At 48.2% G+C, this 144,179-nt stretch overlaps 3 protein-coding genes across 7 annotated transcripts; 2 read left to right on the forward strand and 1 right to left on the reverse strand.

Moving 5' to 3' along the window:
* Positions 1 to 565: 565 nt before the first annotated feature.
* Positions 566 to 35,613, forward strand: ZNF451 (zinc finger protein 451). Of its 3 annotated transcripts, none has more exons than XM_076066638.1 (15): positions 566 to 681; positions 5,718 to 5,803; positions 7,681 to 7,758; positions 8,354 to 8,479; positions 12,026 to 12,137; positions 13,272 to 13,422; positions 14,707 to 14,833; positions 18,634 to 18,802; positions 18,931 to 19,078; positions 19,378 to 19,712; positions 21,092 to 22,105; positions 24,255 to 24,404; positions 25,357 to 25,487; positions 32,649 to 32,835; positions 33,794 to 35,613. In XM_076066638.1, exons 2-15 carry the CDS (start codon positions 5,720 to 5,722, stop codon positions 33,880 to 33,882), a joined length of 2,901 nt encoding a protein of 966 aa, XP_075922753.1. In that variant the 5' UTR covers positions 566 to 681; positions 5,718 to 5,719; the 3' UTR covers positions 33,883 to 35,613. The 3 variants fall into 3 exon arrangements, with proteins under 3 accessions (XP_075922753.1, XP_075922752.1, XP_032808582.1); XM_076066637.1 differs by lacking the exon at positions 566 to 681 and adding an exon at positions 917 to 1,100; XM_032952691.2 differs by lacking the exon at positions 566 to 681 and adding an exon at positions 1,290 to 2,383.
* A 365-nt stretch (positions 35,614 to 35,978) lies between these two features.
* On the reverse strand, positions 35,979 to 70,604 carry LOC116941537 (ras-related protein Rab-23-like). Of its 2 annotated transcripts, XM_076066639.1 has the most exons (8): positions 70,197 to 70,604; positions 52,216 to 52,463; positions 49,878 to 49,963; positions 48,016 to 48,172; positions 47,603 to 47,685; positions 46,779 to 46,868; positions 46,297 to 46,351; positions 35,979 to 45,374 (listed from the first exon to the last, which is right to left on the reverse strand). In XM_076066639.1, the coding sequence occupies exons 2-8, from the start codon at positions 52,368 to 52,370 to the stop codon at positions 45,065 to 45,067; spliced, it is 936 nt and encodes a 311-aa protein (XP_075922754.1). In that variant the 5' UTR covers positions 52,371 to 52,463; positions 70,197 to 70,604; the 3' UTR covers positions 35,979 to 45,064. The 2 variants fall into 2 exon arrangements, with proteins under 2 accessions (XP_075922754.1, XP_032808579.1); XM_032952688.2 differs by lacking the exon at positions 46,297 to 46,351 and having other exon boundaries at positions 45,099 to 45,374; positions 70,197 to 70,596.
* Positions 70,605 to 100,989: 30,385 nt separating this feature from the next.
* On the forward strand, positions 100,990 to 123,868 carry LOC116941536 (opioid growth factor receptor-like protein 1). Of its 2 annotated transcripts, none has more exons than XM_032952686.2 (7): positions 100,990 to 101,211; positions 103,693 to 103,758; positions 113,951 to 114,029; positions 115,355 to 115,433; positions 119,521 to 119,587; positions 121,852 to 122,000; positions 122,871 to 123,868. In XM_032952686.2, exons 1-7 carry the CDS (start codon positions 101,062 to 101,064, stop codon positions 123,730 to 123,732), a joined length of 1,452 nt encoding a protein of 483 aa, XP_032808577.1. In that variant the 5' UTR covers positions 100,990 to 101,061; the 3' UTR covers positions 123,733 to 123,868. The 2 variants fall into 2 exon arrangements, with proteins under 2 accessions (XP_032808577.1, XP_032808576.2); XM_032952685.2 differs by having other exon boundaries at positions 101,171 to 101,236.
* The last annotated feature ends 20,311 nt before the right edge of the window (positions 123,869 to 144,179 follow it).

Raw genomic sequence — 144,179 nt, forward strand, 5'->3', positions numbered from 1 at the left:
CTGCGACGGCCAGGTGATAGGAGGTTAGGCGCTATCCGAAGGGTGCTGGCTGGAGCGGGCCATAAACAGGGGTTCACTATTCGCTCCAGGGATAAAACTTTAGAACAGACTGATGTTTGACGCGTGGTGCATGTGTGTGTGAAGAGCGGTGGGACAGCGATCGGCGCACGATGGTGTGTGGGTGACTTTAATCGGTATATGCACAACGCACGCGCACATACAAATAAAGAATTAAATAGAGGGACGCTTGGCCGCGCCGCGAGCGTAGCGCGCAGAGATTAATTAATTGATTCCGAGCGCCGTCAGTTTGTTGACACAACGGCTTAGTGGAAATAATTAATTAACTCTAAACAGCCGCCAGCGGCGAGTCAAACAATATTATGTAATCCGCGCGGTTAGGACGCGCGAGTGTGGGGGAGGGCGCGCGTGTAATGAACCCCTAGGCGGTGTCTGCCAGCCGCTAGCTGTGTCAGTCAGAGAGGGCGCTGGTGCGGGGGGGGGGGGGCGCCGGTCACCCGGTCGGGGGTGGAGGGGGCAGACGTCGCACCCCACCCGCTCGCGAGGAATGGGGAGTGGGGAGGGGGGCATCAGCCCCCACAACTGCACGCGAGGGGGTGGGTGGCCAGCACCACGCCCGGACGCCTTTGTCTCCCCAGTGGCGATGCTTCCACATCGCACCAGGTACTTATTTGAGGCCGAGTCGACCTAGGGGAGTCTCAGGACTGGTTCAAATAATCGTCACTTGTTGGCCGTGAGCGGAAATCGAACTCGGGGCGTCAGGTTCACAGCGCAGGGCGCTAACCACTGCACCACCGCTCCCTACATGATGGATATTCCCCGAGCGCCCTCTGGAACCTTCTCTCACCCCACTCCCTTCAGCCAGTGCTCGTCCTGCTGCTCATCCAACGGGTTGTCAACCCCACCGCAGTCAGCCCTCGTTTCCCGCCTTTTATGTTTGAATCTCTCCCCCACCCCCCACCAATCAACTCTGAATATCTCATCTCCTGACCAATCCACTTTTGAGGCCCTCCGTGCACCGATTCAGAGGCTTTGATTTACTTCCTGAATCTCCGTTCGCACACGTGCGCTTGTGTACCCCGGTAAGCGGTCTGTTGCCTCGGTCATTTCACTTGCAAAATAATAACACAACACATAACGGTAAAAAAATAATAATTCGTTTTATCGAAAACAAAAGAACGGGACAAGTGTCTCCGGCACTGCATCTGTACGCACAACGATTGTTAGCTGATAAAAAAAAAGTTCAGTTTTATTTGTATATATTTTTGCTAGTGATTAGTTTACCTTTCCTATACTTTGCACTCCTATGCGTGTTTTTTGTATTGCTTGTTGTAACGTTTTGGCATGTCCCCTTACTGGAGATCTGTGTAAAAAAAATAACTTAATAGTTCATCGCATTCTTCCAGTCGCAAATAAATGCTATAGTAATTTACATTGTACCGCACAAGTGGGTTAGGTAGGGCTACGGTACGACACGCTACAGTACACCACCACGCCACAGTAAACACACTACAGAACACATCACCCCACCCCACCGTACACCACCACTCAGCACACCACCACGCCACAGTAAACACTACAGAACACATCACACCACCCCACCGTACACCACCACTCAGCACACCACCACGCCACAGTAAACACACTACAGAACACATCACACCACCCCACCGTACACCACCACTCAGCACACCACCACGCCACAGTAAACACACTACAGAACACATCACCCCACCCCACCGTACACCACCACTCAGCACACCACCACGCCACAGTAAACACACTACAGAACACATCACACCACCCCACCGTACACCACCACACCACCACGCCACAGTAAACACACTACAGAACACATCACACCACCCCACCGTACACCACCACTCAGCACACCACCACGCCACAGTAAACACACTACAGAACACATCACACCACCCCACCGTACACCACCACTCAGCACACCACCACGCCACAGTAAACACACTACAGAACACATTACACAATCCCACCGTACACCACCACTCAGCACACCACCACTCAGCACACCACCACGCCACAGTAAACACACTACAGAACACATCACACCACCGTACACCACCACTCAGCACACCACCACGCCACAGTAAACACACTACAGAACACATCACACCACCCCACCGTACACCACCCCACCGTACACCACCACGCCACCTGCACAGGGCAAGGCCTACGGGTCGCGAGACGTCACCGCAATAAAAAACGCGAATTCGCGCGTTTAAAAAAAAAAACCCGCGCGGGCACCGTACAGGGGAAGGGGGTGGCAGGAGGCCTCAACGCAGCCGCCAGTGCAACGTCTCGGCGCCCGCGGGCGGTTCGTGGCTGCAAGGTAAAACCCCAACATATAAACCATCAACAACAACAACCACGGCACCTCAGCGGTGTCCGGTCATTGACCCCGTTGGCAATGCTCTCCTCGCCACCTTCCTGTCGTTGTTAGTAGTCGTAGTTATTACGAGCGGTAAAACTACAATTGCGATAATCGTGAGGCGCCGCTCCCCGCCCAGGCTGGGGCTTGCGCGAGCGGCCTTCGCTTTAAAAACAATCGTCAACACGTGCGAGCTTTTTTTTTGTTTGCGCGATGTGCTGCACCACACTCTGCTTGGCTTCCCCGTTACGCCAAGGCGCTTTGTGGTGCTCACTACGAATAGATGGGGCTGGGAGCCATTGCCACTGCAACTTTGCCTGTCCCCTTAACGCCTTAAACGGCTCCTGAATTGGCCTTTTTCAGTTCGGTTTGCGCGCGCTGTAACATTTTTAAAAAGTCACGAATGCATGTTCGTGACGTGAGTTCGTTGTGAACAGCTGCCCACGCAGCAGCATCGCCACAACATCCAACAACGTGTGTGCACTTTGCAGTGTTAATCAATCGGTCTTGTTGAGTGCCTTGGCATTGATCGTTTTGCGAGATGTTTTTGCGACGCAGTCGTTGTTACAGCTGTGGTAGGCTGTCGATATCTGCTATGAAGAAGGGCAATTTCCCGGAACGTCGCCCGTCGTGTTTTCCTTCTCGAGAGGGGCAATTTTTTTGTTTTGTGTTTTTTTGTCCAAAGTGTCGTAGAGTGTTTGTGATGGTTGCTGGCTATATGGGTGCTCGCGTGAGGCAGGTGACTGTGTTCTGAGATGAATGTGTTTCGAAGTGACTCTTCCCCGAGATAACTGCGTTCCGTCTTCAATTCCCTCATCAGGCGGGCCCCGGCTGAATCAATGCACTTCAGAACCACCACCACCACACGATGTTGTACAGCGGTGTGTAGTAGTCACTCACTAGCGCCACGCCGTGGGGCTCGTCACATGGAGGCGGAGTCGCTCCCGAGGATGATGACTTTAATCATAAAAAAATGTGTCCAAGAGGAGTAACATTTTGTAGGCGTTAAATCGCACCAACTCGGGGTGATTTAAAGGAAGACATTTGAGTTTGTGGAAGTCCTGTAGCAATGGCTCTCGCGTGCGAGTCATCGTCGCAGCGTTATTGTCGAACGCTAAATGATGTTGCTTGCTGCCGATAACGACCACCGCTGGTTTTAGTGCGACCAACAACAAGCGCACGCAGGTCTCGCTTATTAACAGTCGCCCTGGGGGCCCGAGTAACCGAACTGCTTAACGCAGTTCTGTGAAATCGCGTCGGGCAATATTCGTGGCCCATGTTAAGATTCTCCGTAACAAGCAAGGATACACCTCGCCGCTCCAAGACGCGCTTAACCCGGCTTTGGCCACCTCAACTCACAAATACACCACAAACATCTCACAAATACACCACAAACATCTCACAAATACACCACAAACATCTCACAAATACATCACAAACATCTCACAAATACACCACAAACATCTCACAAATACACCACAAACAACTCACAAATACACCACAAACAACTCACAAATACACCACAAACATCTCACAAATACACCACAAACATCTCACAAATACACCACAAACAACTCACAAATACACCACAAACATCTCACAAATACACCACAAACAACTAAAAAATACACCACAAACAACTCACAAATACACCACAAACATCTCACAAATACACCACAAACAACTCACAAATACACCACAAACATCTCACAAATACACCACAAACATCTCACAAATACACCACAAACATTTCACAAATACACCACAAACAACTCACAAATACACCACAAACATCTCATAAATACACCACAAACATCTCACAAATACACCACAAACATCTCACAAATACACCACAAACATCTCACAAATACACCACAAACATCTCACAAATACACCACAAACATCTCACAAATACACCACAAACAACTCACAAATACACCACAAACATCTCACAAATACACCACAAACATCTCACAAATACACCACAAACATCTCACAAATACACCACAAACATCTCACAAATACACCACAAACATCTCACAAATACACCACAAACATCTCACAAATACACCACAAACAACTCACAAATACACCACAAACATCTCACAAATACACCACAAACATCTCACAAATACACCACAGACAACTCACAAATACACCACAGACAACTCACAAATACACCACAAACAACCCTCAACAACAGCTGACATTCGCAACTCAGCGGAGGTGACGTCACCACGGCGCTTGTGCCAGGCTAGGTGCACTTTGAGGCGCACACATCACATACGGACGCGGAGAAAAGATTCCATTTTAACAGTTAGCTCCTTCACGCCTCGAACATTTGCGAACTGCTAGCGAGCACCAATGAGTGTGTGTACGGTGCACACACGCCCTTGTTACCCCTCTTTATCAAGTGTATACGTTGCATGTCTTTGAGGCTGTACGCCTTTTGAGACTAGGCTCGAAAGAAAGCTGTCTCTGGTGTGGACCAATCAGTTTCAAAGGCCAGGCATATACTAGCAGAGTATGGTTTTTGTTTGCATTCTGACCACAAGTATTGTGGTTAATGCACACATGATTCCTTGTAAAATGTTTAAGTTTGGTGTTTTAACTTCTTAACACCTGTTTTGTTGCCAGAAAAAAGGGGAAAACCTATTCTAATATTTTGGTACTGGCAAAGGAGGTCCCATGATGGTTTACTTCACTAATTTGTCGTACGATACTGCCATCTCTGGGCAGCCTCGTGTACTTGGCATGTTTGAGAGTTTCACGTGTTTTGTGTGATCCAACGACCTTTGCCTCCACAATGCCCTTGCGATTTAAGAAACGAATGTGAAATGTACATTTAGACTTGCCATTTGGTTGATGAGTTATGGATGGGTCCCTAGACTCTCCATCTCATTCCCTGTGCTCTGTGATAACGTCAATTGTAACTGTATAACGTGGCACGTGTTCGTCGTGTCTGTTTACATCGTGCAACAATCACTATAAATCTGTTTCATATTTCTCTAACGCCATTGTAATAGAAATGTATTTAAAGGTAATTTGGCCAAGCCACCTTTCGAAATGTATATTCGTTGTCGCTTTTATTTTCTGCAATATTTTCGATTTCTCCTCTTACGAGGTTGTGTTTGCACCGATTTCTATTTGCTTCATTGTAATACTTAAATCTATTGCTTTTTGTCATGTTGGTAACCCAAGTCGCTCTTGCAAATGCGACTTCACTGGTCTCTTTGAGTTTTCACCTGGTTCAACAAATTAACCTTTAACTTGCACTATGCTCCACGCAACACAGACATGGAGCAACAGAAGAGCTCGGACATTGAGCAGCCCGTCAATGGCAATAACGCAGAAGACTCTGATGAGGTGGTCTTTGTGTCTGTAGGTACCGCACTCTTCCATGCACTCCAGCCTGTCAGCAAAGTGCTTCTCTTCCAGAGAGTCGAACAGAAAACCAAACCAATATAAAATGTGTTGCTTAGCATTGATAATCCCATAAAATATTGCTTTTTGTAGCTAGGGTGTAAAAGTTAAAATGGATACGGTTCCAAAACCAACTTTGCAGTTTTAACCAATGACGCTGAAGGGCACATTAGCTGTGGTACTTGAGTCACTCGGTGAGACATCTTGTACTCAGAATTACACTACTCAACGGTCAACACAAGACCAGGCAGTTAGACGGTCACACTCACTCAGAATCCAATGGTGACAATATGCATAGTTTCAGCTAACATAAAGATCCCCCGTATAAGACTTAAACAGCACTCTTGGAGCAAGTGCTGTTAGCGAGCACCTTTTAAGGTCAACAAGGCACACGAGAGAATGGGTGGCCAGCACCACGTCTGACCACCGCCTTTGTTCTTTGCAATGCTGATGTTCACACACTGCACCAGGTACTCATTTAAGACTGAGTCGACCATGGGGAGGAGGCCTAGGAACAGTTCAGATATTCGTCGCTAATATTGGTAGTGAGTGTGAATTTAACTCGGGTCGCTGGGTTCTAAAACATTGTCATTAAAGTAGTAATTAAAGCATATTTGATCAATCCTGTACTTTAGCAGTTGCATTCATGCAAAATAAGCAGGAAAACAAAAAAAACACATTGCAGAACATTTATGAAATAACTTTTCATTCCTACTTTCATGACAATGTCGAAAAGGGTACAACTAATCCGTGAAAGTTTTACCGATATATAGAGAAAATATTAAAAATGAACGCTTCATTTTATTTTCCATGTTGACCAATACCACCATTTGCCTCTTTCTACCTCTGTTTCTTTTCGTCTCAGTTTGTCTCTGCCTCTGTCTCTACATCTCTGCCTCTGCATCAAGCTGTCTTTGCATCTACAATTGTTTTTGCTCCATTTGTCTCTGCATCTCCGTTTGCCTCTTGGCATCTGCCTCTTTGCAGAGAGACATGTGACTCAGAACACAACAAAGCATATCAGCTAAAATTATACCAAATTTTGCAAAATGAAGACCTGTGTAGCATATATTGTAGCCTGCAATGCAAGCTACACGGGGGGTCTTTGTTTTATCAATTTTGAGCAAACGTGCACATTTGAACCGATTTAAAAGTTTTTTTTGCAAACGGTTAACTTGGAACCGAACCCTCTATAACTATTCTAAGCCGATTGAACCGCATAACTGGTTCAGTCGGTTTGGGTTAACCGGAACCTTACCTGAACATCCGTAGGTTCAACTTTCTGATCGCTTATATGACATTCTGCTTACCTGCATTCGGTACTAGGGATTGTAACCATGCCCCAACTCAGTGATTTAATGCATTTTTTGTCTTGTTTTTACCTTCTTTGCATTGTTTGTCTTTTTTTGTAGTTTCACTTGATCAGCACAAATTATTACCATATTATGAGTGTAAGATTTTATTTTAATCATAAAAGCGATGCACTTGCTCTGTGTACCATCATAGAGAAACTGCAGTGATCAGCCATCAATGCTTGAGTGCATCTTAATGGCTCACAGGAAACTGCATATACAAGCCGAACTCTGTTCAGTGGCTCCATAAATACATATTTGTATATCCATCGGCCTAATGGCTTTCCTGACCAAAATGTTTGTTTAAGCAAGCAATGAAACTCTGAACCGGTTTTTACCTTGTTGGTCTTGTCAGGCTTGTTAACACATGCTGCTGGATTACCAGATGTTATTGGTAAGAGCACTCCATATAATCTGACACTCCATTCAATGGAAAAAGTATTGCTGTACAAAAACTCATGGCAAGCGGCTGTGCCTCTGCAGGAGGGGCCTCAAAGGCCAGTGGTTGCCTTCATTGAGCTTTCGGACGAAGAGAGCAACTTGAACAATCCCAACGATGAGGCAAGATACACGATGCTTTGCAGTCAACGCCGGTTTTCACGCTGTCCACACTCGTAGACATTATATTCGGCCACTTTCCTGACTTTGTGCGAACCAGTTAATGTGAAAGGATTGCATGTCTCGCTGTTATGGATTGTGTACAATAGCTCGTTTTCTGTTCTTAACGCTTAGCATGTGGCGAACGGTAAAGGAGTGCGTGTTGCAATCATCATTGTCAAGTGACATGTCCGTCGTAATAGTTATCGAGGGAAAAGCCTTTCTGAATCTCAAGAATCTTTCATAAGGGTTTTGCATTGGGATGTTCGATCAAGTGCTATATAAGCAGTGCTTTGCATGTGGTAGGAAACCAGAGTACCCAAACAAAGCCACACACACAAGGGGTAACGCTGGGCACCGCCATCTCATTGACCACCTTGCATCCCCATACCGTATCAAGCCCATGCTGGCCGCACATTCAGAGTAATACCCAGGCTCACTTCTGCTTACTTTCCTCGATCTGACAACTTTCAGTGGCGGCATGGGAGCCATCCCGTCCGCGTGAAGCCGACGACCTTGAGGAGGTCTCGAGACTTCTCTTTTGCGCTGTTGTTCACAGGGGCAGGCGCCCGCCGAGGATCACGTGGACCGTGTCAAAGCGCGCGTGCAGAGCACACTGGAGCGCCTCGCCCGCAACGTGGAGGAGGACAAGGAGAGTCGGCGTGCGCACAACGAGCTGTTGCGCGTAAGTGCCCACGTCACCTCCCCTAGTTTGTTGTCCTTCCCCTGCACCTCCGATTAGCACGGTTGGCTACGTACGGTGCGAAAGACGTTCAGCGTAAATCATTCTATGGACAAGGTGGGGGGGGATGATTCTGGAAAAAGGCGATGCCCGCTGGCTATTACGAGAAAGGAAGAGGCAATGCTAGTGTTTGAGAATCGTTATTTTTTACACGGTTGCTTGAGCACATGCCCAAAGGCCTAAAATGCCAACTGGGCCAGCAACAATACAGCACTATCAGAGTTATATTAGATACGAGTTAACACGTTTTGTTAATTGAGCAAGGTTGTCAGAGCTTGGGAAAAGAGACGATGGGAGGGAATTCCCAAAGTCGAGCAGTGCGAGGGAAGAAGCGGAAAGAGAAATGTTGGGAGCCGCAGTTGAACGCAGCGTGGAGGGGATGTAATAGTAATTTTGTTTGACTGAGTCTGCAATATGGGTAAAGGAATTTATGAGTGAGGTTTAGAGGAACGAACAGCAAATATATTAGCGATAGAAGAGCGATAAGGAGGTGACTGACTGCTGGTGAGTGAGTTACTGGAGTGAATTAGTGAGTGCTGGATCATCAATCAACCTTATTGCTCTAATGTGAACTATATAAATTACAGCGAGATAGGAATTCCATGCTTAATCTCAGATATGACAACTGTATACAGTAAACCCTTAATGTTCACGGGTTTTATAATCGCGGTTTCGCGATTCATTTATTGGAGCATTACTTAAAACTTTGCGGGGTTTTAATAATTCGTGGCTGTAGCTCCCCACTCCCCGACAGGGAGGAGCATGGCTTGTGTGTACGTTTGGTAAACTTCTTTGGCACCGTACGTAGCCAACCGTGCTAGTCGGAGGCGTGGGAGCGGCGTGGATGGTAAGAGCGTGAGCGCTGCCCACGCAGCGCTCCGTCTCGGTCTACCTTTGCTTGCCACACGTATTACACGTGAGTGCTTTCCTTTACAATTGTTTGGAATTACGGTAGACTCGATTATCCGCGAGCTGTTAATTCGATTTGCGGATTAACCGCACACCTGAGATTTTGGCATAATTTAATAACTCATAGATTTTTCCCTTAAGCCTAAATTAATCATCTAAAAACAGTTATACATTGTTATTCTTGGAAGTGTTAATTACAAGTCACGTGCCTCAATCGAACAAATATGTGCTCCGGTTAATCTGAAATTCACGTGGTTGCTTCAACAGTACAGTAGTTGCATATCTTTAAAACAGTGGGTGAAGTTTGATTGGGCGGAGTTTGATAAAACAACTTAAGCATAATTGATACAGTGAGGGAAAAAAAGCATTTGATCCCCTGCTGATTTTGTACGTTTGCCCACTGACAAAGAAATGATCAGTATATACTTTTAATGGTAGGTTTATTTGAACAGTGAGAGACAGAATAACAACAAAAAAATCCAGAAAAACGCATGTCAAAAATGTTATAAATTGATTTGCATTTTAATGAGGGAAATAAGTATTTGACCCCTCTGCAAAACATGACTAGTACTTGGTGGCAAAACCCTTGTTGGCAATCACAGAGGTCAGACGTTTCTTGTAGTTGGCCTCCAGGTTTGCACACATCTCAGGAGGGATTTTGTCCCACTCCTCTTTGCAGATCTTCTCCAAGTCATTAAGGTTTCGAGGCTGACGTTTGGCAACTCGAACCTTCAGCTCCCTCCACAGATTTTCTATGGGATTAAGGTCTGGAGACTGGCTAGGCCACTCCAAGACCTTAATGTGTTTCTTCTTGAGCCACTCCTTTGTTGGCTTTGCTGTGTGTTTTGGGTCATCATGCTGGAATACCCATCCACGACCCATTTTCAATGCTCTGGCTGAGGTAAGAAGGTTCTCACCCAAGATTTGACGGTACATGGCCCCGTCCATCGTCCCATTGATGCGGTGAAGTTGCCCTGTCCCCTTAGCAGAACAACACCCCCAAAGCATAATGTTTCCACCTCCATGTTTGACAGTGGGGATGGTGTTCTTGGGGTCATAGGCAGCATTCCTCCTCCTTCAAACACGGCGAGTTGAGTTGATGCCAAAGAGCTCCATTTTGGTCTCATCTGACCACAACACTTTCACCCAGTTGTCCTCTGAATCATTCAGATGTTTATTGGCAAACTTCAGACGGGCATGTATATGTGCTTTCTTGAGCAGGGGGACCTTGCGGGCGCTGCAGGATTTCAGTCCTTCACGGCGTAGTGTGTTACCAATTGTTTTCTTGGTGACTATGGTCCCAGCTGCCTTGAGATCATTGACAAGATCCTCTTGTGTAGTTCTGGGCTGATTCCTCACCGTTCTCATGATCATTGCAACTCCATGAGGTGAGATCTTGCATGGAGCCCCAGGTCGAGGGAGATTGACAGTTCTTTTGTGTTTCTTCCATTTGCGAATAATCGCACCAACTATTGTCACCTTCTCACCAAGCTGCTTGGCAATGGTCTTGTAGCCCATTCCAGCCTTGTGTAGGTCTACAATCTTGTCCTTGACATCCTTGGAGAGCTCTTTGGTCTTGGCCATGGTGGAGAGTTTGGAATCTGATTAATTGATTGCTTCTGTGGACAAGGTGTCTTTTATACAGGTAACAAGCTGAGATTAGTAGCACTCCCTTTAAGAGTGTGCTCCTAATCTCAGCTCGTTACCTGTATAAAAGACACCTGGGAGCCAGAAATCTTTCTGATTGAGAGGGGGTCAAATACTTATTTCCCTCATTAAAATGCAAAGCAATTATAAAATTTTTGACATGCGTTTTTCTGGATTTTCTTGTTGTTATTCTGTCTCTTACTGTTCAAATAAACCTACCATTAAAATTATAGACTGATCATTTCTTTGTCAGTGGGCAAACGTACAAAATCAGCAGGGGATCAAATACTTTTTTCCCTCAATGTATGTATATTGGTGGTCTTTGGCATAGAGATCTGCGGAAAATGGGAAATTTTGGATTATCCGCGATTTGGAGTTATCAGTGGCTGTCCTCGCCATCATTAGCGTGGATAACCAAGAGTCTACTATACATAGTGTGTAATACTTATTTATTCACTGATATGTGTACTTTAAAAAATGTTAACGTTAATCATTATGAACGGCAAGTTAAATAACCCAATAATTCTCTGTTTTCATTAATACATACAGGTCATATGTGGAAACATAATATTTTTATGCCAACCCTGTTTTCCTCCTAAGCTTTAATTGTTAATTTTCGCGGATTTAATGTTCGTGCCGTTCATGGAGAACGTATCCCCCCCCCCCCCCCCCCCCCCCCCCACGAATATTAAGGGTTTGCTGTATTCCAACATCTGCTGTTCTGCGTCAACATTCACTGCGTGTCACTGTTCAGCCTGGAGAGCTGAGGTCCGTGCTGTTGCACACACGAGTCTCAAAGTGGTCAAAAGGAGGGAGCTGTGCGCGCGAGTTCCCGTGGCTGCCGTGGGAGCTTGCACAAAGATTGCGGGGGGGGGGGGTACGGACGGCGATGGTGCTACGTTGATTGAGGCACGTGCTGTGCTGCGCTTGCAGATGCAGAGGGACTCGCTGCAGGCGCACGGCACCTACATGCTGGGGCTGTCCGCACAGAACCCCGACATGCAGGCGGCAAAGAAATGCGTCGAGTACTACGCCAAGAAGCCCGGTCAGTGGTCACATGGGCCATTTAATTAGCTGGAGGGCCTGAATAGGCGATAGCATTTTGTCTTACTCCTAGTTATTTTGCAATGGCTTTATGATATCATTTTGCTTGAAGTGAAGGATTTTTCCATTCCAAATACTCGCAGGAAGCCGCCACTCGTATCAGAGAACAACTTCTGAAAGGTTATATCCCAGGACAACCTATGAGGTCCCTTAAATTTTCTCTTATCCACACTGGGTGGTGTACCTTTTATATGTCCTTCTAAAGAGGTATCCATCGCATTGGCAAAAATAAACCCAATTGTCGCTGTAAATTTGATACATTTACTGAAAATCTAACATAACTAGCCTTTTGCCCATCCAAGAACGGGTGAATTGCAGTAAATCTGCATCTTGCAAGCGGAAAGCAGACCGCGACGTGATATATCCACTGCATCAATGCGTGTGCAATTTGTAAGGGCGCGGTGACACAGACCTATTTCATTTTAAGGTTATAATCCCTTGTTCATCACGACATCCTTTTTACTTTGATGTCTCAATAGCGTTACGGAGATCACGTGACGTGAGGGTTCTGCCTTTGTAGTGAGGGTTGTAAGTTGACGCTGAGGAGGGGGGAGGAGGCGCCTCGCCCCCCCATGTGGAGTGACGTCAGCCGCTAATTATTATGAATGGGGGGGGTGTCCATTTGGAGGACGTCACCTGCTCAGGATTTATAATGAGGGGGGCTGTTCGATGTGGAGTGACGTCACCCGCTCATGATTATTAGTGAGGGGGGAGGGGGTGTCCATTTGGAGGACGTTACCTGCTCATGAATATTAATGAGGGGAGCTGGTCGATGTGGAGTGACGTCACGAGCGCTAAGGACAGACATTCCTGGGTAATATAGTAGGTATATGGTATATGTGCATTCACTGGTATTTGCTAAGACTTTAAACTCACTTCACTTTATATTCTTTGGTTCTTTCGGTAAAGTCACGGAGATAGAAAAATAATAATAAAAATAAGGTGAATAAAAATAATAATAAATAAAAACGCTTATGTAGACTAGCCTGGTTCTTAATTTGAGTGAGTGTACTGGAAATCTCTAATGTAGACTGTAGCTGGTTAAATCCCCCTTTGTGTGTGTGACCTTACCCAGCCCTGCGGCAAGGCAACCTGCACGTAAACAGGCGCCAGCAGGCGTCAGGCTGCCCAACTCCTTCCTCGTCCGCCCAGGCCCTACATTGCCCCATCAAAAACTGCCTGCGCACCTTCGATAACCGCGCTCTGCTGCTGGGCCACCTGAAGAGGTGAGTCTGCGCAGGGAGTAAATGAGGAGCCATGCCCGTTCCTTTACTTTACTCATTGTATGAATTAACGTAAGTTATTTTTGCGGGAATTATATTAATATCCCAACATTCTGTTATTCTATCATGGGTGATGTCTAACCTAAACTTTTTGTTTTACCTGGTAAGACCCACTGGGCTCTAAAGCTCTTTTTTAGAAGCAACCTGGCCACAAATAATACCTCGATGATGTGGCTTATCATGTGGAAATGTATAGCAGCCAAACACAATTCTGGCAAATTCGCCCGATGATGACGAATGTAATTTCCAGTGAAACGTCGTACTCAAATTGTAAATGTTGTGGATTTATTCTCCAACACACCGGTGGGCTAAAGTAACTAATTGGCACGTTTTGTTTACGTGACAAACCTTACTAATTGGCTGTGTCGGGTGGTGGCGGGTTAATGACACATACTTATGCGATCTAACCCAAAAAACCTTTATCATGAGCCAAACACCAAACGAAGTATGCACACATACCTGTAGGAATCGCAGTTCTATTCGCGATTCCAAAGTGAAAATCTACACTTGAATGGGATGCTATCCCACTCTTCACTTGAATGGGAAGCTGGAAAGGCAGTCTACCATGGGAGCCTGTATTTTGTTAGTAGGATCGACTGTACATAGAATTGGGTGCATGCAAACTTAATGCACATGCAGCACGTGAATGTATATCCACATCCTTGCATGTGCACTGCTGATTGTGCTAGAAAGCAGCATTACCTTTACTCTTTGGTTCTATTCGGTAAAGTCACGTAGGTAAAAATAAAATAACAAAAAATCACGACGTTTCGGCCACAACACAAGTGGCCTTCATCAGGTGAAGGGACTGGACTGTCCAGAGGACAACGCTGTCCTCTGGACAGTCCAGTCCCTTCACCTGATGAAGGCCACTTGTGTTGTGGCCGAAACGTCGTGATTTTTTGTTATTTTATTTTTACCTACGTGACTTTACTGAATAGAACCAAAGAGTATGGATCCTTGCAGTCACGAAAGCTTCAAATCTAGAAGCATTACCTTTATTAACAACAATAATATTATAACTTTTTTATCAACCTTGCCAAATGTTTTTTACAAGTAACACTATATTTCATAGCAGTCGGCTGAGGAATTTTGTAGTTTAATTGAAACATGCAAAGGCAACCTGGCTGGTAGTATTCCGCGGCCCCTTGTGATTGTCAGCTTTGTAAGGGTACTGACCATTGGCCTTGGACTCGGCTGACATGAATCGGCCGGGTTTCTCTGCAGGTTCGACCACTCACCCTGCGATCCCTGCGTGATGCTGAAGGGAGTACCGATTGTGAAGTACGTGTGTGGCCCGTGCCAACGGGTGTTCTGCTCCATGGTCGACTACGAGGCACACCTGCTGGAGAAGGTGAGAGCGTCGCTTTCGCGCACTGGCACGAGCATTGGGCACGTCTTTGGTGAAGCCAGATCGTTGCCGCTGCAATTGCTGCCAATCGGCTTTTCAGCCAGGCCATTGCCTTTCACCCTTTCAGAGCCATGTATTTTTCAACCTTCCGTCACCCTGCAGCCAGCCAATTTTTGTATCTACTCTAGCGAAAGTTCAGTTGTGTAATGTGCAATTTTATTGGGCGACTGTGTGTTGTCCTGGTGTGGTCTGGGACTTTTTGTTTTGCTGCCTTGCCCAAGATTGAATTTGATGTTGAAAAATCGGCAGGAATTGATGTACTTATGCAATTTGTACTTATATACTTTTTATTTATTTCGTGACTTTCTTAACTTTTCTATACTGTGCACTCCTCTCAGTTTTTGTACTGTTTGTTGTAACTCTCTGACCCGCCCCTTGTGGACATCTGTAAAAAAAAGAGCTTCATAGCTCATCAGATTCTTCCAGTCTAAATCAAGATTCTGATTCTGGAATGGCAATCCCCATGTTATGAGCGTGCAAAGGAGTGCTTTTATAGGAGGTGTTGCCTTATATATACTACTAGCGGGAAGTCACCGGCATTGTCCGGGGGAAAAATATATTTCAAAACTTCTCTTAAAAACATAACATATACATGCACAAATACTAAGCTATTGTGAAAGCCCGGCGTGCCATTTGTCAATTTGTCCGTCAACAAAATTATGAGAGGCTTGCAGAAGTCCAAAAAGTTATAGAAAGTGATGGGTAAATAGTTGATCTAAAATGTTTCTGAAAATTGTTGAACCCACCCCCCCTCAAAAAATATTTTTACCCCCGTTTAGGCATATATGCTTAAACACCCTAAATACAATAGAGTGAATAGTATCTAGTGACTCTATAGTAGTATCTATTTACTCTATAGTAGTATCTACTGACTGTACAGTAGTATCTACTGAGCCCAGTAGTAGCTACTGACTGTATAGTAGTATCTACTGACTGTAGTAGTAACTACTAACCATAGTAGTACCTACTGACTCTATAGTAGTATCTGTTTACTCTATAGTAGTATCTACTGACTATAGTCATTACTACCGACTCTGCAGCAGTATATACTGACTGTAGTTGAACATACTGACTGTAGTTGAATCTACTGACTGTAGTAGTATCTACCCACTATTGTAGTATCTACCAACTCTATAGTAGTATCTGCCGATTCTATAGCAGTAACTACTGACTCTGCAGTAGTATGTAATGACTATGGTAGTACCTGCTGAATCTATAGTAGTATCTATTGACTCAATATTTTGTATCTACTGACTATAGTAACTGCTAACTCCATAGTAGTATCTGCTGACTATAGCAGTATCTACTGACTCTATAGTTGTATCTACCAACTCTGCAGCAGTATACCGACTATAGTGGTATCTGCTGACTAGTATTATCTACTGACTATAGTAGTATCTACCGACCCTACGGTAGTATCTGTATATGTATATATGGATGGCTTCATGAACAAATCTTTGTTGATAGCCAGTGGGTTTGCAAAGTACCTTCGTCTTAGAGAAATCAATTTTGCATGAGCCCACTGCATTAAAACAGTGATCAGCCACGGCCGAGGTATTGGTCCTACCGTGTTTCAGATCTGCCTTATGTTCACGAACACGGTCAGAGACATGTCGCTTAGTTTCCCCAATGAAACTACTGCTGCAGACACAACTTAGTTTGTAGGCACTGGGGTATTGCATGTCAGGGATCACATCCTTCACAGATGGGATCAGATTACGAATTTTATGTACTGTGTTAAATCGAACCTGGATCTTGTCTTTGCTCATGATTTTGGAAATCTTTTTGGTGACCCCTGCTATGTATTGCAAGGTGATGGTTTTGATTAGGTCCTCAGATGGTTCTTTCACAATGGTTGGGGTGATAGCTTTACGGATTGTGTCGTCTGAATATCCATTCATCTTGAGAGCTTGGTGTACGTGTTCCAGTGCACCGGCTAGGTGATGAGCTCGATGTATTTCTGACCCCCTTTTGCTGATGACGACCGCTTGTGTTGCGATCGAAACGTTGTAGTTTTTTGTTATTTTCTTTGAACCTATCTACATGACTTTACCGAAAGACCCAAAGAATATTTATTGACCATAGTATTTAATGACTGTATAGTAGTATCTACTGACTGTAGCAGTATTTACTGACCGTCGTGGTATCTACTGACTGTAGTAGTATCCACTGACTCTATAGTGGTATCCGCTGACTCTATAGTGGTATCAACCAACTCTATAGTAGTAAATACTGACTATACAGTAGTATCTAATGACTATAGTAGTATCTACCGAATGTATAGTATCTATTGACTCTATTGTAGTATCCACTGAATATAGTAGTAACTACTATTCGAGAAGGTGGTCGTGGCCAAGGGCGGGGCAGCCACGACCAGTGAAGGATATAAGCTTGGTCCCCAGAGGGACCGGGGTCCAGCGTTGCTGTTGTCAATTCGAAGGTCTACGTTCGACGTCCGAGAAGAGACACCAACACGTGGACCTGGACCCAGGCTGCGGTCCTGCCCGTTGTAGCTACTCCCAGTGTATTTAGTGTAGTTAGCTTGGTGGTCCACCACCATAGGTTATCTGGTGATGGGGCAGTTACCCCTTTGTTTTGGTGTCATTAAATGTGTTGCCTCCAAAGAGTACGTCTGCTACTCAGTTGAACTCACTACAGTAGTATCGACTGACCCTATAGTAGTAAGTGCACGCATTGGGGTGGGGGGGGGAGAAGAGGACATCACACACTGCCTCTTCATTTTTTTCTTGCTGTGGTTGTCCACCTGAAGACGATTGCTTGTGTGGCGATCGAAACGTTGTGATCTATTATTATTTTCTACCTACGTGACTTTACCGAAATAACCAAAGAGTATGATTTGTTTACCTTTCCTATACTTTGCACTCCTATCTTGTTCTCGTATTAATTGTTGTTCAAACATTCTGATCAGTCACTACTGGACGTCTGTGATAAATCGCGTTTCAGCTCAATGGATTCCTGCAGTATATATAAAAATAGTAAACCCTTGTTAATTCCATACTTATGGGGCTCTTGCCTTGCCGAATTATCCAATATTTCGAATTATGTATTATGCACACTGGTACTCTCCAGTGTCTTCTGCCCCAAACTCTTCACACATACGCATTGACACACCTGCATCAATTTTATCCAAAACTTTGGATTTGTCTCGCAGACTAAGGGATTTACTTATTGACGTAGGTGTAGACATTTCTGAGAGAGTTGGCTTACACAGAGGGCATAAACAAGGTAAAGTCCAAAGCGACAGGTCTGCACTGACGCTCGCCATGCGCGTCGCCACCAGACTAAGTCGGTGTTTTGGTCGTGGCGTGCGACGTCGTTCCTTGTGTATGCCAAAATTGAACCATTCAGTTCGGAAATTCGACTCATAGCTTATTACTAATACCGTATATATGCCGAAAGCACAGCCGTGCTGAATTATCCCCAATTACGAATTATTAAGTACCAAAATAATGTAGTGGCTGCCAGGGAGGGTGCGTTTATAGGCCATTGGTGTTGTGGAAAGTCCATAGTTGCATGTGAGATGGCGAAAACTTGAGATGTACTAACATCTATAAATTGCAATTAAAATGAACGATGCAATTACCTTATTCAATAAGGCATTGTCACATAATCCACTTTTATTATCCACAGTTAAATATTGGTGTCGCTAAATATGTGCCACTACCTGATGTGCCACCACCCCATGGACGAAAACGATGACTGGAGCTTCTTTGTCTCCTCAGCTGAAAGATGACTCAAGCTTGAGCATTTGGCGCCCCCACAAGCCCGGTGCGTCCCCGCTGTCCTCCCGCTACTTCGCCTGCCCCAACTGTTTCCTGCTCTTCACGCTGCACGACCAGTGCCTGCAGCACATGCAGCAGCAGCGCCACTTCCGGAGCACCTACCCCATTGGTAAGCACGGTTGGCTTCGTACGGTGCAAAGGAAGTTCAACGTACATACCTGCCCGCTGTGGTTAAGCCACACTCATCGATACCTCTAACCCCCTCCACCTGCTGAACCCTTTGTCTGTGATTGGCAGAGAAGCAAAAGCAGCCGTGCCCCATCCTGTTCCCGGACTACGCGAAGAACATGCTGGTCTCCCTGTGCCGGGAGGTGGAATTCACCGTGACGTGCGCCTCCTGCGGACAGGGACTGCGCAGCAACAGTCAAGTCACGGAACATTTCAGGTGACCGAGCACGGGGCTCGGGGGTCACTTTCTCTCCATCGATAACGGCGCATTGCGGTAGCCTTGGCTGCACCCGGCAGGCTTGCACCAAGAACACGTCGTCGCCACCGGAACCGTTAACACCGCCGTGTAGCGCAACAATGCTTTTGGCTAGCGATCAAACAAAGACGGTGACTGCATCGCGCGCTTTTTACCTCCATTTGAATAGCTCTTCCTTATGTGGAGGCTATGGGGGGTGGGATCTTTGTCTTTAAAGTCTTTGTTTGCCCGCTGTGGTGGTGGGGGGGGACTTGTGGCAGGTTGCAGTGCCAGGGCGGGTGGCCACTGGCACTTGCCAAGCAACCGGTGAGCGACGTGGCCAAGGTGTTTTGGGCGGCCGGGCGCTGCCTGCAGTGTGCTGGCCGTGCGCTGCTCACGGAGGACGACTGCGCAAAGCACGAGGCGACCACGGGCCACCTGGTGTGGCGCGTCAACAACATGCAGGTCGCCCTCATCGCATTCTGCTACTTCCGCTCGGGCGCAAACAGCGCCGCTGTCAACGACGGCAAAACCAGCAGCAGCATCGGCGAAAACCATGACGGAAAGACGGCTGGTTCACACAGTCCACAGCCCAGCACGTCCTCCACCGACACCGGCAAGTAATGCGCTTTGAGAGGTCGGCCAGCCGGGGCTAAACTAAACAAAAAAAACTATGAACTAATTTTTTTATTTTACCTGGTATGACCCACTGAGCTGTGTAGGTCTTTTTTTCAGAAGTGACCTGACTATCACAAATGATAGCTTAACGAAGTGGCTTATTGTGTGGAAATATATAGCAGCCGAATACTCTAAACGCGTGTTGTTGATTCTAAATGTGGAGGGAAAAACCGGAGGACCTGGAGAAAAATCCACATGAGCACAGGGAGAGCATGGAGATTCCGAATATACAGGTATCAGGGTCAGGATAGAACCCACGACCTGCCTGCATACCAGGCGAGGTAGTTAACATCTCACCACCCGCCAAGCATACGAGGGCTAGGCAGTGCTTTCAGGTTTTGTAACCAGTACTGGGTGATGGTCGTAGAGTTGTGATAAGGGTTGTGGTGACATTCCCTTTAGTCCAGCAATTTAGCCGGTACGGTTGGTCATTTCATTTCGTATCCATCATTCTGACCTGGTGAGGTCATGACGACGATTTGTAATGGTGTTTAAATTAGCAGCTATGCAGGTCTCCTCTCAACAGACGACATTGAAGCAGATACCAATTTGTAATAATTAATCATAATTTATAACATGCCCTTTCACAATTGTTCTCAGGACACTAATTTGTGGGGTTGTTGTACCACATAGAGATAGCTGTGTACAGTATTTCCTCGTTTAACACAGTAGATGTGTTCCTGAAAGGTGTGTTAAGTGAAAGCAACATTTGCACTAAAATCAGCCTGCAGTCATGCCATGGCGGGACAAAGAACTGAGATGAGGGTACATAGCGTACTCTATCGTTCCGCGTACTGTATCGTACCACTCGGCTCTGCAGCTCCAAAAAGTAGTTTGTTGTTCACCGCTCAGAAACCGAGTTATAACAGCCGCGTTGTTCAGAAAGTCTTCCCAAGTAAAAGAACCGTGTTATAGCGAAAACGCGTGAAGCGAGGAGTTACCGTATGAGATATTCACCCCTGCAGTGACCGTGCCAGTGGGTGGCAGTGAATAAAGTTTGTCCAGATAATGGAGTGTGACGCCGTCCTTCGATTTACTGTGCACCTGTTCTGGTCTCCCAATTACAAAAAAACTACTCAAAAGTATTGGCTAGCTTTTCTGAGCAGAACCATCCCGAAATAGTCCCGAAGCTCATTTGTAGTCTTCATGGGTTAAACACATACATTTTTACTGATCTTGACTGAGTATTTTTTTTAGAACAGTTTTCTCTAAATATTATCTTTTAAATGCTGCGTTACGTACTTGTCATTTGCAGCTCTCGAATTCTGTCTCCCTCGCTTGGTGTATGCGCGTGTGTGTATATTGCGCGATCGACAGGTGCATTTCCACATCCCGCTTGCAGCAACAACAACAACGACAATGGCAGCGGTGTCGGAAACATCATCGGTGGCAGCAGCAGCAGCATGGCTGCAGGGGGTGGCAGGGCGACGGAGGACCCGAATTGGGTGTGCGAGTGCGGCACCGTCCTGGCCACGGAGGAGGAGGCCTTCGAGCACCTCGTGGCAATCAACAGCGTGCACTTCCGCTGCCTTGTGTGCCATACGGTCTTCCTATCCGAAAGCATTGTGAGGCTGCACATGAGCCGCACGCACGGCGGTGCGCACTTATCTGACTACGAGCGCTGGTGCTGCACGTGCCACATCAAGGTGCCCGGTGGACGCGATGGCATTGCGGACCACCTGCTGAACTACCACCCAGGCCACTCCTTCTACTTCGAGCGCCGCGGCGGTGACGACGACGAGACTCCGGCGACGGAAGCGGCAGCGGCGCCAGAATGTCCCGCGACAAAGCCGGCGCTCGCTGCAGCCACTGGTGGTGCGCAGGGCTCGGAGGCGGCCGGCACGAGCGGGGCTTTCCCGGCGAAGGATAACATCGTGGTCGCGAGGCCCAAGGACAGCGATGAGCAGCAGAAGACTCTGAAACCGCCCAGGAAGAAGCACAAGATTGCTAACAATAGCGGGCCAATTTACAAGTGCTGCTTTTGCAAGAAGGCAAGCTATCTACTGGAGGCTGTTTATGACCACCTGAAAAGTCACATGCATTCTAATCTATCCAAAAAGGGCCCGCACTACCTGGTTTTGTGTCCAGAGTGTCGAACGCAGCTGTCGCCAGGCAAAAGCACGTGCCAGCGCTGCGGGAACAGGGCCAGCGGCGGTGGGAGTGGGAGCCGCAAGCATGGGGCCAGCGGCAGTGGGAGCAGCAGTAACAATGGGGTTGGGAGTAGTGGTGGAGGTGGTTACCCCTTCTTAGCGGCCAACATGAAAGTTCAGTTGGACTTGGAGCCCAAGCCCATGCCATTTGAGTTCACAGCGTCTCCATCTCCGAAAAGCAGTGAGTGCTGGCATTTTGCTTTAATTGCTTTTGTTCTTTGAGATTCATCTTCTTTGGTTCTTTCGGTAAAGTCACGTAGAATGAGAATAAAATAATAAATTGATAAAATAAATAATACAATAATAATCTCACGACGTTTCGGCCACAACACAAGCGGCCTTCATCAGGTGAAGGGACGAGACTGTCTGGAGGACAGCGCTGGAGTGAAAAAGCCACGCTCAGATCGCGACCTTTAAGCTGTGTGAGAAGAAACAAAGCGCCTTGACAAAGGAATTAGCATAGAATTTAGCATTGAAATGGCTGAGTGATTAGCTTGTGACTGGTCACAGAAATGCCTATATTCTTAGGTCTTTCAGTAAAGTCACGTTGAAGGAAAACAACAAAATTATAAAATATATAATAATAAAATACATATTTATATATATTATTCTTTTGTTGTTTCCCTTCAACGTGACTTTACCGAAAGAGCTAAGAATATGAATTACTGCCGTCACGAAAGCTTTGAATCAAGAAATGGCTATGTTAAAGTTAAAGCATACACATCCGCAGAGGCACCCCTTGACAAAGGAATTAGCATAGAATTTAGCATTGAAATAGCTGAGTGATTAGCTTGTAACTGGTCACAGAAATAGCTATGTTAAAGTCAGAGCATATACATTCACAGAGGCACCTAGTACAAATCAAACAGGAGAATTTAGCATTGAAATAACTAGGCGAATTTAGCATTGAAATAACTGAGTGATTAGCTTGTGACTGGTCACAGAAATGGCTATGTTGAAGTCAAGGCCTACACATATGAGCTATTCACAGTAACTGGGTATACACTACAATATATAATGAATACTATATAGTGAACCAATAAAAAACTAAAATATAAATTACCTCAATGTTATCAATGAACTCTATATATTCTCCAATCAGCTAAGCTACCAACAATAAGTCGTTGAGCTTCTCCGTTACTCTGAACTGAGAGTAACCAAAGACAGTGTATACATTCTGATGATTTGGGAGGTGGCGCGGTGGTTATTAGCTTGTTACACAATGAATCCTGGTGAGCTCTGTTCTTAGCTATTGCTGAGAGACCAGTGGCAATTGAAATGTAATCCTGTCCCGTCGCAACCCTTCATTCACTTCACCAACCAGCTCGCGGTCAAAGAACCGCCGTGATCCACACCATGTGGGGAGGCCTTCCGCCAGGAGTGCATGTTTGCCGAAGAGTCTATTATTTAGGAATTATTATAATGCAAATTACATGTTAAAGTATAGTAAAACCCCAAGTGAGCCAGATTTTGCACTTAGCTAGACCAGGTCAGCTTATATAACTTAAAAAAAAACATCTAATATGTATGTTTATTCAGAATATTTAACACACTACGTTTGGAATAGTTTACATAATGTAATGGATGACGGAACGCGCTCGAGCATGTTTTTGCACTTTTATGTAGTTGCATTGTGTGTGAAGATTATTTGCGGAAATACATTAGCGGAAGTGGGTGATGGGGAGGGAGCGAGAGGGGAGGGCGGCGGTGGGTGATGTACAGTAGGGGGAGTGAGGGGAGCCATGTACCGTCGAAACGACTGCAGTACTATAAAAAAAACACACCACAAGTACTCTCTTATTTTGGTCTGTACACTAACACACGCGCCAGACCTTTCAGATGTGGGAACGAGGGCTACACCCTATTAGTCTGGCAAGTCGTTTTTTTACTAAACTAAAAACTAAACTTTTATTTTACCAGGTAAGGCCCACTAAGCTATGTAGCTCTTAGAAGTGACCTGGCCACAAATGATAGCTCTATGAGATGGCTTATCGTGTGGAAATATAAAGCAGCCAATTACTCTAAACAAGTTATGTCAATTCTAAACGTGGAGGGAAAAACGAGAGAACCCAGAGAAAAATCCACGCAACCACGGGGAATACATGCAAACTCCAAATATATAGGCGTTATATTTGGGATGGAACCCAGGACCTCTATACTAGGCGAGGTTGTTAACATCTCGCCACCTTCAGGCTTCTTGCAAATGTGACTTGATCGCTCAAGCAAGACACGATGATGTACATGCGTGGTGTGTGTTGCGCGCGCGTGTGGAGTGTGCTTTGTGCTTTAAATATCTGCGTGGGTGGGGTGGCGGATTTTTGAACAACCAGGCCCCGACTCAAGCAGGCCGGAGCTCCCGGACGCCGACTACCTGAGCACCATGTCACACGTTCTCCTCATTGACCTGGACAACTGGCCCAACTTCTTTCAGAAACTCCCTGCGCAGCTGCAGACTGGCATCTTCATATGGGGCTTCAAAGGTGAGGAGTAAGCAAAGGGGTGAGTAAGAGTAGTGGCCATGAGCCATGGTTGTCATCCTTACCCCCCCCTACCTATGAGGGAATAAAATGACAACCAATTTAATCGTAAGCTAGCGATGGACGTTGTTGATTGGCGCTCTGCCGAATGTGTTTTTAACGGGACTTTTAACTCTTGTGTAACCTCTATCATCGCTGTTTCAATTAAATAAACACTCCATTGTGAATCGGGCATTCTGGTACTGGTCTAAATTAACTTTTCGGATTCTACTTCACGATGGCGGGTGGATGTGAAGGCAACCCTGCTGGCTTTTGCTGTCAATTCCAGGCTCTGGCTCACTGTTCAGTATGAAGTACCTTCAGTTGCCCTTGTGATCCACATACTGCATGTTTGATCTCCTTGCGTGACGGTTGAAACAATGAAGTATAAACCATCAAGCCAACCATCCTCGCAGCAGCACCTTTTCTGCTGGCCATTGAACAAAGACAGTCACCCCATCGCGCGATTATTAGATGCGCTACTGCGGCCATCTGGAACGCTCTTCCGATATTAGGAAGCCACTGCAGATATGTATTTTTAAATAATCTAGATTGAAAACGAATTTCTTTAGAACTGATTTTTGTGTTTAGTTTTTTGTCCTTTCCCCCACACCTCCCGATTAGCACAGTTGTCTACGTACAGTGCGGTAGAAGTTCAACATACAGAGGTTGCTTAAATCCTTCGGCCTCTGCCACGCAGCACTAAAAATTTGGTGCAGCACAGTTAACCGATCGGCAGGTCGCGTCTGGTGGGGTAAAGTGTGGGTATCTGAACCACTTCCAAGGGGTCTGGCTAGCGTGGAAGTGTGGAAGCCCTTCCACCAGCAGCGGTGTGAACGGACAGTCGCGTGGCTACACCCCTTCACGTTGTACGTTGTGCTTACGTTCATCCCCCGGGTGGCGTTGCCGAACCAAGGCGGACACAACAAGTGGCAGCCACCCAGGGATTGTGCCGCGTACCGTCAGCTGCACCAGCAGGGCTGCTTCTTCCTACACCCGCAGTGCAGTGGGCGCAAAGACGCCGCCGACTTCGCCATCTGCCTGCACGTAAGATGCAAAAGACTTTAAAGACTATGATCACCCCCTCCCTTCGTGTAGACTTAACAGACTCTTGGGGCAAGTGCTGTTAGTGAGCACCTATGAAGGCCAGAACGGCACATGAGGGAGTGGGTGGGCAGCACCACGCCCGGTCGCCTTTGTCTCCCGAGTGGCAAAGTTTTTTCCACATCGCACCAAGTACTCATTTGAGACTGACTCGACCTTGGGGATGCCCAAGACTGTTTCAAATAATTGTCACTGGTGATGGCCGTGAGCGGGAATCGAACTCGGATGGCTGGTTTCGTATCGCAGCACGCTAAACGCTACACCCCCCCACCCCTACACACGCACACAGTTAGCCTGGTGCCTCATTCAGTCATTAACACTACATAGTCTGGTCTGTCATTCAGTTACTTATAAATTGTTGTGTGTTGGTGTATATATGTATATATTATTGGTGTCTGTGCAAAACAACCCCCTACCTCCTCGTGGTGCCGGACGGGCAACGCTGTCGTGGGCAGTGCCATGGGGGGAGGGCCAATTCCGATTGGCCTTTCTCCTCAGGTCGTCTGTGACCACCACAGCGGCTAAATGGGGGCTCTGGATGGGTGCGAGGGGCTGGTAACCCCTCCACCTTCAATAAATTACCACTAAACCACGACTGAAATATCTAACTAATAAGCTTTTGCCGGAGGCTCCGGTGGGACAGGCATCTATGACGTCTCCTGGCCAAACCCCATTTGGCAGAGCCAGGAGATTGAATCTTTACCCTCGGGGCTCCTCCGGAAACAACCAAAAGCCACTACGGATGGCCACGTGGAATGTTTGAACGTTCACTGCGGAGGAGAGACTGCCACTCCTCTGTCAGGAGCTGGACCGGTACCGCCTGGATCTCTGTGGCATTCAGGAGGTCTGGTGGACCGGCTCTGGCTCCTGCCACCATGAGGGATGGATAGTCCTCGACTCGGGGCAGGAGACAGGGTGTGGCTCTTCTTCTGAACATAATAATGAAGGGGGCCTGGGAGTGTGGCGGCGAGGTGTGGGAAGCTGTAAGCCTGAGGCTACTTTGGGCTCGCCTTCCCATCAACCGGATGCGAGGAGTGGTGGTCGTGGTTACTTATGCCCCCACCGAAGACGAACATCCGTGGAGGGATGCAGGCAAGGCCGATGAGTCAGATGCCTTCTATGACCTCCTGTCACAGGTGCTGGCTAAAGTGGCCCCTTGGGATAGAGTCATCTTGTTGGGTGACTTCAATGCCCGAGTTGGTCATGATGCTGGCACCTGGTCTGGAGTGATTGGAAGGCATGGGCCAGATCAGCTCAATAACAACGGTAGGAGGCTGCTAGATTTTTGTGCAGCCCATGGGCTTGTACACTGTTCCTGCATCGGCGCATCCACACAACATGGATGCATGCCGGGTCCAAGCAAGAACATCTGCTGGACTACATAGTGACGGACCAGCGGATGCGAGCCCATGTCCTTGACACCAGGGCCTACCGTAGAGCTGATCTGCCCTCTGACCATCGACTAGACATCTGTAAGATGCGCCTGCCTTCCACTCCGGTGGTGGGTGTACACCCAGGACCCCATTCCAACCTAAGGTGACCTGGTCTCAGCTGATGAAAGTTGCAAGCGAGAATTTCATCATCGCTTGCGGCTCGGGTTGGCATCGTCCCCCACTCCTGATGTCGAGGGTAAATGGGCAAGGTTTGAGACTGACTCATGCAGCTGCAATGGCTGCTTTGGGTACGTGTTCCAGACCTCCCCAGAGACCCTGGCTGACAGAGGAGGTGTTCAGGATGGTTGAGAAAGAGCGACAGGCCCACTTTAATTGTCTACAGCATACCACGCAAGGATGGGTGGTGGTCGCGGGTTGCTGAGGAGATGGAGTCTGCCTCAGTGGCCCGCGATCACAAATCGCTCTTTAATTCCATCAAAAAGGTAACCTGCAGCGCCACACCTTTTACCATCATAAGGGGAAAGAACAGTGATCCAATCTCCGACCCTCAGGAACAGGTTTGCAGGTTTGCTGAGCATTTTTGTGAGGTCCTGGAGGAGGGGAAATCCCTCAGCCAGGAAAACAATGTGGGACAAAGTGGGGATGACCCTGCTGAGGCTGCGGTGCCTCAAATATTGGAGGAGGAAGTCACCCCCTGTGAGTGGCTGGCTGAGGTGCCATCTGTTGAGGAAGTACTGAAGGCGATCCAGAGTCTGAGACCAGGAAAGGCACCGTGCAGAGATGATCTCCCAAGCGAAATGCTGAGGGAGGGTGGCGTTTGTGCACACACTGCCCTACATGACATCATAACAACAGTCTGGACCACTGGACGGGTTCCGCAGGATTGGAAGGATGCCCTGGTGGTCCCCCTCTTTAAGAAGGGGGACCGCACAGACTGTAACCTCTACAGGGGCATCTCACTCCTAAGTGTGCCGGGAAAGGTCCTGGCAAGGATTATTCAACATCGCCTTGCTAGGCACGCTGAGGAGAGGCTTGCGGAGCCCCAATGCGGTTTCAGGAAAGGGCGGTCCTGCACAGATGCCATATTTTCTGTCTGTCTGCTACAGCAGAGGTGTAGGGAATTCCAACAAGACCTACATCTCTGCTTTATTGACCTGGTCAAGGCCTATGATACCATCAGTAGGCATGGGCTCTGGGTTGTTCTTCGTGCTTTCGGAGTCCCTGACCCTCTGCTCACGATCATCAAGGACCTTCATGATGGTGAGCGGGCCCGAGTAAAACTACGTGGCCGGGAGTCGGAGCCATTCCCTGTGCACCTTGGGGTGTGACAGGAATGTACTCTGGATCCCTTATTATTTAACATCTATTTCGACCACGTAGTTCGTGAAGCCTTCAATAGCTGTACCGGAGAAATTTCCATTTGGTACAGATATTATGGGAGGCTGATCGATGCCCGGGTGCGGTCAAGGGATGGCTCCCTATTGGTCAACCACGTTATGTATGCCGATGATTTGGCAATTGATGCTCATTCAGACGAGGAGTTGGAGACGCTGCTGAAACTGGAGCGTGCCACTAAGAGGTGGGGCCTTACCATCAGCCCCACCAAAAAAATTAAGCACCTGCCTGGGTATTTTGTACCATCGGACACTCCACCCCCACAACTCCCAATCGGTGATGGGGCAGTTGTGGAGAGAGTGGAGAGTTTCCCATACCTGGGCAGTGTGCTCATGACCGGCTCCGGTTTAACAGCAGAGGTCTCACTCTGAATCAGTCGAGTGGCAATATCTTTTCATCGGTTGCGTAACGCTGTGTGGAAGCTACCTGGTCTGTCGCTCCACACGAAGCTTCAGGTCTTCTCGGCCACGGTCATTCCCTCCCTTCTCTACGCTTGCGAAACGTGGACCCCTCTAATGGAACATCTTCGCCGGTTAGAAACATTTAGGCTGACCTGCCTACGATCCATCCTGGGTTTAACCAGGCTGGATTGTGTGAGGAGCTCACAAATCCTTAAAAGATCTGGGTAAAGTCCCATCGGTGAGCTCCTCCAGCAGGCAAGGCTTCATTGGCTGGGCCATGTAGCCCACATGCCCAGCCACCGCATGCCTAAACAGCTTTTGTTCGGCCGGATCGAGGGGGCTAAACGGGCGCGGCACGGGCTAGAGAAAAGATGGAGTGATGTGGTACAGGAGGACGTGGAGCTGAGTGGACTTGCTGATTACTGGTACCAGCGGTGTCAAGATCGGCCTTAGTGGAGGAGGCTCGTGAAGGATGCTACTGGGCAGTTAGAGGCAGTTGCCCTCCAACAACAATGGAGGGCAGAGGAGCGACGCTCACAACAACGAGCGGAGCGCCAGGTGGCTAAAGCACAGCAAGTTGGCACAGTAGGGGGCACAGGTGGTGCATCAGCCAGTCGTCTCAGTCAGTCCAGTCAGTGGACCCATGGCACCTGGGTCTGACCCGTAACCTCCTGCCAGCGGGCTTTCGACACTTCATGTGGCCTCAATGTGCACATAGCCTGGCACAAGCGTTGTGGTGACGTCACCGCCACTTAGTGGCGAATGGCGGTTGTTGTTGTGTTGGTTAGTGTTTCTATCATGTGTTGGTTGCGTATGCCTGTATGTGGATAGTGTGCAATGGTGTGGGGAGCAACCCGTGTAGTGACCCGAGTGCCATTGCCTCTCACGGCCAACACCAATGACAACTATCTGAACCAGTCCTAGGCTTCCCCTAGATCAGTGGTTCTTAACCTTGTTGGAGGTACCGAACCCCACCAGTTTCATATGCGCATTCACCGAACCCCTCTTTAGTGAAAAATAAAATGTGATTTTTTTCAAATTCAAGACATAGATATGTTTTTTACTGGTACACAAAATGAGCCGTGCATGAACATTACCTTGTTAAAAGAATAAAACCAACACAATGCATAAACTCACAACAAATTACATACCTGGAAATCAATGTGACTTCTGCTGTTGCCTTTGAGAGATCAGTTCAGATATGCGTGGCTTCACCTTGGCAAGTGCCACTCTCATGTCATTTTCACAGCAAAGTCTGTTCCTTTTCTTCGTTTTTATGTCCAGCATCCTCGAAAAGGATTGCTCACAAAGATATGTTGTAACAAATGGTATAAAAAAATCCAGGGCTTTCTTAGCAATAACTGGATACTTGTTCATTTGTCGACACCAAAACGTTGAGAGCGTTGTTGTTCTGAAGAGTTGCTGTTGAACCTGGCTCTGCTGAATTTCAATGATTTCGTCGAGGAATTCATCATTGACATCTGCTGTTTCAACAGCAAACGTGAACGGCTGTCTCACCCATGCTGGATATGACTCTCTTGTAGGGAAATATCCGTCGAGAGACTTTGCAAGCTCATCTAATTTCGTGGCAATTGTTTGCTTCAGTTCCGTGGATACAGAAATATCTCCGATTCCAGACACATCTTCGATCTTACTTGCACAGTCGTCCAGAAGCGGGAAGTTTGCGAAGTTATTGTTCTCTGTTCGTCGTTTCCATAACGGTAGCTTTTTTTTAAAAGCCTTCAGGTGTTCTTCCGCTTCCATGATATTGACTCCACCACCCTGCATCTGCTGATTGAGATGATTGAGAGCTGCGAATATATCAGCCATGTACGCTAAAATGAGAATGAACTCAGGATTTTTGAAGCAATCTGCATGGCAGTGTTGGTGCTCTTGCAAAAACAGGGCTAATTCCACACGCATGGCAAAAACACGATTCAGCACCTGTCCCCGGGATAACCACCGAATATTAGAATGGAGCAGAAGTACCTCAAATTCAGAGCCCATTTCTTTACACAGCTCACTGAAGATGCGGTGCCTCAGAGCACTTTTTCGCACATAGTTCACACATTCCACCACAGTTTTTAATACTTCTGCCATTTTTGGAGGTAAGGTTTTTGTTGCCAACGCATGCCTGTGCAGAATACAATGCGTCACAATGATGTGTGGTGCATCGGCCTTTACTAGCGCACCAAAACCAGACTTTCTTCCCAGCATGACTGGAGCTCCGTCCGTACAAACTGCAGAAACCATATCCCATGAAAGATTGTTGTCTCTGAAGAAGTCATCCACAAGCTTCTTCACATCGGCTGCCTTCGTTGTTGTTGTAAGAGGCTTACAAAATAAAAACTCTTCTTTTATCATGTCGTCTTTCACATAGCGTACAAAAACAGCAAGCTGGCTTAGATCAGAAACGTCTGTGGTTTCGTCGAGTTGAAGGCTGAATTTTGCCGGGCTTGAAATCAGATCCGCGACTACTTGAGCCAAGATGTCTTTACTCATGTCTTCTATTCTGTCACTGACGGTGTCATTTGAAAGGGGAATTTGGGATAATTTACCTTCGGCCGCTGTTCCGAGTATCAGATTCGCCATCTTTAATGCAGCTGGTTTCACAAGTGTTTCACCAATGGTGTGTGGCTTGCCCTGCTTTGCGATCAGGTAAGCAACTTCGTACGATGCTGTCAGGATCGGTTTGTTAACAGGTACAAATCCAAGAGCAGGCAGAGTGGCCCTTTCATCGAATCTGGCTCTCTTCACCCTGAATTCAGCAAGTGTTGTGTTCTTGTATTCCCCGTCTCCATGCAGCTTCAAGAAGTGTTCCTTTAGTTTTGCCGGTGCAAGACTAGAGTTGCTCAACTTGGCGTTGCAAATCATGCAGATAGGACGCTCACTCCCATCACGTTCCGTGATACATGAGAATCCATGTTGTACATATTCGTCCGACCACTTTCTTCTTTTGCCCGACATAGTTAGTATGGATAAAATATTAAAGAAATCACACGACGTACGACAACAACAGTCACACGTTGACTACTGAGTACGCACTAAATTCCCCGCAGCGCTGATTGGCCAAGCAGTGTAGCATGATCATCTGCAGCCAGTGATGGCCAAGCGGGCCGTGTGTGTCATCACAAATTTACACAATAATTCAAGTGTGTCCGGACCTCCGTGGCGGGGGCTCTGCCGAACCCCTGAGATCGACTCACCGAACCCCTGGGGTTCGATCGAACCCAGGTTAAGAACCACTGCCCTAGATCGACTCAGTCTGTAATGAGTACCTCGTGTGGTGTGTAAACATCGCCTCTCAGGAGAGTGAAGGCGGCCGGGCGTGGCGCTGGCCATCCACCTCCTTGTGTACCATGCCGGCTTTTATTGGTGCTACTCGCTCACAGTACTTGTCCCAACAGTCTGTTCAAACTATATGGGGATCTTTATCTTTTGTGTGTGTTGATGTTATGTGCTTGCAAATGGTGACGGGAGTTCCGGTGTGCGTATATATTGGTGTAGTGTGTGTGAATGTGTGCGAAGGTCTGCAGCCGCGCATGGTGCTGGCCACCCACCCCTTCGTATGCCGTGCCAGCCTTCACAAGTTCTGCTCACTAACAGCACTTGTCCCAACAGTCTTAAGGCTATATGGGGGATTCTTTGTCTTTATATGTATGTCGAACATCTTTAGCACCGTACGTAGCCAAGCGTGCTAATCGGAGGTACTATGATGTTAATGATGAAGAAGGCGCTGAAGGCAACGATGGCGACGACGACAAGGATGTTGATAAAACAACATTGTCGGTGACGATCACAGAGACGATGAGAGTAGGGACAACGTCGCAGACGATGAATAAGCTACACGACCGTTTCGGCACCGGAACCTGTGTTTTGATGGTCTGCGTTTGCCTCGTGCTACTCGCGCGTAGGCCGGGCGCATGGACGCGCAGCTGCCCAAGCACATCCCCCTGTCCGTGCTGTCAGGGGACAAGGGCTTCATGGAGCTCAAGGAGCAGTTTGCTCGCACGGGACGCCCGTCACACATCCTCGACCCCCACAACACGGACGCCAAGCTGCTCTGCGCCCTCATCAACAGCATCTCAGATTCTGACAATGGTACCTTGTGTGTGCGGCGTCTTTGCGTGCGGTTGCGTGGGTATGCGTGTGTGTGTCTGTCTGTGGGGAGCGGTGGCGCAGCAGTTTGTGTGATGCGCTACGAAACCGGCGCCCCCCAGTTCGATTCCCGCTCACGGTCATTGTAAGTGATGATTTTTTGAAGTGGTCGTGGGCCTCCCCTAGATCGACTCAGCCTCAGGTGTTATGTGTAACCATTGGCACTGGGTAGACAAAGGCGGTCAGGCGTGGTGCCTGCCTTAATAGGTGCTCGCTAACAGCACTTGCCCTAACAGTCTGTAAATGCCTATATGGGGGATCTTTGTCTGTAACGGGATGTATGCAGGTTTGCGTGTGTAGGCATGTGCATGTGTGTCTGTATGTCGGTGCGTGTTGTGTGCCAGTAACCTTACGTACAAACCGTCCTTTTCTGTAAACTGAAAGGCCTGCTCAAAAGAGGAAGTGTAACAACCTTCTAAGGGCTTATGACACAAACTCGGACCATTTGCAGCTTATGAAGACGTCTCTTCATAAGTCCAGGCTAAAGACCCTGGTCCTCTCCTCTGCCAAGGACTGTCTTCACGATGTAGTGTTTTAATGCACACTTTTTTTCCAAACCATCGTCTCCTTTCCCTGCCCTGTAGTTCCCTCAATGGTTAATTAAACCTCTTCGAGGTCCCCTTTGATGTGCGAGTGCCCCCGCTTTTGTACAGTATGTTGAGATGTTAATTATCTGAACACCCGAACATTTCAAAGGGTTCTCACAATTCACTGTTATTGGCCACAAATAAATTGGAGCCACTAAAGCTATGCTGCCTTGTGGTACCGATAAGTAAAATATCTGATCTGGGCTCGTGGACTAAAGGGCAATGTGTTGTGTGTCCACGTGTTTGACTGCTGTGTGTATGCGACTGCCGTTTGTACGCGTTGTCGTGTGTGTACGCATGCCGTGTGAGTGCAGTCCACGCCGAGGAGGAAGCCGAGCTGAAGGAGGCGTTGGCGCGCAGTCTGAAAGACATGGGGTCCACGCAGTCCCCTCTTGCATCCTAACCCCTCTACGTGACCTGTCCCCCAGTTCACCTCAATTTTTTTACGAGCATTGATTTTGATCAACAGACAGTGCTCTGCTTTGAGCTATGACTATTGTATCATCCACATGGAAAGTGACAAATGTTGATTCTGATATTGCCGGTGTGCTACATTTAGGCAAACCAAACGAATAACGACTGAAAAAAAACAGCAAATTTTGACTGGTGTAACTGGCCATGACATGGCAACTCAAAAAAATGTCATTAAATTAACTAGAGAAAACAAATTTCATGAAAGGGTGGATGTTTATCATTTACTGGATCTTGGTCGGCCATTTATTTCTGTCACTTAGTTAACTCACAGTTGGTGTGTTTTGATCAGAAGGTGAAAAAGAGGCATTGGCCCATTTTAAATGCTCAAGTTATTTGTGAGCAGTTTGCCCAAAAAAAATGTTTGCTTTAAAATGTAAAGAAATACGTTTTGCAAGAAAAAATTTTTGATTTCCCAGAGCGTATTCTCAACTTTGTATATATGATTCAAGTTACTCGGGTATGTGAGCCATCACTTATTAACCTTTACACAATGGGTCCATCTCTCTTACAGCTACACAAGTTCTCAGACATCATTGTCTCAACAGAGCCGACTCCAATTTCAACCTTTTTTCTCCAAGTTTAATGTGCTTTATTTGACCTGTGCTCTCCAATATAACACCTGTCAAAACTATTAAGGCTCTGTAAAAATAATAATTGACAATTAAAAGTGAAGGGTGAATTTATGGTGGGGCTTTCGTAATCGATGCTATCATAGACGGTGCAGCCTAAGTGCAATGCATTCCGGTGCTGCTGCTGCTCCACTGTAAGCTTAAGCATACTTTGGGTTTACAGCAAGTCCTTGTTCAGCGCCGTAAGTGCATTCCTTAAAAGTTCCGCGTTAAGCGAAAAACGCGTTAAGCGAAAACAATTTCCCCCAAACTATAACGGGAACAATAAGGTTTGGTGAGATGACGTATGCACACAGTGGGACAATTCACTGAGGGTGCGCCGCCACGTTACTATCATTCCGCGTAGCGTATCGTACCGCTCGGACCGCGCAGCTCAAGAAAGTAGTTCGTCGTCAACCGCTCAGAAACCGCATTACAACGGTGAGCCACGTTATAACGGTTTGCGCAGTCTGCGTTGTGTGAAAAAATCCCAATGGAGGAAACCGCGTTCAAGTGAAAACACGTGACGTGAACACGCGTTAAGCGAGGACTCGCCATAATTGTATTACAACCATACAACAAAAATCGCTTCGGATCAGGTAAGCGTGTATGGCATCGGATTGATAGGGTAAGGATGTTGCCATGATGTAATGGTCACCGGGTTGATCTCCCAGCCGTGGCACTTGAAACCGGTCAAGTTGCGCACCTCCAATTGATCGGCAGTGTGTGTGTGGTGGGGTTACACTTCCAAGACCTATGGTCAGGGTGGAAGAGTAGGCCAAATACCCTCTAGAGGGACTCGAGAGAGCTCTCCCCCCCCCCCCCCTACTGGAGGCCCTTTTGCCAGCAGTGGCCTGACAAAGCAATTGCAGTGCTGCTGCATCTTTATGGCCTCGGGTTGAGTATTTTATAGATATATTCCCTATGGAACTTGGTTACATGCAACAAAAGTGATTGTCTATGCCTTAATCCACAGCTCCAGATTAAAGGGTGATAATGGCGTAACATTTGTAAGTGACCATCGGTTGTGATAATAAAACTTTTGAGCGTTATTTTGTCCCATTGGTTCTGACCGTATCACTCAGGTGGGGTTAAAATGCACAGTCATCATCCCACAAGGGATATCTGGGAATCCAGTCGCCAAAGCAATGTTGATAATGGGCTGTTTTACAGGGCGTTCGGTGGGTCCCTACCATATGATTGTGGAATTTTCACCACTGCCCTTTTTCCTTTGGAGGGAAATTCTTGTGTCCAACCCTGAAAACTATCTTCTTTAGAACCGCTTCTATGTTTACTTTGTAGTCCCCCTCCCCGTACCTCCGATTATTAGCACGGTTGGGTACATACGGTGCAAAAGAAGTTCTATATCGTCTAACAGCGTTAAATCTGTGCAACATCGCAACCCAGACTAAAACGCTCGTTTTCACAATGTTTAATTGGTATACCTCGTGGGGTTTTTTTCCCCTCAAAATCACAGTACAGAAAACAACGTAACTGTTGGCGTGGTCCCTCTTCATGTGTCACATGTACAGCGTCGACGATTAAATCCCTGACTGCACGCGTACACGCACAGAACACTACTATTCCAACTCGGGGGCGAATGGCAAGCGTACAGCTGTTTTCAAACGCAAGCCTCAATCGTCTGAATAAGCCAGATTGTTAACGCAAGTTTTTTTTGTAATATATTTGTGTGTATCGACTGTTTAGGGCAAATGTTGCTGACGCGTTCGCAAGGCCGGCACACGAGCATGGTCTATTTCACCTTCGTCAACAACACAGCACCAAGTACTTTCGGCTGAATTGGCTCAGGGGAAGGTACCCCCCCCTGCCCCCATTCCAGATTTCCAAGCAAATTATAACTGCGTCGTCGAGACTGCAAGGGAACCCCCATGCGGCACAAAGAGCGCACACACTGACATTTAAATAGTCTGTGCTGCTTTAACCTGCCTCCGTTACTTTGCCAAGGAAACACAAGTCGGTTACGTTATTTAACTCAAAATTGTAATAATGTGATTTAACGTTTTATAACAGGAAACCATGTGTCGGCGAGCTTACGTAAGATGCGACACAGTTGTGCTTATGCCTTTGAAATGTATTTTGCAGATACGGAATTATAAACAAAAATATTTCCGTAACCGCTTAATTCAATTCAATGTAGACGTATTACAAACTCTAATTGAAGAGCGATGGAGGTGACGTGGCCTTGTGGGAGCGCGCTCACCTCTTACGGAGGTTCATGGTTCAAATCCCAACGCGGCCGCCCTGGTTATTACTGTAGGTATAATAACCCCAATACGACACACGCCAGTGGACGTTAAAGATTCTGTGAAGTCATTCGCAAGAGTAGGCCGTTGTATGCCGACAGCATGGTCCACATGTACAAGATTTGAATATTACACCGTAAATTACTTGCGATTACACGGCATTCATTGCTCGTGAGTGGCAGGCTCTAGGTCACTCTTGTCCAGGGGCTCCTCTACTTACGAACATTCGACTTAGGAATTTTCAGAGATACGAAGAAACATGTCCACATGTCCAGTTGCCTCTTCGGACTGATAGTCATAAGTTTAACAGTGCAATAGATGGCGATGGTGGCATCCACGTCTGCAGAACATGAAGATCCAGTGGCATCTACAGAGATTATACAACTTTTTAAGCCATTCCCCGCGTTTAGTGTACATGCCTTACAACATGTTTGGAATCAACAGTAGTAAAGTTGGACTTGTGAACAAAACGAACAGAAATTTTGATTTAAAGCTTTCGTGACCCGCAGTAATTCATATTCTTAGCTCTTTCGGTAAAGCACGTTGAAGGGAAACAATAAAATAATAATATATATAAAACAATGAAAATTCTCACGACGTTTTGACCATAACACAAACGGTCATCATCAGGTGTGAAAACCAACGGCAAGAAACATTTGAAAGAAGTGGCGGTTTGTATTTATTTATAAACGGTGTTTGTATTTATTTAAAAAAAAAACGTTAGTGCCACGGGCAGCGATTTGGCAGTTTAGAAGGACGAATCCATCTATGTTCTGAAAAGAGGAGGGGGGACACGAAAAATTAACAACAAAATTAAATAATTACTCGACGATTTGTAGCTATACAAAAATAAAAAGATCCCACCAACAGCCTCGTCACACAAACCAACAAAATAATTTGATTCAACCGCATTAATTGATCAATCTAAACAGTTTTCGTTGAAACCTGCTGCCAGGCCACCAAGATTATACGGCTTACCAAAAATACATAAAGTAGATACACCCCTTCGTCCCATCGTCTCTACTATCAACTCCCCCACCTACAAACTGGCTCGTTTTTTGTCTGAAATCCTGCATCCTTTCACTGGAAAAACGACCTCTGCGGTACAAAATTCTACTCACCTGGTATTGACAATCAAGGGTATTTCCCTGTCCCCAGACAACCTGCTTGTCAGTTTTGATGTAGTTTCCTTATTCACCAAAGTTCCTGTACCTGACACCATCGCAATCATTGAAGACTTGGTTCATCAAGGACTAAACACTGAGGTACCCCCCCTGGTGAGACACTGCTTAACCAATACATACTTCACTTGGAATGGAACTTTCTACAAACAAACTGAGGGCACCCCAATGGGCTCCCCCCTATCTCCAGTTATAGCTAACATTTTCATGGGGAAATTTGAGACTGGCGCCATCCAGACTGCCACTCTTTGCCCAACCTTATGGAAGAGGTACGTGGATGACACTTTTGTCATCTGGCCACATGGCCGGCCTGCTCTAGACCAATTCTTCGACCACATCAATTCCATACACCCAGCCGTCAGATTTACCATGGAAGTCGAAAAAGATGGCAAGCTACCTTTTTTGGATGTCCTAATAAAAAAGAGACCTGATGGTTCAATGAGCCACTCTGTCTACAGGAAAACTACCCATACGGATGCTTATCTGAAACAGGATTCCCACCACCATCCATCACAGAAGAATTCTCTCATCAAGACTCTGTACCATAGCGCCCAATGCATATCCGACCAGGAACACATAGGCAGTGAACTCAAGCACGTACACCAAGCTCTTAAGGCTAATGGTTACTCCGACTATACAATCCGCAAAGTTATCACTCAAACCATGAAGAAGGACCCTCTTGAGCATTTCAAAACCATCACTTTACCCTACATTGTGGGGATCACAAAAAAGATCTCCAAAATCTTGAATAAACACAAGATCCAGGTCCGTTTCAACACATTACATAAAATCCGTGATCTGGTTCCGTCTGTAAAAGATTTGATTCCGGACATACAGTACCCTGGTGTCTACAAACTAAGTTGCCTCTGTGGTAGTAGTTACATTGGAGAAACCAAACGCCATGTCTCGGACCGCATTCGTGGACACAGCAGACCTTAAACACGGTAGGACCAACACCTCGGCCGTGGCAGATCATTGTTATAATTCAGTAGGCTCACATGACATTGACTTCTCCAAGACAGAGGTTCTTTGTAAGCCATCTGGCTACCATGAGAGATTCGTTCATGAGGCTATCCACATATACAAGCACAGAGACAATTTCAACCGAGAAGATGGATTCTGGCTTAGCAATCATTGGAAGGATTTGATAAACCATTTCAGGTCTTAATTGATTGTTCACGCTTACGGTGGCTTTCAGACAGCATTAATTTTTCGTCTCCCCCCTCCTCTTTTCAGAACATAGATGGACTCGTCCTTCTAAACAAACTGCCAAATCGCTGCCCATGGCGCTAACGGGTTTTTAAAATAAATACGAACATCGTTTGTAAATAAATAAATGCAAACCGCCACTTCTTTCAAATGTTTCTTGCCGTTGATTTTCACACCTGATGATGACCGTTTGTGTTATGGTCGAAACGTGAGAATTTTCATTGTTTTATATATATTTTATTATTTTATTGTTTCCCTTCAACGTGACTTTACTGAAATAGCTAAGAATATGAATAAAAACGAACAGACTTCTGGAACCTAACGTGTTCGTAAATAGAGGAGCTCCTGTAAATGACACTATCCTGGCCCATTCAGTTCTCACCTGGATTAAACAAGCAATTTCACGTTTGGCGGTGCACGTGGATGTTGGATGTCAAATTAACTTGGGCCGATCAAGCCACTTTCATACCTGGTCTCAGCATTGATTAATTTCCTATACATATGTTATGAATAAGATCAACATGAATATGCAGTGGATCCCGACTTGATATTCTTAAAGGCAATATAACCTCGGGCATTGCTCATTCAGATACATTTCTGACCAGAAACAGTTATTACAGCACTGCCCTTAAAATCAGGTCATCTTGTAATATATTCGTGTGCATCATGAAAAAAAAGCATCCCAACCCATTGGCAATGTCCCCTCAATTTCCGATAAGTGACAAAGCTGATCGTTAAAATGTCTTGGCAGTGCCACATGTTCTGTACAGCGGTGATAGTGTGCCAAACCTAATTTGACAATATAGGCTTCAGTACCCTACTTAAAATATTTCCAATACATTTAGACATTTCCTAAGCAATTCTGCTTCAGTAATTTCTCAAGTTGAAGAAACTGTCCTGGAACCTGCTACGGTCAGCAGAACTGGAGCTACTTCACGATAGACCAGTCTCATCCAACACTCGATGGTGTTCTCAATATGCCCTCTAAAGAGTGACTCCCTCATGTTAAGTCAACCGATATATTCATAAAACTGAGTCCGTAAAGCTATGTTATGATACGTTAAGCAAAAAAAAACTACATTCGTATGGCAATTGTGCTACCCGTTTGGTGACCAGGCCAAGACCATAGACTCGCGACACTTACGCAGTTAGTTTAAGTTCCTTGTGACTAAAAAACAGATTTAGACTCAAGGCCAGTGGCCTCTGCGTTGCTGGCTCAGTGTCCTTGACACAGCCATCGAGCCACCCGGACACATTTCACAAACTTGGCAAAACACGCGTAGCCCCGTTGGCCAATTACGGTTCGAATTATTTCACACCGAGCCCCAGCGAGTAATGAGCTCGACTGGTGTGTGTTTTTTTTTTCCTTCGCGTGAGACGTCACGTTACAAACGTTCGAGAAGCGAGGCCCGTCCCGGCGCGACGCGTTTCAATGTTGCCGCCGTGCCTCGCCGCACGATGGTTGCCGATCCACGTGCACGCCGATCCACGTGCACGCCGCTGCAGCAATCCGATCACGCGTCAATACTTTATTCAAATATAACGACGCTGCTCGGCTCGGGCACTGTCCACAGACGCAATCATAAAACCCGTGTTTTGCAGGCGCAACACGACACCCTATTGCACAGTGCGATTTCCTAGGATTACAAACTTTGCTGCGCGTCATTTGACCATCGAACCCTCATCTATACACGTGCATACTGAGGTGTCTCTTCATCAATCGGACACGAGGCCGTTGTACAGTGAGGGAAAAAAGTATTTGATCCCCTGCTGATTTTGTACGTTTTCCACTGACAAAGAAATGATCAGTCTATAATTTTAATGGTAGGTTTATTTGAAAAGTGAGAGACAGAATAACAAGAAAATCCAGAAAAACGCATGTCAAAAATGTTATAAATTCATTTGTATTTTAATGAGGGAAATAAGTATTTGACCCCGTGTCAATCAGAGAGATTTCTGGCTCCCAGGTGTATTTTATACAGGTAACGAGCTGAGAAGTCCACAGACGCAATCAATCAGATTCCAAACTCTCCACCATGGCCAAGACCAAAGAGCTCTCCAAGGATGTCAGGGACAAGATTGTAGACCTACACAAGGCTGGAATGGGCTACAAGACCATTGCCAAGCAGCTTGGTGAGAAGGTGACAACAGTTGGTGCGATTATTCGCAAATGGAAGAAACACAAGAACTGTCAATCTCCCTCGGCCTGGGGCTCCATGCAAGATCTCACCTCGTGGAGTTGCAATGATCATGAGAATGGTGAGGAATCAGCCCAGAACTACACGGGAGGATCTTGTCAATGATCTCAAGGCAGCTGGGACGATAGTCACCAAGAAAACAATTGGTAACACTACGCCGTGAAGGAATAAAATCCTGCAGCGCCCGCAAGGTCCCCCTGCTCAAGAAAGCACATATACATGCCCGTCTAAAGTTTGCCAATGAACATCTGAATGATTCAGAGGACAACTGGGTGAAAGTGTTGTGGTCAGATGAGACCAAAATGGAGCTCTTTGGCATCAACTCAACTCGCCGTGTTTGGAGGAGGTGGAATGCTGCCTGTGACCCCAAGAACACCATCCCCACCATCAAACATGGAGGTGGAAACATGATGCTTTGGGGGTGTTTTTCTGCTAAGGAGATGGGACAACTTCACCGCATCAAAGGGACGATGGACGGGGCCATGTACCGTCAAATCTTGGGTGAGAACCTCCTTCCCTCAGCCAGGGCATTGAAAATGGGTCGTGGATGGGTATTCCAGCATGACAATGACCCAAAACACACGGCCAAGGCAACAAAAGAGTGGCTCAAGAAGAAGCACATTAAGGTCCTGGAGTGGCCTAGCCAGTCTCCAGACCTTAATCCCATATAAAATCTGGAGGGAGCTGAAGGTTCGAGTTGCCAAACGTCAGCCTCGAAACCTTAATGACTTGGAGAAGATCTGCAAAGAGGAGTGGGACAAAATCCCTCCTGAGATGTGTGCAAACCTGGTGGCCAACTACAAGAAACGTCTGACCTCTGTGATTGCCAACAAGGGTTTTGCCACCAAGTACTAAGTCATGTTTTGTAGAAGGGTCAAATACTTATTTCCCTCATTAAAATGCAAATCAATTTATAACATTTTTGACATGCGTTTTTCTGAAATTTTTTGTTGTTATTCTGTCTCTCACTGTTCAAATAAACCTACCATAAAAATTATAGACTGATCATTTCTTCGTCAGTGGGCAAACATACAAAATCCGCAGGGGATCTAATACTTTTTTTCCCTCACTGTACGTACGCAGCGCTCTGGCAGAAGAAGCAGTCTGAGGTGGGAACAGTGGTAACAGAACCACACGGAGGTTCCAATGTTGTTCATGAATGCTGTCATAAAAAATCCACTCGGAATTGGCCACGTATCCGAAGCAAGGACCCTCCCGAAGTAGTCTTGAGACTCTGTGGATTAATTATTCGTTGAACAAATATATAACATTCTTGTTTATGGGGGTACATTTAACTGCGTTACCTCTTTCCAAGGGAGGCTTGCGTGCTAGTTCTATCGCCACAGGTATTAGCTGTGTCGACCATTCGCCTCCCCCGTCAGATCTCATAAGATAAGCAGGATTGAGCCTGGTTAGCAGGTGGACGGGAAGCATCAGGGCTTGGCAGTCACTGTAGGCATGGGGTTGTGGGGTGGCCAGGAGGTGTCAGTGCCGAGTGTCGCCCCTTCAGAGAGCGAGGGTGTTCTCCGGGAACTCAAGCTTCCTGCCACAAGCCGTTCGTCAAATTGGCCGATCGAACCCAATGGCCAGGACCCTACTTTAAAACAAAAAGTATTGAGACTTGGTGTTGCACCCCTCGGTGATTGGCAATATTATTAATGAGACCCGTCAGCATTTGTTTAACTGGCCACATTGTTCTGGTGCAACTCCCAATGTTGAATCCAGGCTAAGATTCGCCACCTAAGGAAATGCTGCTGGGAAACTGTTTGGAAGGCTCGCTCACCGATGGACCCAAATGCAATTAGATGTTTTTTTGGCCTGTGAAACAGACGCTTGGACCCATGATTGTTCAATACACGTTAACAATTTAGTGTGGAGGTGTTGAGATTTTGGCAAAGGCAGCAGTGTCCAATGGCCTACTCTTCCAAACAATGGAACACGTTCGAGAGCGTCATCCTTGGCACGCTTGGGTCATTCTCAGAAAACGCGGCGATCGGCCACAAAGATTTTAATTGGCTGGGTGATGCTGCGGATAAAACGCTTGACCCACAATCGAAAGGTTACGAGGTTCAAATCCCCCGCCGTGGAATTGACTCGGCCCATCATCCCTCGAATGGTGGTCAAAATGAATACCCCTTTGTTGGAAGTCACCTGCGGTCCTACGGAGAGACTGGTGTCTCCAACTGGAATGTGGAGCTTCCGTGTGTCTCAGGACCACCGATGGAGATCAACAGGGAGACACCGACTGAACTTTAAAGATTGGAAACTGTACATTCCAGATCGACTCTAGTTAGAGTACTCATCGCTAGGCCACCCTGCATTCCACAATAACAGCACTCGACATCGGAACAGTTACAAAACATGAAAGTTCACCACTAGATGTCACTGTTCATTATTTCCCTACCCGTAACGTTCAAAGCAGCTCATTCCCAATACGCCAGGCTGCGACTGTCACTAGCCACTGTTAATAATCAGCAACAAGCGGAATGAGGGAACAATGACGCAGCAGTTATCGCACTGCACTGTAAACCCGAAAAACCGAGTTCGATTTCCGTTGACAGCTGACATCAGTACAGAGTGCTTTCTGAACCAGTGTTGGCAAACCCGCACTGACTGGCGTGAAGTATGGCCAAACATTCCCCATGACGGGGACCGCGTGGGGAGGCCTTCAACCAGCAGCGGATTAACGAAGGACTGCGGATTTACAAGTGTGGCACGTTCTAGGTATGCGTTCGAGAAATGAAGCATTCTGAACATTTTATTACCGTTGGGGTCAAATGTTAGTATACAGTAGAAATGAGCATCAACTGACTCCCTTAACCCAAATAATACATTTTTTAAAACGTGGGTGCTGTTGAAACTTTAAGATAAAACAAACTCGTTATCCCCATCCTTTAACAAGGCGCAAGTCTATTGATAATCGTCATCTCCTCCAATCGAGATCTAGCAGGCCATTTGTACCAAGGAGCAGTCCAACATTTAGGGGTGTTTTTTTGCAAGAGCCCTATTCACGTAAGGATTTTGGCTGCAAGTGGCACACAATGACCATTTTTTTTTTTGCAAAACGATGGCATCACAAGAGTCTTAACGGCCGTCCCTGCTTTGGGACCTCCCCGCGAAAATCACCGGGCAGACGGAGCAAAAATTAAAACCTTCCACTCGTCGATATCGGACGATGTGCAAAGCGGCTTTAGTGGAGACACCTCCGGTGATGCAGGCGACGCCTTCCCACAAACCGCAGGCAGTGGGCAGCTTTTATTTTGTCGTCTCCTGGATTCCACCGCCTCACGGTGAACTCACGAGAGGCCGGGGGATCCACAGCCACCGCACGTTCTTTCCCTCGGCATTAATCGGTGTCGCCGCGGCCGGAGAGAGAGATCCGAGCCTCGGGCTACATCGACGTTCTGTTTGCCGGTGCCTGCTGCGTTGCGCACACACGGCGCGGCGCACACACAGAGAGCGATGCATGCACGGTCGCGTCCATAGGTGGGGCGGGAGCTCCAGGGCGAGGAGCACGGGTTGGGAGGGGGGGCAAGGCAACGTTTTCCGACTCGACAACGAACATTAAAACCAAACCCTGTTTTGCTCAACGCAGGATCTAGGAGCTGCTCCGGCACGAGCCCCGCTCTGGAAACGCCGGGGTCACCGACGTCACCCCTTAGCATTTTCTAAACGGTGAGGGTCGAGCGCGTGTGCTTGACTTTCTGTCACGTCTCCCGAGGACTCCTTCTCTACAGCGCCACCTGCCGCTGCGAGAACGACGGCGTTAACGGGCGGCGCTGTGTGCCGCCTCCGCGCCTCCTCCCCGGGCGTGCCGGGCGCCATCGCTACAAGAGGCCGCAGCTGTTGAAGGGCACGCGGCTCTTCTTGGCGCGCTGCTTGTTGGGCCTCAGGCTCACGATGTCGCTTCCGTTGGCCGCGGGCAGCGTGGGGCTGCTGTCGCTCGCGGTGTTGAACACGGCTGTGGGGATAGAAACGACGGTCACTCGCCCCCGTCCGTCCAGCTCACGATCGCTCTCGTGTCAGAGAGACCAACAGCAGCGGTTGTTCTACGGGGGAGACGGGACCCTGCAATAGGAAAGTGGAATTGACCCCCCCACTGGATTAGAGCCACGAATAGGGCAATCGCAGGGTGTAGCGGTGGCGAGATGTTAATCTCCTCGCCTGGTATACACGAGGTCGTGGCTTCGATCTTGACCCTGACGCCTGTATATTTGGAGTTTGCATGCTCTCTATCTCTCACCGTGGTTGTGTGTTTTTTCACTCCACATTTAGAAACATTCATTTCGAGAATTTGGCTGCTATAAATTTCGACATGATAAGCCATTTCGTTGAGCTATCATTTGGGGCCCGTAGCTTCTGAAAAAGAGCTCAGTGGACATTACCTGGTAAAATAAAAAAAAGTCTAACTCTTGATTTAAAGCTTTCGTGACTGCAGTAATTCATATTCTTAGCTCTTTCGGTAAAGTCGCGTTGAAGGGAAACAATAAAATAATAAAATATATATAAAACAAAAAAAATTCTCACGACGTTTCTACCATAACACAAACGGTCATCATCAGGTGTTTCTTGCCGTTGGTTTTTCACACCTGATGATGACCGTTTGTGTTATGGTCGAAACGTCGTGAGAATTTGTATTGTTTTATATATATTATTATTTTATTGTTTCCCTTCAACGTGACTTTACCGAAAGAGCTTAGAATAAGTCTAACTCTATTAGATCTGGACAAGAGAATAATTGTTGGTGGGAGGCATCTGTATGACGCAGCAGAACAGGTCCACATGTGACGATTACTCAAGGAAGGATCGAGATGAAAATGATGAAATGAGAGTGGAATGAAGTGCTTTTGGAAACGTGGAATTCATGATGGAAAGCAACATACCAAGGCAGTGGGAGAAGGTTTTCAATCAGTGAGACATGGATCAGAAACATGGACACTGAAACAGAAAATATGCCAAAAGTTGAAAAGTGTGCAAAGCACAGAAAGGTGGAACAAACGCAGTTCAAGACGTCACACCGGTTAGTAAGTGAGGGAGCACATCGTTAGGTGGGACGAGGGCCGGTGTACAAGATTGGTGAGGAGCAAATGGGACGACCATCGCACACACGGTGCGCCGAGACCGCAATGAGCGCCGAGACAAGCGTCGGAGTGAGACGGATTACGGCTTGGCAAGACCACGAGGGGTGGCGACGATGTGGTGAGGCAGTTGATTGCCTAAATTCAAGCCCAGGATTTCAGTGGTGCCCGCTGAGCGCTATCCAACACAGTTCGCCGAGCCACTGACTAAGTGGCATATGAGTGCCATGGCAGCGGCTCGCCGCAGCGTTTGAGCAAATGGAAAATCTGGACTGAAGATTACTCACCAATTTTGCTGTTGGAGATTTGCTTCCGTGGCTCCTCTGTGGCACCCTGCTGCAGGCTCTGCAGATACTTCCTTGCCAGGTACTTAAACACTGTCTCGCACAAAAAAGCAACAATTTAAAAGATCCAACTATTAGCCGCATAGATTGTTGGGCAAAGTGCCGGCAGGGCACATGAGGTGGGTGGTGTGGGCAGGGCCATGCCTGACCACCTTTGTCTCCTCAGCCCTGATGTCTAAATACCGCACCAGTCACTCAATGTAGAGTTTATTAAATGAGGAACGTGGATAGGAATTGAACTCTACCAGCCTATACGACCGTGCGCACGTCTCACGACAGCGCGAATGATCAACCCAAATCTAAACTCCATCGGTGTTTTATGCAACCAATGGGAGCCCGATTGAGATGACCTCATTTGAAATGTGGACGTGTCGCCGTGTGCTGTCCTCCGTTACGAGACGAAGGCTTTCCCACGCCATTATCAGTCATGGGAGTTGTTTGACCATACTTCACCAAGCCGGCCAGTGTGGGTTGGTGAAGAGATGACCCAGGACCAGGTTCAGATATCACTCGCCACTGATGTTGGCCGTGGCCAGTAATCAAACTCAGGGCGTCGGGTTCGCAGCAAAGTGCGCGAACCACTGCTCCCCCCCGACACCGCTCCTCGCAGGCACAGGCATTGTCTAAAATTGACGATGAAAATAGTAAAACCAGAATGGAACAAGCTGCATTGCTCTGTGCACCGATCCCTATGGCACAGATATCAATGCGGGGGAAAACTTCACGGATAAACCTCCAAGTGTACGTGCCCTGTGCACAGAGCTCACCGTCGTTGATGTTGAGGTCCTCCTTGACGGACGCCCGGTAAAACCGCACCTTCATCTGCTTGGCCAAAGCCTCCGCCTCCTCACTATGAAGGCGCACGCGGCACGCAGCGTTAGCCAAGGCCGCGGAACACCGGGGCTACGACTACGCCCGGAGGTTAGTTTCCTCCTGCGCTCTGCAGCGTGGCAGGCTTCACAATGGCGTCCAGCATGGAGTGTGCAAGATGGTGGCGGTGACAATTATGGTAACTTTGCGACGATGATGACATTGATGAAGACCAACGGCGACGAGGATGAAGACGAGGATGACAAGAACGCTGATAACAACACTGTCGCTAACGATCGCGGTCACAATGAGAGGAGGGATGTCAGAGATGACGGCGACGATGAGCCGACGACGGTTTCGGCGCTGACACCTGTTGACGACGGCGCTGTCGAGGAGGTCGATCTTGTTCTGCACGAGCACGATGGGCACGGCGCCCACCTCGCGCTCCACCTTGAGCCTCCAGGAGAGCGCCGCCTCGAAGGAGGCGCGGTCCACCGTGGAGAAGACGAGCACGCACGCCTGCGCACCTACGCACGCACACAGACATGCAGGGACACAGACACGTGCAGTCACGCACGCAGGCAAGCATGCACGCAGTCACGCACGCACACAGTCACGCACGCAGGCAGACACGTATACACGTAGAGGACAGCCATGCAGACGAAGAGAGAAAAGCAGGCAGGCAAATGGGCACACAGGCAGGTAGGCAGCACAGAAAAGAAGAGAAAGAGATCAATACACCGCTTGCTCCATAGTTTAAAGACACTGGAATGCATCTCTGAATACGAGGCTCAAAGGACGAAACTAGAGTGCACGACGCAAAAGTGAAAATGTCTCTTGACACTGGGGTAGTGCTGGCCTCCCCTTGCGGCCAGGAGTCGGCAGCAGACATCCCACCTTGCGCTGTGGCAGAAAGCCAAGAGGCAGCACATTCCAGCGATCTCTCGTCAACATTTGGTCACGCGTTGTTGGAGTACGGGAGGCAGTGGAGCAGCTGCTCCCCACAAACAGCCACCTGCTGTGCCCCACAATATCCTTCCCCTCGGCTGCTCAACCAGGGCCCCAAGGGCCCCCGTGTGTAGGGACAAGCTGCCATCAGGGCAGGGGTCGGCAGACCAAAATGGCTCAAGAAGAGCCATTTTTTTTCCTTACGAATTCGACACAACTCAATATTTCAAGAGCCTAAATGCACGTGAATATGTATGTACATTACATTACATCACAAAGCAGGCCGTAAAGAGCCGCATACGGCTCCAGAGCCCCCCTCCACCCCCTAATGCAGAGGGGGTCCTCTGCATTAGGGGGGAAGGGGTCCCCTAGGATAAAAAAGACTGTGCTCTGAGATGTTCTGTTGTTATGGGCAGCCAATGAATGCAAGTCATTATTATTATTATTATCATATGCCCTTTTCTCTTGAAGGTGAAAGTCGACTGGGTAACGAGGCATTCATCGGGACTGTGTGCATTCAGATAAAGCTGCAGGTGCCGCGACCCCGTTTCCCATCGGCGGGCTGTGCAGGCTTGGCATGTCGGGTTACGTTAATGTGTAGGGTGATGTATTAGCTTCCCAAACAGAACCGGAGATCTGTAAATCTTTAAACCGCCTCCTGCACTCCCAGACAGTTTTTCTTTTTCAATTATTTTCTTAATGCCAAACGAAAAAGTGAGCTGGTTTGCATGCTTGTGTGGCTTCGAGGCATGCCCAAAGACACAGCGTTAGCAGACCACGGTTACTTTGCTAAGAGGCTCCGGTGTGGTGTAGAATGAGTAGAGACAATTCTTGAAATCCCGAGACTTTAACTAATTCTGACATTTGATTTTGCGTCATGTCGTGAGACGAAAGAGATTTCCATTCGATACTGTAGCAGGGAGAAGTGCACCACCTTGTGTCAGAGAGCAGTCCTGGGAAGTTATGTCACAGAACGAAGTCTAGCCGAGTCTCGTGAACCATTCTACCGAGGGAGATTTTTGGCCAACTCCAAGAATTAGTGTTTGGCTTCACATGGGAGCAAACCTGGAGAACCCGGAGAAAACCCACCACTCGTAAGAGGGGGTGACACTCACTACTGCCTGTCACCTCGCAGCCTCGAGCCTACAACACGTGGCAAGCTGTCGAAGCACTAACCAGATTCAAACCTGCTGGGCTTGCGATATTCGCCGAGATCGGCGCGTTCACGGTGCTTTGGCGCTGTGAATTAGTCCACCCCACAACACAGCCGCAGCATCGCCTCACCTCTGTAGTAGGCCTTTGTGATGGCGTCAAACTCCTCCTGCCCGGCAGTGTCCCACAGCATCAACCTCACGTCCTGCCCCTTCATCCTGCGCAGCAGCAGGAGCAGCAGAATCAGACAAATCAGCAGCAAAAGCAGCAGCCGAATCGACAGCATCAGCAGCAGAATCAGCAGCAGAATCAGCAACAGCAGCAGAGTCAGCAGCTACAGAATCAGCAGCAGAATCAGCAACAACAGCTGGAAACTGTTGGGCATTCGATGACGGGCAGGCCGGGCGAGTGCTGCGCACTCCGTCTGGCTCAAGCTGTGCCGGTCGCCGCAGAGACGGCTCGAGAACGCCGCTGCCTGTTACCAGCGCTGCCCTCTTCCCGAGAAGTTCCACTGAGATCGCCCCCACCCTGTGAGTCGATGGAGGATGGAACCCCAAAACGAATCGGCTCTTGCAGATAAAAACAATTCAACACAGTCAGAAAAAGACGTAATAGGAGACGTTTCAGGCAATGGCCCGTCTTCATGTGCTACGAAGAAGGGCCATTGCCCAGAACAGTTGTCTGTTCATTTCTTATTTGTGCCTGTGCACCACTGCCAATGCGGTATCCCCAAATGCTGTTCGATTTGGTGGATACAGGGTTCACACTGTATGGTCCGAGCTGTCCGATAAGAACAGAATGTAAAGTGCTGGAGTAATAATAATAGTTAATGTTATTTTCAAATTAAATGAAGCATAAACACCTTCACAGCCGCTTTGATTCGGAAACCATTGGTCACCAATGAACTGGTGCCGCAGTGGCGAGATCTTATCTCCCTCGCCTGGTATGCAGGTCGTGGGTTCGATTCCAACCCTGATAACTGTATATTTGGAGTCTGCATGTTCTCCCAATGGTCGTGTGGATTCTTCTCCAAGTCCTCCGGTTTTTCTCCTCCGCATTTAGAATCAACACGTGTTGCTATACATTCCCACATGACAAGCCACTTCTTTGAGCTATCGTTTGTGGCCAGGTCGCGTCTGAAAGAGAGCTATAGTGGTCAGTGGGCCTTACCTAATAAAATAACATAAATAGTTGAATAGCTAATAGTTGAATTGCCGAAGCCAAACTCAGAGGTGTATTTATGATCCTTGGGATTAAGTGAAAGTACCCCAAGACTCAGAGCCAAACCGAAACAACTGAGAATCCAAGTAGAAAAAACACACCAAACAATCTCTCTTGGCCAACTCGTTTTATCGCATTAGGGCTCGCTGCAAACGATCGTTGAGTGCGCATAAGGAAGGGGGAGCTTGGTCAGGCACTGACGATAAATCACGTTTCAATAAATCAGCCCCTGCCTGGGCCTCGTTCCAACCCCTTGCTGTGACTCTACGCAACTATGGCCATTCAGTGCAGCAGGTGCAGATTAGAATAATAATTATCTGAACAATGGCTTCCAAAAGAAGTCGAAAAACAGAAAAGGCGTTATTAAAGCACAGACTCCAGGCATATAAAAGACCAGGGCTGTGATCTTTGAACAAACTCTGAAAATTCATTAACGACGGGGTTCACGGTGTTCCAAGACCCTCATATCACATGCTGTTCTTTGGCACATATAGGCACGAAACGCATTACCTGCCGTGGCCGTGCTAACTGGTGTGCCTCGACTGTGCGGCACAGGCTATCGGCACCAATACACGCGTACTCATTTATTGCGATTCCATCAGCGTGTGTCAGTGCTGCAGGGATATTTCCCTTAGGAGTTCAACACACACAGAATTTCAAATTTTAGAAGCTAAATATAACAGATTTTTGTTGTTGCTTTATTGAAAGTTGCTGGCACGAGCTCAGGGCCTACTGTGGACCTTATCAGCGTCAGCGACGCAGACACGAAAGTGGAGAGCGATTGTCGCAAGACTTAAAGTGACTGTGAGTTGGGGAAGACGAGGGGAGGGGGGGGGGAGAGTCCCAGAGTTCAGCGGTGGCTGCGGGGGGGGGGCTGTATCGCGGTGAGGCAGAGTGCGGCGCGTGGCAAGGAAGCACAATTTTCACGCTGAGATGACAAATGGGCAGACTGACGCGAGACATTTTAGAAAAGTATTGACCGGCAGGGAGGAGGTAAAAATGTCAGCAAATATGTGAAATTGATTCTCTGTGGGTGATAGAGGGTGGCTTTTGGTGACATAAGGAGTAACTGTGCGAGATGCAGAGTATGTGGTTGAGATAATATAGGGAATGAGATGCAGAGTATGTGACCGACTAGGAAGGCAGATAGGGAGGCTTTGGTGGACACTAAATTGTCACATATCAGAGTAATGAGCCATCACCACTGAGGCGCTCTCTGGGTTTCCCCAGCGCTGCCGGAGGCGCTTACTGAATGAGCCTCTCGAGGAAGTCCACCCCGATGGTTTTCTTGTACTCGGAGGTGAAGACGCCCTTGCAGTAGCGCTGGATCATGCTGGACTTCCCCACGCCGCCGTTCCCCACCACCACTACCTTTATGGCCACTTCAATGTCTTCCTCCATCATGACTCCGGCCGCCCCACGCCTGGCGCCCACCACACAGGCGCCCTGGCTGCCCCCGCAGAGGCGTTGGAGGAGGAGAGAGCGCGGATGCAGCGTCTGTGGTGAACGACGCAGAGAGGCGGACAGGTGAGTCACACGTGCAGTCACCCGACACATCAGTCACCCCACATGCCTGCCATCGGTTTGCATTCATTCTGTATGGTAGGGATCGGTGGACATGAAGACAAACAGGCTGACAACTGGAGAGACAGAAAACTAGACAGGCAGACTGACAGGCAGACAGAAAGACAAATGGAAAGACAGGCAGGAAAGCAGAGGAGCAAATAGGGAGATAGCAATGTTTTCCAAGCGAAATTGAAAGGACTGCTGGACGGCTAGGTCACACACCCACCAGATGCCACGTGTGCGCACACACACAGAAAAGGATATCCTGGCAAACCTAATGGACCTTAATAGCAAGTGCTGTTAGTGAGCACCTGTTAAGGCCCGCATCCCGCAGGAACAGGTGGTGTCGCAAGTACCACATCTGGCCACCATTGTCTCAAATCCGGCATTGTTTGCAACGTACTTAAGGTTTAGTTGACTGAGGGAAGGTTCAACACAGTTTCAGTTGCAGCTTGTAACTGATTTGCAAGCGTTGGCAAGAATTGAACCCAAGTTACGGGGGCGTAGTGCAGCGCAGAGACCATTGCAACATCATTCCCTAGACACGCGCAAGCACACGCGCGCGCGCACGCACACAAAAACCCCAACAACCAGGAATCACCACTAAGTGGTGGGGACATCACCATGGCTCCTGCGTCAGGATTGATTCGGTCTCCATGTACACACGTACGCTCACGTCAGACTAATACAGTGACGCATCTGAAGAGGCTTCCTTAAAATAACAATGCTGGTATTCTCAAAAACACATGACAACGTTCTGACATGGCAAGTAAGACACGGGAGATTGATAGCCCAGAATTACAGACCTATCTGTACGGTTTGCTTTGAGTGTCCGCCCCTCTTATTTGTGGGTTTCCTCCGATACACGAAGAGGAGTCTTGAGACTGAGGATTTCCTGGGTAAATTACATATTAGCTCAGAGGTCACATCATGGTTTTATCAAAGCACTGAGACATCAAACGTTGGCATCTTTTGCAATGTAACACTCACAACTAAGAAGGCCTGGGTTCGATTCTCGACTACGGTGACTTTTCGTGTGGCATTTGTGTGTTCTCCCTCTGTTCTGCATGGGTTTCCTCCGGATTCTCCAGTTTCCTCAAATAGCCCAAACAAATACACGCACAGTGTAACCAGTATTTGACAAATAAACCAGCGCTGCAAATTACTCAATGGGGATTTTGCACAGCAACATCGTTCCCATCACTGGGAAAACTTGGTAGGACCCTCATGACAAAAGGTCCTTGATTCTCAGTGGGACTTTCCTTGGTAAACATGCATCATAATAATAATATGTATAATAAAATCTGGCTTTCAGCCACCAATGAATACACTTTGTTCTCAAATCTGGTGAATTTATTATCTTAGCCTGCTGTCCAATGACGACCGCCACCATAGATAATGTACCGAGTTAATTTGGCTTATTCCAACTGAGGATTACACGTACAGCTTTTTTCAGTTTCATTGCCAAAGGACTGACACGCTTTGAAGGGCGTAAGGGTGCACCACCACCTAGCGTGGATAAGAGGCCGATTGAAGAGACATCAAAAGTGACCGCGACGTCATCTTCTGTGGCCGATCACCACCCAAGAGGCCATGCCAGTCAGCTCAACGCGAACTCCGAAAAATAAGCTGCCGAGATGAGATTTCATCACGTCTCACGGCATTTCATAACATCTGTCATCGGTGTGGGGATGGGAAAGAAAGCAAAGCAAGTATCTGATACAGTTTGCATGGTGTAAATACACTAGATTCTCGATTATCCGCGTGCGTTTTATACAATTTGCGGATTAACCGTGCACCTGATATTTTGACATAAATTAATAACTCGTCGATTTTCCCTTAAGTCCAAATTCATAATCTTAAAACAGTTACACATCGTTATTCTTGGAAATATTTATTAAAAGTCACATGCTTAAACCGAACAAATATGTGCTCCAGTTAATCAGAAACCCACGGAGTCACCTCTACAGTACAGTAGTTGCAATATCTTTACAACAGTGGGCAGAGTTTGATTGATGTTGATTGGCGTGGCTCTGCTATCATCCACTTAGTGTACCGAGTCTTCTGTGCGGGGGCAGGAAAGTGTTATCACTGAGCACGCCGGTGATGAGAACCTCAAGGTTTAAACATAATGTATACCTATATTAGTGGTTTTTGACAGATAGATCCAAGGAAAATGAATATTTTTGGATTATCCGCGGCCGTCCTCCCCGTCATTAGCGCAAATAATCGAGTCTACTGCACTGGTATTTAATGTACAGTGCTTTGTCAATTGCCTGGGTGGATGACGGCCTCCACCCTGCCGTGTCAGTCGTGAGTACTGTTTGACCATACTTCACCATGCTGATCAGTGTGGGGTGGTGAAAGAGTCCAGGTCTGGTTCCGATATAACTTGCTATGGCCAGACAATGAGCTCAGCTCACGGATACCGTTGTTTAGGTTGGATCGCGTGCATGCAAGTGTGTCATACAGCCACCTCTCCACCCGACAGCCAATCCGTAAGGTTTGTCACGTAAACGGAACGTGCCAATTAGTTACTACTTCAGCACACCAGCGTGTGTGTTGGAGAGCAAACTCACAACATTTAAAATTTGAGCGATGACGTTTTGCTGGCGATTACAAGCAGCATCATCGGGCAATTGGCAAAAGTGTGGAGGTGGGTGTAGAACACATTGACATTTATGCAATCCTACCAAAAAAAACGTTGTCATGACTAACATCAGTTCACGAACTCGTTACAAATCAGCTGAGTTCATAGCATACCTGGTGTCAACCCACACGGTTTACCCCGTATTCTTGTACAGGGAAATTGAGTTTTCAGGTCCATACGACATACAGCCGTTTCAATACGGGCAAAAAATATTTAGTTTAACACGTAGCAGGCTTTCGCGACCAATATTATTCATAATAAAGGTTTTGGGTTAGATCGCGTTATTTATAAATGTGTCGTAACCCTCCACCATGTAAATGTTTATTCACTCTTCAACACACCGGTGGGCTAAAGTAGTGAACTATTTGTCTTATGTAAACGTGACACATTTTTTTACTCTTTGGCCGTGTCGGGTGGTGGGGTGTTACGACACGTTTATAAATAACGCGATCTAAACCAAAAACCTTTATTATGAAAATTGTTTTGTCTATATGATTGTGTCTCTCCCTTGTGATGGGACTTTGTGGGATGAACGTTGAGATGTTATGAGGGCATGGAGTGACCAATAAGGTCTGAATTGGTCTGTCATAAGGTAGGCACTGATAAGGGGTTGACAGGTATGTCATAGTGCAGTGTACCGATTAAAGCGTCACCACTCCCCCACTCTGCCAATGTCACCTGGAGCAGCAGCGGAGGAGAATCCTCTCACTAAAGCAGCAGCAGAGAAGGAGAGACCTCCCACTAAGCAATGATCAAATGGGGGAAATTGGATGGGAGGCGTTGGTTGCTGAAACGGAGGGCATTGGGAGAGCAGTGGAGTGTGCATGAGAGAGGCCCCCCCACTGTGGTGAAACGACGGTGTCAAATCCCACAGTGCCCTGTTGTCTGGGTCACTCGGTCCTCCCTCTCTGAAGTCCCTCTCCGATAACATCGCAGAGCCACGCATGGAATGTCTCGCCGCTGGATTATGAAAACGCTGTGCCCTGCCGCAACGTCCTGTGCCCGCCACCAGCCACGGTCATTTGTTTATGATTGCACGCTTAGGGGGGCGCATTCATGTTATTGCAATTAAAACGTTTGTTTACTTATTCACACGTGTTCATTGCATGAATGCAATCTGTGTAAGTTACAGATTTAATGTGCGTATATGTCATAACTGGGTTACTATGTATGAGTCAACGGACACTATAGATACACCCTTGAAAACGATATGTTCCATCAAGGCGTATTCCAGATTAAATATTTTAAATACGCAAACAAAAACAAATACAATTCTGGAACCAGTTCCACCTTCACTAATTGTTTGTGGGGGAGGGAGCCAGAGTGCCTGAAGAAGGCCCATGCATACAAAGAAATAATTCTCAAAAGTCCACGCAGATAGGTTAGCAGCCTACTTGCTGTACTGACATCTAGTGGCCACCTCGTAGACCAGCATATGGATGTCGCACCTGCATCAACCACCAAATGCGTCTCCTAAGCACCAGGTTTTGCAGGCGTTTGCCACCACCTGCAGCAATGATAACTCGTAATCACTCCTCTCCCGTGTCTTTTCACGTTGAACCGAGTGTCGCTCGGCGCGATGTCCGACGTTAAGTTCCACGTGCAGCACAACTGCGAAAGCTCGCGCAGTGGTGATAATAATGTAGTTAGTTCAACTGAGTCGCAGACGTAGACTTGGAGGCAACACATTTATTTAACACCAACACACGGGGTAACTGTCCCTTAACAGAATAACAATCTATGGTAGTGACCACCAGGCTAACTACACTACAGGCCGGGACCACAGCTTGGGTCCAGGTGCACGTGTTGGAGACTCAGAGAACGTAGGACGGAGACGAAGGTTTCTTCAGAATGAACAACAACGCCGGTCCCTCTGGGGGGATCCGACTTATATCCTCTGTGGTGTGGCTGGCTCCACCCTTGGCCACGACCACCTTCCAGAATTCTCGAGCAGGATCTGGACCCCGACCACGTGACCACCCCTAGCCCCCACTTGGGGCCCCTTTGTAAACTTAACCGGTCACGTGTCCTCTCGGGTCAACCAGAGTGCCATGGCCTTTAGTAACCCCTTTCCTACGGCCGGCACTTCAACAATCTGTCCTGTAGAGGCCGGCACTGCACGCCAAGCGTGGTGCCACCCAGCGCTATCACGCAGCACTCACCGAGCCCCTCTAGGGTCGGTACTACACCCACACCATCGTGGTATCCGCGATGTCGTTACATCACATGCCATGCCTCTCTAGGGCCGGCACTACACAGTGACATCCCGCGATGTCACTACAATGAACACATTCCTGCGGAGGGAGCTGGTAGGAACGTTGGGTTGCTCGGTCAATGGCCAGGATCAACGGCGGCGTGGTGTATTCCGCAAATATGCCCGACTGAGGGTGGGCACAAGCCGGCATGAGTAGGTTAAACGTTGAGTTTTATAAGGGCACCACGGGGTGACCAGCCCCTCACCACCCAGCCCCATCCCTCCCTCCCCCCACCCAACCCCACCCTCCCCACCCAGCCCCTCCCCACCCTCCCCACCCAGCCCCTCCCCACCCCACCCTCCCCTCCCAGCCCCTCCCCACTCTCCCCTCCCCACCCAGCCCCACCCTCCCCACCCAGGCCCTCCCAGCCCCACCCCTCCCATTTTTGGATGCACGACGGACTGACGGACACAATAATCCCCTGAGGGCTGGTGTAACCAGGAGGTTCCTACCAGTATTACTGTTTACTCGAAGTGTGTGCCACCACGCCCAGTACTGAACATCACTGTGTAAATGGCGGTAGTTAATGGAGGCACCGTTGCATTGTGTCTTGGTCGATATTTACCATTGCCTTACAGTGGAGTTGTGAGCCACCTCTTTGCCAACGAACACGGACTTGATGAATACCAATGTCATTACAAGCTTCCTAGAGTTACTCTCGCCAGACCCAATGTACATTCACAACGATAATCGGAAGAAGGATTTTACTTTAAGGGTCCACTCCCAGCTGTTTAATTAAGCAAACCGGTGCAATGTCAAAGGTCACCAGTCGTCATCTGGTGAGGCTGTAAAGAATGCTGAGCAGGAATTTGAGAATGCGGGAACTTGGAGCCCGACAGTGTGAAACCCACACCTAGCCGCGGTGTTCTTGCAGCACAGTACACGCGCCCCTCCCCCCCCCCCCCCCTTGAATTGCAATTCCCTTGAATTTCAGAATGAGTCGTAACATAACGTACCGTGTGAGTCGAAAGCCACCCCTTTTAGTAAAAGGACACCTGCAAATCCATCACACCCAGGTCGTGGCGTAACCAGCGCGACGTTTTTAACAAAAAAAACAACCGGGCGCGCACAGAGCCCACCCACGCACGCACAGTGACAGCACATGGCAGCGTAGGCGATGTGTGAATGCACATCATTACACTCGCATACACGCACAGGCGTACACGTGGTGGCCCCCCGTACCAAGGCACAAGGCAGCAAAAAAGCAACCGCAGCAGCAACTGGCATTTGCCATTAAATCTGCGGCGACACCGCCACGGCGCTTGTGCCAGGCGAGGTGCATTTTCGGCCACGTGAAGAGTCGAGGGCTTTCTGGAAGGTAGCGTGACAAGCCCAAGTTTTATGGATTAAGTGAGCGACTGAGATTGCTGTCAGATCCACCATTCGCGCTCCACACTGTTCCACCCAGCTGTGCTTGAGCTGCCTGGCAGCTCGAGCGTTGTTGCGAGAGTCCCTCATTCACCGTCATTTATTGCTTAAGAGTGCGGCGAAGCTCATTGATGGGACTGTGTCCAGATCTTGCAAGGATATGTGAGCTCCTCACACAATCCAACCTGGTTAAACTCAGGATGGGGATTGTAGACAGACCAGCCTGTACGTTTCAAGCCGGCGCAGGTTTTCCTGTAAAGGGGTCCATATAAGAAATAAGAAAAGTTCGTGGCCGAGAAGACCCAGAGCTTCACGTGAAGCAAGAGGCCAGGAGATAGCTTCCACAAAGCATCACGCAGCTGATGTAAAGATAATGCCGCTCCGCTCAACTGCTTTAGTGAGGCTTCCGCTGCCAAATCAGAGCTGGTCATGAGCTCACTGCCCAAGTATGGGAAACATAGATCACCCCCCCCCCCCGGACACACACAAATATTACATACATACATACACAAACACACATGCCCAGCAGTGTGCATGCATGAGTGGGCCTGCACCCACAGCACTCATCCGCACCGGCAACTTAATCGGTCCAAGCGTGATTCCCACCCCCAGGTCAAAGCCCACATTTGTTTTAGCGATAAGAATGAAAAACATGAATGTAGGAAACGAGCTCTTTGTGCAGGCTGCCCTACAGCAGAAAGAAACCCCCCTCTGCGGCGGACATGCAGGGGATTCTTGTGAACACGACTGTGCATCATACACACGTGCGTACGTACCAGGCAGTCTCTATAGATACAGCCACTATAGTCATAGCTATTACGGACGCATCCGCTACACACATTCGCTGTAGGTCTGGTATGGGGTGGGATTCATATCCGGTGAAATGGGTGCTCACAGTGTGTCCATTATGCCACAGTGACTACAAGACAAAGATCCCCCGTGTAGCCTTAACAGATCGTTGGGGAAAGTGCTGTTAAGCGAGCACCTATGAAGGCTTGCACAGCACACGAGGGGGTGGGTGACCAACACCGCACCCAGCCGCCTTTGTCTCCCTTGTGGAGATGTTTACACATCACACCAGGTACTCAGTTGATGCTGACTTGACCTTGGGGAGGCCCAGGACCAGTTCAGATCATCGTCACCGGTGATGGCGATGAGTTGAACTCAGATGGCCGGGTTCATAGCGCAGCGCGTTAATCGCTACACTACCGCTCCCAAATTGACTACAGTAACATAGACAGTCACTGTAGAAACAGAGCATGCCGTGGTGATATTACAGAGCATGCCGTGGTGATATTACAGAGCATGCCGTGGTGATAATGCATCACACGCCATTCCACTGTCGTGATGTACGACCACTTGGGCCGCAGGCACTGCTGTGTGTAACAGCTATGGGTCGTGCTCTCGCCATTAGGACCTCCGGTTGGCTACGTACGGCGTAAAAAAAGTGCCCCAATGTCAGGCTTTGATCAATGAGTAGAGCACACAGGTCTTGCTGTGGCCATTATGGGGCCGTCCATAAATGACGTCACGCACCTAGGGGGGACGGGGGGTTACACATTTGTGACGATGTGTGACGAGCATCGAGGAGGGGGGGGGTTTGAGAAATGTGACGTCACATCAAAATGCGCAACTTTAAATAAATATAGACAACACGTTCTACTTAATTAAGTAGACTTTTTAATAAATGTTTTCTCCTACAACATCAGAGTGCAACGCCACATTAAATACGCACTACAACGACAATAGTTTAAAGCGATTTGAAGCATGGTTTATTTTCAAAATGGAAATATGGTTTTGGGGGGGGGGTAGAGCTTTGTGACGTCATATTTGAGGGGGGGGGGGTCTGACGTTTTGTGACGCCGTGTGACGAGGGGAGGGGGGGGTAAAAAATCGTCCAAAATCGCGTGACGTCATTTATGGACGGCCCCTATTCAGATATCAGGTGTCTGTCGACTTGTCTGTCTGATTAGCCATCTGTCCGTCTGTTTTTAGCTGTCTGGCCTGCTGTGTGCTTCGTTATCGGTGCGTTTTGTCTGTCTTTAGTCGATGAGTTGGCACGATTCAGGGCCATGATACGATTCAAGAACTGAATCTTGTTTGTCACCGTTACTGATGCAGCTGCAGAGGTTGGACAAACCCATCACATGCAATTGCGTGCGATTTGAAAAATATCCTGACAATTGTATGTTTTGTTCACCCAAGAAAGCTTCACCGAGTCTCATGACCTTTTCAGGAGGGTCCTGCCAAGTTTCCGTAGGACGGGGGTCGATTATTGTTGTGCACATTCCAATACCGTACATTTGCAGGTAATTTCTGAATTTGGAACGTCATGATGACCTACTCTTGCAAATGCCGTCATGGGATCTGTAACGCTCACTGTGAAGCAAAACGGTGCGTACTTTTATGGTTACCACACCCACAGTATTTACCAGGGCAGCCACTGAGTTAGAACCGAACGCGCATCTTTGTAACCGGCGATGAACGCACTACCGCTAGACCGTGTCACTGCCCCAAACTGATTAATTTATCCTTACACACGTGATTCAATGCAGGTAGCATGAGCTTAAGAATCAATACTAATTGACCAATCGATGCCTCGTTGCAGCTCCATTTCGCATGTCCATCTGTCAATGTTCCACTCTATCTGTCTGCCTGTCCGTTGATTTGTCTTTCTTTCTGTTGATCTCTCCACGTGTCCAGTTGTCTGCCAGGCTATCTGTGTATCTATCTGTACTGCGTGATACAAATAGGTGTGAAGGTTGGAAGTCTCTCGGTGCCTGGTTGTTTGACTCGAGGGCTGGATCACCAACTGAATTGTACACCACAGACATAATATACACACACCTGCAACAGTTTATTATGTGTCTGTGTGTGTGTATATACTAATCGTAAAACAATATACTTATACTGTATTTTCCTAGTAACTCACACAGCACACACAATACCATATGTAATATATACATTCCAAATCTACCATGTACTGACAGTGTGTGTGCATCAGTTATGTGTAATAATAATGTTGATTTTAAACTAGATTCGAAGCTTTCGTGACTGCAGGAATTACTCTTTGGTTCTTTCAGTAAAGCCACGTAGAACATAAAATATAATCATAATAATAGAATACGACGTTTCGATTGCAACACTAACAACCATCAGTAGGTAAGAATGTGTTGCATTGCATTACACTTCCTAATTTTACTAAATTTGCTTTCTCAAACTTCCGATTTTCTTGCTCTAAATATTACCGTGCTGTTCATAATAAATGTTTTTTGGTTAGATCGCGTTATTTATAAATGTATCATAACCCTCCACCACCCGACACGGCCAATCAGCAAAAAAAGTGTCACGTTGACAAAAGACAAATACAGTAGTTCACTACTTTAGCCCACCGGTGTGTTGAAGGGTGTAAGTGGATTCACTCTGAATTGACACTTTTTTTGCTGATTGGCCGTGTTGGGTGGTGAAGGGTTACGACACATTTATAAATAACGCGATATAACCCAAAAACTATTATTATGAATAATATTGGTCGCGAAAGCCTACGTGTTAAACATTACCGTGTGGTTTGTTTATAGTCCATTGTCTCTCCTCCGGCCACTATGGTCCTGAATTCCACACAACTCTCTCAATGTTCTTTGGTTCTTTCGGTAAAGTCACGTAGAATGAGAATAAAATAATAAATTGATAAAATAAAATAACACAATACTATTCTCACGACGTTTCGGCCACAACACAAGCGGCCTTCATCAGGTGAAGGGACGATACTGTCTGGAGGACAGCGATGGAGTGAAAAAGCCACGCTCAGATCGCGACCTTTAAGCTTCTAAGCTTAAAGGTCGCGATCTGGCCGAAACGTCGTGAGAATATTATTGTGTTATTTTATTTTATCAATTTATTATTTTATTCTCATTCTACGTGACTTTACCGAAAGAACCAAAGAAGATGAATCCTTGCAGTCACGAAAGCTTTAAATCGAAATCTCTCAATGTTCTCTGCCCCCCCTCCCCTCTCACTCTGCCCCAACCCCTCCCCCCTCTCTCTATTTACGCCATCGACACAGTGGCACTGTCTTTCTGTTTGTCATTCTTTGTAAGCGTGGTCAGCCAGGTGGGGTGTTGGCTGTTGTGTTGGCCGGCTCTCTGTGTTGTGTTGCATTGTGTTTATAAGTTGACTATGTTTTTTTTCTCATTCATTCTTACCTGATGATGTTTGCTTGTGGTGCAATCGAAACGTCGTATTCTATTATTTGATTTTATTTTGTACGTGACTTTACCGAAAGAACCAGAGTAATATTGATTTTATGAAAGCCCCTTTCATAACGAAATCTCAAAGCGCGGTACAAAAAATAAAATGCACTCCCAAGTATCAATAAATTCCAAATTAAATCCAATAAAATGATAACTGCACTCACAATACAGATAAAATGAATAACTACGTTAGAAATCAATAATATTGTTTTTTGTTGTAACTTGTTCACCCGGTCCTGACTGAACATCTGTGAAAAAGAGCTTCATAGCTCATTGGATTCCTCCAGTATAAAATTCTGATACAATTACAGTAGAATACTCTTTGGTTCTTTCGGTAAAGTCACGTAGGTATAAAATAAAATAAATCACGACGTTTCAGGCGCAACATAAGCGTCCATCATCAGGTAGGAAAGCATGGCCTGCTGCTGAGGCAAACTATTTTAAAAAGGCTTGAATGGGTGTAGCTCACGGGTCATAAAGAAGTGGCCGGGGCTAGTGATGTTAATGTGAGAAATTAGCATGTAACTGTAAGATAGGAGAGCGGCCTCTTAAACGAGGGCACGGAAGTGGCTATGTTAATGTGAGGGATTAGCACGATGTTAATGTGAGAAATTAAAGGCCACGGATGTGGCTATGTTTATGTGAGAGATTAGCATGATGTTAACGTGAGAAATTAGCATGCAACTGTAGAAAAGAAGGAGATGAGTGGCCTCATCGACGAGGGAATGCAACCCAATGGGTGTGATTCTAAGAGACTGTGAGTATGAGAGTGCAATCCAAAAGACATGTGAGCATGAGAGTGCAATGCAACGGACATGTGAGCACGAGAGATCTAAGAGAGAGGCAGCAGACCATGGCTTTCCCACCTGATGACGGACACTTGTGTTGTGCCAAAAACGTCGTCATTTATTTTATTTTATACCTACGTGACTTTACCGAAAGAACCAAAGAGTATGGATTCCTGCAGTCATGAAAGCTTCAAATAAAGATTAATTACAGTCCAGTTTAGGTAAAATCCAATTAAACTACGTACAGGAAATGCCAACGAATGAAAATATGTTTTCACACTGGATTTAAAAGTGCTGACAGAGTCACAATTGCTGATGTGGGAGGGCATAGCGGCGTTCCAGTCTAGGTCCAAGTCCTGTGAATTCTATACTCCAGGTAGTGGTGAATGCAGTGCCTCGGGCTCAGGTGACAACATTTATGGGAGGATCAGATGTGGCAGTTTTTGGGCTCGTCTAAAGAGCCTCGGCACCACACACGACCAGAATATGCCGTTTGATCACCACATGCAAAATATAGTTAAGTCCTGCAATTTTCATATCAGGGCTCTATGACACATTCGACCACTAATGAGTCTTGACATAATCAACACAGTGGCGTGCAGCACAGTATTGACAAGGCTCGGTTATTGCAACTCGCTACTCCACGGGACGTCGGGCAAAAACAGTGTACAAAATTACTTGGCACATGTCGTGACGGGTACTGCAAGATCTGACCATATCAGTCCCAGTGCTCGCCGAGCTGCATTGGCTTCAGTTATTGAACAAATACGTTGTTATAAGGTCGCACTCATTACACACAAAGTGCTTGCCACAAAATAAAAAAAAATACCTTGCTGATCTCGTTACGGAGCATGAACCCTCATGCAAACTCCAGTCATCCTCGCAGCAGCTTTTGGCTAACCAACAAAGACGGTCACCGCATCGCACGCTTTCAGATGCGCTTCTGCGGCCGTCTGGAACGCTCTTCTTTCTGATATTAGGAAGCCACTGGAGTTATGCACTTTTAAATCTAGATTTAAAACGTATTTCTTTAGAATTGCTTTTTTATTTTTAGTTTGTTGTCCTTTCCCTGAACCTCCGATTAGCATGGTCGGCTCCGTACGGTGCGAAAGAAGTTCAACATACTGTATATACATACATAATGAAGGTTTTTTTCGGTTAGATCGCGTTATTTATAAATGTGTCGTAACCCTCCACCACCCGACACGGCCAATCAGCAAAAAAGTATCACGTTGACAAAAGACAATTAGTTCACTACTTCAGCTTACCGGTGTGTTGAAGAGTGAATCCACAACATTTACAGTTTGAGTACGACGTTTCGCTGGTAATTACATCCAGCATCATCGGGCAATTCGCCAGGTAAAGCCCTCACTTGCTCTCGGTCTTAAATAGAGCAGCAGGGTGGCGTCATCATTTAACTCATTTCAGGTGCAGTGATTTGAGGCGGAGGGGGGGTATTGTAATTATATAATCGATTGGTAATCAGTCAATGGTTATGATTAGTAATGAGTTCTAGATTAGTAATTAGTTGTAATGTGTGTTATTGTGATTACATGCTACATTAGTAATCCATTAATTAATGTTTCCCCTATAAGGAATTGTAATATGTATTATTTAATAATACACTTCCAAGCCGCACTAAGCCTATAGCTATCAGAACGATTAACGTTATTTCTGTTTCTCTCAATTTCAATGGATTTTCTAATTAGTCTTTGCCAGTAATAATTAGTTTTACACAACACTTCAACATTATCAAAATCAATTGAGTGTCCTTGTTGACAAGCATGTTCTGCCACTGCCAACATATGTGTTTTAGATAATTTAATATTTCTTTGGTGTTCTTTTAGTCTTATGCTGATGTTATGTCCCATCTGTCCAATATAGCATCTGCCACATAAACAATTAATCAGATATACACCTTCTGTTGATAATTTAGGTAATTCGTCTTTAGTGCAAGATACTAGTTTTTGAATTTTGTGTACCGTACCAAATCTTACTGTAATGTTTTGCTTTTGCAAAACACGGGCGAATTTTTCAGTTACCCCTGAGATATATGGAATTTGAATTGTTTTAAGCATCTGATCGCTTTCAGCAGTGTTGCTTTGTGATCGTGATTTGGAATTCAGTGCTCTGTTAATTTGAGTATTATTGTAGACATTCTGTCGTAATGCTCTTTAACGTGTTTGATCTCTCTCACTAGACTTTCACCATCTTACACTGTTTTAGCCCGATGTATGAGCATCTTGATAACAGAGGATTTCTGAGCTGGATGATGATGCGAATCTGCATTCAGATTGGCATCAGTGTGCGTTTGCTTTCTGTAAACGCTGTATTATTTTACCGTTTATGCCATGTCCAAGCAAAATATCCAGGAACGGGAGTGTGTTATTCACCTCCATTTCCATGGTGAACTGGATGGCCGGGTTTTGTGTATTGAGATTATTTAGAAAATCATTAAGTGTATCTTTACCATGTGGCCAGACAACCAAAATGGCATCCACATCTAAACCAAAAAGATGGTTTTAATGTGCTCGAGGCAAGTGCTCTTATTTCAAAGTTTTCCATGTACAGATTTGCTATCGCAGGAGATAAAGGAGAGCCCATTGCTGCTCCTTCCTTTTGTTTAAAGAAATCCCCTCTCCATAAGAAGTAAGTGTTATTTAAACAATGGTCAGCAAGTTTCGGAATATATTTTGGTAAACCTGTATTCTTTACGAGTGTATCAAGTAATTTAAGCGATTCATTCACTGGAACCTTAGTGAATAGAGAAATCACATCAAAACTTACCAGAATATCATTAGGATTAAGTTTGATATCTTGAATCACATTCACAAGATGTTCTGAATTTCTTATGAATGAAGATGTCCTACCGATGTAGGGCTGTATTTGTTTAGTTATATATTTTGCTAATTTATAAGTGGCAGAGCCAATTGTACTGACTATGGGTCGTAATGGGATGCCGATTTCATGAATCTTTGGTAGCCCATACAGTCTAGGTGGTTTTGAGGCCCTTGGCTTAATTTGGTGTTGTTCATTCTTAGGGATTAATGAATTTGCAATTATTGCAGGCAGTATTCCTCCTCCAAACACGGCGAGTTGAGTTGATGCCAAACAGCTCCATTTTGGTCTCATCTGACCACAACACTTTCACCCAGTTGTCCTCTGAATCATTCAGATGTTCATTAGCAAACTTCAGACGGGCATGTATATGTGCTTTCTTGAGCAGGGGGACCTTGCGGGCGCTGCAGGATTTCAGTCCTTAACGGCGTAGTGTGTTACCAATTGTTTTCTTGGTGACTATGGTCCCAGCTGCCTTGCAATCATTGACAAGATCCTCCCGTGTAGTTCTGGGCTGATTCCTCACCGTTCTCATGATCATTGCAACTCCACGAGGTGAGATCTTGCATGGAGCCCCAGGCCGAGGGAGATTGACAGTTCTTTTGTTTCTTCCATTTGCGAATAATCGCACCAACTGTTGTCACCTTCTCACCAAGCTGCTTGGCAATGGTTTTGTAGCTCATTCCAGCCTTTTGTAGGTCTACAATCTTGTCCCTGATATCTTTGGAGAGCTCTTTGGTCTTGGCCATGGTGGAGAGTTTGGAATCTGATTGGTTGCTTCTGTGGACAGGTGTCTTTTATATACGTAACAAGCTGAGATTAGGAGCACTCCCTTTAACAGTATGCTTCTAATCTCAGCTCGTTACCTGCATAAAAGACACCTGGGAGCCAGAAATCTTTCTGATTGAGAGGGGGTCAAATACTTATTTCCCTCATTAAAATGCAAATCAATTTATAACATTTTTGACATGCGTTTTTCTGGATTTTGTTGTTGTTATTCTGTCTCTCTCTGTTCAAATAAAGCTACCATTAAAATTATAGACTGATCATTTCTTTATTAGTGGGCAAACGTACAAAATCAGCAGGGGATCAAATATTTTTTCCCTCACTGTAGATGTACAGCCATCGTTGCATGGCTTCTGCTGGATGAGGGCTTTGCCAAGCCATGCAGGGGTCACAGAGGTCATTTGACCACAACTTTACCATGCCGGTCTGTGTAGGTTGGTAAATGCAAGGGAGCATTGACATTGTTGCACGATACATAGAAGTACCGTACAGCAATGGATGCTTTGCTGCACTGCCCTCTACTGTTCACCCTGTAGCCTGTCTGTGGGAGGCTGGTCACAACAACCCAGCACTTGCCAGGCACAAAATCCCCGCTTAGAATCAGAGATCTGAGAAGCAGCGTATTCCGGGAAATGTGGTCATAGGCAGATGCAAATGTACGGTACAAATGAAGATGTTTTTACTTCAATTTGACTTGATGTCTGATCGTCTTCTGGCTTAACCAGAATTCTGGCAGATTATTATCTTGCTTCGAGAGATGTTATTGCATTGGGTTCTATCTCTGTGTGCATGTATTTAGTGTATTGTATATAGCTCTGTATGTATAAACATTTCTACATAGTGTACACACAGCGTGTTGTGGGTTGTGTATATATTGTAGATTGTATAGTACTGTAGTGTGTAGATTTGTATAGTTCTATATATTGTGTTATACATTTGAACAGTTCTGTACAGCATACACACTCTATGAAAATGAATCGCTATATAGAGTGTTACACTATATACACTATATAGTGTTACACTATATATACTTCATATATATTGTTATACGCGATATATTAAGTTCTTCATAGCATGAGACAGCGTGTGTAAAGTGGTTCTGTATATTGTGGAATGTATAGTGTGATATACTGCATATGAAGAGTCCTCATACCTATCAAACCATACGGTTTACCCTGTATTCTTGTGCAGGGAAATAGAACTTGCAGGTCCATACGGCGTACATCGGTTTCAATACGGGCAAAAAGCATTTTTTGTTTTTTCATAATAAAGGTTTTTGGGTTAGATCGCGTTATTTATAAATGTGTCGTAACCCTCCACCACTCGACACGGCCAAACAGTAAACAATGTGTCACGTTGACAAAAGACAAAATAGTTCACTACTTTAGCCCACCGGTGTGTTGAAGAGTGAATCCACAACATTTACAATTCTTGAGTACGACGTTTCTCTGGTAATTACATCCAGCATCATCGGGCAATTCGTCGGGTGGTGGAGGGTTACGACACATTTATAAATAACGCGATCTAACCCGAAAACCTTTATTATGAATAATATTGGTCGCGAAAGCCTGCTACGTGTTAAACTTATTTGTTCATGTTTCTCCTTCGTGATGGGACTTTGTAGAATGAATGTTGAGATATATAAGGGCACGGGCTGACCAATAATGTCCGAATCGGTCTGTAATAAGGGAGGCACTCATAATGGGTTGACAGGTGTGCGTTCTGTACAGCATACACATTGTGCATGGTTCTGTATAGAACGTGCATGCGAACAGTTACATGTGACGTACACAACGTGTGTGTCAGTGTGTGGAAGCTGTCTCTGTGTATAGCGGCCTGTAAAGTGTTGACTATAATATGAACGGATTTGAAGCTTTCGTGACTGGAAGGATTCATACTCTTTGTTTTTTTTCGGTAAAGTCACGTAGCTAAAATAAAAATAAAATAAATGAAAACAACTAAATGTAGTTGTTTTCATTTATTGTATTGTTTTCATTTATTTTATTATTATTTTACCTACGTGACTTTACCGAAAAAACCAAAGAGTATAATATGAACAGTTCTGTACAGCACGGGCACTCTTATCACTGTGTGCACGTCTGGTTGTGTGTCTATGGTAAGAGTGTTCTATACACATGAACAATTGTGTATAGCTCACACGGTGTGTGTGTGTGACTGGTTGTGTGTGTCTATGGTAAGAGTATTCTATACACATGAACAATTGTGTATAGCTCACACAGTGTGTGTCTGGTTGTGTGTGTCTATGGTAAGAGTATTCTATACACATGAACAATTGTGTATAGCTCACACGGTGTGTGTGTCTGGTTGTGTGTCTATGGTAAGAGTGTTCTATACACATGAACAATTGTGTATAGCTCACACGGTGTGTGTGTGTCTGGTTGTGTGTGTCTATGGTAAGAGTGTTCTATACACATGAACAGTTGTGTGAAGCTCACACGGTGTGTGTCTGGTTGTGTGTGTCTATGGTAAGAGTATTCTATACACATAAACAATTGTGTATAGCTCACACGGTGTGTGTGTGACTGGTTGTGTGGGTCTATGGTAAGAGTGTTCTATACACATGAACAATTGTGTATAGCTCACACGGTGTGTGTGTGACTGGTTGTGTGTGTCTATGGAAAGAGTGTTCTATACACATGAACAGCTGTGTGAAGCCCACACGGTGTGTATGTGTGTGTCTAGTTGTGTGTGTCCGCGTGTGTTCTCACTCGATGGATGCAGACAAGAGGCACACCGACTCTCAGCCGCACTCTCTCTCTCACGCAGCAGCCCCGACAGCAGTCGCCTTTGGCTGCCTCCGGTCCGTCTCTCTCCCCCCTCTCTGTGTCTCCTCCGTCTCTGTGGCCGCTCCGGCGTCCGTGCGAGATGCTGCAATTCCGTGGTGGTGATGGTGATGCTGCAGGCGATGGCTACTGTGGGTGGCGGGGTGGTGGCGTCGTTCGTGGGGGGCGGGGGGGTTCTTTTTATATCAACAGGGAAGACGAGAGGAAGACGCTAGGATGAGGCGTGCGTACGTGCGTCTGTGTGGAAATGGTGCGGGACGCGTGAGTGAGAGAGGGAGGAGGGAGAAAGGAGAGGGAGAGGAGGGGGAGGGAGGCTGGAGGGAGAAGAGAGGGAGGGGGGAGGGAAAGGAGAGTGGGGGAGGAGAGAGGGAGGAGGAAGAAAAACAGAGAGAGGGAGAGGAGGGGGAGGAGAGGGAGGGGGGGAGGAGAGGGAGGGGGCGGAGAGGGAGGGGGGAGGGGGGAGGAGAGGGAGGGGGGAGGGGAGGAGAGGGAGGGGGGGAGGGGAGGAGAGGGAGGGGGGGAGGGGAGGAGAGGGAGGGGGGGAGGGGAGGAGAGGGAGGGGGGGAGGGGAGGAGAGGGAGGGGGGGAGGGGGGGAGGGGAGGAGAGGGAGGGGGGGAGGAGAGGGAGGGGGGAGGAGAGGGAGGGGGGGAGGAGAGGGAGGGGGGGGAGGGAGAGGGGAGGGAGGGGGGAGGAGAGGGAGGGGGGGAGGAGAGGGAGGGGGGAGGGAGGGGGTATGGAGAGGGGAGGGAGGGGGGATGGAGAGGAGAGGAAACAGGGGGAACATAGAAATAGAGTAGGGAGAGAGGGGGTAGAGAGAGAGAGGGAAGGAGAAATGATGAACGAAGCAAAGTGCCGACTACACCGAGCATCTTGTTTCCTCTGATCGTTAAAAAAGAGAGGAGAGGGAGGGGTGAGGGGAGAGGGGAGAGAAGAGAGGAGGAGGAAGGAGAGGGGGGAGGGAGGAGAGGAGGGAGGGGGGGAGGGAGGAGAGGGGGGAGGGAGGGGAGGGAGGAGAGGAGAGGGGGGAGGGAGGAGAGGGGCAGAGGAGGGGGAGAAGAGGGAGGGAGGAGAGGACCTCAGCTGGAACATCGCCCACGGCACCTTCACCACCAACGCCTCCCTGGCGCGCTTCACCGACACGTCCCCGGAGTGCCGGTTCTGCGGTAAAGTGGCGACGGTGGCGCACCGATACGTGGAGTGCAAGAGCCTGGACTCGCTGTTCAAGGTCCTGAGAAACATCCTCCTAAGGTTCAGCCTCCACTTCTCCCCGACGGTCCTCATCTTTGGATACCCGAAGGGCGAAGGACCCCAACATCTTCAGGGGCCGGTCAACGTGCTCGTCGGCTACGCCAAGCTCGCCATATACAGGGCGAGGAAGGTGGCCCTGGAGGGGCAACGTCCGGCCAGCAGCCTGGGCATCTTCCGCGCTCTGGTCGGAGCCAGGGTGTGGCTGGAGTTCCGCCACGCGCGGCTGACCCACGCCGTGCCGGCCTTCAAGGAGCAGTGGGCGCTGGAGGAGGCCGTGTGCTCGGTGGCAGATGACGGTAGAGAGCTCTGCATGCAGATCTGAGCTACCCGTCGGAGGCCGTAGGACTGCGAGACGGGCGGGGTGCAGATGCAGAACTTGTCGTAGTTATAAAAAATACATAGAAAACAGGGGGAACATAGACATGGAGTAGGGAGAGAGTGGGGTAGAGAGAGAGGGGGTAGAGAGAGAGAGAAGGGGTAAGAAGGAGGAGAGCAGCGCGTGAAATCTTTCATTAAAAGGGGGGGGGGCACATAAAGCAAAGCATTTAGAAAAAAACACAAAAAAATGATGAACGAAGCAAAGTGCCGACGACACCGAGCATCTTCTCGTTTCTTCTGATCGTAAAAAAAAGAGAGGGAGGAGAGGGGAGGAGATGGAGGTAGGGGAGAAAGAGGAGAGGGAGGGAGGAGGGAGGAGAGGGAGGGAGGGAGAGGGAGGGAGAGGAGAAAGAGGAGAGGTAGGAGAGGGAGGGAGGAAGGAGAGGGGAATGCAGGGGGCGTGTATCGCATGGGGGAGGGGGGGAGCGAGAATAAGGGAGGGTGATGAGAGAGTGGGGGGGTAAGGGAGGAGGAGAATTTACGGGGCAACGCGTACCTCCATCCTCCCCGTGGTTGGTCGTGGTGGTGGTGGCAGATATGGGGAGCGGTAGTGTCGCGGTTCGCGCACTATGCCGCGAGCCCGGCGACCCGGGTTGGATTGCCGCTCGCGGCCATCACCAGTGACGATTACTTGAACCGGTCCTGGGCATCCCCTAGGTCGACTCAGCCTAAAATGAGTATCCAGTGCGCGGTGTGTAAACATTACCACGCGGGAAACAAAGGCGGCCGGGTGTGGTGTTGGCTACCCTACCCCCTCTTGTGCCATGCCGGCCTTTATAGGTGCTCACAAACAGCACTTGCCCCCACAGTCTGTTAAGGGGCCGTCCATAAATGACGTCACGCGATTTTGGACGATTTTTGACCCCCCCCCCCTTCGCTACACAAAGTCAGACCCCCCCTCAAATATGACGTCACAAAGCTCTGCCCCCCCCCCCTCCCCAAATATAAAACACGCTTCAAATCGCTTTAAACTATTGTCATTGTAGTACGTATTTAATGCGGCGTTGCACTCTGATGTACGAGAAAACATTTATTAAAAAGTCTATTTAATTAAGTAGAACGTGTTGTCTACATTTATTTAAAGTTGCGCATTTTGATGTGACGTCACATTTCTCAACCCCCCCCCCCTCGTCACACATCGTCACAATTGTCTGACCCCCCCCCCCCCCCCAGGTGCGTGGCGTCATTTATGGACGGCCCCTAAGGTTATATGGGAGATCTTTGTTTTGGTGCCAGATGCCCAACTCGGGCAGTGTGCTTATCACCAGCTCAGAATCAGTTTAGCGACATTCTCTTTTCATCAGCTGCTAAAGGCTGTGTGGAAGCTACTTGGGCTGTCCTTCAAGATGTCGTGGGTTCAACCGAGTTGCAGATGTAGACTTTGGAGGCAGCGCATTCATTTAGTTCCAACACACGGAGTACACTTCCCCTGAACACAATGACAACCTTGGGTGGTGACCACCCGGCTAACTACACTAGTTACCACGTAACTAGTTACTACACTAGTTGCTACACTAGTTACCACGTAACTAGTTACTACGGACCGGGACCAACAGCATCTGCCTGAGTCCACGTGCTGGGAGACTCGTAGGACGGAGATCGTAGACGAAGGGTTTCTTTCCCGGGATGAACAACAACCCCGATCCCTCTCGGGACTCGGCTTGTATTCTCTGTGGCGTGGCCAGCTCCACCCTTGGCCACGCCCACCTTCCAGAACCATCGGGAAGGATCTGGGTCCCAATCACGTGACCCCCCTAGCCCCCTCTTGGGGGCCCCTCTGTCATCTTAACCGGTCACGTGTCCTCCCGGGTCAACCAGAGTGCCATTACCTCACGCGACCTTCCCCTTAGGTCGACACCCACACACCGTGCCCTGTAGGGCCGGCACTTCACTTACAGTGTGGTGCCATCCAGCGATGTTACTCAACGCACACCGTGCACCTCTAGGGCCGGTACTGCACCCACAGCATGGTGACATCCAGCGATGTCACGACAAATACAAAGCCACGGTTATGGCCTCCCTTCTCTGTGCTTGCGAAACTGTGGCGAGATGTTATCTTTCTCGCCTGGTATGCAGGAGATCGGGGATTCGATCCCAATCCGAACGCTTGTATATTTGGAGTTTGCATGTCTCTGTCCCCGTGGTCGCGTGGAATTTTTTTTTTATCCGGGTCCTCCGGTTTTCCCCTCCACATTTAGAAACATGCGTTTAGATCGTTTAGATATTTTTTGGCTTTATGAGGCCTCCTTTGCCAGTAACAAGATATAGTAATAGGTTTTTACCCTTTTATCTGGCACAAAAACTGACACCTTTATACAAGGGATCATGTTTGCAATAACCACAACACAAGCAGTCAAAACGCAAACAAAAAAAGACAACTCTGATAATAATATGCACTGTCCTTGAATTTGATTGGTCCACACCCGAGACGGCTTTTCTTAGAGCCTAGTTTCCACTGGTGTTGGACCAGAAGACGCCAAAAGGCACCAAAAGGCGTCATCTGGTCCAACACCAGTGGAGACTGGGCTCTAAGAAAATCCGTCTCGGGTGTGGACCAATCAAATTCAAGGACAGTGCATATCATTATCACAGTTGTCTTTTTTGTTTGCATTTTGACTACTTGTGTTGTGGTTATTGCAAACATGATCCCTTGTATAAAAGGTGTCAGTTTTTGTGCCAGATAAAAGGGTAAAAACCTATTACTATATTTTTTGGCTGCTATACATGTCCACATGATAGGCCACTTTGTTGAGCTATAATTTGTGGCCAAGTGACGTCTGAAGAAGACGCTAATAGCTCAATGGCCTGTACAGTACCTGGTAAAATAAAATAGTTTTGTTTTTTGTGTATAATTTGTTTACCTTTCCAATACGTTGCACTCCTATTGTGTTTTTGTATTGCTGTAACGTTCTGACCTGCTCCAACTGGACATCTGTAAAAGGAGCTTCATAGCTCATCGGATTGCTCCAGTATAAATAAATATTCTGACTCTGAACATCTGCGCAGGTTTGAAACATTCAGGTTAGCCTGCCTACGATCCATCCTGGGTTTAACCAGACTGGATTATGTGATGAGTTAACAGATCCTTGAATGATCTGGACACTGTCCCATCAGTGAGCTCCTCCAGCAGTCGAGGCTGCGTTGGCTGGGCCATGCAGCCCCTATGCCCAGCCAACGCATGCCCAAGCAGCTTCTGTTCAGCCGGATAGATGGGGCTAAACGGGCGCAGCACAGGCTAGAGAAAAGATCGACTGATGTGGTACGGAAGGATGTGGAGCTGATTGGACTTTCCGATGCCTGGTACCAGCAGTGTCAAGATAGGCCACTGCGGAGGAGGTTCATGAAGGACGCTGCTGGGGAGTTGGAAGGCAGTCGCCCTCCGACAACAACGGAGGGCAGAGGAGCGATGCTCACACACAATAAGCGGAGCGCCAGGCAGCTAAAACGCAGAGCGTTGGCACAGTAGGGATCACGGTTGGTGCTTCTGCCAGTCATCTCAGTCAGTCAACCCATGGCATTTGGGTCTGTTCCGTGACCTCCTACCAGCTGGGACTTCGACTCTTTAAAGTGACCTAAAACATCCACCTAGCATGGCACGTGCACCGTGGTGGCGTCACCGACATTTAGTGAATGCCGTTGGTGCCAGATACACCGCGCTGCACGATTCCCCCCGTGTGGTCAACTTAAACACGTGCACCCGGAGAGAACAGAAGCTCAAGACAAAATTCAGACTCTTGAGGAAAGTGTACTTGTGCAGGACACGTTGCTAAAAGGGACGGTGGCCGATGTTGAAGAATGAACAGCGGTGTGACAGCCAAGGATATGCAACAGGCGTCAGAGAGGATGTGCACCGATGAGATGGAGCGATGCGATCACACCGTGAGCAGGCTAAGGAATATTATATCACATAATAATTGGCGATGGCGGCCGATTGTGGAGCGCTTCATCCAGCAGTGGACTGACCAAGGCTGATGATGAAGAGCACGGGACATTTAAACGGCGCGCCTGGAGGTGGGCACTGGTTTCCAACGCTTTCAAGGCGAGGCTGAAAGCGGGTAATGCCCTGTCCATCTGCCTTTGCGTACGTGACATGGGGTCATGATAATTAAAGAAACGATGTTGCACAATTAAACGAAACATTCATATAAAGGTGTGTTGCTATTGGGGACTCATCCTAGAATAGGGGGTCGGAAACCAAAATAACAAGAATAGACATTTTTGTTCGAATTCAGTAACAAAGAAATCCCTTAATATTTCAAGAGCCACAATGCACGTGGATACGAGACGGTGTTTCCTTCATAAATAATGGTCACGAAGCCAGTCCTTAAAGAGCGGCAGGGCAAAAGGGGTTGCCTGCATTTTCCGCGGCAGAGCCACTATTCAAACCCGCGTGGTCTCGTCGCGCCTGGCGTATGAGCGATCGTTGTCGTTGACTAGTGCCGGATTAAGCTCGTGCGGGCTCTGTAGCATATGTTATAACGGGGCCCTAAATTAAATAAAAACACGTAAATATGAAAACACATAAATGTTTTACTTGCATAGTAAAGTAATTGTATTTTTTCATTTGCTATACAGCCAGATAATACGACAAATTGCTAACCTTAAACATCCAGTCGTTTATATTCTTGGTTCTTTCGGTAAAGTCACGTTATTGTTTCCCTTCAACGTGACTTTACCGAAAGAACCAAGAATATGAATCACTGCAGTCACGAAAGCTTTAAATAAAAATCCAGTCGTTTATAAAATTTTAAGGTGGTATAGTACTATAGTAATAGAGCAAGTGCAGAATCACTGACACGGAATTCATAGCTTGAAAGCATTTAACGCGGATCCCTTGAAAATGCGGGGCCCGTAGCTACTACATGTGTAGCTACTACATACTATATGTGTAGTAGCCACTACATGTTGTAGCTACTACATATGTAGCTACTTTTGCTACTGGGATAATCCGGCACTGGTCGTTGAAGACAAAGCGCACGTTTAAAAGGCATCGCTGAAAGCCGCGCGTATGGATGGTTGTTCTTGCTGGAATTTAACTCTCGTGGTTGTCGCTCTCAAAAGTTCCCTCGAGTGAAAACGAGGACTGTCTCGAGAGCTTTCGACGCTGACTGGGTTTCCAATTGCTGCACAAGGAGGATAAATTACTCCCCACTCATTCAGATAAAAAAGGACACTTCTCCATACTCACTGCACCCCATAGACGAATGTATTAAATTACAATTATTTAATGGCGCATATGCATTTTTATCCTGGCCTTGAGTGGAATATATTTTAAAAGATCAGTGTATACTAACACTGATTATGTTGATCGAAAAGATCGACACCGACAATAACAATTTGAAAAGTGCGCAAAGATGCCTGGAAAGATGGGTACTGGATATTACACTGAGAGAAATAAAAACACACACTTTAACAAATTTGAGACATCACATTGGCTGTTAAGGAAAGCAAGGTGTTTGGGCAGGATATATTACTAGAAGACGGAGTGGTGAAATCAGCTCGTGTGCAAGTGCTAGGTGGATTGTTACAATGCAGGACCACGTGAGATGGCGAAGGATTGCGGATGTATTCATCCAGCAGTGGATTGATGAACAGTAGGCTGCTGATATTGTTTCATTTGTAAGCCTTTAGTAGGAGGTCATGAGCGAGGTTCACCTTTATAAAGGTCAGTTATGGTCATGGGTTGAAATAAAGAGTGCGTCGGCGATCTTCAGAACTATCAGAACACCAGGGGTCATGCTTTGAGGTCAGTGTTGTGGCAGGATGTTCAATACAGTGTTTTAAAAGTTCAATCTATCAGTGGGGTTTATTATTCCACACACAACTTCAAAGTTAAAATTGCATTGGCGATGTCATCCAGATCATTAAAATGATTTGGGCATTAAAAAAAAGTATTCATACCGTCACTGGTGAAAAGATATGCAGTACTGTATATGGCGAGACATTATATTGTTCCTAAAATAGTTGAGCATTGAATGAAAAAAACGCCATTCTTAACGTTGACGTGCACAACGGTTGAGTATTTGATCCACATCCATCTGCTCTGACGAACACGGTAACGTATGAAGTGCAGTACTGTCAAGTCGAACAACTCTCAACACCAACGCGGCAACGAATGCTTTCATTCAGAAGTGGATTGACAAAGGGCTGGGGTTTAATATTTTAATTATGTGTCTCATGACATCACCCCTACTAGCATCTTCACGTCCTTTATAACAAAAAAGAGTCACTATGTTCATATCAGCATGACACAGTGCCCATCACAATTGCCGGCCCCGCGGCAGTAGTTGAAATTACACATGTGGGTAGGCAGCCATTCCATAGAGGTGCCGTTGACGTACCACAAAGTGGTACTCGCTTTAATCCACACTGAAAGAATGATGGGCCAAGTTAACATCCGAGCTGTGTTTGAACTGGTACATTTATGATGGCGAGCCAGGGCACCCAGCACCACATCGTCATACTAAAACATAATACAACTGCGATCAGACGTGAGTCTCAAGGCGAGGCGCATTATACAGTATAGCTATACAGGTAATGTGAGCATTGATTAATGGGGAAGCTTCCCCCAGTCCCTCAGCATTGAGCCAACGGAGGGTTGGCCCAGCAGGGGTTGTGAAGTCGCTAAGCCGTTCCAAGTGAATAGGCGTATGCTCCATTGATGACGTGACAGCATGAGGACTACGAGATGGCGTGAGTGGAGATGGGTGGAGTAAACACACATTCCTCTATTGCAGTGTTTCTCAAACGTGTTTGGCCCGCGGATCACTCAGCCGAAGCAAACTTTTCCGTGGACCACCCAGCCCCACACCCCTGGTGACAATACGCTTGCACTTCTCTCTAAACACCACTCATACTAAATGATTCATATTACCGGAACAAACATTTTTTACACGCATCTATGAAGTGTTTTTTTTACGGGGAGTAATTAGACCCTAGTTTAATCAGGGTATATCTTCTTTGGTTCTTTCGGTAAAGTCACGTAGAATGAGAATAAAATAATAAATTAATAAAATAACACAATAAAATTCTCACGACGTTTCGGCCACAACACAAGCGGCCTTCGTCAGGTAAAGGGACGAGACTGTCTCATTTTAAAATTAAAGTAACATATTAAATCATGTCCAAAACAAAATGTATAAACATTTACAATTTTCCGGACCAACCTGCATTTGTATCACAGCCTGTGCTGCAACTGGATCACCGTCTGGGGGCCACTCTGAGACCCACTGCTCTAAAAGGAATCGGAAAACAATGTCAGGAGGGACTCTTCTGAAAAAGAGCCACGACATGCAGACCTTCTTGAATAAATACGTGAAATGTATTTATTTCCTTACTTAAATAATGAGTGAGGTGTCAAATCCCATGTACGTTAATACTTGATCTATGTTACTGAAGGTCTCACTTTCAGAAACAAGATTACCTTTCTCACCCGCATAAAGAATAATAATTGGGTCATTTATATAAGCTCTTTCCTGGTTAGAGAAAGGGTAATAATGTAAAATTAAAATATGTTATCTCGCCTTGTTAAAAGGAGTTAAGACATCTCTCGAGGGTTCTCGTGGTTATGTAAAGAGCACTTCAAAGAGAAGTGTAATATAGCTCCGATCTTACATTGTAAAATAATGTACAGCACTCTATATTAATTAATATACAGTGTAATGAATATCACGGGTTCTCGATTGATTACAATAATTAATGTTTAACACGTAGGGTTAGTGCGGCCTGGAAGCGTATTATTAAATAATACATATTACAATTCCTTATAGGGGAAACATACTGATTACTAACGCAGCATACAATTACAATAACACACATTACAACTAGTTACTAATCTACAACTCGCTACTAATCGTAACAATTGACTGATTACCAATCCAGTACATAATTACAATACCCCCCCTCCGCCTCACATCATTGCACCTGATGTGTTCAGTGATGACGTCACCCTGCTGCTGCTCTATTTAAGACCGGCAGCAAGAGCAGAGCCTCAACGATGCTGCTGGAGTAATTGCCAGCGAAACTCATTCCTGTTCTTGTTCTTCCTGACGCACTACTGCGGCGCTCGTCGGTGTCCCGTGGGTTCTCCAGCCACCCCGGGGTGTGCGAGGGCCCCAGGCCGGGTGGTCTGGGGTGGCCTTACTGCCGGAGGGTGGGGGAGCCACAGGCGCCGCGGGAGGAGTGACCCCGCTGCAGCGGGCACGTGGAGATGGCGGGGATGGAGACGGAGTCGCGGCGCACGTCGCGGACCAAGGAAGACGCCCGGGATGCTGCGAGCGACCGGAGGAGCGGCGCGGGCCCGTCTGGTGCGGCGGTGATGTTGGGTGAGGCGCAACGAGGGAAGAGAGTGGAGGGGGTGGGGAGTGCGGGGAGGAGAACGACGGGGAGCGCCGGGAGGATGGGGAGGGAGTGCCCCCGATCAGAATGGGGAGGAAGGGGCAGGAGAGGCGCCTGCAGCCCAGGGGCCGGGGGAGGGGCAGTGGAGGGAGAAGACCGCGGGCGCTGGCCCGGTGGGTGCGGGGAGGCCCGGCAGGAGGAGCGGGAAGGTGGCGCAGCGGAGCTGGGGTGGGCCTGACCCCGATGCAGGCCAGGAGGCACAACTGCGTGCGAGTCGAATTCAAGGAAGATGTGGAAGAGGGGGTGACCCTGGACAGGACGACCTTCGTGAGGTCGGTGGTGCTTGGGATGCTGCGGGTGGAGGACCTCTATTGCTTGATTGCTCTGCCGGGGGGGAGGGTGTTTGTGAGCTTCAACTCCAACATTCTGCTGCAAAATTTCCTTGCCCGTTTCGAGAAGGCAGGGGAGAAGCTGCTGACGTCCATGAGGACGCGGTTACTGTCGGACCTGGAGACAAAGGTTGTGACCGTGTTCCATTATAACGAAGCGTTGTATGATCAGGACGTGGAGGTGTGGCTGAGGCAGCATTGTGTGGTTCTGTCGGGTTGCAAGAGGGTGCTGGATGCGGCGGGGATATGGACGGGGGTCAGACAATGGAGGGTGCGTCTGAAGACGGAGGGGGGTCACTGAGGCACGTCCCTAGCACATTGAACATTGGGGGGAATAGGGGCTATGTTGTCTATGCGGGACAGCCCAAACTGTAGGAGGTGTGGGGGAGGGGGGCACCTGGCGGCAGCATGCGTGGCACGCGTTTGTTACAGGTGCAGGGCGCTGGACCACACGGTGGAGGAGTGCGGGGAGCCGGCCCTTTGCAACCTGTGTGGCAGCAGAGGGCATTTGTATAGGACCTGCCCAGAGTCCTATGCTAACAGGGTGCGGGCATATTGGAGTGGACAGGTAGAGGAGGCGGCGGCCGGACGGGAAGTGGGCCGGGAGCATGGAGGGGAAGGGAAAGGGGAAGTGGAGCAACCACGACCCCCCCCGGGGAGGGTGAGGGGGGGGGGATCTGTGGGGGAGGGAGCACCACCACCACTGGAGGGGGGGAGGGGGAAGGAGGGGAGATGGAGAAGAGGACTCGGAAACCCCAGTGGGGGACTGGTCGGAGGTGATGGGCGAGGAGGGGCAGCGGAAGAAGCGGATGATGCATGGGAGGAATCGGGGTGGGGGGGGAGGGGAGAAAAATGAAGCTGGACAGAGTTCTGAAAGAAGCTAGTCCCCAGCAAGATGCGAGCCTTTCAGGATCCTCGCTGGATTCGGGAATCTGGGTGGAGGTGGGCGGAAGGTGGGGGGGACGTTTGAACCGGGGGAAGCCCCGGAGGTTGAAGGGGAGGAAAAAGGTGAAGGAGAAGGCGGACAAAGGCAGACGGGGGGAGCGTGCACCGAAGTCCGACACGGAATAATGCACGCCTCGGCATGGACATATCTGTAGCATCTGTTAATGTGAGAGGAATGAAAGGGGAAGGGAAGGAGGGGGGGCAATCATGCAGTGCTGCAGATCACCAGATGTGACAATTTTTCTCCAAGAATGTCACCTACCCTATGCCCTAGGGTCGGAGGCTCTGCTGGACGAATGGAAGGGACACTAAATTTGGTCCGGCAGCAATGGGAACAGATGTACAGGTGTGGTTACCCTCCTAGGAAGAAGGGGAATGAGGGTGGAAGGGACCCAGGAAATAATACTGGGTCGGCTCCTCTGTGTAGATGCATCTTACCAGGGTGTGGAGCTACAGCTGATAAATGTGTATGCCTCGGTACGATGTATGGACAGGACGGAGGTGTGGGAGAGCCTGGCGGGCCTACTGGCCACCAGGAGGCAGGTCATTGTGGGGGGCGATTTTAACTGCCCGTTATGTCTGGCGGTTCTGGTGTCTGTAAAGGGGAGGAGGAAGTTGCATTCCTCTTCCAGGAAACTGAGGGAGTTGGAGGACATTTGGGATGGTGGATACGTTCAGGATGGTGCATGGCACGTGGCCAGGGTTCACGTGGGCGGATAAGAGTGGAGGCACACAGTCACATATCGAGTTTATTTTTGTCTCCGACAAGGTGAATGTGGGAAGTGCAGGGGAGGCACCTTTTCCCCTCTCAGATCACAGAATGGTGGTGGCGGGGCTTGTGATCCCAGGTGGGGTGAAGAGGGGGAAGGGTGTGTGGAAGATGTGGGCTTGCTGGTGGATCAGGAGGTGGCGGAGGACTTCACGCAAGCATATACCAGCTGGAGGACGCTGCAGGTGTGCTTCCCCACGAGGTTGGAGTGGTGGGAGCAGATAAAGGGTAGTATGAGAACGTTCTTTCAGCGTTATTGTAGGAGGAAGGGAATTGAGACAGTGGGACGCAAGGTTAGAAAGGCTGTATAGACTGCTAGAGCTAGGGTTCCCGGTGGGAGAAAGGATCGAGGAGTTGAAAGGGAGGGTAGCCTCAGTCCTGGAAAAGAGGACTAGGCAATTAGTGTATAGGGCGAGGGTTAGGGCAACAAAGGATAGGGAGCAGTGTACAAGATTTTTCTTTAAGGTGGGTAGGGAGGGAGACAATGAAATGAGGGAGCTGGTTAGTCCTACTAGGGGTAGACAGGTGACGACGGAAGGGATGATTAGTGTAGCGGAGGACTTTTATGGGGATTTGTATAAGAGGAAAGGGATAGATGGGGGGGCGGCGGGAGGAGCTGCTGGGGGCATTGGGGAAGAGGGTTGAGAACCCGAAGGCGCTAGAGGAGAGGATTCGATGGGAAGAAGTGGAAGGGGCGGTGAAGGAGCTGAACAAGAACAGGACCCCAGGCCCGGACGGGATCCCAGCGGACTTCTATATAAAATTCTGGGAACTCCTGAAAGAGGATATTATGCAAATTTGTAGGGAAACTGGAGGAGGGGCGGGTGCCGGACGACATGCGGGAGGGCCTGGTCACGTTGATTTATAAAGGGAAGGGGGACCGTAGGAACCTGGGAAGTTGGAGGCCAATAACCCTCCTGAATGCGGACTACAAGATAGTGGCAAGGGTAATCGCGGGGCAACTGGGAAAGGTGGTGGGTGAGGTGGTGGGGCCGGACCAGACGTGTGTGGTCCTGGGGAGGAGGATCGGACACTTTGGTGGTTTTGAGGGAGGCGATTGAAGGCGAGAGAGAGGGGGTGCCTGTTGGGGATCGCAAGTCTGGACCTGGACAAGGCCTTCGACTGCCTCTCTCATGAATTCATGCTGGCGGTGATGGAGATGATGGGGGTGTGTGGGCCCCTGGTGGATTGGGTGAAGCGACTCTATGGGGGGCTCACGGCCAGGCTCCTGATAAATGGGGAACGCTCTGGGATCATTCCAGTGGGATCCGGGGTGTGGCAGGGATGCCCGATGTCCCCAGTACTATTTGTCATGTGCATGGAGCCTCTGGCGCAGATAAGGAATGACCAGAGGATTAGGGGGGGGTGGTAATACCGGGGAGCAAGGAAAGGTGACCCTGTACATGGACGATGTGGCTGTGCTATGCAGGGACGTAGCATCGGTATGGAGGGCAATGGAGGGGATGGGGAGGTTCTGCGCGGCCTCCGGATTGAAGGTTAGTGTGGGGAAAAGTGAGCTGATGGTTTATGGGGACTCGAGGCTTTGAAGGTCGGCCGCCGGAATTGAGTCTACAAACAGAGGGGATAAAGTTACTGGGGGTGTTCTTCTGTGGGGATAGGATGGGGGGAAAATAACTGGGAGAAGGGGGTGAGGAAGGCAAAGGGCTGTCTGGGTAAGTGTGCTGGGAGGCGGCTCACGATGGCCGGAAGGATTATGGTGGTAAAGACAGAAATATTACCATCCCTAAACTACTTGGCGCAGGTTTTCCCGCCAGGTGGGAGGGAGGCTAAGGCCTTGACCTCGGCGATTTTCAGGTTTATCTGGGGGGGAGGGATGGAGAGGGTGAGGAGGGCCCATGGTGTGTCTGCAGGTCCGGAATGGGGGGAGGGGTGCCCCAAATGTGGGGTATACCCTGCAATCGACTTTTGTCTGCAACGCGCTGCGGCTGTTCTCTGCGGGGCCGCGAGGCAAGGCAGCGTGCTATATGAGGTGTCGGCTGACGTGGCGGTTGCGGGGGCTCGGGATGACCGAGATAGGAAGGAGCACTCTTTTGGACTGGCCGGGGGGCTGGGTCAGCGACGTGGTGGGGAGCTACGTCGGGCAGCACGACCTGAACCGGTGGGGGGGCCGCTGGGCTCCCAGGGAGGTGCGGGCTGCGGCGGAGAAGGAGGAGGCTTGTGACGAGGTGGCCGGTGCGAGGAGGGAGATGCACGGGAAGATTGAGAAATGTGTTGGCCCCTCGATTTTTGCTTTGTCTCCGCTGAGATACTGAATAAAAGTTTAAAAACCGTAATTACCAGCGAAACCTGTTCTCGTTCGTCCTGAAGTGCCACAGCGGCACGCGTCAACATCCTGTGGATTTCCCGGCCACCCCGGGGTTGGCGAGGGCCCCAGGCTGGACGGCCGGGGGTGGCCTTGCTGCCGGAGGGTGGGGGTGCCACACACGCTGCGGGGGAGGTGATTTCACCGCAACGAGCGAATGGAAACGGCAGGGAAGAAGACGGGGATGTGGCGTGCGCCAAGGACCATGGAGGATGCCCGCGGGGCCGAGAGTGACTGGAAGGACAGCACGGGCCCGCCTGGAGCGGGGGAGGTGATGGGGGAGGTACAGCGAGGGAAAAGTGCAGGGATGGTGGATGGACCAGAGGGGGCGGGGGGGGAGGAGCGAAGAGGACGAGGGGAAGCGCCGGGAGGCTGGGGAAGGAGCACCCCCCAACAGAACGCAGGGGACGAAGCAGGAGGGATGCTATCAAGCCGGGGGCCACGGGAGGAACAGAGGAGGAAGATGACAGCGGACGCTGGTCTGGCGGGGCGGGGAGACCCAGCGAAAGAGCGGGGAGGTGACGCAGTGGAGCAGGCTGGACAACAACGCACGCCAGGAGGCACAACTGTGTCAGAGTGGAGTTGAAGGACGACGTGGGGGAGAAGGTGACGATTGATAGAGCGACCATCGTGAGGTCGGTGATGCTCAGGATGCTGTGGGTGGAGGTGGCGGACCTGTACTGTTTGATTGCTCTGTCGGGGGTGGGGGGGGGGGGGAGGGCTTTTGACGTGAGCTTTACTTTGAGCCTCCTGCTGAAGAACTTCCTCACCTCGCTTCGAGAAGGTGGGGGAGAAGTCTCTGGCATCCATGAGGACGCAGCTGCTGTCGGATCTGGAAACAAAGTTTGTGACTCTTCTTGTATAATGAGGCACTGCATGACCAGGACGTGGAGGTGTGGTTGAGACAGCATTGCGTGCTATTATCTAACTGCAAGAGGGTGCAAGACTCTGGGGATATGGACCGGGACCAGGCAATGGAGGGTGTGCCTGAAGATGGAGGGGGGGGGGTGCTGAATCATATCCCGAGCACCTTAAATATCGGGGGGAACAAAGGGTACGTGGTGTACGCGGGCCAGCCTAAACTGTGTAGGAGGTGTGGGGGAAGGGGGCACCTGGCGGCAGCATGCGAGGCAAGAATCTGCTACAGGTGCAAGGCGCCGGATCACACGGTGGACGAGTGCAGGGAGCCGGTCCAATGCAACCTCTGCAGTAGCAGAGGGCACCTGTATAGGGACTGTCCGGAATCACATGCCAACAAGGTGCGGGCGTACCGGTGTGTACGGGAGGGGGAGGTGGTGGAGGAGACGACCAGACGGGGATCGGACTGGGAGCTTGTGGGGGAGGACGAAGGAGAGGCGGCAGAACCACCCCCCCCCCCCCCCCGGGGGGGGGAGAGGGAGGGAGACCTGCAGAGGGGGAAGCCACGACATCACCGGACCGGGAGGAGGGGGAGCAGGGGGAGGAGGGGAGGGAAGGCGGGGGAGATACCCCAGGAATTCTCGTGGTGGACTGGGCGGAGGCAATGGGCAAGGAGGAGGGCGAGAGGGAGCAATGGGTGGAGGAGGGAGCTGAAGGGGTGTGGGAGGAAACAACGGGGAGGAAGAGGAAACTGGACAGAGCCCTAAAGGGGGCTGGCCCCCAGCATGACACGGATCCTTCAGGCTCCTCACCAGACACGGAGGTGTCCGGGTGGAGGAGGACAGAAGAAGGGGGGGGGGCAGTTGAACCGGGGGAAGCCCCGGAGGTTGAGGGGGAGGAAGAAAGTGCGAGAGAAGGTGGACAAGGATGGTTGCGGGGAGCATGCAACGGAGTTGGAGACGGACTAAAGTACACTCCGGCATGGACCTCTCGGCGGCGTCCATAAACGTGAGAGCAATGAAGGGGAAGAGAAGGAGGGGAGGAATTATGCAGCTGTTAAAGGCCACCAGAAGGGACGTGACCTTCCTTCAGGAGTGCCACCTACCGTACACCCTGGGCTCGGAAGAACTGCTTGAAGACTGGGACGGCCACTACTTATGGTCGGGTAGTAATGGGAATCGGTGCACTGGGGTAGTTACCCTCCTAGGCAGGAGGGAAATGAGGGTGGAGGGAACCCAAGAGATGATCCTAGGCCGACTCCTTTGTGTGGACGTGTCCTACCAAGGCGTGGAGTTGCGGCTGGTGAATGTGTACGCTCCTGTACTATGCATGGAAAGGGAAGAGTTGTGGGAGAGCTTAGCGACCCTACTGGCTACTAGGCGACAAGTCATCGTAGGGGGAGACTTCAATTGCCCGCTATACTTAACGGACCTGGTGTCAAAGGGGAGGAGGAAACTGGACTTCCTCCAGAAAGCTGAGAGAACTGATGGCGGACCTCGGCATGATAGACGCTTTCAGGAGGGTGCATGGTGTAAGGCCCGGGTACACATGGCCGGACAAAAGCGGGGGAGCGCAGTCGCGGATAGATTATCTTCACCTCTGCCAAAGTAGAAGTGTAAAGTGCGGGGGTGGAGCCCTTCCCCCTCTCGGACCACAAAATGGTCGTGGCAGGGCTCGCAATCCCAGGTGGGGCGAGGAGAGGAAAAGGGATGTGGAAAATGAACGTGGGTCTATTGGAGGACCAGAAAGTGGTGGGGGACTTTGTGCAAAAATACAACGACTGGAGGACCTTGCAGGACTATTTTCCCATGAGGGTGGAATGGTGGGGCCAGATGAAGGGCAGGGTGAAAGCGCTTTTCCAGTACCATAGTAGGAGGAGGGGAGTGAACAGGGAGTTGAGGCAGTGGAACGCCAGGCTGGAGAGGATGTACAGGTTGCTTGAGCTAGGCTTCCCAATGGGGGGAAAGGATAGATGAATTGAAAGGGAAGATGTGGCCGTGCTGTGCAGGGACGCTGCGTCGGTGTGGAGAGCTATGGAGGAGACAGGGCGGTTCTGTGCGGCCGCCGGCTTGAAGATTAACACAAGGAAGAGCGAACTGATGGCCTTTGGGGACTCGAGGTTGTTCGAGGGTCGGCCACCGGAGTTGAGACTGCAGACGGAAGAGATCACGGTGCTAGGGGTGACCTTCTGTAGGGATAGATTGGTGGAGCATAACTGGGAGAAAAGGATAAGGAAGGCGAAGGGACGTTTGGGTAAGTGGGCAGGGAGGCGGCTCACAATGGCAGGGAGGATCATGGTGGTGAAGGTGGAGATACTGCCAACCCTAAACTACCTGGTGCAAGTATTCCCACCTGGTAGGAGGGAGGTCAAGGCCTTGACATTGACGCTATTCGGATTTATCTGGGGGGGGGGAGGGATGGAGAGGGTGAGGAGGGCCATACTGTGCATGCAGGTTGGGAACGGGGGGAGGGGCGCCCCAAATGTGGAGTACACCCCGATCTCGATCTTTGTGTGTAATGCAATGAGACTGTTCTTCTCCGCAGAGCCGCGAGGCAAGGCGGCATGCTACATGAGGTATCGCCTGACGTGGCGCCTGCGGGGCCTCGGGGTGACCCAGGCTGAGAGGAGCGCACCCTTGGACTGGCCGGGGGGCTGGTTGAGTGACGTGGTAGGGGACTACGCAGGGCAGTACGGCCTGAACCGGTGGGGGGGCCTTTGGAGCCCCAGAGAGGTGCGGCCGAGGTGGAGAAAGGGGAGGCCTGTGAGGAGGTGCCAGGTGCGAGGAGGGCGGTACACCGGCAAATTTGGAGGAACATGTCGTCGGCGGCACTCACAAAAGAACAGAGGGACCTATCCTGGCTGGCGGTCCAGGACAAACTGGAGACGAGGGGCTTCATGTATGCCCGCTAAATGGCACGCACCCCCAAATTCCCGAGGGGCTGCAACGGGGACGAGAGCGCAGGACATGTGATGGTGGCATGCCCCTTTGCCCAGGAGGTGTGGAGGCAGAGCGAACCATTGTTGGCCCGGTTTGCCCTGTCGAAGGTGAGATGGAACATTATGTGGGGGGAATTGCGGGGAGTGGGAGGGGAGGACAGGGACCGGGCGTGGGCCATAATAGGCTCAAAGGAGGCCTTATGGAAGGCACGCAAGAAGGAACTGGAGGGGTCCCAGATGTCCCCTTTGGAAGCGTGCTACGTGGCAAGGAGGTTGTTGGAGAGGGTGGTGGAGGTGGATCGGGTGAGGCTGGGACACGAAGCCGCATGGGAAAAGTGGAAGTGGCCACTGCCCAGGGTGGGTTAGGGCGGCCTGGGATGGGGGTGGGGGGCCTTTATTTGCGCCCGGGGGCGAGGTCGTGCGTGGCTGGAGGGGAGGTAGCCCCTCCATGCACAGATGTGCCCCAGTGCTGTGTCGGGGGTGATTCCGGTCTCGCGGATGGGTCGGTGGATGGGTGGGGCCTTCGCGGCGCGCGGGAGGGGGCGGCTCCTTGATCTTTGTTTTCTTCGCTGTGAAACTGAATAAAAATTTAAAAATGGTAATTACCAGCCAAACGGCACATTCAAAATTTTTAAATGTTGTGGATTCACTCTTCACAGTGGTGGGCTAAAGTGGTGAACCATTTGTCTTTTGTCAACGTGACACTTTTTTGCTGATTGGCTGTGTCAGGTGGTGGAGGGTTATGACACATTTATTAATAATGCAATGTAACCCAAAACGTTTATTATGAATAATGTATTATTATTATTATTTGGTGTCATAAAGAGATATTGAATCTCTACGAGTTCCCAACTGATTAGATTAAGGACATAAATAGCAAAGTGTTCTAACTTTCCATCATTTTCTGCCTCGGAGTTAAAACTAAATTTTAATCTCATTAAATGAAATAAAACCTATAATAACTTAATAATTACATCGTGATAGTTTGGCTGTTGTTACTTAATCTCTGAGAATCGAAACGTGTAAAAGTCCAAATATGGTATTTCTGGTGTCCTTTATTTAACCCTGGTGAGAACCCTTTGAGACTGTCCCTTGTGAATGGCGCTCTGTATTAAAGAGGTGAGAGCCGATTGAATCTAGCCATCCCGGCTACGACCATACTTCCGGGTAGTGGACCACAACAAGGACATAACAATAACAACAATGCATCACAGAACTTTGTACAATAACTGTAAGAGACATAGAGTTGATGGAAGGTTCTTCCTTGGGAGCGAGTTCCAGCTGCCGGCCCATTTCCCCTGAATGGGACACTGTGGGGCAAGCGTGGGGAATGCTCCCCTGTTAACTCAGGGCTGCGTCCGGTCCTCGATGCACGCCTGTCCCTGTCACAGCGACCATCGCCCCCGTGCGTACCGGACAGTATCCCGAGGTTGCGGCCGGTCAGCCAGCTTCCGGCCAGTAAATCTGCCAGAACCCCCTCTCTGAGTCAATAGGGATGGTCCTGCAGGCACACGGGAGGCAGACTTCTGAGGCGCGTTCACATGCGACTGCATCACAGGTTCGTCGGATACATCCAATACAGGCCGCTCTGGGATGGGAGATGACGTGTCGTACGGCGATACAAATTTAAGGCGCGACGGATGAACATACCATATGCGACGACCAAACCAAATCCGTACACTCTGGTCCCGGAGAACCTCCATAATCTCGACGGGACCCTGCCAGGGCCGATGGAACTTCGGAGACGTTCCCACCGGTACCATGGGGCAGTGCAACCAAGCCCTGTCCCCCACACGCCAGGGCTCTCGAGGAGGCTGCGTACCATTCAATCGTTCGTTGGCGGCTTGTCGTCATGCTGCGTTACCCAACGAGGCCTCCCGAGCCTCCCTCAGACGATCCAATGCCACCTGCATGGGAGCAGGTACCGTCGACGACTTCCCTTGTGTTCGCACACCCAATTTGACCAAGGCCGGCGCCTCTGGTTCGCGACCATACATCAAATAGAAAGGCGAGTACCCCGTCGAGGCATGCGGGGCCAGTCTATAAGTGGCCAGCGTCGCCGGAACATGTAGGTCTCAATCATCCTGCGAGGAGTTAACCTGGTGGCAAAGCATAGACGTCAGCGTCCTATGCAGGCATTCGACCATCCCGTCGGTTTGCGGGTGGTATGGGGACGTTCGAATCTTTTTAGTCCAACGAAATCACACTTATTTAAGCAATTGGGACGAGAAATTCCTGCCTTGATCGGTGAGCAAGTGCTCCGGGGCGTCCTTATCGAGAACATATCCTTGTAGGAAAGCTTCTGCGATTGACCCCGCAGATTGGTCCACTAGCGGCCATGCCATAGGCGAGCGAGTAAGGTACTCTACACCCACGAGTAGATACTTGTGCCCCCGGGGGGGTGACGGGAAACGGACCCAATATATCCAGGGTGACAATTTCGTTGACGCGCGAAACCCGTATCGATTGCAGCGGTATGCGATAGGGTTGCGCCGGTGCCTTCCGCCGTGGCATGCCTTAACATCTCGTTGTACATCGTTATACATTCCCGGCCAGTAAAATTCTTTCCAAGGTCAGCGCGGTCTTTTTCTCCCCTAAGTGCATCAATTTGTCATGGGTATTACAAATGAGCTTCCCACACAACACCATCGGAACAAGAATACAGAATCTTTGCGCTTCGACATCCCAGCGAACGAGGAGACCATCAACGAGTCGCAGAAAGGGGCGATCTTCTGATCCCCTTGAATGAGAGGCCCGAAGCCTCATTCTGGCCAGGGAGGAGTCATCCGCCTGTAAGCGTTTCCACTGGGCCAGCGTTAATCCCAATAAACCCGATCCCACAGCGGGAATCGCTTCCGGCTGAATTGAATCCCCTGCAGCGACCATAGCCGGAACGCCCTGCAGCGGCAGACCGCAACGCAGCATGCCCTCCGCACACCGACATGAGCCCGTCGGTTGCGGAAATCGCGACAAAGCGTCAGCGTTGGCATGATGCGTCCCCTTCCTATGCTGGATCGTGAAGGAATACTCCTGCAGGATCTCGAGCTAACGGGCCATTTGGCCTGATGGCTGGTCAACCCGCAACAAGTATTGTAGCGCCGCGTGATCAGTGCGGATCAGAAATTCCCTGCCATACAAGTATGGTCTGTACAATCGAAAAAAGTGCACAATGGCCAGCAGCTCCCTGCACCTCACACAATATTTCTGCTCAGCCGGAGACAACACGCGGCTGCCGTACGCCACAACTTTCTCAATACCATCAACATTTTGCGACAAGACTGCGCCTATGCCCGTGTCACTGGCATCCGTGTCGAGAATAAACGTTTTCGTGAAATCGGGGTATCCAAGCGGCGACACGTCCGCCAAAGCGGCCCGCAGCACCTCAAACGAACGTTGTTCTTCGTCCCCCCACCGAAACTTCATGCCCTTACCAGTTAGCGTGTGCAGCGGCCGCGCAATCGTGGCAAAATCTTTAACGAACCGTCCATAATACGGACGCAAAGCCCACGAAGCTACGCAATTCAGCTACCGTCTTTGGTACTGGCCACGTTCGCACGCAGCTCGTCTTTTCCGGATCGGTGGCCACCCCTGACGCACTAACAATGTGACCCGAATATTTAACAGACATCCTCAGCAAATGGAACTTTTGGGGCTTAAATTTTAAGTTAGCGCGCCGTACTCGGCCAAAGACGGCAGACAACCACTGCAAATGTTCGTAAAAATCCTTACTAAAACAATAATGTCGTCGAGATATATTAAACACAACTCCCACTGCAGTCCGGACAACACGAGTTCCATTAATCATTGGAAGGTGGCCAGCGCGGAGTGGAGCCCCATCGGGAGTACGTTGAATTGGAACAACCCTTGGTGGCGTTCGAAAGCGGTCTTTAGCTTAGACTCCTCGTCCAGGGGCAATTGCCAAAAGCTCGACAACAGATCGAGGGTCGAAAATATTTTTGCACCGGACAGGGCATCTAATGAATCATCGATGCGTGGGAGCGGGTACGCTTCCGCAACAGAAACCTTAGAGTTTCCGATAGTCAACACAAAATCACATGGCCCCGTCGCGCTTCTTAAAGAGTACAATGGGAGCTCCCCACGGGCTGGAGGAAGGAGAAATGATCTCCTGTTTTAACATCTTATCAACAGCTCGATGAATACAATCTTTCTCCAGCGGACTCACGCGATAGGTATTTAAGCGAATCGAGGGTGCATTCCCAGTATCAATGTGATGCTGCAACAAGGACGTACGACCAACATCATATTTTCCAGAACTAAAAACATCCTTAAATTCCACGAGCAACCCATGGAGACACGACCGCTGCATAGGCGTCAGTTCGAGGTTTGCATATATAGATCTCGCAACCAGTCCGGATCATCGTCGCCTGACGGCAATGTATCACCTTGTCCCGTTGCCAAACACGCCTCCCCCTCCGGACCCGGCGCTGCCATCGCATGCACTAGCATGGTACCCTCCTGAATGACAACAGGCTTGTGCCCCGCATTTACAATTTGTATTAAGGGGTTGCAATTCGCCAGTACAATAGTTAAAGCTCCGACCAAAGCAGGCATGCACGATACAGCATTGGAGGGTGTCAGCAATATGCCCCCCCTTTGATCGTCCAAGGGCAAACGTTTTTTAAAACGCAGCGGCACGAGCATCCGCATGGCAGGCGGAACGCGAACGGTGCGGCTAACCACGGCCTGCACCACGGCATTCGGCACCGCGAATTTAGACGGCGTACCAAAGAAATTAAGACATTTCCCCGATGCCAATTCCAAACACCCCTTCTCTATGGAAATTTTAAGCGGCATCCTCTGTAAAAAATCTGTTCCCAGCAAACACGGCACCACCAAGGTCGTGGAAACCAAAACATTTCCCGTTACGCACACCTCTCCAATCTGAATTGTCGCGACCATACGGTCCAAATCCCGAGGCTACCACCATTTGCTGCTATGCACGGCCCGTCAACCGGTTCTAGGGCCAGGGGCGAAGTTGGCAATGAGTGAAAGGTTTGTAAAGAGATAAGGGTCACAGAAGCCCCGGTATCGACAATGACCCTGACCTTCACCCCTTGAATAAGCGCCATCACGTCTGACGAACCCGGCGCAGTGCCCAAAACACGATGTACCAATGCGCACCACACGTCCTGACTGTGCGAAATATACGAATGAGAGGTTATTGGGTGAGATGACGCAGATGGGTGATGTGGAAAAGTGGCCGTGTATTGAATGCATCGCGACTTACCCGGACACCTCGGTTCGGGGGAATTCCTCGGTTGTAGCTGGTCGGCGCCCTTAGAAAGCTGCTCCTGCATCGCCAGCAGTCGCGGGCGAGGTGTCCTCTCCGCCCGCACTCGTAGCATGTCCGCTGCGTGCCACCTCCGTACACCGCGGGACAACGTAGCATGTCCACGTGTGGCAATCCGGCCGCCGCTGCAGTCGGCGGCGTCTCCTCCACCGTGCTCCCGGACGTGGTGGCGCTCACCATCAGAGGCTGTGCACCCGCTACCGCTGGCTCGTCGCGGAGATTCAGGTTGACTTGGATGTTCCTGGCGATCTGTAGAGATGACATGTCGTCGTCGCTGTCGGGTAGCAAAAGGACGACACGTAGCTCCTTCGCCAACTGCAAAAGCTTCTCCTGTAACAAGGAGTCCAGGGCCTCCTGGTCCATCGCCGGGTATGCTGCCTGTGCGAGGGCCAACAGCGCACTGCGGAACGCGAGGGGGGATTCCGTGCCCTCCCGCTTCCTTTGCTGGAATCTACGTTTGGCGACTGACCGCGGCTCATACACCTTTCGCATCGCCGCGAACGCCCCATCCAGCGTCGACCGGACGGCGGCAGGAATTCCATTAAACGTCGCCAATGAATCGTCGTTGAGGGCAGTCGGCAGTGCCCGTAGCGCGTCGCTCAGTCCATTTGGGTGATTGATATGCCGCTCAGAACCGTCTCGTAAACGCTGTCCAATCGCCAACTTTGGCCTCAAATCGTTGGACGTGAAGTCGACGTCCCGCTCTCGATGGTGGTGCTCCATCGTCGTCCGATTCAGCTGGCCATTCCCCAGAAGGTGCGGGTCCATCGTCGGCACGCTCCAATGCCGCGGGAACAGCTGCCGGACGACATGACACCGTCGATAGCACCCACTCCGTCGTCATAAAGTGGTCAAATGCCTCCGTCAACGTCGCCAGCCTGGCCTCCCACTGGGCCATGAGGACTCTCCAGTCACCCGTCGGCCCCGGGGTCTCAGCCCCGCTTGAGCCGCCATCCCGCTCTGCAGACACTTGCTCGACCAGGTCCTCCGGAGGAGTAACAGCCACTTGGCCCGACACGGGAATCGCGTCCACGTCCTTGCTGTCGGACGAGTCCGTCGGCACATTCTTCCTCTTGGCCGATTTCTTCGACATGTCGGCGTGGTTTTGTAGTCACCTCTGACACCAAATGTAGTGGTTGATTTCACTCGGACAACTTTTGTCTTTCTTCTAACACCACTTTATTTACAGTTCTCTACACGTCCTCAATGCTCCACAGTCCCCTGTTGCCGCAGCTCGCTCGCCGTGCTTCACTCGACTCGCTCGCCGTCTTTGTCTCTCCAATCTCCACTTCTCCGTCAGCTCCAATGTCTCTGTGCTTCCCACACTGCTGGCTGCTTCGTCTCTGCTCCCTGCTCTCCGCTATCACTGCTCTCTCTACTGCTGGCTGCTTCGCCTCTGCTCTTCGCTCTTCGCTATCACTGTGCTCTCTCCACTGCTAACTGCTTCGTCTCTGCTCTCCGCTATCACTGTGCTCTCTCCACTGCTAACTGCTTCGTCTCTGCACTTCACTATCACTCTGCTCTCTCCACTGCTAACTGCTTCGTCTCTGCAATCCGCTATTCGCTATCACTGTGCTCTCTCCACTGCTAACTGCTTCGTCTCTGCTCTCCGCTCTTCACTATCACTGTGCTCTCTCCACTGCTAACTGCTTCGTTTCTGCTCTCCGCTATCACTGTGCTCTTTCCACTGCTAACTGCTTCACCTCTGCTCTTCGCTCTTCACTATCACTGTGCTATCTCCACTGCTAACTGCTTCGTCTCTGCTCTCTGCTCTCCGCTATCACTGTGCTCTCTCCACTGCTAACTGCTTCGTCTCTGTTCTTTGCTCTTCCCTTTTACTGTGCTCTCTTCACTGCTAACTGATTCGTCTCTGCTCTCTGCTCTTCGCTATCACTGTGCTCTCTCCACTGCTGGCTACTTCTCTCTTCAGCTGCTCCACGTCCTGCCTCGTCCAGCCCCCGACTCCAACTCCCCGTTTCTCTTCACGTCTCCCCAATTTATCCCCGCTATCATTACACTCCAATTAATTAACCCGCGTCCCAACGAAGCTCCGCGTGCCCGTGCGCCTGTTACCTTGCCAGACTTCCAGACGCCACCTCAGCCCTGACAACAACACCAGCCAATCACAGCCGTCCTTGGCTCCCCCAGCTTAATTGGCCCAATCGTTACCTCATCGTCCTAATATGACCCCTACTGCCCTGCTCCCGCGCAATCTCACCAATTACCCCCATGCACCTATTTATTCCACTACACATGCATTGAGTAATTGACATCCTTTCAATCACTAATTCAGAGAAAAATATATATTGAGATTCAATGTACTTTCATTGTTCTAGATTTGAAATTTTCGTGACTGCAATGATCCATACTCTTTGATTCTTTCGGTAAAGTCACGTAGGTAAAAAATAAAATAAAGTTAATCAAATGACGACGTTTCGGAAGCAACACAAGCCTCAGTCATCAGGTGGGATAGTCACAGCAAGAAGTAATTTGCTGTAGTGGACAAGAGCTGCTCGTAACAAGGATATTAAGCAATCATCATTATGATTGCTTGTGACGATTGCTTGCGTTGGAATCGAAACGTCGTGAAAATTTTAATGTTTTATTTTTATTATTTTATTATTTCCCTGCTACGCGACTTTTACCGAAAGAACCAAGAATATAATTGTGTTATTATTTACTTAACTAGGATAAGATCCCGATGAGATTCATCCTCTAACAATTAACGTCCTTTATTTAACCAAGTGAGAGAGAATCATCTTCTGAGATGCATTGCCTCTTGTGACTAATGATGTAAATCGGTGTTCTTCACGAATTTTCAAAGAGGGGGGGGGGGGGGTCCAACTTTTACCGATAAGACATCATCAGTGTGAGGGCCGCCACGATGATGATGGGGGTGGGGCGGGTGTTTTCACTTTTGTATATTGTTGGGGACAACAATATACAATAGTGAATGAAAACTTTTGTCTGACCTCTGCGATTGCAATCAAGGGTTTTGCCACCAAGTACTAAGTCATGTTTTGCAGAGGGGTCAAATACTTATTTCCCTCATTAAAATGCAAATCAATTAATAAAATTTTTGACATGCGTTTTTCCGGATTTTGTTGTTGTTATTCTGTCTCTCACTGTTTAGATAAACCTACCATTAAAATTATAGACTGATCATTTCTTTGTCAGTGGGCAAACGTGCAGAATCAGCAGGGGATCGAATGCTTTTTTCCCTCACTGTAAACTAAAATTTCACACATTCAGGCTGCGGTCAAGCCAGGTAGCCGCGAACGCCCCATCCAGCGTCGACCGGACGGCGGCAGGAATTCCATTAAACGTCGTCAATTAATCGTCATCGAGGGCAGTCGGCAGTGCCCGCAGCGCGTCGCTCTCAGTCCATTCGAGTGATTGAGATGCCGCTCAGAACCGTCTCGTAAAGGCTGTCCAATCGCCAACTTTGGTCTCAAATCGTTGGACGTGAAGTCGCCGTCCCGCTCTCGATGGTGGTGCTCCATCGTTGTCCGATTCAGCTGGCCGTTCCCCAGAAGGTGCGGGTCCATCGTCGGTGCGTTCCAATGCCGCGGGAACAGCTCCCGGACGACTTGACACCACCGATAGCACCCGCTCCGTCGTCATAAAGCGGTCAAATGCCTCCATCAACGTCGCCAGCCTGGCCTCCCACTGGGCCATGAGGACTCTCCAGTCACCCGTCGGCCCCGGGGTCTCGGCCCCGCTTGAGCCACCATCCCGCTCTGCAGACACTTGCTCGACCAGGTCCTCCGGAGGAGTAACATCCACTTGGCCCGACACGGGAATCACGTCCACGTCCTTGCTGTCAGACGAGTCCGTCGGCACGTTCTTCCTCTTGGCCGATTTCTTCGACATGTCGGCGTGGTTTTGTAGTCACCTCTGACACCAAATGTAGTGGTTGATTTCACTCGGACAACGTTTGTCTTTCTTCTAACACCACTTTATTTACAGTTCTCTACACGTCCTCAATGCTCCAGAGTCCCCTGTTGCCGCAGCTCGCTCGCCGTGCTTCACTCGACTCACCGTCTTTGTCTCTCCAATCTCCACTTCTCCATCAGCTCCGATGTCTCTGTGCTTCCCCCACTGCTGGCTGCTTCGTCTCTGCTCCCCGCTCTCCGCTATCACTGTGCTCTCTCCACTGCTAACTGCTTCGTCTCTGCTCTCCGCTCTTCGCTATCACTGTGCTCTCTCCACTGCTAACTGCTTCGTCTCTGCTCTTCGCTATCACCGTGCTCTCTCCACTGCTAACTGCTTCGTCTCTGCTCTTCGCTATCACTGTGCGCTCTCCACTGCTAACTGCTTCGTCTCTGCTCTCCACTCTTCGCTATCACCGTGCTCTCTCCACTGCTAACTGCTTCGTCTCTGCTCTTCGCTATCACTGTGCTCTCTCCACTGCGAACTGCTTCATCTCTGCTCTCCACTCTTCGCTATCACTGTGCTCTCTCCACTGCTAACTGCTTCGTCTCTGCTCTCCACTCTTCGCTATCACTGTGCTCTCTCCACTGCTAACTGCTTCGTCTCTGCTATCACTGTGCTCTCTCCACTGCTAGCTGCTTCTCTCTTCAGCTGCTCCACGTCCTGTCTCGTCCAGCCCCCGACTCCAACTCCCCGTTTCTCCTGGCGTCTCCCCCAATTTACCCCCACTCTCATCACACCCAATTAATTAACCCGCAGTCCCAACTACGCTCTGCGTGCCCGTGAGCCTGTTACCTCGCCAGACTTCAAGACGCCACCTCAGCCCTGACAACCACACCAGCCAATCACAGCCGTCCTTGGCTCCCCCCAGCTTAATTGGCACAATCGTTACCTCATCGTCCCAATATGACCCCTACTGTCCTGCTCCCGCGCAATCTCACCAATTACCCCCATGCGCCTATTTATTCCACTACACATGCATTGAGTATTTGATGTTCTTTCAATCACTAATTCAGAGAAAAAAATATAATGAGATTCAATGTACCTTCATTGTTCTAGATTTGAAGTTTTCGTGACTGCAATGATCCATACTCTTTGGTTCTTTCGGTAAAGTCACATAGGTAAAAAATAAAATAAAGTTAATCAAATCACGACGTTTCTGAAGCAACACAAGCCTCAGTCATCAGGTGGGATAGTCACAGCAAGAAGTAATTTGCTGTAGTGGACAAGAGCTGCTCGTAACAAGGATATTAAGCAATCATCATGATGATTGCTTGTGATGATTGCTTGCGTTGTAATCGAAACGTCGTGAGAATTTTATTGTTTAGTTTTTTTATTATCTTATTATTTCCCTGCTATGTGACTTCACCGAAAGAACCAAGAATAAAATTGTGTTATTATTTACTTAACTAGGATGAGATCCCGATAAGATTCATCCTCTAACAATTAACGTCCTTTATTTAGCCAAGTGAGAGAGAAATAATCTTCTGAGATGCATTGCCCCTTGTGACTGATGATGTAAATCGGTATTCTTCACGAATTTTCAAAGACGGAGGGGGTGGGGTGGAACTTTTACCGATAAGACATCATCAGTGTGAGGGCCGCCACGATGATGATGGGGGGGGGGTGTTTTCACTTTTGTATATTGTTGCGGACAACAATATACAAAAGTGAAAACTTTTGTCTGACCTCTGCGATTGCCAACAAGGGTTTTGCCACCAAGTACTAAGTCATGTTTTGCAGAGGGGTCAAATACTTATTTCCCTCATTAAAATGCAAATCAATCTATAACATTTTTGACATGCGTTTTTCCGGATTTTCTTGTTGTTGTTATTCTGTCTCTCACTGTTCAAATAAACCTACCATTAAAATTATAGACTGATGATTTCTTTGTCAGTGGGCAAACGTACAAAATCAGCAGGGGATCGAATGCTTTTTTCCCTCAACTGTAAACTACAATTTCACACGTTCAGGCTGCGGTCAAGCCGGGTAACCGCGTCTGGAGCCAGCCGAGTGCTGCTTCGTCGCTGTCTCATTCCTGTTCGTGGTCTGCGTGTATCGCGACCGTCACCCGTTGTTGTACGTTGTTCCGTATGACCACGGTCACAACGCTAGCTCGCCTTGCAATGACGGCCACGGCTGACGTTATAGAATCTATACCGTGCTCTGCGGACGTTTTACGTCGGGGCAATTTTAAATTTGCCCGCAAACTGAACCAGTTTGTTAGTATTCTTAGTTCTTTCGGTAAAGTCACGTTGAAGGGAAACAATAAAATAATAAAATATACATTAAACAATAAAAAATTCTCACGACGTTTCGACCATAACACAAACGGTCGTCTTCAAACCGACACACCTGAAGACGACCGTTTGTGTTATGGTCGAAACGTCGTGAGAATTTTTATTGTTTTATATATATTTTATTATTTTATTGTTTCCCTTCAACGAGACTTTATCGAAAGAACTAAGTATATGAATTACTGCAGTCACGAAAGCTTTAAATCAAAATTCAGTTTGTTAGTTTTAACACGTAGGCTTTCCCGACCGATATCATCCATAATACAGACTTTTTGGGCGAGATCGCGTAAATATATAAATGCGTCGTTAAAGCCGCCACAAGCCAATCAATAACTTTGTCACGCGAACAGAACGTGGCCAATTCGTGACTAGTACGGCGCACCGGTGTGTTGCAGAGCAAAGCCACAACATATTTAAGGAACGAAACAGGAGAACCAGAGAGCATGGATTCCTGCAGTCACAAAAGCTTCAAATTTAGGGAGGATTTCTCCACAAATCTGGCTGCCGCTTGATGATGCCGCCTGTTAATTACTGGCGAAACGTCGGACTCCGTTTGGACTTTCTCTCCCGACACACCGGTGTTGCTGTACTTGTAACGAATTGGCACGTGCTGTTTACCAGACACACCTTACTAATTGGCCGTGCCGGGTGCCGGCGGGTTTCACGACACATTTATATTTACGCGATCTAACCCAAAAAATTGTATTTAAAATACTCGAATATTGTGAATAACCAGAGTTTGAATCCCTGATTAATGGGGGGGTGGGGCACCGTAGTTCCGCGCATGCGCACTGAGGCGCGCATAACGGACCCCAGCCCCGCCCCCCCGCACAGTCAGCTTGCCGTACATTTCCTAGTTCGGATAAGCGAAGCCCGACCAATGGGCGCGCGCTCGGCGGAACTCGAACCCCCACGCAACGGTCGCGCGAACCAATGGGCGCGCGTGCACGGAGAATGGTGGGGAGGGGTCGCTGCCTACCCCCCAACCACCACCAACCGTGCGCGTGAGCTGTGGGAAATCTAAAGCGTGGTTTGTCGAGACGGTGGTGGAGGAACCGTTATCATGGGGAAGAGGAAGGCCGATCTGGGCCGAGCGCTTCGGGCACGGCTCAAGGCGCGCATGGAGAGGTCCTCGGGCTACGACTCGACGTGGGACACGAGCGACGAGGACGAGGCCGCGCAGCAGACGGACTCGAGGCCTAAGAAGGCGGAGGTTACAAAAAAAAATAATTCGCGTTGTACGCGCACCTCCCCCACCAACCACCACCACTCGCCGAACCATGCTTTGGTTGCAGCGCTTGGCCTAGCGCAGGCTTTCCCGGGGACGTTCTCAGGAAACGCCGCAAGGGTCGGGGACACCATGTGGGATGTTGACGGGGGTTTCATTGGTGTTTGCATTTATATTCTTTGGTGTCTTTCGGTAAAGCCACGTAGATAGAATAAATACATCATTTTTTTTGTTGCCGATGCATTTAAACAAAATTGTGAGTTTTTATTATTTGGTACTTGTCATACGAAGTGCTTGGGCTGCTATGGTTTAGAATTGTTATGATCGAATTTGGAATGTGTACCTGACCTCGTCATGATAATGTGGAATTTCCATGTCTTGACTCGGCGCCTTTAATACAGATAGGCGAACGGGCAGACAGGTGTGACTTTGGAAAGGTATTTTTGGTGCACTGTTGAACATTACTCGAGTGCAATTCCTGTTATTTTGTAATGATTTAATAACGGTTTCCATCGTAAACACCCACTAACTGGTAATTTGTTAGTAACATTTTAAACAATCTATTTAATATACTATACGCTTGTGGAACATAAATGAAATCGTTTCTTACATTATTGTGGTTATAATTATGCTTCATGGATAGCAGATTCTAGAATTTTACTAATTATTAAAATGCTGTTAACTCGTAAGACTTTAGTACGTAATTGATTGCACAGAATAAGGAGAAGAAGCTTTTTTTTGTAGTGACCAATAAATAAAGTTTTTATTTTATATATACGGGTAATCCGTGTAATGAAAAAGACAAAGTTCCTGGTTATATTGGCACACCAGTACATTTTTTAATAATACAAATTAAAAAGAAGTGTCATTGTAAAATAATATTGAGATAATTGGCGGTATGTAAGAGCAGAAGTAAGTATAGATTACAATAGCTGTACAAAAAGTATAATCGTCATTGCCCTGCTTCAGGTAATTTATATTTATTGTTTTAAATTATGTATTAATTGTGTATTGTCAAATTTCTTTAACTTAAACATTCTGTTTTAAGATGCTTGTCATAAATCTAAATGGGTTAAAATACACGTCCAATTTTATTGTTACATTAATTTTAAAGCACCGATAAAACCGACAAGGAATTGTAAATTGGTTGTGTTTTTAAATTGTCATGTTTACTTTATTTCAGTCGATATTTCTAAATGTTAGAATTTTCGCTTACCTTTCAGTTAATGTCATTTTTACAGACAAGCTTTTTTTGACAATTTTTCAAGATTCAAAAGTTAAAATGAAGTTCTTGAATTCAATAAGCAGATATGTAAATGACGAGAAAATCTATCAACATAAAAAAATAATGTAGGCCAGAAAAGTAAAAAACACGTGCAAAATGTGTACCAAAAGCCTTTGTGCTTTCTGCAAAAATAATAAAAAACTATCGTGAAGAACTGCATTTTGGTCATCTTGTTTTAGTTCACTTTCAAAAATGCCTGTCAGTTTGCTAATTTATTTCGATGGTCACCTAAGACAAGAGGACCACAGTGCATTAATTCAGAAGCTGCTGATGTTTTTGTTGTATAATGGAGAAAGGCCGAGTGACTTTTGTACGTTTCTATGTATATTTTGAAATTCAATCAATTAGCGGACAATTGAATAACTACGACAGTAAATTACTGCTACAATACTTTTATCAGTTGTCAAAGTGTCCCAATTTTTTTGAACAGTGCTTTTCACCTTTAGTGGCCCAGAGCCAGTGATGGAAATAACACATTCCTGTAATGTGGGCTATTCTCTTTATAGAACAACCACTGCTGACTTCCACAAAGCGGTACCTATTTTTATAGACTCTTTTGTGATGGTATTCGCTCACTGTGTGCCATTAACGTAAACAGCTTTTCCAATTATGCTTTAAATTATTAACATATATTTGTTGTCATAAATGTAAACCTGAATTGTAAAAAAAAACATCAACAATCATGAAAATTCTATTTAATGTTGAAAGAAGTTCGATTTGGTATGTGTGATAGGTCAATTCATGATGCTAATCTGATCCATATACGTGGCAATAAAGAAATCAGGGAAGGTTTCTACATCATAAACTAAAATAACACTTGAGTCCATCCATTAGTGGACCTTCTGGATCATTATTTTAAAGCCCTGGTTAAACATGGCAATCCCTGAATTGATTTCAGCTTCTCGCTGTTTCATGAGCAGAGTGTGACCTAAAAGGGTTATTTTGTACAATGTTGATGTTCTCTGCTGAACATGACAATGGGGACCCACAATGGCGTTTGTCTAAAAACTGGGCAACCCAGAAGTAGCATTTAATTGGCCACACCCTGTTGATGAGACTTAGTGAAGTTGAGACCAGTTCAGCACGTGATTTATTTACTGGCCATAGCGTTGTGGATAAACTCAGGATATTAACGTAATCTTGAACCCTAAGCTCGGCCTGAAATTTACACCTTTCCACAGAGGACCTTGTGTGGGAGAAGCGTGTTTGCAGCAAAGGATCTGCAGCGGTATCGACGTAACTATCCGGTAAGGGCATCATATATCACTGTGCCACTTGACGTTGCAGAACTAATGGTATAGCACTGGAACAGGAGGGTCTACTTTAATAGTATCTCAGTTCCTCAACATGTTGCTGAATTCTCAATTGTGTTTCGTTTACAACTGCAGCAGGGAACTGGCTTTTGCGGTAGTCGGCATGCCTGCAACAAAGCCATTTTATAAGGTGTCAGAAGTTTAGTTATCTTTGCACTTTGGTAATATTTGTAGGGAATTGGCCATCTGTTTTAGGATCCATATACCTGTCAACCCCTTATCAATGCCCTACCTTATTACAGACCAATTCAGACCTGATTTGTCACCCCATGTTCTTATACATCTCAACGTTCATCCTACAAAGTTCCATCACAGCAGAGAAACACAAACATAGACAAACACATTTTTGCCCGTACTGAAACGGCTGTACGGCGTATGAACCTAAAAACTCAATTTCCCTGTGCAAGAATATGGGTAAACTGTATGGATTGATGGGTATAGGTCCATGTTAAAGGTGCTTTCACTTTTTTGGTTAATGCATGTGTAGTGAGTCCAATTGAGTCGCAGACGTTATCTAGGGAGCAACACTATTCATTCACACAACAGCACGAACATAACACAACCTATGCTCGGGTCTCGAATGCCCATCGAACCACGCTACGGCAGAACTAGACACGGTTCGCTATCCTGGTCTGGACCACAAGCTGGGTCCCGGACTGCATGGCTAGAGGCTTCTTCTCCCCGACGTGGATCTTCGAACACCAACACTTGAAGAACCCCCGAGCTCCTCACGGAGCTCTTGTTATATGCTCCCGGAGTGGGGCTGGCTCAGCCCTTAGACCCGCCCACCTTCCAGGCTCCTCGAGCCCCTTCTCGAATGTTCCCGAGAGCTCTCCGGGACCACGTGACCGCCCCTCGGCCTCCGTCCACAGGTGGCCCCGCTCCAGTATTGTCCGGTCATGTGACAACAGGTCAGCCAGAGTATCATGCCCCAGAGTAAGCCTGGCTGGCTGACACTCGCTCTCGCTCCCTCACTGGGAGCCGGCACCGTACACTGCTCGCGGTGCCTCCGCGCTAACCACCGCTCACCCAACCACCGCTAGTGTTGGTACTGCAGCCTGCAACCCAGGCTGCCCGCAATGACAATTACCGGCCGTGACTTCGCAATTCCCGGCAACACACAGTGACAAGTACAATCACTACATCACTCCCCCCTACGTAGCTTCCAGCTGTCCCGGCTGCTAATTCTCCCCAAGCAAGCAACCGACGTAAACTAACATAACCAACAAGTGTGCTCCAACAACATAACAAGGCAACAATAAATAACCCAACCCAAATGTACAATATATACACATGACAACAAGACAAAAAAACAACCGGTCAAACCGACAACCGCGGCACACAAAATCCCCACAACCACCATCTCCCACCCTCAATGTGTAACAACGCTCGTGAGCTCGATGGCAAGCAGGATCAGCCAAATACTGTCCATGACTCACGTGAGCGCGACAGCCCATGACGGTGTGGGAGTGTGCAATGTGTGGGATCATGCAAAACGAGTCTTTGAGCGAGTCCGTGACGCCAGTCCTCCAGACGGGTTGGGCTCGACCGCCTTGGGAGGGCCGGGGGGAGCAAGAAATCGACCCGACGAAGCCGGCTCCTCACGCAGAGCAGTAGTCCAGGTCGTTGGGTCCTTGGCCTTCCGAGCCCGCGAGGCCGACACGAGCAGCCGCGTGCGAGGCATCAGTTGCGTGGCGCCTGGGGGCGGAACAGAAACAATCTCCTGAGGACCCGCGTCGGCAGACGCACGCCCCAGCTCGTCGGACACACCCGACACTCGGCCCCTTCGTTATGGAGAAGAAACAAACTCGCACGGCGTGATTAATGGTTTCAGGCCAAAAAGGTGCACAAACCAGCTCCGCTTAACAAACCGAACCTGGACACATTGGGGCCTCACGACCCGAACGACATCAACCGGCCCTCTTCAAGGTTGCAGCAATTTAGGTGACGTGCCCACTGGCACCTGCGGACAATGCAACCAGGCCCTGTCACCCGGCGACCGATTGTGCAGGGAAACACGGCCACCCTTGAGCCGCTTGTTGCCAGCTGCCTGGCCCGAGAATTAACGCTGGCGGCTTCCCGCGCCTCAAAAAGTTTGCCCATTCTGAGGTGCAACAGCCGTTTATGCACAGCCCACACGACCTCGCCCCGCAGGGCGGTAGGGACAACAATAGCATAACGGCGCAATCCTCCATCCCAATACATGAGCAATCTTCCCCGCAGCACAAACAAATTCACATCCCATGGTGTTTCACCATCGGCGGTCACCCTGACACGCCGGCACAGCTTAAGGAGGGATGAATCTTCCGCCTGTCGACGTCCCCATACCTCATAATCAAGACCCAAGGTAGCATCACGCGCGACAGGGACGTCGCCCGTCCCCTCAGCGGCGTTCGTAGCAGACGCAACGAGAGGGGAGGGGGAGGTCGAGCCGCATGGCCGACAGCGACCCGAACCCGAAAAACATGCGCACTCCCCGGGCACTGGCAATCGCGAGAGTGCATCGGCATTTGAATGGCGAGTACCCTTACGATATGTGACATTGAACGAAAAATCCTGTAGGATTTCAAGCCAGCGCGACAATTGGCCTGAGGGCTGGTCCACACGCAACGCATACTGGAGCGCCGCATGGTCCGAGCGCACTTCGAAGTGCCGCCCGTACAAATACGGCCGATACTGCTGCACGAACACGACAATGGCCAACAGTTCCCGGCGCGTAACGCAGTACCGCTGCTCCGTCGGAGACAGCACCCTGCTGCCATACGCAACCACGTGCTCCACGCCATTAACGCTCTGAGATAACACGGCACCAATGCCGGTATTACTACCATCCGTGTCCAAGATGAACGGCAGTGAAAAGTTGGGGAGGAGCGTTAACAAGGCCATCGCGAATGGAGCAGAATGCAGCCTCCTCCGCCTCCCCCCAATGAAATTTCTGGGCCTTGGCCGTCAGGGCGTGGAGGGGTTTAGCAATGGACCCGAACCCCGCAACAAATCGGCGATAATAAGTGGCAAAGTCAATAAAACTGTACACCTCGGTAGCCGAGGTGGGTGTCGACCACGTCCGAACACAAGCAGTTTTCTCGCAATGCCCGATTCGCTATGTGGCCCAAGTAACGGACAGATTTTAGGAGCAGATGACATTTGTGGGGCTTGAACTTCAAGTCGGCGGCACGCATCTTAACAAAAACAGCCCGCAGGCGATCCAAATACTCATCAAACGTGCGGTCGAAAACGATGACGCCATCGAAATATATCAGGCACAAATCCCACTGGAGGCCCACCATAAACAATTCCATCAGCCTCTGAAAAGTGGCAGGCGTGGAATGCAGCCCCATCGGAATTCGGTTGAACTCAAACAGCCCTTGGGGCGTCCGAAAAGCCGTCTTGGGCCTCGAGGCATCGTCAAGCGGAAATTGCCAAAACCCGGACAAAAGGTCGAGGGTCGAAAAATACCGCACGCCTGCCAGAGCGTCCATGCGAGGCAGGGGGTAGGCATCCACGACTGACACTTTGTTAAGTTTCCTGAATTCGACGCAAAACCGCAGAAAGCCGTCGTGCTTCTTAACAAGGACAATCGGATCCCCCCATGGACTGGTGGACGGCGAAATGATATCCGCGGCCAACATTTAATCCACCGCCACACGAACATGGTCCTTCCTAGCCGGACTCAGGCGATAAGGATTCTGTCGAATGGGGGCAGCATTACCCGTGTCAATATGGTAGCTCAATAGAGATGTCCGACCAATATCAAATTTTGACTTACTAAAAATGTCGGAAAATTCCCACAGGAGCGCCCTTAGTTTCCGCGTTTGGCCCGTGGACAAATTGCCGTATTCCTAACATAATTTGTCGATCCATGCCTCATCGATCACAAGAGGTCCGTGAGATTGAACGCCGACCCCGACATTTCCCACAACATCCGCTTTCGGACACGCCGGGGACGCGTGAGCGATCACGGAACCCTCTTGAATAATCGTAGTGTCAGACCCGGTGTTAAGGATCTGTATAAACGGCGGCTGGTCCTGGGAGACCAGTGTCTGTGCCGCAACCAGCGAAATCTCTCGACTGATTTTATTCGAGGGACCCAGCACAATGCCGTTACTCACGGCATGCGCATCGAGCGGTTTTCGCAAACGAAGAGGCACTAGCATTTGAGCACCGGGGGGGGATCCGCACCTTGCGGCATGTAAGTGCCTGTACCGTAGCATTAGCAACATTAATGCGAGTCTGGGATGGAAGAAAAGCCATACGCCGTCCTGACGGCAACTCCAAACATCCCTGATCGATACGAATTTTCAGGGGCATCTTGCCGAGAAAGTCAGTCCCCAGCAGGCACGGGACAGCCAGGGTCGTGGAAACCAACACGTGGCCCGACAATTGGACATCGGCAATGCGCAATGCAACAGAGATCCGACCTATTATCCCCAATGAACCGCCATTAGCGGCGAAACACGGAGCATCTACCGGCTCTAAAACGCGACACCGGCGTGGCAAAATGTTATAAATCAACTTGGATATAATGGTCGAGGACACACCAGTATCCACAAGCATGCGCACCCCAACACCCTCAACAAACCCGAGCACGGCCGACGACCCCGCGGTTGCCGCAACCACACGACCTGCCAGCTCCGAGCACTGTTCAGGTCGGAGCGGCCGCGCGTCGCGAACACGACCCGACTCCTCCCGAACACGCGCGCGACCCCGACACACACCGGACCCCCCCGATGAATGAAGGGAACCCCAGGGCCGAGTGTGAGGTGCACCGCGACTCGCTTTGGGGGGGATGGAGTCATAGGAAGGCGGATGTCTCAAGGCCCGCCGTCGAGGAACCTGGCAGCCCGACTGGACATGCCCCGGCAGGCCGCAGTTGTAGCAGGTGACCGTCCGTCGCTGGAACGGGACGAAGCAGACCTCACCCGCCGCCGGTCGTCCCGCCGCCGATCTCCGTCACCCCGTCGATCGGTGCCCCGCTGATGCAGCGAGCACGCGGACATGGCCTCTCCGACCGTGTGGCCCTCGGGCTCCGCGGAAGACGCGGAGCACGCCACCAACACTCTGTCACGTTGCAGGGTCTGCTGCGCCTGGATACACCTGGCGATCTTGAGCGAAGACACGTCCCTGCCGTCGGCGGGAAGTACAGTGTGAAGATCCTTGGCGAGCTCCAACATCTTCTCAAGCACCAGCGCGACGTGGCCATCGTGACCCATGAGCGGATACGCGGCCTTCGCCAGCGCCAAAAGTGCACTCCTGTACGCGAGGGCCGACTGAGTATCACCTCTCCGCCTCACCGCGAACTTCTGGCGGGTGTTCAGCGGAGGCTCAAAAGTGGCGGCCATCTGGTCAAACGCCTTCGTGAGAGTCGACCTCTCGGACAGCGGGATGGCGAGGAATGCCACGAAAGCATCGTCATCGAGGGTGGCGGAAGCGCCTTCAGCGCGTCCGCCTCCGACCATCTCGCCACGTCGGCATTCGTGAGGAATCTTCTCTTAAACGCCACCCAATCTCCGCTGGAGGCCACAAATTTTTTAATGAAGGGCAGGCGACGGCGGTGCGATTGGACGTCAAATGACGAGGACGTCCCTGTTTCAAGCTTGGCGGTCCCCGCACTCCCCGCTGGCGGCAAAATGGCGCCTGCGAGCGTGGGCAGCGGCAATGGCGTTCCCGCCCTTTGTGAAATGGCGGCCAAGTCGCCTTGCCCGGCTGGCTCCGCCACCCCTAACTTCGCCGTCGAGGGGAAGGACCGCATCTCGACGAGGATGGAGGACGCTGCTTGGAGGAGGTCAGCGAGACGGCCATGCGCGTCCCTGACGAGCTCCTCAACAGAAGGCGAGGTGCCCCGCGCCCCGGCTGCACCCTGCTCCGTGGGCAGCGTCTCCACTCCGTCCTCGGTGGCCGTGGGCAGAATCAGCTCGTCACCGTCTTCATCATTCGACGCTCGCACACGAACTCTGCGACGTGTAGACATCTTCCGTCTACCGCTAGATATTACCTAGCAAGTTTGCCACTTCCAACACCAGTTGTAGTGAGTCCAACTGAGTCGCAGACGTTATCTTGGGTGCAACACTATTTATTCACACAATAGCACGAACATAACATAACCTACGCTCGGGTCTCCCGGACCGCGTGGCTAGAGGCTTCTTCTCCCTGACGTGGATCTTCGAACACCAACACTTGAAGAACCCCAAGCTCCTCAAGGAGCTATCGTTATATGCTCCCGGGCTGGGGCTGGCTCCGCCCTTAGCCCCGCCCACCTTCCACATGACCGCCCCTCGGCCCCCGTCCACCGGTGGCCCCCCTCCAGTATCGTCCGGTCACGTGACAACAGGTCAGCCAGAGTATCATACTCCAGAGTAACCCTGGCTGGCTGACGCTCGCTCTCGCTCCCTCACTGGGAGCCGGCACCCCACACGACTCGCGGTGCCTCCACGCTAACCAGCGCTCACCCAACCACCGCTAGTGTTGATACTGCAGCCTCCAACTCGGGCTGCCCGCAATGACAACATTACCGGCCGTGACTTCGCAAGTCCCGGCACCACAGTGACAAGTACAGTCACTACACATGTACGAGAAAATATATCTCATTGTAGGGGGGCAGCTGTGGTGTAGTGTTCAGCATGCTGTGAACCTGGCAACCTGAGTTTAATTCCTTGGTCAAGGCTAACATTCGGTGAGAGTTATATTTGAACTGGTGCTGGCCCTCACTTCACCAACCCATACTGACCAGTATGGTAGAGTATGATCAAACAACCTCTATAACTGACATGGGGAATATCTTCAGCTCTGGATTGACAGATCAATGCACTATTAAAAGAGAATAATTGAAAAATATTCCTTGGTATGCAACATTCATTTATGCAAGTAAAAAAACAAGTTTCAAACAAACATGCAGTGCTTTTATACTGCAGTGATGGCTATGTTTGCAATTCTAAGTGTTCAGACGAAGTTGCATGCGCTTAAAATCATGTTGCGTCACTTATAGTTCCAATAGTAGCCGCACCATTGTCAAAGTAATACCAATATGCTCCACCACCTGTGAATTGCGATTACCACGTATTACTGCTGTCATGTAAGTATCTCCAAAGGGAGAGACCTAAACACATTTCTGCGGAGGGAGCTGGTAGGAATGTTGGGTTACTCGGTCAATGGCCAGAGTCAACGGCGGCGTGGTTTATTCCGCAAATATGCCCGACTGTGAGGGCGGGTACAAACCGGCGTGAGTAGGTTAAACGTTGAGTTTTATAAGGGCACCACGGGGTGACCAGCCCCTCCCCACCCAGCCCCACCCCCCACCCAGTCCCACCCTCCCCACCCAGCCCCTCCCCACCCTCCCCACCCAGCCCTTGCCCACCCTCCCCTCTTCACCCAGCCCCACCCCTCCCATTTTTGGATGCACGACGGACGGACACAATAATCCCGTGGGCTGGTGTAACCAGAGGTTCCTACCAGTATTATGCTGTATTTGCCAAGGAGGCCAGGAACATTGCGAAGGGAACCTACTCAAGGGGCTGGCTTGTATTTGTCTTGCTAAGGGATTACCAAGGGCAGTCTACATTTACTTACCTTTATATTGTCCTCAGCACATTCAACTCTTTGGTCTGAGGGCAGAGGACAGAACCAAATGTGGGTTTGTTTTTTCTGAAAAGCTCCCGCACAATAGTTTGTTACTGCTGTGAATGAGTCGCCTAGGAAAGCCATTCTTTTGTTACCCCAGAATAATATACAGGCAATCTCCGGATTGTGGAAGACCCGACTTACGGAAATCCAACTTTACGGAAATGCTCTCATAAATCATGTAAAAAAAGTTAAATATGCGGAAATGTTTGCGTGAGTTACATAAGCACAAATAGTGATGAATACCACGGAGTGAGGTGTAAGCTCCCACCTTACGCCTCCACCAAAACGCGGCCTTCTCACCGAGCCCGAGCTTCACTAGGATTAAGTCAAATGTAATTTTTTTGTAGCGTTACTAATTCTTTTCCTTTTGTTACTTTAAGAAATGGTTTGTTTTCTGTGCTTAGAACTGTCTTTTTTCTCCCATGTTTCTGCTGCTAGTTGTCTTGATTTGAAGTTTATTTTATCAGTTAGTTACTGTATGTACTGTGTGTATGTGTGCGTGTATCTGTGTGTAGTGTAGTGGTTAGCGCAATGCACTACGAAACCCGGCGACCCGAGTTTGATTCCCGCTCACGGCCAACACCGGTGACGTTTATCCGAACCGGTCTTGGGCCTCCCCTAGGTCGACTCAGCCTCAAATGAGTACCTGGTGTCGTGTGTAAACATAGACACTGAGGAGACAAAGGCGGTCGGGCGTGGTGCTGGCCACCCACCCCCTCGTATACCGTGCCTGCCTTCATAGGTGCTCGCTAACAGCACTTGCCCCAACATCCTGTTAAGGCTATACGGGGGATCTTTATCTTTGTGTGCGTGTATGTATGTGTATGCGAAGTCTAGGCCGAGCCTAATGCATCGTAAACGACCATTAAAAAGTGACTGCTTTCTGTTAACAATTAATATTACAATTTTCGTGGTATTCATAAACAATTGGATACAGTATATGTTCCATCAGATTAATTATGGGTAGTGTTAGGGTAGATATTCGATGAAATGAAAGAGTGATAGGAAGTGCAGAGCGTATGTTAAGCGATACGATACGGGTAGCGATAGAAAACGGACGATAGCGCGATAAATTACCGAGAGAAAATTGAAGGCAAGACACAACTATTACCGGCTATTGGATTTTATTGTTGATTTTGGAGGAAAATTGTTCAATTTCCGACATACGGAAAGTTCTGGTTCCGGATCGTTATCGGCAACCTAACCATTTGGTAACCTTGGGACTGCCTGTACCCGTTTGCTTAGAGAGGGTTCACATTGTCCTGCGTGCCCTCAAACAGAGTGATGCTTATATTGGGAGCTGGTGATATGAATCTCCTCCGTCTTATACTCTCATGTGGGCTTAAAGTAAAATAATTACATTTGAATGAGGGGCTTAGTTAAATATATTACTGTATTATATTGCGATTGAATTGCCTGCATCTAGACAGAGTGAGGTGTTTTTCCATTCACGATCTCCATATGATACATTTAAATTAAGGAACAGTATTGATAGTAGTGTTCCAGCACCAATATCAGTTTACATTTTTGTAATTAACCATCCTTTTAAAATAAAGGCAGTGTGAATGCCTTATAATGGAAGTACTAATAATTGACATGATACATTTGTTAGGTCTCTGGCAGGTCAGATTAGGGAAGTACAGTCATACCTCGGTATACAACCGCTTTGTAATACGTCGAATTTGGTATACGTTGTGTTTTGACGAGAAAAAAATGTCTTGGGATACGTCTTTCTTGGGATACGACGCACTTGCTAGAACTTGTCTGGGTCGGGATGAGTCACCGTGTACCCGCGTAGACCCCGTTCACGACTGAAACAAAGCGCCGCTCCTCAGTCTGGCTGTAGATCTCGTTCAGTGCACAACCCTTGCTATAACTCTCTGTGAATTTTCACGTGTTTTTTTGTCATTTAATGTATGTATGCATTTTAGTAATAAGTAGTGTCTACATTGTGTTATACAACCACATTAATGTATAATATGGCATATAAAATATAATTTCTTATACTCTGGAACGGATTATTTCCTTTCCCTTTATTTCTTATGGGAAAAATTCGTTTGGTAGACGTCAATTCCGGTATAAGTCCTCCTACCTTCTGGAACGAATTAACGACGTATACCGAGGTACCACTGTACCCAGAAGCTAGCTTTCATCTGACTTGTTTCAAGGATCTTTGGTTCCACAACCCATGGTTGCACTTTTCTGCTGGGCAAATTATTGATTGGCTCGCTCTATGCCTTTCGCTAGTTAAGTCCTCAGAGCTAAGCAGAGCCAAATTGAGTGAAAACCCCAATTTATATGCTGTTTATTACATTTTTTTGTGGCCGGGTTCACAAACATTGTACTCAACAATCTGGTTTATGCTACGTGAGAACCCACGTTTGAAATGCACGAACTCAGATCACAAACACAGGTATTAACATTTGTTTCTGAGCCATCCAGCCACGTATAATGATAATTCACTGTCGGAGGTTGTGTTGACGATGCTTGTCCCTGTTTACCCTTTCAGGGCACACAAGATGACATCCCTGCTGGAAGGATGATGAACTATAAATTTTATCTGAACCAGTTGAGGTGCAAGCCTGGCAGTAAGATCATACATAAACACACACACACCTCCACCCCATACACACCCAGCACTACGGCAGCAACATTCACCATTCTGCAGCAACAGTCACCATTCTTCTTGCGGAGTTTGCATCAGGCTTGGTGCACTTTTGAGGCCACTTGGAGTGATAAAGGCTTGGTTAATTGACCGGCGTGACTTGCCGATGAACCTCCCGCACTCGCCATTGTGCCAACTCGCGATGTTTGATTGGTTTTACACTGAGCTCATTGTTAATGGCAACAACGAACTCGCATACACACACCTTCACCACACACACAAAGGCAAAGTCATAGCTATACAAACTCCTAGAGCAAGTGCTGTTATCAAGCACATTTTAAGACCAGGATGGTACATGACGGGGCGTGTTGTGGCCACCACCATGCCCAATAGCTTTTTATCAGTGCCAATATTTAAACACTGCACCAGGTACTTATTTGAGGCTGAGCAAAAAAAACCAAGGGACTTAGTGGACAGTGATGCACAAGCACACATAAAAAACACCCTACATTCAATTTGTGCTGAGTTTATTTAAGGCCGAGTCAACCTAGATGAGGTTCATGACAGTTGTAAGACCACTTGCTATAGTTGTCATCGATGGACTGGAATAGGTCCATAAGGTTTGCTGTGTAATATAATAACCACTTTGCCACTGCTCCCCACACATCCACACACTTTTATAAGGTGATATAAATTAAATTTGCTGCCCATGACACCTCCTGTCTTTTTTTAATTTCATACAGGAGAGTCACACTGAGTCTTTTTCAGGAAGATCCTGCATTAGGTTTTTATTTTAATATTTTTTTTCAGCCAATTAATAAGTGTAAATACTTGTGGGAGAAAACCGGAACACCTGAAGAAAACACAAATCAAAAAGGGGCAACACTATACCCCTACAAATGGAAATAACGATTAGGCTACTTGCTGTACTGCATTCGCCTGGCAAGCCAGGGTATGGCAGCTCGACGGCCACGGGAAGGGAGTTTCAGAATATTAGTGCGCGATTCGACCAACCCTCGCTGCTGCCTCTGCAGTGCTGGATTACAGGCATGCATAGCCACCACCTAACCAGACAGCAATCCACTTGCAGTACGGCAAAAAGGTTACTAATCTATGTGCATTTCGAGTGTTATCCGCTCATGGGATTTATTTATATGCTCTGGTTAGCTTTGAAATGCAATTACATTTAAGTTGTAATATTCCTAGCAGAACACTCTTCAAAATTATCCTTCAGACTCGGTGAGGCTTTCATGGTAAAATTAAATACATTACTGTACAAGTATATATAACTTACAATTTTCTGCACAGGCATGCTGATCGAGGAGATACTCACCGACTGGTTTTCTGACTACGAGCAGCTGGAATGGAACCACTCGTACATCCAGTGGTAAGATTTGAGCAAACTAACAAGATTTGTAATTTATACTTTGAAAATATATATTTTGTATTAAATGAGAATGTATTCATTAGGTGAGAGAGCCCATTGAGACCACATGTCTCTTTTATTTTGGGAGAACTCGTGGAGAGTATAACCAGGCAGTGTTGTATTTCCAGCTGTAAATAGTTGTTCAAAACATTAGTCCGCTTAAAAAAATGTGCAGAGATTGCATGGTGGTTTAGGTGGCAGATTTGATAAGTACTTGACTATTTTGCAAAGTGTACAATTGGGATCTCACAACTGCCCACTAATTTCACTGAGAAATTACCAAAGTGGAAAAGTGTACATGTTGATTTATTTCCAGATAATGCCCACTAAGCCATATAGCTCTTTTTACACGCTTTTATTTAACTCACTCTGTCTGTTGTTGTCGTATCCTCAAATCTTGTAACTCAATTTTAAACCACTTCCCAATGTGGTATCGACTGCAAACTTGGTATACTTATGTCATACAGATGACAATACTATAGTTTATCATTACAAATTTAAGAAAATATTTTAAAACCATCTTTTCCATATGTTATGTTTCGGCTTGGGTCTAATTGTCCACGCTCAACTGACGTTGGCTGTAAATTACCACGGTCCCTTACGTTATGACAAGCTTTACGGCCACTTCCTGGAGTCTTGGAGTTTTTCCATTACGAGTACGGTACATTTCATTAAAGCGTGTTTTTAAAAAAGTATTTTTTAAATATTACTTATTCAGAAGCGACCTGGCCACAAATGAGAGCTCAACCCAGTGGCTTATCACGGGGAAAATGATACCAGCCAAATACTCTGAATGCATAATGTTGATTCTAAATGTGGAGGGAAAAACCGGAGGACCCAGATAAAAATCTACGCAACCATGGGAAGAACATGTCAGCTCCAAATATGTTATTCTGTTTAGGATTTATATAGCAGCGCCCTTTCCAGGGCACTTTACAATGCAAGCCGACGGCAGTACACAATGGGGCAAAAGGGGAGCACCGGGTAGGGTGGAGTGGCTGTCAGTGAGGGAGGTGACGGAAGGGTAGGAGGGACAGGGGATGGGAATGGAGCTGGAGTGTGATGGTGAATGAGGGCGACAGATGGGTGCAATGTGGATGAGAGGCAGCGGGGTTGGGGCTCACGCGTGAAGTGGTAAGATAGATAGGTGCTATGGCTTGGCATGGATGAGGGTAGGTGAAGGGTGGTAGGGGCAGAGGTGTGGTGGCCGGATAGTTGAGCTGATTGGGGAGAACAGCGGAGGGCTGGGGGAGAGATGTGGATATGGAAAGCAAGACGTGGGGGCCTAGGAGGAAAAGAGCTGGGGGACTGGGAGTGGGTTAGAGGCGGGAGAAGGAACTGGTAGGGGTGGAGGCAGTGGAAGAGAAAAAGCAATAGAAAAGAGAAAGGACCTTGAGGGTAGAGCGAAAGGAGGAAAGCGAGGGGGAGAGTCTTAATGTGGAGAGGGAGTTTGTTCCAGTGCACCGGGGAAAGAAGAGAGAAATAACGAAAGCGAGACTGGGCGCAAGGAGGTGAAGGAACAGTAAGAAATGAGAAAAAGGGAATATTGAGATCGGAGGGAGCGTGAAAGCACGTGTAAAGAAATGAGAGAAGAGAGGTGTGGGGGGAGGCAACACCATGCAAAGCTTTGAATACTCGGGTGAGGAATTTAAAAAGACAGCGATGATAGACAGGAAGCCAGTGAAGTTGTTGAAGGGGAGGAGAGCAGTCAGATGTGTAGGGAAGGTTGAGTACAGTGCGTGCAGCTGCGTTTTGGATATGTTGGAGAGGGATAAAGGCGTCAGCAGGGAGACCGACCAGGAGTGAGTTGCAGCAATCGAGATGAGTGAAGACAAGGGAGCGTATGAGGAGTTTGGTAGCGGTGGTAGTGATGAGGGGGCGGATTTTTTAAGTTGTACAAATGGAAATGGCATGTGCGAGTGACATTGGCAATGTGGGAAGTGAAGGAATGAGTGGAATTGAAGGTAATGCCAAGAGGAAGGGTGGTAGAATTTGGGAAGAGGCTAAGGGGGTGGGGGGAAGAAGTGGAGGGTGCAGGAGGGGGATGAGCGAGAGGATGGAAAGAAAAGCACCGAGGTTTTGGAAGGATTTATGGAAAGGAAGTGTTGGGTCATCCAGGCTTGTATGGTTGTCAGACAGGACGAGATGTGGAGGGAAAGATCCGTGGTGAATGATTGGAATGGAGAAGAACATTTTAGTGTCATCGGCAAGGAGGTGACAGGAAATATCAAAGGAAGAAAGAATCGACTCTAGGGGAGATGTTTATACAGAGAACAGAAGGGGACCAAGTACCGAGCCCTGGGGGACACCAACCATGAGAGGGGTGGTGGAGAAAGAGCAGCGGTTGAAAGAGACAGTCGATGAACGGGAAGTTAGGTAGGAACGGATCCAAGAAAGAGGAGTGTCAGAGATGCCGAGGTTGGAGAAAGTGGACAGGAGGATGGAGTGGTCAAGGGTGTCGAAGGCAGAAGGACAGGTCGAGAGATAAGGATGGAGCATAGACCGGAGTGATGCGAGTTGGCCAGGTGGTTGTGGATGTGGATGTGAAGGATGGCTGCTTCGGTGGAATGGAGAGGGCGGAACCCAGACTGGTGGAGGGGATACAGCGATGTTTCGGGCGCAACACAAGCGTCCGTCAATTGTTTCTTGCTGTGGTTGTCCCACATCAAGAAACAATTCAGCAATTGTTTCTTGCTGTGGTTGTCCCACCTGATGACGGACGTTTGTGTTGCGCCCGAAACGTCGTGATTTAATTTATTTTATTTTATACCTGCGTGACTTTACCGAGTATGGATCCCTACAGTCACGAAAGCTTCAAATCTGGAGGGATACAGCGAGTGGGAAGAGATATAGGATGAGAGGTGGGAGTGCACTAAGCGTTCAAGGAGTTTGGAGAAATAAGAAAGCAAGGAAATAGGGCGATAGTGTTGCAGGGACACATGGATCTAGAGAAGCTTTTTTGAGAAGCGGTACAATGATGGCGGTTTTGTTAGGGTTGGGGAAGATGCTGGAATGGAGGGAAGAGTTAAAGAGAGCCAAGATAAATGGAATAATATTGGGGAAAATGGATGGAAGAAGGGAAGGCAAAAGGGGATTGAGGGAGAAAAAGGTGGGGCGGGTTTTGGAGATGATGGTAGATAGTTCCAGAAGGGAAACAGGGGAGAAAGCATTTAAGGAAAAAGAAGTATGGTGGAGCGGGGAGGGGTCAGTAGGTGCAGGGATGTCAGGTGGTTGCGCAGTGAGCAAGGAGGAGCAGATGTGGTAAATCTTGGTAATGAAGTAGTTGAAGAGGACCACCTGAGTAGAGGCGGAGGAGGACGTGATAGGTGCGGTAGAAGACAGATGGAGCAGAGATTTTAAGGTATTGAAGAGTAGAGCAGGGTGTGGAGATAGGGCGGAATTGAGGAAAAGAAAGTATGATTGACGAGAAGCCTCCAGGGCCGAAGTGTAATTTGATAGTAGGGAAGTATATGAGGAACGTGAATCATGAGTTGGTGAGGTCCTCCAGATGCGCTCTGCTTTGCGTACGAGCCGGCGCTGTGACTTGAGCGGTGGTGATAACCAGGGACATGGGGAGCGTTGCGGAGGGTGGAAGCGAAGCAGAGGTGCAAGCGCGTCTAGAGGAAGAAAGTACTGAATTTAGGACAAAAGAAGCAGTGTCAGGGTGCAGGGACGAGAAATTTGAGTTGGGGGGAAGAGATGAGGAAATCAGTGGTCAAGGTTGGGATCGAACCCATGATCTCTTGTATACCAAGCGAGGTTGTTAACATCTCGCCACCAAACATAAAGACCCAGCTGTGACATTTCTGCAAGAAACACATTGAACGAATGTCGCAGCATAAATTTCATATTTATAAAATTACCTGACACTAATTTACAAAAAAATTTAACTTGATGGAGGGAAACTATTTTTGGCTTGTCATTGCAGCCGCTCCTTTTTCTGGTCTCTTTTAGTCTACCTTGGAGAGAGACCGTGTATCTCAGTGGGCCCCTGTGTGATTTAGTAAAGGATGTTGAGTGATTAATTGCTTTATTGATTGTTCCCTAGGCTTTTCCCGATAAGGGAGCAGGGCATGAACCCCTATGCAGCAGTATTGACCAAGGAAGAGATTGAGGTGAGCATCCAGGTCACATTTTACAAACTTTGCGTTGTACTTGCTGCCACTATTAGCACCATTATCACAACAATAACAACAGCCGCCATTCACCATTAAGTGGCGGTGACATCACCCGGGTGCTTGTGCCAGGCCAGGTGCACTCCGAGGCCACGTGAAGTGTCAAAGGCTTGCTGACAGGAGATCACAGGATAGACCCAGGTGCCATGAGTTGACTGACTTGACTGGCAGATGCACCACCTGTGGCCCCTACTGTGTGGACTTGCTGAATTTTAGTGGCCCGGCACTCCACTCATTGTTGTGAGCGTTGCTCCTCTGCCCTCCGCTGTTGTTCGATGACGATTGCCTCCAACTGCCCAGCAGCGTCTTTCACAAGCCTCCTCCAAAGAGGCCGATCTTGACACTGCTGATACCAGTCTTCAGCAAGTCCAGTCATCTCCACATCCTCCTGGATCACATTAGTCCATCTGTCCTGCAGCCCGAGCTATGCCCATTTAGTCCCCTTTACCTATCCAAACAAAAGCTGCTTGGACATGCGGTGGCTGGACATGTGGGCTACTTGACCCAGCCAAAGGCAGCTTTGCCCTCCGGAAGAGCTCACTGATGCGAATATGCCCAGATCTTTCAAGGATTTTTTGAGATCACACAATCCAGCCTGATTAAACCCAGGATGGATCATAGGCAGGCCAGCCTGAATGTTTCAAAATGTAACTAGGACCTTTTCCCGCACACTTGAGGAGGGAGATGCCCCGGTAGTTGTTAGACTCTGTATGGTCCATCTTAAAGAGAGGAGGACCACCAGGGCATCCGTTCAATCATGTGGAACCCGTCCTGTGGTCCAGGCCGTTGTGACGTCATATAGGGCAGTTTGCACACAAACGACATCCTCCTTCAGCAGTTTGGTTTGGAGATCATCTCCAGCTGGACGTCTGTGAAAAAGAGCTTCATAGCTCATCAGATTCCTCCAGTCTAAATAAAGATTCTGATCTCTGCCCACTCACTAGGAGTAATTACTTCTGCGAAAATCATCATCTCGCTGAGACTAGGCTACTGTGGGTTTGAATGGGGTCCTAGGTGGACACCCACCACCGCAGTGGAGGAATGGCAGGCGCATCTTACAGATGATAAGTTGATGGTTAGTGGGCAGATCAGCTCCACGGTAGGTCCTGGTGTGAAGGACATGGGCTGGCATCCGCTGTCCCGTTACTATATAGTCCAGCAGATGTTCTTGCTTGGACCAGGCGTGCATCCATGATGTGTAGATGCTCTATTGGTGGAACAGTGTTGTTGGTAACTAGCAGCCTCCTATCGTTACTAATGAGCTTTGGCCCATGCCTTCCAATTAGTCCGGCCCAGGTGCCCGCGTCATGACATACTGGAGCATTAAAGTGGCCCTGAGGGGCCACTCGAGCTCGCAAGGCCTCTGACTCATCAGCTTTGTCTGCATCTCTCTACTGATGTTCATCTTGGGTGGGGGCGTAAGCAACCACCACCACCACCACCATTCCTCGCCTCTTGTCGATGAGTAGGCCAGCCTACAGCAGCCTGGGACTCACAACTTTCCACACCCAGCCTCCACGCTCCCAAACCAGCATCAGCACCACCACCAGCATTACACCTCCACCACCAGCGCTGCTAACATCACCACCACCACCTGCATCAGCAGTGTACCAGGAGTACCACCAGCATCACTACTACCACTGTCACTGCCATCCTTCATTCTAGTAAATGATTGATATAGAAAAATATACAGGTGCGCAATAGTGTCTTGCACTAAACACGTCTTTGTAGGGTAAAACGAGTAGATATATAGGGTAGCAGGGATGTACCTCACGAATGATTCATAAGAGAAAAACGTGTACACTCTTGTCACAGGACATGAGATCTAATTTACTGATAACCTTTGATAATAGTAAAACTGACACACTCGCCTTGCTGTTTTAACTGTAAACATTCAGAATAAAGCTTCTGTGCATATGCTGCAGCTGCCTTTGCTTCTGACTCGTAAAGCATTGTGGGTTATGCTGTAAAGCTTTGCTGACCACATATTTTTGACCCTAGCAAATGATGTGCTGCTTATTTGCTAATTATTTGTGTTCATTGGTTCTTCCAACACGATTGTAGATTCATACCACTGTGTTTGCTTAAAACTTGCTTCACGAGAATTGAATTGCAAACCCCGACTTGTGAATCATTACATACCTAGCCCCCCCACTGTGTTTGATTGACTCCGCTCTCGTTTGTGTCACTTGCAAAATGTTTAGAAATTCAAGGAGTCAAAGGAGGTTCAGGGCCGGCTGATGCGGGCCTACCGCATGATGCTGGATTTTTATGGGATCATGCTCGTGAATGAGGAGACTGGGGAAGTGGCACGTACGGGCAACTGGAGGACGCGGTTTCTCAACCTGAACAGGCAAGTACTCTTCAGTCCATGGCATCCAGATCTGCCTGCGGAGTTTAGGCTTTCACCTAGTCGGGTGGTGCAGTGGTTAGAGCTCCTGACTGACAACTAGAAGGTTGTGAATTTACATCCCGCTCGGTGGTCATCTTGACCCATTATTCCTGGAAGGAATGGCCCTTGGAATTCCACCACTGGCTCAGGGCCGCCAGTAGAGATAAGTGCAGCCCTGTGCTCACTTGCGTAGGGAGACTATCTTGAGATGAAACCTGGATCTCTTGTGCTGCGCTTTTAGCCGAGTGTGTTGGTGCTTACCTGGATGAAGCAGACTCAATGTGCAAGAGACATTCATTGACGCTCAGGGGCAGTGACTCTGCCTGTAGAAGTAAGAACAGCAAGCATGTTGCCAGAATATCTACTGACCTTTACTATCAGCTCATGTGCATTCCATTTTAGACGTTGTTTTCGTACACATTAAGTAAAAATAATTTAAAAATAACTGGCCTAATATCCAAAGAAAAACCCTCCTGGGTAAAAATAAATTATCAGACTGATGAGGAATGGTCTCATTGGCATCACTGATATATCACATGTTAACTGTGATACAAATGAACTCTGAAGGTAATTCAATCAAACTCAGCTCTGATGTTTATTCAGCAGACCGGAGCAGGATGAAAACCGATCACTTGTCCACACAGTTTTGCAGCGACTGCATTCAAGACGTTGTCAATTGTTTTTTTTATCACATCATTGAACTATGGGAAAGCTTCTAAAGTTTCATTGATGTGTAATAATTACCGCATTGAAGACCTCTGCTTGTTGTATGTAGATGACCCTTCAATCCAACCTACCTCATCTGTATTTCTCTCTCTCTCGACACGACAGCCACACGCACAACAACCTGCGGCTGACGCGCATCCTCAAGAGTCTGGGGGAGCTGGGTCTGGAGAGGATGAAGGCACCGCTCGTGCGGTTCTTCCTGGAGGAGACGCTGTGCAACAAGCAGCTGCCGCGCGTGAAGCAGAGCTGCCTCGAATACTTCGTGTTCACCCTCCGCACGAAGAAGGAGCGTCGAGAGCTGCTGCTCTTCGCCCGGAAGCACTACCCGCAGCCCGACGACTTCCCGTGGGGGCCGCCCACGCACAAGCTGCCCGGCTTCAGGAAGCCGGCGGCAGAGCAGCAGCAGGAGCAGCAGCAGTGCGTAGCAGCGCCAGAGAGCGGGGGGAACGGCTCGTCCGAGCAGAAGGAACAGAAACACGACATCGGCGCGAGCTCGGAGATGGACGAAAGCCACGACGATCGGAAAATGGATGGCGACGAAGGGAAGTCGTCGCCGCTCGGCGACGACCCCAGGCCCGATCCTGCGCGGCCCGCGGAGTGGAGCGACGGTCCTCACGTTGCCACGGCGAGCAGCTCGACGTGTGCCGCTCACAAGGCAGAGCGGACGAAGACCGACGCGGCCACGTCGACGGAGGAAGAAGGGGAATACAGAAGTGTGCTCACAGGCGCCTGGCGATGCGACAAGACCGTGACACCGTGGCGAGGAGAGGGAGCGGCGACGGCGGTGATTGCGTCGCCGGCCCCAGACGGCACCGCCACCGCCGGGAAGCTGCGTGCGGTCGTGGTGTCGCACACGACACGTCTGCAGGAAGTATCATCCGGCGCTGAGAAAGGTTCGCCACGGAGCAGTGGGCGCATGGGCAGCGCTCTGCATGCAGCCAGAAGCCCAGCTGAGAAGAGCGTGTAGAATGAACAGTCGTGTAGCAGGAAGGAAATCGGTGGAGTTTTCGTTAAGCTTCACCTAGTGGTAACTGAATAACCACTGCCGGACTATTTCACAGACGTATTCTATTGGTTGTGCAGAGCTCATGGTTTCATTTCTCTGCGCTTGCAATTCCGGTCAAACTACGGATTCAAACTCATAAAGGTTATTTGCGTATGAATGATGTGCAATAGTACGTGCGAGATGATGGTCTGTTCATTTTTTCCCTCCACGTGTCGCCTTCTCGTGACATTCACCGTCCTTGGTATCCGGCTATTGCAAATAGGTTTTTTAACATTTTTATTTATATTTAAAAGTGAAAAGTACGGCGTGTATCTGCTCAACTTTTTAAGTGTCTGCGTCATAAGCTATGTACAAATATATTGTCTTTAATTAACTATGGCTAGTGCAGTGGTGAATGAAACTGACATATGTGGACAAGTCTGCATCAAGAATTAAAAGTTTACAAAAGGCATTCCGTCTGTGCTCGTTGCGAATGTATTTCCGTCCAATCCAACGAATACGCTGACGCTAAGCCTTCTAAAAATTGGGACATGCGGGCATAATTGGGGCCATGAGGACAAAGGGGCTATCATCTCACCACACCTGGCAGACTGGTGGGGTGGTTCATAATGGAGTTTATCTTCCCCCACCAAAAAGCCCCGTGTGGGTGATTAAACAAGGGGGAAGGGAGCGAATTGGAACAAATGCCAAATGTACCAATGACTGTATGGAAATATACACATTAAAAGTATGTCGTTGTGCAAACATGTTTACAGTTTAAAACATTAAATGAATACAGTTTAACACGTAGGTTTTCGCGACCAGTATTATAAAGGTTTTTGGGTTAGATCGCGTTATTTAGAAATGTGTCGCAACCCTCCACCACCTGACACAGCCAATCAGTAAAAAAATGTGTCACGTTGACAAAAGACAAACATTTCACTACTTAAGCCCACCGGTGTCTTGAAGAGTGAAGAGATACACTTATTTAATTATTAAATCGTCTCAATGTGCAAAACCCAGCCATTCAGTTCACCATGGAAATGGCGGTGAACAACACACTCCCGTTCCTGGATATTTTGCTTGGACGCGGTCAAAATGACAAAATAGCACAGCGACTACCGAAACAGAACACACACTGATCCCTATCTGAATGCAGATTCGCATCATCACCCAGCACAGAAATCCTCTCTCATCAAGACGCTCCATACATCGGGCAAAGACAGTGTCAGATAGTGAAAGTTTAAGGAAAGAGATTAAACACGGTAAAGAAGCACTAAGACTGAACGGCTACAATGCTCAAATTCACAGAGCATTGAATGCCAAATCAAGATTGAACAACAATACAGCTAAAAGTGGTCAGATTATGAAAACAATAAAAATACCATATATCTCGGGAGTTACTGACAAATTAGCCCGTGTTTTGCAAAAGCAAAACATTAAAGTAAGATTTGGTACAGTACATAATTCAAAAACTACTGTCTTGTACGAAAGATTAATTACCGAAGTTATCAACAGAAGGTGTATATCGGATTAATTGCTTATGCGGTAAGTGTTATATTGGACAGACGGGACGTAACAGCGTAAGCCTAAAAGAACACCAAAGGAATATAAAATTCTCCCAAACAGCTGTCAGCAGTGGCAGAGCATGCTTGCCAACAAGGACATTCAATTTATTTTGATAACGTTGAAGTGTTATGCAGAACTAATTATTACTGGCCAAGATTAAATTTTTATTTAAAGCTTTTGTGACTGCAGGGATTCATATTCTTGGTTCTTTCGGTAAAGTCACGTGAGAATTTTATTGTTTTATATTTTTATTTTATTGTTTCCCTTCTACGTGACTTTACCGAAAGAACCAAGAATATGGCCAAGATTAGTTAGAGAATCATTTGAAATTTATTAATTTTAATCACTGTGATAGCTATAGACTCAGCGCAGCCTGGAAGCATATTATTAAGTAACTAGGGGTTGTTTAGGGGTGCCTATGGCGCCCCCTCACAACCATTTACGGCCTTCGGCCAGGAAATTCACGAAAACAATTGCACACGAACGATGCATTCACGCAAGCACCCGAGGCTCCGTTTTGAAGTTTTAAAATGAAAAATCTTTGAATTGCATTGTTTTGAATTAGATCATTGTATTTCTTCATTGAAAGCTTATATCATTTTACATCTGAAAGACTTAATTGAAAACGACATTTTGTGTGAATTTTCTCTCGTCGTTAAGTCATTGGCTTTGCTGGGGGTTCGGTTCGATGCGGACTTTCACCTGTTTGGGATTGCGGGATCGAGATAAGACGACATGGACCTGGCCGTGCGAGAAGACCGCCGTCTGCAGATCGATTCCAACGTGATCGAACGTCTGTCCCTGCGCCTCTGTCGTTAATGCAGGGGGTGCGTAGGTTTGCAGCGCCCCCTGTATTAAAACGACGGAAAGTGTAGCGTTCATCACAGATAAAGTTGTGCGCTTATATAAGAGTCTACGCAACACATTGCAATTCCTTACAGGTGAGTCATATGCTAATTGGCTGATTACTGATCTATTACGTAATTTCATACACCCCCACCTCCGCTTCTGATCTCGAATCCTGATGAGGTTCAACAATGATGACGTCATCCTGCACTATTTAAGACCGGAAGCAGGTGGATGGCTTCACTATTCTGGCAAATCGGCCGAAGGTGCTGGATGTAATTTTCAGCGAAACGTCGTACTCAAATTGTAAATGTTATGGATCCACTCTTCAACACACCGGTGGGCTAAATTAGTGAACTATTTGTCTTTTGTGAACGTGACACATTTTTTACTGATTGGCCGTGTCGGGTGGTGGAGGGTTGCGACACATTTATAAATAACGCGATCTAACCCGAAACTTTTAAAAATAAATGAATACAGTTTACACTAAAAACTTTGACAGACGATTTACAGAAGCAGAAGATGTTGAACACTATGGGACCTTGTTTGAAATACGAAGGTTATGACTTTGTGTACACTGAGGGTAACCTAACAAATTAGGATTTTTTACTATTAAAAATACCATGAAAGTTATACCCATTAATAATGAATTGCCTATAACCAAATGATACATAATTAACATCGAAAGCTCAGCAGGAATAAGCCTCGATAGTTATTGTATTGATGTCCACCTTGACAAAAAAATAGGTGTTATAGGCTGTGCTGTGGGCTGTTAAGCAAAGTCTGTCATTGTGTACAATTCTGTGGTGTAATGGTTTTGCAAATTGGACTTTGCAATCCAGAGGTCATCGGTTCAATTCGATTTCCTGCCGTTTAAACTGGATAATCTTCTCAGATCCACCCCATCCGTCGTCGACCCAGCAGTATCGATGGGTACACCACAGCGAGTCGGCAGGTCGTGTGTGGTGGCGGACGCCCACTTGTCCCATCGCGTCTGGTTAACGTGCAAGGGGAGATGAAATACTGCGAGTGGGTTCTCTCGAGGAGAGGGCTAGCAATTCACCTTTTACTCTGTTCCCACTTCTAGGCTGAATCAGAATCAGAATATTTACTTATCCTGGAGAAATCCGATGAGCTGTGAAGCAAATTTTCACAGATGTCCAGTTTGTGGGCGGGTCAAAAAGTTACTACTGATGCTGGGGGGCTACAATAGCAGTTTAAACAATGTTCTCACGTCTATGCCACCCTTCACTATCCTGCACTGACCGGCGTGGTGAAGTATAACCATACAACCCTGACGATGTGTGGAGGACCGCCTGTTAGGTGTTTAGATGTTTCCTTAAACATAAACTAATACTGCCGTGTAGGCGAAATTGACGTTAATTCTAATTCAGATATGATCAGCCCAGGAATTGAACCTATGCATTGGCAGTTAGTTGTGTGGGGTGGCAGCGTCACGGCGGTGGGTACGGCCCCGCCGCCCCCCACGTGAATGCACGCATACCCCACATAGGGCCTGAGGGGTGGGTCACCTGGCCGACATTTCGTCCAGAAGCCCCTAATGGGATCAAGCTTCATGGTTTCCTGCGGCCGGGGAATTGGGCGACCTACCCCCGAGGCTGACCAGCACCGCGGCGCAGTGGCCTGATATTATAATCGCATGGTTACGGCAGGGGCTGAAAAGCCACTGCTGATGGGATCACACACACGCAGCACGGGTCAGTAGGCTGGTAGCGGGGGAATTGAGAGCGGACGTCGGAGAGATCACTGCGGCGACGTCACCAGAGATAGGATCCAAATATCAAAAGGGCGGGAAAATCCGGGTAGCGGGAGAACAGAGCGGACATCGGAGAAACCACCGCGGTGACGCCACCAGCACTAGGATCCGGGTATCAAAGGAACAGGAATAACCAGGCCTCTGAATGAACAGGGCGGCACGGGTGTGGGAGCAACTGAATACCTTTTGTTATATGTAGGATTAGGGATCCGAATGTCAAAGGGACAGGAATATCTCGGCCTCTGATTGGACAGGGGGGCACGGGCGCAGGAGCAACTGAATGCCTTTTGTTATAGGTGGGATTGTAGATCCGAATATCAAAGGGCACGGGTGTGCAAGTGCAGGCACCGCGGAATGCCTTTGTGATAGGTAGGATAAAAGGCAGGTGATTGAGACAGTAAAGGCGGGGTCCGTCAAGTCATCGAAGTCAGCGGAGTGTGGGAGCCGGCTGTTCGAGTCGTCCGTGGGACGAGCTTCAGCGCAGCCAGGCACAATCCTCCACGGAGACGACCCACAGCATCGCCGTTCCACGGCTTCTGCAGCATCAGATTGGGAGTAAGGTGAGTGCGGGCTAATCGATCAGAGGGAAGAAAGGGGGAGCGCCAGGCAGGATAGATTGAGCCTAGGATTTCCGAAGGATAGGCTAATTAGGGTCTGCTGACTCACACCGACACGTAGTTTAGCGGGATATTCGCAGGGAATAAAACCGCTAACAGAGGATATGACTGTCGTGATCGCTGTGAGTGCGAAGAGGGAGGTGGAGTGTTTTGTGTTCGCGCGTATACACGGCTGTTTGCGGCGAATAAGGGGGTGTAGCGACTTGCGTTCGCATGCACGCGCGGTTGTTTACAACGAGGCGGAGTGCTTAGCGTGCGCGTACCTACGCGGCTGTTTACGGGAGTGCTTGGCGTTCGCGTGCCCGTGCGGCTGTTTACGGGAGTGTCTTGCGGTCGCGTGCATGCGCGGTTGTTTCTAGCGAAGCAGAGAGTGCGCGTACATGCGCGGCTGTTTAAACGGCCCTTTAAATCGGAGTGGAGTGACTCCCTCCAATCAGTGGCGCGCGCACGGCAGACACCCCTGTCCTCTCACCCCCGACCCCAACTCCTTCGCGTGTGATTGGTGTACGGGGCTGGGCAGGTAGCGGCGTCGGGTTTGTTATTGCCTGGGCGCGTGGAGCGTGTGTGTGAGGGAGTCACGCGTCAGCATACCGTACCCATTTGTTTACGTACGGGAATCACGCGTCGGCGCACCGTACCCATTTGTTTACGTACGGGAGTCACGCATCGGCGCGCCGTACCCGTTTGTTCACGTGCGGGACGGAGTCTTGCTTTGCGAGCGCGCTCACCGCAGCACGCCGCCACTGAACCCGCGTAGCACGCCGCAAGCGTAAAGCGTACAAGCCCACTAATTGAGCCATGCCTACGCGGTCGGTAACAAAGTCAGGGGCCCAGGGTGGGGGGGGGGAGAAGTTGGAGGTCGCTAACCCGAACCCCACAGAACAGCCAGGGGGTAGTAGTACGAATGTAACGGGGGAGTTGGGGGGCAACGGCCCCGACAATTCGGTGATGGCGGGGGACGGTAGCCCCCACAGTTGCACCTCGTGTCCTTGCCTCCTGACTACTACGCACACCCTGCTGAGTGAGAGACGCCTCCACCTCAAAGGCGGGGTGAGGCTGTTGTGTTGCCCGTGCGCGCAGGCTGCATTTGAAGTTGGAAGTGTGTTGACTGCAGCTTTAATTGGAGAGCTCGTGTATCGCCACACTTCAAAGTGCGTGCAGCCCTTCATTAATTGGTGCTTATTAAGCCAAAGTTCGCATTGCTGTGCTCGAGCTATGAGGTGGTGTTCATCTGTGCTGCAGGGCCCTGAGTCACGAGTGGAAACTGCACATCCGTATAATGAAACGTATTTAACAACCCTGAAGAGATGTGAGGCTTAATCCGATCCCTTACTGACAATCGAACATGATTGTCACAAGCTTAAACCACAGCGCCAGATTTGCTCGCTAAACTAAAACGCATTTCTGACCCCAGAGGGATGATGGGCTGAGTCCATCCTGGCCAGGATTTGAACTCTTAATCCTAAGATCGGGAGCTCTGCTGCTCAAATAACGAAGCTGATTTTCGATGAGACATTGTTGATAGTTCACTGCGTGTACAGTGGCTTCGTGGCGGGTGTGCTGATCACAAAGCCATTCAAATTCACACGAGTGTCATCTAAATACAGATTGACTGGTTGAAGATGCCCTCCTGGTAGTCCAAAGGCTTGTCATGAATCATACATTTTGTTAAAGTACAGCTCGCAGGCAATACATAGAGATTCTTAGTAAGGCGGGTAAACAACACCAGCCGTATTTGCTCTGTAATGAGCTTACTCAAGTGTAACCAGCATGGAATTAACGAGTGTCGTAATTCTTAAATCCCCGCCTGGCGGTGCTGTTCTTAAAACGCATGTCTTGCAACAACAAAGTTCACGGGGGGAACTTTATTATCCCTCCAGATTCGAAAAAGAACGAGTACCATTTCGTGGAACGTCAACAGTGATCATCCCCTGTGGAGAAACTGCCATAGGCATGTGGAATTTCCATACCGTAGCTCATTGCTTGTTTAACCCTTAAGGAGGTCACGCTTGACAGCATTAGTGAAAGTATAATGGTGTTGGTGAAAGTTATATGCACGTGCTCTTGACATGCATAATGGGAAAATGCATTATGTAAACAGGAGCTTGAGGCACATTCTGTTTTTGTATCTCCCTGTCCTAAAATTTCCCACCATAATGTGCTTTGCATACATTCATCCTCACTGCAGGGACGGCTTCAACAGCTTCGTGCAAGCACAGACTGAAAAATAACCCCCTCATCACAGCCGTCCTTATCCCAGCCTTTTAGAATCGTGATAACAATGCCAGCAGGGAGTTTGAAAAAAAAATATTCTACTGGAATAATTGTAATGAATTTAAATTGATGTATTCGTGTGGCAAGTTCTTTAATGTTAATAGTATGCAGTCGCCTTTCAAGTAGGGTGGATGTTTAAGACAATTTCATCATGTCAGCATTGTCCTCTTTGGATTATATTAAGATTTTATTCATACCACAGGAAGGGTTTAAAGAGCTGTTGGGCCCTTATTTCATGGGCGTCCTGCGACGGTCATGATGTTACTCTTGCACGGAACCGATCTTAGTTGCAGAATCATGGTTACATTAGGTCACGGTACAAACAGCCGAGTGTTGATACACGCTTTACATGTTAACGTCACGACTTTCGGTGCTTCCACCCACATTGCACTTAAGCTTACTCCTCACCGTCCGCGCATCGTAGCCCACGCAGGCACGCTCAACTGTGTCTCCTATCGCCACTTCCAACGGTGGTGTATTAATTATAAAGATAAGTAACGAGCATCACGCTGTCATCTCCATAGAAATTCGTGCGGCAGCACCATTGCACACATCCGCCGGTTGAAGTGCAACGGTGAGAGTGCGTGACTTGCATTATCGTGCGCGTCAATTTTTTTTGACAAATGGAAAATTAAAGCTCTCCGGTAGTGTGGGACTGTGGTCATCCAGAACAGACCGTACAACGTATAACGACGCAATGCCCCGATCCACCAAAACGAAGGAGATATCACTGCGATACACTCAGCTGGTTCTTGATGCGGTTATCTGGGCTTGACCACCTGAATGTGAAATTGTCGTTTGTTGCTCTGCATCTACATCAGCAGCCAAACGAAAGGAAAAGAAAAACTTACAATATTAAGGCTGGGAGTTTAAGTCCCAAGCACGGGGTGAGTATAACCCCTCATCCCCCCTGGGTCGAAATGAGCCCCGTGTAGCAATAGGATAATGCTATGGATTTTCCTTTACTACGGGAATGTGGAATTTCCACAATAGGCTTAGGACTGGCCAAACACCCATAATCCACAATTCTATGTTTGTTTGATCAGGGAATCACTTTAAGTTGGTTGTTCACTTCGCAAATTCCCATCTAGGAGGTTGGAAATTCATGCAAGCCAACATATAAATGAATACAGACTAACAATGATCTCTCATGACCAAAAAATATTTAAATCGAGGAGTCGGTGAGCCTTCTGGCCCAAGGTTGTCCGGCAGCATTTGTTTAAGCAGCAAATCCTGATCTTAATTTTGACTTAAAGCTTTCGTGACTGCAGGAATTCCTTTTCTTTGGGTTTTTCGGTAAAGTCACGTAAATAGGTTCAAATTAATAAAAAATAAACAAAAAACTACGACGTTTTGATCACAACACAAGCTACTGAAGGCAGGCTGTTTTTAAAGGTTTAAAGATGGGTGTGATCGAAACGTAATTTTGTGTTTCTTTTTATTAATTTGAACTTATCTGCGTGACTTTACCGAAAGACCCAAAGAATACAAAAACCTGATCTTGTTTTGACTTTTGGAGTCTCATCAGAAGAATTTGGCCAGTTAAACACACACTGATTCGTTTCATAAACAATCATCATCATGATCCGTGGGTAGATTGCCGGTAGGTGTTCACTGCACATTTCGACACTTGTTTCCACTTTCCTCGGTCTGGCGCCAATCGTGAGTCTCAAAAGATATACATCTCCATATATATAAAAGGCAAAGTTGTGAATATGTGTGTCTGTTCAAAATGTTTAGCGTACTTCCCGACATGCAATAAACTTGAAATTTGCCATGTGGGTACTTTCCAGACTGTACACCATGCAAAATTGCAAAAATACACATTTGTATTTTTTTAGGTGGGGGGGGGGGAGATATTTTTTGCACGGCAATTGAGCTGTGACGTCAAATCTGTCACGTGACCCGCGCATGTGAAAGTGTAACGCATTGTAATGTCGTGGTTAGCGCGCTGCGCTACGAACCCGGCGACCCGAGTTCGATTCCCGCTCACGGCCACCACCGGTGACGATTATTTGAACCGGTCCTGGGCCTCCCCTAGGTCGACTCAGCCTCAAACAAGTAACTGGTGTAGTGTGTGAACATCGCCACTGGGGAGACAAAGGCGGTCGGGCGTGGTGTTAGCTACCCAATCCCCTCTTGTGCCGTGCCGGCCTTTATAGGTGCTCACAAACAGCACTTGCCCCCACAGTCCCGGGCGAAGCCGGGTAGTAAAGCTAGTACAGTTTCCACCAGGGTTGATCAAAAAGTACCGGGACTAATTTTATTTCGACAAATCTAAAGGACGACATATATATTCAAATGTGTGTGTCCTTAAAAGTAGTCTCCTGATCGAACACGATAGCGAATCCAGGGGTCCTGTCAATTCTCGAGGCATCTCTGGTAAATTTTTTTCGGGATGGTTTTAAGATCATCCCGAGTTACATTTTCAGTGACAGTTGGCACATCCTGAAATATCGTTCATTTTAGGGTGCGTTTTAATATAGGGAACAGGAAAAATGTTATTTGGTGCCAGATATGGTGAATATTGTGGGTGAGGAACCAGGTGATGAGACTTAGATTTATTGGCTAGGGCCCCGAGACGAAGCGTCGGTCATCTCGGCGTGGGACGCCGTCGTCACCTCAACCAAAGAAAGCAAGAGAGGTCGTGGGTGAGTGTTTGGGTGAGTGACCGAGTGACTGGGTAAGTGGGTGAGTGGGTGAATTATTTACCGAGTGAGTGAGTGACCGAGTAGGTGAGTGAGTGGGTAAGTGAGTGGGTGAGGTAATGAGACTTGGGTTTATTGGCTACGATCCCGAGACGAAGCGTCGATCATCTCGTCGGAGGATCGCCGTCGTCACCTTGACCAAAGAAAGCAAGGCAGGCGCGCTCAAATGTAAACACGATGGTCGACTGTCTTTTTTTGACGGTGAAGGTGTGTTGTGTGCACTATGAGTTCGTTCCACAGGGTCAGACGTTGGTTTAACACGGAGGCTTTCGCGACCAATATCTATGTTTGTTTTTGGGTTAGTTTGCGTAAATATAAATTTGTCGTTAAACCCGAAAACACCCGACACAGCCAATTAGTAAGATTTGTCACGTAAACAGAACATGCCAATTTGTTACTCGTACAGCACAACGGTGTGTGAAAGAGCACATCCACAACATTTACAATCTGAGTACGTTTCGCCAGTAATTACAACTAGCATCATCAGGCGGAAAGCCAGATTTGTGTAGAAATCCTCCTGTTTCGTTCCTTAAAGCGGTTGTTTTATTTGGCCGTTCTGAAACGCCTACGAGATGCAGTTCTATGGAAACGGCCTGAAAAAAAAGGGAGTCAGCTGTGTGAATCTCGCATTATGACAACGCACCATCACATGAAGCACTACTCATACAATAATTTATAGCCAAGCGCAACATTCCACTGGTTCCTTAACCGCTGTATTCACCAGATTTGGCACCAAATTATGTTTTCCTATTCCGCAGATTGAAACGCACCCTAAAAAGGAAAGAGATTTCAGGGTGTGCCAACCGTCATCAAAAATGCAACTCGGGACCTCAAAGCTCTCCCCGAAAGAAGAGTATCGTATTCAATCAGGAGGGAACTACTTTGAAGGACATACATTTGATTAGGGATGTCGTCTTTTAATTTTGTCTACATAAAAATGTGTCCTGGCACTTTTTGATCAACCCTCTTATGTGTATTTGACCACTTGTATGCATGCATGTTGAACTTCTTTCACACCGTACATATCCAACCGCGCTCATCGGAGGGGCAGGCGGGAGGACAACAAACTAAACACAAAAGACAGTTTTTAAAGAAATTAGTTTTCCATCTAGATGTAAAAGTGGATAGCTCCTGTCTCTTTCTAATATTGGAATGAAGAATATTTGGCTTGCAACGGCTAAGACCAAGACATCTCTCGTTTTGGTAACCAACTGAGGTCGCATCAGTTTCGTGTTTTAAAATTCTAAACGTGGCCAATAACAATGAATCATGTGATCACCATTTGAAATAAGTGCGTTGTCAGATAATCTTATTAGCCATATTAATAAATTGGTACTACAAAAGTGTTGCTACCTTAGGCCGGAACCAATTCCTGCTCTCTATTTATTTATGTTGAACACCTTTCGCACCCGTACGTAGCGAATTATGCTCATTGGAGGTGCTCTGGTCCACGGACTATTACTGTTAACGAGTGTTTGGCATAATCTAGATTTGAAGTTTTCGTGACTGCAGGGATCCATACTCTTTAGTTATTTCGGTAAAGTAACGTAGGTATAAAATAAAATAAATGCGCCCGAAACGTCGTGATTTAATTTATTTTATTTTATATCTACGTGACTTTACCGAAAGAACAAAAGAGTATGGAGTGTTTGGCATGTGGAGGGAAACCGGATTACCCGGAGAAAACATTCGTGCTTTGCTGATGAGACTGAGGAAGCCAAGGCGAGTCCTGACTTTGCTGCTGAAACAAACACTTCTGAAAGCCCAAATGTTGATGGACCTTAAATGTACGTATCTGCATGTATGTGGAACTTCTTTCGCAGCGTAACGTAGGCAACCGTGCAAGTCGGAGGTGCGAAAAGTGCATTACAGAACGTTGTGTTCTGTTTACATTATGGTAATCCCATGGCAAAGTCAAGGAGCTTCAGTCCGTCCACACAGGACGTGTTCACTCTCCATCCAATCGCGTGGCCACTCGAACTCCGGGCACGAGCCACGACCCCTGTGCACGGGCCACGATTTGGATTGTCGGCGACTGACAGTCGTTAAATGTTATGTGCTTTTAAGATGTGCGCGTTCTACATCAGAGGCTGCCTCGGTCTTCGAAACGTTGGGGCAAATGCTCACATGCGCACACATATGTATGCATGGACATGCATGCTGTTTGTAAGTACTGTACCGTATTGCAATGCTGAAGTTAATACTGACTGGTAATTCATAATTGAGGTGTTTTGGGTTAGATCGCATAAAATATAAATGTGTCGTTAAACCCGCCATCACCCGACACAGCAAATTAGTAAGGGTTGTCACGTAAACAAAACATGGCAATTGGTTACCAGTACAGCACACCGGTGTGTTACAGAGTAAACCCACAACATCTACAAGTTGAGTACGATGTTTCGCCGGTAATTACAACCAGCACCATCAGGCGATAGCCAGCGTTAACTGGTGTGCTGAACTAGTAACGAATTGGCATGGTTATTTTTTTACGTGACAAACCTTACTTATTGGCTCTGTAGTGAGTCCAACTGAGTCGCAGATGTTATTCTTCAGAGGCAACACATTTATTCGTAACACGTATATACAAAGGGGTAACTGCCCCTTTACCAGATACAGCCTAGGGTGGTGACCACCCAGCTAACTACACTATACATAGGGGTTACAGCTACAATGGGTCGGACACTCACTCGGGTCCCCGGTCACGTGTTGGTGCCTATTCAGACGTAGGACGTAGAACGTAGAGCTTCGAGCTTGATGGACAAAGCGACCCCGGTCCCTCTCAGGGACCCACCTTATATCCAGATAATACAAATCGCTAACCTTAAGCATCCAGTCGTTCATAACAGTTGAAGGTAGTATAGTACTATAGTAATAGAGCAAGTGCAGAATCACTGAACCGGAATTGATAGCTTGAAAGCATTTAGCGCGGGGCCCTTGAAAGTGCGGGGCCCGTCGCATTATGCTACTTTTGCTACTCGGATAATCCGGCACCGCCTCTGGGACTGCTTCTTTGAGGACCGAGGCGACGCGTGGGTGCGTCGGTGTTTGCGGCGTGAATTGCGTGGCCACGCTTCCGTTCACCAAATTGTTCGCCACGCTGTGTGTGCCTGTGAGTGCATGGTGGTGTAGAGGTCAGCGCTGTGCTGCGCTACGAACCTGGCGACCCGAGTTCGATTCCCGCTCACAGCCAACACCAGTGACGATTATCTGAACCGGTCCTGGGCCTCCCCTAGGTCGACTCAGCCTCAAATGAGTACCTGGTGAGGTGTGTAAACATCGCCACTGGGGAGACAAATGCGGCCGGGCGTGATGCTGGCCACCCAACCCCCTCGTGTGCCATGCCGGCCTTCAGTTTAAGTTTTCAGTTTATTTATTTTGGTATAGCCCTGTGAGCCTTCCGGCTCTTGAATCGGGTGCAACCACAACAAACAAAAAAACCAAAAACACCAACAAGAAAACATCTTAAAGTGACTATGTGACTGTGCAAACAGAAAATCCATGAAAAAAAAACAGCAAAATATTCCTGAAAAAAGCACCGTACACCAACGCTGTGTGCAAAAAATCCCAGTGGGATGCAAGTCAAACAAAAACAACAACCACAAGAAAACTTAGATTAAGGCCATCAGTCTAACTCCGTACTACAACGAAACAAACATGTCCAAACCAAAAAACTTTTCGAAGTCACCAAAAAATAAAGCCATAATTGCAACGTAACAGTGATCATAGGGACTGTGACAGAATTTTTTACAATAAACTACATAAATAACATGTAACACCAAATTCTAGAGCCATAGCTGGCTGCATGAGTTACTCCACAACAACAGAAGTATCAGTCGGAGTATCAAATTTTTCAATGCACCTTTAAGATCAGCACGCTAAATCAAAATACAGATAATACTTTGCAGCGTCATCCGGAGTGAAACACTTTCTTTTATTTTAAGCCAATGAATAGCAGTAGCAGCTAGGGGTGTACAACTTCTCTAGAGGAGTTTTCAGGGAAGATCTCATTGGTAGCGATTCAAATTGCAGTTTATTGGCAATAGCATCCCATTCTAGATTTGAAGCTTTCGTGGCTGCAAGGATCCATACTCTTTGGTTCTATTCGGTAAAGTCACGTAGGTAAAAAATAAAACAAAAATCACGACGTTTCGGCCACAACACAAGCGGCCTTCATCAGGTGAAGGGACCAGACTGTCTAGAGGACAGCGCTGGAGTGAAACACAGCCAAGCTCAAAAGCTTAGAAAAAGACAGGCACAGTACTGCTTATTGTCAAGGCTACTGTAAATGTGATTCAGAGAGTCTAATGCAGCAGATGTGGTGCTGTATTTTTTTCGGAACCCAGATTGTTTTAGATGTAGTAGATTGTTGGTGGACAGGAAACTGCTAATTTGGTAGGTCAATAATTTTTCAAAAATTTTCATCAACGGGGACAAAATTGAGATAGGTCGGTAGTTATTTGGATCATCTTTAGGGCCCCCTTTGTTAAGTGGACGGACATAGGAATGTTTCCATTCTAGAGGAACTGATGCTTCTTTGATGGACAGGTTGAAAATATGGGCTATAGGTTTGTATATTAGGTGACCAACAGTTAGTACAGCAAAGACGGGAATACTATCTGCTCCGGTAGAGGACCCTTTGAGGTAGGGCAGTTGTTTCAGAACATTACTTTCGTGGATTGGCTAGAAACTAAATTCGTTTAATGTTTGGACAGGGGTGTAGGAATTTGCATGACCAGGGGTGACTCCCAATACATTATCAAAAAGATTACCAGCTTCAGAAAAATGAAGGTTAATATTGTCAACTATTTTTTGGGGATCTGAAAAATATTCCTCATTTCGGTTAAGCTCAACGGGCAGATTGTCTGTTTTGGATGCCTTTTCGATACATTTGATTGTTTTCCAGAAAATCCTGGCATTTCCATGTGATTCCAGGAGAGTGGAGGAAAAGTAGGCATTTTTTGCATGCCGTATTTTTTTTACACATCTATTCCGTAAAATCCTGTATTCTAGCCAGTCATTGACCAAATAACTTTTCTGAGCACATGTCCAAGCCTTGTCCCTAGTTTTCATGAGCTTTGCAATCAAAGGATCAAACCATGGTGGGCGGTTGCCTTTAGTTTTAAATCTAACCAACGAAGCATGTTTGTTAAGAATTTGGAGAAACGTGTACCTGAAGGTCTCCCAAGCCGTAGTGAGGTTGGGGATATCACAGACCTTGTTAATATCCGAGTGAAGCACATCATTAGTAAATGCCTGAGTGCTGAAGTGTCTCATAGAGTGCTTCTCAACCAATTTAGGGGGGGCTTTGGGTCTGGCTGATGATCTCACCCCAAAAATGAAGGAGTGATCACTAAGATTATTACCCAGAACACCAGTCAGTGTGAAATTGTGAGGGGCATTTGTCAATAGGACGTCAAGCAGAGATGACTGTCCCGGATTTTTTAGGTTGGGTCTTGTGGGGACATTTATTAATTGAAACAGATTAAATTCATCTGCAAAATTTGTGGCCACGGCCGGCGGGTTTAGCCAATTCCAATTTAGATCACCAACTAAAACTATTTCACCTTTAGGAAGGCCTCCAAAAAGCTCTCTCAGTGCAGATGCAGCTTCAACATCCTTCCCACTAGGCGGTCGATAGCAGCACACTACCAATATCTGTTGATTATTTGGGAGAGTTATTCTAAGAGCCAGACCTTCAAAGCAATTTTTTTTTAAAACAAGGAGTGAGCTAGTGAACATGCAATAGTATTACGAACATAGATGGCAATTCCACCTCCTTTAAATCCTCGGTCAAGCCGAAAAAGGTTGTAGTTGTCAATCGCAATGTGCAAGTCATTGACGGCAGGAGTGAGAAATGTTTCTGTTAGGCAAAAAATGTCCGGGTCAAGATTTTCCACTTCTAGTTTTAGTTGACTTAATTTAATCATAAGCCCTCTGATGTTGACATGTAGAACACCAACACCTTTCCTGCCAGAAAAATCTACAGAATTATACGAGTTATTTTCATTTGGGCCAGGATGAAGCTCAATACCACCCAAAATAAGAAAAGTAGAATTAATAGTTTGCAAAAGTATTTTCTGTGAAAGGATGAAGAGCGGCGAACCTTGAACGAATAGCTGTAGCTCGCAGATGGTGTTATTTTTAAGAGCAGAATGAAGTTTGGAAGGAGTGCTGGTGAAGTAATGGGACAAAGATAGGGTTTAAAAGGATACGATGATGGAGTGTAGAAGTGTCTATGAGCTGTTTCATTTGCAGGTGTAGTGGCAAATCGAGCAACAAGTATGGACGCAAAGTAACGAGGGTAGCTGTTTGTAGAGTTGAGTGTGGCACTAGATATGGCCGGGAGGGAGAGCAGTAGGATACACAGCAGGAGAATTGCCATCTCTAAAATATCTGGGGTAAACACAGATTAACACACAAGCAGAAAAGAAAAAATATATACTTGTAGGCCGAGCGCGAGAAAACGTCTTGCCGCACTAGTCACACATACACGGCTTCTCGCCCATGTGCTAGGGTTGAACAGCGCCCCCCCCCAGACAGGGACAGCAGATTCTTGGCTGTTGTGGGCTCGGCTGAACCGCTTGCACCGCCTCCTTTCCCCGCCGCAGGATGGTGCTCGAGCTAGTCCTCCTTGAGCTCAGCCCACGACTGGAATGTCGTTTCTTGGCCTCTCGTGTCTCTGCTGCCCGACCAGACGGCCCCACTGAAGCCCACACAGGGGCCTCTTCATTCACGACCCTTGGCCATCTTGACGAGCTCCATGAAGTTTTCCAGGAACACAGCTTGAGGTCCGTGGCAATGTTGCCTTGGCAGGAACACAGCTTGGGGTCCGTGGCAATGTTGCCTTGGCAGGAACACAGCTTGCGGTCCGTGGCAATGTTGCCTTGGCAGGAACACAGCTTGGGGTCCGTGGCAATGTTGCCTTGGCAGGAACACAGCTTGGGGTCTGTCGCAATGTTGCCTTGGCAGGAACATAGCTTGGGGTCCGTGGCAATGTTGCCTTGGCAGGAACACAGCTTGGGGTCCGTCGCAATGTTGCCTTGGCAGGAACACAGCTTGGAGACCGTGGTAATGTTGTCTTGGCAGGAACACAGCTTGGGGTTCGTCGCAATGTTGCCTTGGCAGGAACATAGCTTGGAGTCCGTGGCAATGTTGCCTTGGCAGGAACACAGCTTGGGGTCCGTGGAAATGTTGCCCTGGCAGGAACACAGCTTGGGGTCCGTGGCAATGTTGCCTTGGCAGGAACACAGCTTGGGGTCCGTGGCAATGTTGCCTTGGCAGGAACACAGCTTGGGGTCCGTGGCAATGTTGCCTTGGCAGGAACACAGCTTGGGGTCCGTGGCAATGTTGCCTTGGCATTTACACAGCTTAGCGTCCGTGGCAATGTTGCCCTGGCAGGAACACAGGTTGGGGTCCGTGGCAATGTTGCCTTAGGAGGAACACAGCTTGGGGTCCGTGGCAATGTTGCCTTGGCATTTACACAGCTTAGCGTCCGTGGCAATGTTGCCCTGGCAGGAACACAGGTTGGGGTCCGTGGCAATGTTGCCTTGGCAGGAACACAGCTTGTGGTCCGTCGCACTATTAACTAGGCCTCACTCAGGCTACGCCACGTGCGCGACCAACCAGGCCTCACTCAGGCTGCGCCAGGTGCACACACGAGTGCACATCACCACACTATCACACACAGAGTGCACACCACCACACCACCACACTATCACACACACGAGTGCACACCACCACACCATCACACACACATGAGTGCACACCACCACACTATCACACACACACACACACAGAGTGCACATCACCACACCATCACACACACACGAACGCAGAAGTCCCTCTCGTCACGGCCACTCTCACACGGCTCACTCACACGCAGCTCACACATCTCATTCTCACTCACATTTTCACACATTCTCACGCACAGTTTACACTCACGCAAAACTACTCACAAAAACAACTCACTCGCCGCCGCTAACAGCACTTGCCCCAACAGTCTGTTCAGGCTATACGGGGGATCTTTGTCTTCTGCTCCGATTATCACCACCACGCTGAGCCATAACCCTCCAGCTTAATGTGTGGCTAACCCAGTAGTGAGCAGACTCGCGGCTGAGCAAGTTTTCAATGAATCATCTTCATTATCACCCACGCTGCATTCACTGCTGGATGAAGGTTTCCCCAAGTCGTCGCTATCTCTCACCGTCCCGCGATGCAACGACACATCTTGCTCCTTGCACATGAGCTGATATCCTTGCTCCAAGTCGAGTGGTTTGTCTTCCCTCCTTTGGCTGACATTCTGTCACTTGCCTCTTTCTGTTATCATCCCTTCCATCGACGTGTCCTGCCCAAGCAAACTTTTCTTAGCAGTTAATGATCCCTTGAATTTATCTTTGTTCTTTAAGCCACGTGTTCTTTTTTGTCTCTTTGTCCCCAAGCATGCAACTCCTAATTCTCACTTTTTTTAGACAGCTGCAACTTTGGAAAGACTGGTTCTTGCTAGAACAATGTGGAATTCCCACCACTGGCTTAGGAGCGCCAAAAAAGACGAGTGCTGCCCTACTGCGATGAGAGTCTCTTTGACTTTTTGGCAGCTGTGCAGTAATTATATCAGTGAATTACCAAAACTCTAAAGTGGACGTTAGTAATCGTGTGATAATTACAAGGGCATATGCCATTTGCGTACCAGCATCATGGCTAAAGCAACAATTTAAAATCATCCACAATTCTAAATATAATTTACACTATACTGAACAGCTGTGATAAGTCAGGCGTCTTTTCCAAAATAAGATACTTAATCTCAATTGGCTGTCACATGGTTAATTTAAGGACGTTGCCCTGCAGTGTAAAGGCGTATGATAACCGAAAGCACAATAAGCCACAAGCTCACGGAGAACGTGGCTTTGACAGAACTTCATGAAAGTCACAAACCTACTGGCCCAGGGGGCACGCTTTTGTACTTTGATTCCGTGATTGCAGAGTCCCCCAAAGTGTGCCATCTTACCTCCCTCCCATTTCCCTCTTGTATATCAATGTTTTACATTGAAAATTAAAAAAGAACACAAACTGTAATTTCTAACACTATAATCCAGATTTTATTTTCTGACTAAACTGTTCAAAGTCAGTGCCTGAGTAGATTGGTTTTATATGGCTCTAGCGGTTAAACATGGGTGGCTGAAAACCGAGACTCGAACGCAGGTTCTCAGCGGTGTCGGGGGTCAGTGCTCTGACATGGTGTTAGCCCACTGCGCTAGCTGGATACCTCGACGTACCTTTGGTAATCAGGTCGCAGTAACTCATTATAAAATTTAAGAATAGTGTTTGCCCTGTCTGCCAATAAAACGGGAGGTGGTAAGATGTTCAAACACCAAATTTATACCTTCTACAAGGCATCAAGTCTGCATTGACCACACATACTTGTGGCAAAACATGCAAACAAACATGCTCTGACAATATAAACAAACACCCTCTGATAATTTGATGCCATGCAAAAAGTATATATTTGGTGTGTGAGCATCGTAACACCTGTTTTATTGCAAGAAGGGGATACAAATATACCATTGACAAATAATGGAATTAGCCCAGCAGAGGGCGATGTGATTGAAGTGAAATTGTGAAGAGCATTTAAAGGAGAGACAGGGTGGCTCAGTGGGTTCACCATGACCAAGTGGGAGGCACGCTGAGCCAGCACTGCTGACATCCTTAGGCTTTAAGTCTGAATTTCAGTCGGCTGTGATTAAACTGGGTTCAGTGTCACTCTCCAATAATTTGCATTAAAGCAACCAAATATGTTTTTTTTTGTTCATTTGAATTTAATTGGATCCAGCTGATCTTTGGGAGCTTGTTCAGTAAATAGGCACGTAAATCAATGACCTTTTTTGAGGCAGCAATTAAAGTCTTGGAGCTGTGCAAGACGAGCGTCTGAATGGTATTTTGTTGGCTGAAAGAAAAAAAGGCGTGCGTGTTGAATGAGTCATTCTGCAGCGTCACACCGAGAATACCAGATTCAATCCTGGGGTGGCCAAAACCATGATTTAAACCCCTGTTGTTTATAGTCGCTGGCTTCGTGCTCTGACACGGCCATCATGAGCCCCAATCGAAACACCGGGCCACTGTACATTGCTGGCGAAGTTAAAAAAACAACAACCATGATGATTTGGTTCTTGGCATGCCCTCCCGACGTGCAAACAGGTGCAACAGCCATTGCCAGAAGTTACTTTCTCATGAATATTGCATGTATTTCTGCGCTAAGATAAGGGATGAAAAGGATTAAGGCGCAGCCCTGCAATTGCTTGCTTCAGGCGGATGCTGGCGGGAGAGCCTCCCAATAGAATGACGAGCTCCAGAGAGTCCCTCTATAGAGGAAACGTTGGAACTACTCTTCCACCCTGGCTATGTGTCTTGGAAGAAGGGGGAGCACCACCCACATTTAACCGCACCACTCATGACTTGGAGATCGACTGAAGTGTACCTAGATTCGCACTGCTGGGTGGACGGAGGAGAGGGGAGGGCCCGTTGAAGAAGCTTCCTCCATTGTTTCAACTGCCATAGGACGAGATCCAACCGGCGAACCTCTGGACTGGCAATCTAACACTCGCACAAGGGCAGCAACCCGCTGATAAAGAATAACGCGGAGAA

Source organism: Petromyzon marinus, chromosome 12 (assembly GCF_048934315.1).
Source record: "Petromyzon marinus isolate PM22_M1 ecotype Great Lakes invasive population chromosome 12, UKy_Petmar_22M1.pri1.0, whole genome shotgun sequence".
Classification (NCBI taxonomy): domain Eukaryota; kingdom Metazoa; phylum Chordata; class Hyperoartia; order Petromyzontiformes; family Petromyzontidae; genus Petromyzon; species Petromyzon marinus.

Coding starts and splice junctions, on each gene's coding strand:
- ZNF451 (XM_076066638.1), top strand. CDS start 5,720: ATGGAGCAACAGAAGAGCTCGGACATTGAGCAGCCCGTCAATGGCAAT. Junction 18,803..18,930: donor CCGGAGCACCTACCCCATTG/GTAAGCACGGTT, acceptor TGTGATTGGCAG/AGAAGCAAAAGCAGCCGTGC. Junction 19,713..21,091: donor CACGTCCTCCACCGACACCG/GCAAGTAATGCG, acceptor CGCGATCGACAG/GTGCATTTCCACATCCCGCT.
- LOC116941537 (XM_076066639.1), bottom strand. CDS start 52,370: ATGATGGAGGAAGACATTGAAGTGGCCATAAAGGTAGTGGTGGTGGGG. Junction 47,686..48,015: donor GACAGCGCCGTCGTCAACAG/GTGTCAGCGCCG, acceptor GCGCCTTCATAG/TGAGGAGGCGGAGGCTTTGG. Junction 45,375..46,296: donor AACCTTCTCCCACTGCCTTG/GTATGTTGCTTT, acceptor CTATCCCCACAG/CCGTGTTCAACACCGCGAGC.
- LOC116941536 (XM_032952686.2), top strand. CDS start 101,062: ATGGGGAAGAGGAAGGCCGATCTGGGCCGAGCGCTTCGGGCACGGCTC. Junction 115,434..119,520: donor AACCACTCGTACATCCAGTG/GTAAGATTTGAG, acceptor ATTGTTCCCTAG/GCTTTTCCCGATAAGGGAGC. Junction 122,001..122,870: donor CGGTTTCTCAACCTGAACAG/GCAAGTACTCTT, acceptor TCGACACGACAG/CCACACGCACAACAACCTGC.